The sequence below is a fragment of the Hypanus sabinus genome, chromosome 19 (genome assembly GCF_030144855.1).
Source record: "Hypanus sabinus isolate sHypSab1 chromosome 19, sHypSab1.hap1, whole genome shotgun sequence".
NCBI classification, from domain to species: domain Eukaryota; kingdom Metazoa; phylum Chordata; class Chondrichthyes; order Myliobatiformes; family Dasyatidae; genus Hypanus; species Hypanus sabinus.
The window spans coordinates 43,750,523-43,894,701 of record NC_082724.1 but is presented as its reverse complement, the minus strand read 5'-3'; the positions used below and the strand labels follow the sequence as shown (position 1 = coordinate 43,894,701).

Genomic DNA, 144,179 nt, shown 5'->3' with positions numbered 1-144,179 from the left:
GAATGTGTGATGATCTCTTCTTCGACTCTGAAATCAATGCATATTCTTCCAGCTCACTATTTCCAATGTTTCTACCCTTTTTCGACTTACTTTGTTTACCAGCATAAATTTTAAGCTTATTTAAATCACACTTTTTATCAATTACTGAACAGGATGCAAGAAAGGGGAGGGAAAAATGCATTCAAACCTAAATTGCTGCATTTCATCTGAAGGCAAATTTGACAATCTTTACCATGGCAAAATGGGAGACAAAGACCTTCCGGAGATGGATTAATCACTGGATGTTAGATGGTATTAATTGCACTTTTTAATTAAAATATGTTAGAAGAGCTTCATCAGGAACAAAGAGGAAACTGGCTATCAAATATAGTGTGTTCTTGAGATTTCAGATTACAGCATTAAAGGAGGTATCAAAGAGAATATTGATAGTAGTGGTAAATTGCTCACAAATGTTTTTACCACTGACACACACAAATTGTGGTCAAACTAGCCTTCTGCTTTTATTCCAGCATCTTCTGTTTGTTTCACTGTTTTGTAGGAGGACTGCATTTCTGTAATTTGTTTGGTAAGCTTGCTAAGAATTCTTATAAATGGCATTGTTTCCATTCTGTACTCACCCATAGCTGCAGAAAAAAATGAAAAAGAAGACAATAACAATCCACTAGACCCTCAGTCAATATCCCACCTGAGTCAGCTACTGGCTAAAAAGTCGTTTCACAACATTGTTGGAAGTCCCTGGGCAGAATTATTAATTTGCAGGCATTAACCTGTGGTCAGCATGATTAAGTTGGACTGAAGAAGGACATGGATCCAGCAGGGTAGCAGAGTCTCTCAGCTCCTGTGGCCAGCCACAGCTAGAGAATTTCCAGCAGGAACCTGGAGATACCTGACCTCCAGGCCAGTTCTCGCAGGAAAGATGCCAGAGACGCTCAGGTGAGTCTGCTAGTCGTTCTGTGGAGCTAACACATCTTATAACCCTGGAGAGATTCGACTGAGTCCTGGGTTCATACCGCGGCTTCCTCGGTCAACGCTCACCAGTGTTCGAACTCCAGGCATCCTGGTCCCTTTGGAGCATGGAAATGTGGCCTTCCTGATCCTTCTCCTGGCTGGGAGAACATTCACATTGGGAACAAAGGTCAGAAATTCATGCTGATTCGGAGTTCATGGCCACCATGTGAAAGGTACTTTATCACCCTGGCAGAGCAAACAGAGCCTCGAATGCTTTGATGAAGCTGCACCAGGAAAATCAATCAGCAACTGACTATCCTCTAGAGTTAGTAACTTTGGTGCAAGAGTGTTTCTGGTTTCAGGTAAATCCAGCAAGAGACTGTGGCTTTGCAGATGAGGATAGGACATCATGTGGAAGATACTAGCTTCTACGTCATTGACTCACCACTCGTACCCCTGATTCTTGGGCACTCTTGACTCAGCACTCAGCATAACCCATCCATGGAGTGGAGGGAGGGGAGAATCATTGGTTGGTTTGGTCATTGAAGGAGGTATGTTTGCGGTGTAGTGACCTAACCTCCAGACTCTCCAGACACCAATGACCAGCGAGGGGACAGACCTCAGAGTGAGGTAACCTGAAGCCGAAGGGATCCAGCTGCCAGGTCCTAATTAAAGGGAAGACTTCTAAAGACAGACCCCTGGAACCTGTTCCTTAGGCGCAAATACCATCTAAACCCTTGTTGCTATCACCTGAGGACACAATGGAGCCAAGCGAACCTCAGGAGAGGACCTGACATTGGTCAAACCACCCCGGCCAAGTAAGAAGCCTCAGGAGTCCTTCAAGGATTGTCCAGGAGGATTTGCAATACCCAGGCTGGTCAAAGTTTCATCCATATACAAGGACTTTGAAGAGTTCTTCAGCAAGGGAAAGGCTTTGACTCTTCCACCACCCCGATCCTAAGACTGTGCTATGAATCTTCTGACTGGTATTGTCCCCTACATGGTTGATTACATGTGCTCTTGTGTCCAGAGAGAAGAGCAATGGGAAAATATATAAAGGAAACTCTTGCCACAGGATTCGTTCTGCCCTAAACCTCAAGAGCCAGTGTAGGCTCCTTCTTTGGACAAAAGAATGATGGGAGCCTACAGCCATGTATTGATTATAGAGGAATATACCATATCCCTGCCCCCCCCCCATACCAGATGGCGATGCAGCCAGTTAGAATGCTCTTCTCATGGTACAGCTGGAGAAATTTATGAATGCTTTGGTGACATATTAAAACTCCTCAATTTCCTAAAGCATTATTGATGATTCTCCAAGATCCACAACAGGAATCTATTCAGTGCTTTTAGAGGACAATTGAATTTCCCAGCCACAGTATACTAACAGGATCAGGATTAGGGAGCACTGTAGATCAAACTCTTATTTGCTGTGAAATTTAGAGATCAGCAGTCAGGGTATGATGAGGAAAAGGAACACGTATGCTGCAAATCCATTACCAATGGACAAGATCTCCCATTAATAGGAGGGAACTGGGTATGTGCTGTATGGAACATGCATTTATTATTCTAAGAAGCAATAGGGGACTGTTTCAAAATAATAGATGGACTTGAGGCAGATTCCAAAGTAGCTACCTGGCTACCTAGCTTCCGTTCCTGCTGCTGTTGGTGTTATGAGTGACGAACAGACCTGATGGACAATGGGGTAAAGAGTTAACCATCCCCCCCCCCCCGAGAACCATGAACTATTACTGTTGCTATGCTGACCATGAGAAAGAGAGACGATAAACAAGCAAGAACATTTGCGACAGATAAGAGAGAGAAGGAATTTGCTGATTAACTGTATTGTGACTCCTTTTTGAATTATTTACTGTTTCGCTGAAAGGACAATAGTTTGCTCAATAACATTCCTCAGTGGACTGCAGGAATGGCCTGATTTGATGGACACAGAATTGATTCAGAATTGATGGACAGCTGAGACCCCGTGAGTAGGGATAAAAAGACAGGTCTGTAGAGACACCCTCCAGACATGCCAGTGGGCACTGACTGAGTGTTGGAACCCACAAGAAAGGTGGGGGCTTCGGAGACTGAACCAGGAGATCGGTCAGTAAAGCTCACAGTGTTACAGCAGGGCCGGTGGGGACTTGTGTGTGTGTGTCCACTCATGCACTCATGCCAGAGTGACGAGTTCACCACAGAAGAACGGTCTGGCTGAAGACCAGAGGGGTCATAACTGAATGACCACAATGATACGACGGATTAAGAAAGTAAAGGAAGGTTTGGCTACTGTAGCTGTTACAGCTCTCTCTCTCTCTCTCTCTCTCTCTCTCTCTCTCTCTCTCTCTCTCTCTCTCTCTCTCTCTCTCTCTCTCTCTCCAACGATTACAACTCAACAAGCAAAACTACCTCAGCACTCATGAACTGAACTTTATATTCTATGACAATTCATTTACCCCTAGACATCGATATAGTTTGTTTATTATTGCTTATTATTATTATTATTCCTGCACTTTTAGGTTTATTACTGCTACCTTGTGTTATATGTATATTTGCATTATTGATAAGGTTTTGCTTATTTTTATTAATAAACACCTTTAAGTATAGTACCACCAGACTCCAACAGATACTTCTGTCTTTGCTGGTCTGACACCCATTTACGGGGTATATGACAAATTGGGGGCTGGTCTGGGATTTTATTGCCAAATTAGGGGGCCAGTGAATCGGGATAGAAGTCCCTTATCTGATCTGGTTGTGAGATTAACCAAATGGGAAACCAGTAGAGATGGACATTGTCAAATTTTTAAAAGACCCGACTTTGGGGACATTAGAGGTTGCCAGGAAGGCTGAATTGGTAAATGTTGTGAGATGATTAGATTTCCCAGAGGTGAAATCGTCAATGAGAAAGGTGGATATACAGAGAGAAATAGCTATGCATTATGTATCCAAGGGGGTGTTCACACCAGATGTATTGGACCTGTTCCCTGAGAGGAAACCAGCTGAGGGGGATGTTCAGTTAGAGATAGAAAAATTAAGGTTGGCTGAGGAAAAGGAGAAGAGGCAGCATGAACTTTGGATAAGGCAGCTGGAAGCAGAGAGAGAAGCTGCAGGGTGAAGAGAGGACGCTGAGAGTCGAAGGGAGGAAGCTGAGAAGGAGGCTGAAAGGAAGAAGGAAGAAGCTGAAAGGCAAATGGAGGAAAGGGAGAAAGAGAGGCAGCATGCGCTGGAAATAGAGAGGTTAAAGGTACAGCAGGGAAGAGACCGGGTGGCAGACCCAAATAAGGGGTTCAAGATTGGTCTGGAGATCCAGTTGATACCTCCATTCGAGGAGATGGATGTCGATAAGTCCTTTCTCCATTTTGAGAAAGTGGCTGTGAATCAGAACTGGCCTGAGAGAAAATGGGCTGTTCTGATACAGAGCATACTTAGGGGGATGGCTCAGCAAGCATTGTCCATGGATGAGTCTAGGGACTATGAGGAAGTAAAAAGGGCTGTACTGAGGGGTTACGAGTTGCTGCCAGAGGCATACCGGCAGAAGTACCGGAACTTGAGAAAGCTGTGGAACCACATTTATTTAGAGTTTGCCCGTGAGATGCAAATATATTGTGAGCGTTGGTGCACCTCAAAGGGGATTGATGAAGATTATGATAAACTGTTACAGTTAATACTGATGGAACAATTTAAAATTTGTATCCCTGAGAGTGTGAAGACACACTTGGGTGAGAAGGATATAGCATACTGTCTGTGACTGCCAAGTTAGCAGACGAGTATGCTTTAACCCACAAGTCAAAGTTTTCCTCAAACAAGAGCTACCAGAGAGGCAGTAGGGATGGTAGAAAGCCCACCGGCTAAGGCAGAGAATAAGTGGAAACGGTGAGGAGGAGGAAAAGCAGGCTGGCAGGAAGGTTACTAGCGTTACCTCTTATAATTGTGGGAAAGCTGGTCATATAGCATCTAAGTGTTTTGCTCCAAAGAAGGAGACAGGAAAAGGGAAAACGACAGTCCTGACAGGTTGCATTGAATCGGTTAGCAGATCAATGAGGAAGGCAAAGGTAGATAGAGCACAAGAGGGGCGTGAGAAGTTTATCTCGAAAGGGACGGTGTCTGTGAAGGAAGGAGAAACCCCAGTTCCAGTGCGGACCTGGAGAGATACTGGGGCTGGTCAGTCATTGATTTTAAGGAAGGTATTAGATTTTGGTTCTGAGACCCAGACTGAGGAGGCTGTGTTAAGAGGTATCGGAAAAGGGACCGAGGCCGTAACTTTGCACAGGATATTTTTGAAATGTGACCTGGTATCTGGACCAGTCGAAATAAGGGTGAGGTCGAAATTACCGATGGACGGCGTGGACGTCCTACTTGGTAACGATCTGGCAGGTGGTGACGTGTTTTCAGCAGTGAACCTGACAGGCAAGCCTGTGAGTGCTGAGGACCCGCCCATAGATTCCAAGATTTATCCCGCATGCGCAATCACTCACAGCGTGTCTAGAAAGGTGGCTGAGAAAGGAGCCAGTTTAAATGAGTCCAGTGTTGATTTGGCGGAGATGTTTTTACCGACCCTATACCAAGAGGGGTTAGAGGGTGGTAAAACGGAGGATAGTGGGGTGAAAGAGAGTAAAGGAGAGGAGGTAGAACTACCTTTAGCCAGGAGGGAATTTATAAAGGGACAGAGATGTGATGAGGAGATTGTGGCGTTGAGAGAGTCAGCTCTTTCTGAAGTAGAGATTGATAAAGAACCAGAGGGATACTATCAGAAGGATGGGAGTTGCCCAGAGAGTAACTGGGAGGATCAGGGGAACTTAGAATTTGAAAATGGTGATGGTATTGAAAGCCTGGAAGAGGTAGATGTCCCATTTGCGTGTGTTCAGGGTGTGGAGTCACAGGGTACTGAACCTAGTATTGAAACTCAGGAAAAGTCTGAGGTATCTAATTTAGTTGAAAAGGAATGCAGTCCTTTTGGGTCAGATGGACTTGGTTCAGTGAAGAAAGGGTTAACCTTGGTACCAGCGGAAAGTGAGAATTCTCAGTTGTTTGTGTTAGAAGCTGTGTTAATGATGAGATGAAAGCTGGTGATGTGAATATTATTGAAGGAGAAGGGAAAGGTGTTGTTCCTAAATTGAATAAAGAAAATTTAAAGTCTGAATTGGTTTTAGAAGGATTGACAAAAGGGAAGGGACCGTTAACTGAACAATGGCTTGTGAACAAGGTGCCTGTGAATCAATTACAACTTGTTTGGAAATTTAAAGATAGACAACTCGCTGATGTTATTCAAGTATATGATTTGGAGAGGCAGAACTTGAAATGTTTGTTTTGACCAAGAGGGATCATCTGCAGCTGTTAAACTTAAAACAAATAGAATGAAAGATCCTAAAGATAAAATTAATGACTTGCTTAAAATTAATGAAATGTGTGGAAGTTCAGCAAATGGGCTTAGTTTGGAAAACATTGGTGATAAGATAGCTCCTGTGAAAGGAGTCTGTGAAGGCCTATTCCACACTGGCGAGCAAGCTAACCACGTGAGAGTTACGTGGAAAAAGGACAAAGGTCGACCAAATGCCACTTTGAATAACAGGACCTGGTTTTGCGGGAATTTGATTTTTTTTTAAACAAAGCGTGAGTAATAAAGACAACATCATGGAAGATTGAATGTTAAGTTTAAAAGTAAAATTTGCACAAACTTTTGTAATATACTACATTATAATCACACATGTATTGGTTCACACTTTGTAATATACACCTAAGCTAAGAACACAACCCCTTTAGTATTTTTTTTTTGCTAACATGAAAAGTAAAAAAAATAGGCGGTTATTAAATTGGAATCTGTTGTTACAGGAATTCGGTATTAAAATACAACATGTAAAGAAGAGTGATAATGTTATTGCTGATTGTTTATGTAGATGTTAATTTGAACATGTATCTGTATTATTCTTGTAGTTCAGACAACTTCTGTATTTCGTTAAACTCTAATTCAGTCATGTGCTTTATTAGTTAATTCTCAGAAGGATGGGGGTGTTATGAGTGATGAACAAGACCTGATGGACAACAGGGTAAAGAGTTAACCATCCCCCCTCCCACGAACCACAAACTATTACTGTTGTTATGCTGACCATGAGAAAGAGAGACGAAAAATAGGCAAGAACATTTGTGACAGATAAGAGAGAGAGGGAGTTTGCTGATTAACTGTATTGTGACTCCTGTTTCAATTATTTACTGTTTCACTGCAAGGACAATAGTTTGCTCAATAACATTCCTCAGTGGACTGCAGAAGTGGCCTGATTTGATGGACACAGTCATTCAGAATTGATGGACAGCTGAGACCCTGTGAGTAGGAATAAAAAGACAGATCTGGAGGGACCCCCTCCAGACACACCAGTGGACACTGATTGAGTGTTGGAACCCACAAGAAAGGTGGGGGCTTCGGAGACTGAACCAGGAGATCAGTCAGTAAAGCTCACAGTGTTACAGCAGGGCCGGTGGGGACTTGTGTGTGTGTGTCCACTCATGCCAGAGTGATGAGTCCACCACAGAAGAATGGTCTGGCTGAAGACCAGAGGGGTCATAACTGAATGACCACAGCGATACAATGGATTAAGAAAGCAAAGGAAGGTTTGGCTGCTGTAGCTGTTACAGCTTGCTCTCTCTCTCTCTATCTCTCTCCAACGATTACAACTCAACAAGCATAACTACCTCAGCACTCATGAACTGAACTGAACTTTATATTCTATGACAATTCATTTACTCCTAGACATCGATATAGCTTGTTTATTATTGCTTATTATTATTATTCCTACACCTTTAGGTTTATTACTGCTACCTTGTGTGATATGTATATTTGCAATATTGATATGGTTTTGCTTATTTTTATTAATAAAAACCTTTAAATATAGTACCACCAGACTCCAACGGATACTTCTGTCTTTGCTGGTCTGACACCCAGTTACGGGGTACGTAACATCAGTAAGGAGTTTGTACGCTCTCCTTGTGATCGCACGGGTTTCTTTCCACATTTCTCCAAAGACCTACAGTGTAAGGTTAGGAACAGTAAAATTGAGGGCTTGCACTTTCCCCAGCACAATCCTCACTGATTTGATTTGATGTAAATGCTGTATTTCACTGTAATCTTTAAGTTATCAACTGGTAGTAATATATTATGAGCAAAGCATACAAAACACTGGAGGAACTCAGCAGGTCTTACCATTTTATTCAAAAGGTAGAAAATCCATTGAATTTCATTCTTGGAAAGGTTCTCTCTTCCATGTTTGGTTTCTTTACTGAGTGAATAAAGGCTCTTTACAGCTGTGGCTCTGGCCTCTGAGCCCTTCTTCAGTTGCAACAAACCCTAAACTCCCCTGGTCTCTCAAATAGTGCATCTGACCCTTCAATTGTCCTTAGTGACAATATTCCTGATGGCCAGATGGACTTCATTTTGTGACTCTCTACTACCATATCAGGAATGTTAGGAGCCAGCAGTGTGGTAAATGGCCTCAGTTCTTTTCAGGGTCTTACAAAAAGTTCCTCATTTCACAACAGAAAGGGCTGAAAACAAGAAATGATGCCTGTGGAAAATTTACACACCGACAAAGTACAAATTCGTAAAGAGCAGGCACCAGAAAGGTCAAATGTTCAGCATTCAGTCCATAGATATTAAGAAATACAGTCAGAAAATAAACAAGCATTCCTTCTGTTGCCAGTTAAGTGTAAGAAAAGTAATTCAAATTTTTCAAAAAGCAGATGATGAAATCTTTAAAAAAATAATAAATGCTGTAATCATTCGATTGATCAGGTAGTGTCTGTAAGGAAAGAAAGGTCAACATTTGAGGTCAATGACTTTCCATCAGAACTAGATTGTTAAATTATTAGTTTTTCAGTGAATTGCACAGTTGTCATTTGCTTCATATATCTGCTAATTGCAGATTGACTGATGTTTCTTGCAATGTGTTATGGCTTTTAAGGTCAAGATTGTGATATCTTGGCAGCTGCAGTGTTCCCCATGGCAGGGCTCGGCTGGAGGTTAGCATATCTAAGAAGATTTTACAGCTCTGCTGCCTTCTTAATGATTATGTGCTTGAGAAGCTTAAGATGCGGAGGTGCCTCTGTCAATAAAAATAAGGATATACGGTATGTGGGATTGTTCTTCAAAACAAATTTTCATTCCTGATCTTCCTTTTCCCTCCCTCACCATCCCCCTCTAAAGAATGAATTAACACTGCAACTTAAAATCCAGCAATGAAATTCTTGACATCAGGTTTCAAAACTAGACTAAAAACTGATAAACTAAATCAAGTAATTGCACAATATATTTTATTTCAAAACAAAAAAAAACTTCATTTTAATGCTCCCTACCCATCAGACCAGAACATTGTTATTAACTGCATTATGTAGCGAACGCTGTGCATAGCACATTCCCATTCCTAGAGGGAATATCATGAAATGGTAGGTTGCATCAAAATGCTTCCTGCTACTCGGGATTTAAATACCAAGGTGAAACTCTTGCCTATTACTGGCCAGCCTGAAGATCGGATTGGAAGTGTGTGTGTGTGTTGTAGAAACATGGTGAAATCAGCGTCCGTGTTGTTCATCACACACTGCCTGCTAATTTCATTTGGTGCTGTGATATAAAGTTCTCAGCCTCACATTGGTATACACAATAGTAGGTTGTGTAAGCTGCTCTTTTGCACTCTTATTAAACTGAAATATGCCACTGGACTAGTGACATTTGGCCATTGATTTCACTACCACTGTGATCTCTAACAAAGAAATATCTGCCTTGAAAATTGAGCTCAAATCAACATTTTCAGTCTTGCATTAGAGAGAATTCCAGATGTTTAGTACAATATTAGTGTGAAGTACCTGCAAATTTCCCTCTTGTTTGTGGCAAAAGCGCTGGTTCATTTTACTCTTAATCCTGTTACACAAACAGTTTCAGGCCCAGATCTGCAGCGTGTATGATTCAATCAGCTGATATATAATAAATTGCAGTAGTAACTATAACAATTTTTTGGAGGATAGCATTGTAAGTAAATCATAGTAAACATTACTGTTTGGACCATATTTGGAACACAGTGCAATTTTGGGAACAAAACATGAAAGAGATATGGAGGTAACAAAAGACTATTCACAAGGACATTATCACAAAAGAAAGGTTATATCTATAATGATCAACTGCCTGGGACTCACTTTCAATCGCAGTCAGAAGCTGGAAGGTGACACTTTAATAAAATAGATGTCTCTTCCAAGTGTGTTTTTACAATGGTAATGCCACCTAACCATGAGAGAAAAGCTGCCTGTGTGTATGAGGTTCTATTGTCACTAACTTTGATCTGATACACCAACAACACTGTAATTCTGATCGACCACCTGAACTTCCCACTCCATATCCATTAGCTCCAGATTGTTTTATAATAAAATCTTTCATCTAATATGAAAGCAAATAATTTAAAATTATACATTACTTGTTCTTTGATCATAGATGTTTAAAGAAGGATTTATAAAATTCAAGAAAATACATTAGTTCCCCTTTCAATTTAATGAACAGTTGTCTAATGGAAGAGCACTGAATTCTAATACTGAGCATTTATGAATTGGATTCACATTGGATTACGTATGGGATAAATCAGAGACCTTCAGCACTCTTCTAATGCTGGCCCCAGATAACAAAAGATAACATTTATTTAATAATGATTTAAATCCTTCCACTGCAGGCATTGCCAAAAACTGCCACTGAAAGGTTCTCAAAAGATACTCTTTCTTCAACAGATCAGAGCACAGTATTGTGTAGTGTTAATGGATTGTAAGTGCATTACTTTATCTAAGTACAGGACCGGCACAAGGTTAGGGAAGCACATGGATCTTCCAAGCACAACACATGATCAGCAGACACATTTTTTGCTACTACTTCTCATTTTGTTTGGACAAGAGTGTCACCTTCTAACTCAGGTTGTCAAAAACAGGAAAGGTCCTTAAGTCTGTCTGTGAATTCTAAAAGTCACAAATCTGAAAATAAACACCTGAAGCAACATAATTCTTGTAAGACAATACTTCAAGGTTTTTGCCTATCTCAAGGACGTATTTCAACTCACTTTGGACTCACTCAAGTGTTCCTCATATTAAACAGCTTTGGGTCCTTTCAGGCTATCAGGAATGAACATGACTGAATTTTGCTTGAGAACTACTCAACAAATTGTCTTTGTTCTGGTGCATTTGCCATCAGTGCCAATTGGAATTAAATATTAACTGGAGTTTAAGATGAGCGGTTCACTTTCAGTATGATGAGGGTATAGTGATGGATTCTGGTTAGTTGGACCATCAGTTAATCAGGGCATTTGCCTTTTTGGTACAACTAGGGATTTTCTGTTTATTTGAGACACTATCCACTTAATTGGGGCAGGAGATGGTCCGTCACGTGTACTTGTGTGGCTATTAGATACTACACTGTGCTGAGAGTCAACAGTTGTATCTGTGCGTGTGTTTATACTATGTTATCTATATGAGCCAATAGAAGCCATTTCAAAAAAGTAATTTTTGATCATTTTAGCTTTTTAAAAATTTTGACTTTAAAAATTATTTTGAGACCCTTGCCATGAAAAGCACTGACACTAGCAGAAAATATTACCTTACTAGATCAAATTAACAGCTATTAGACTAATGCCACTCTTTGTCAAAAAAACAAAAATACAACTGCAGATGCTGTGGATCAAAGCATACGTACACAACGCTGGAAGAACTCAGCAGGTCAGGCAGGATCCGTGAGAAAAGAGTAGCCAACATTTCGGGCCGAGACCCTTCATCAGGAATGGGGGAGAAGAGAGGGCCGAAGCCCAGTAATAGAGATAGGGGAGGGGGTAGGGCCTAGAGGTGCCAGGTGGAAAACCAATCAGAGGAAAGATAAAGGGGGGAGGGGGAGGGGTAAGCATGAAAGAACTGTAGAGATAAAGAAGCAGAAAGTTGAAAGGGGAGAGAGGCAGAGAGGGACCTGAGATAGGGGAAGTGGGAAGAGGAGGGAATTACCAGAAATTGGAGAATTCAATGTTCATACCACCAGGCTGGAGGCTACCCAGACGGTAGATGAGGTGTTGCTCCTCCAACCTGAGTTTGGCCTCATCATGACAGTAGAGGAGGCCATGTACGGACATATCTAGATGGGAATGAGAGGCAGAGTTGAAGTGAAGAGGCAACCGGGAGGTCCTGTCTATTGTGACGGACGGAGCGTAGGTGCTCGACGAAGTGGTTCCCCAATCTGCATTGTATCTCGCCGATGTAAAGGAGGCTGCACCAGGAGAACCGGATGCAATAGATGACTCCAGCAGACTTGCAGGTGAAGTGTTGCCTCACCTGGAAGGACTGTCTGGGGCCCAAAATGTTGGTAACAAGGGAGGTGTGCTACACGCGGCGCTGCAATAATGACACGGAGTCGGTGAGCTGCAGTTACAAAAGAGGTTTATTCAAACTTCGCAGCCTTGCTTTAAAGCCTTCCTGATCCCGCCCACTCTGGGCGGGTATACTGTATTCTCAGTCCTGTCCCGCGCGTGGGCTTTTCCCCTTGCTGGTGAAGCAGGCCTGGTGCCTTCTTTGGGACCTGCCTCAATGCCGGTGCTCACCGGTTTGAGTGCGCTGGGACGTGGGTCACCACATAACCCCCCCCCAGAACCAGCGATACACCCCCCAATATCCACAGTCTGGGTCGGACTCTGTTTGGGAGGTCTGCCTCTGCGCCGCGGTGCCTGAATCTCGACCGGCTGTGCCAAGTCCACATGGGCCGGTTTGAGCCGGTACACCGTGAAAACCTCCTCTTTCCCCCCAATGTCCAGCACGAATGTGGACCCGTTGTTTCTGATCACCATAAACGGCCCCTCGTAGGGCCGCTGTAGCGGTGCCCGATGTCCTCCCCGTCGTATAAAAACGAACTTACCGTTTTGCAGGTCTTTGGGTACGCAGGTCGGGCTCTGCCCATGCTGCGAAGTGGGTATGGGGGCCAGGTTACCGAGCCTCTTGCGTAGTCTGCCCAGGACTGCTGTGGGTTCTTCCTCTTGCCCCCTTGGGGCTGGTATGAACTCTCCTGGGACGACCAGGGGTGCTCCGTATACCAACTCGGCCAACGAGATGTGCAGATCCTCTTTGGGCGCCATGCGGATTCCGAGCAGGACCCAGGGGAGCTCGTCCACCCAGTTAGGCCCTTTGAGGCAGGCCATGAGAGCCGACTTCAGGTGACGATGGAAACGCTCTACTCGTCCGTTCGACTGTGGGTGGTAGGCAGTTGTGTGATGCAGCTGGGTCCCCATAAGGCTGGCCATAGCTGACCACAGGCTGGAGGTGAACTGAGCGCCTGTGTCGGAGGTAATGTGGGCTGGTACACCAAAGCGAGATACCCAGGTGGCAATCAATACCCGGGTGCAAGATTCGGAGGTGGTGTCAGTGAGCGGGATCGCCTCTGGCCATCTTGTGAACCGGTCCACGATAATCAGGAGGTGCTGCGCTCCTCGCGACACTAGCAGGGAGCCCACGATATCCACATGAATGTGGTCGAAACACCGGCGGGTCGGCTGGAACTGCTGCGGCAGGGCTTTGGTGTACCACTGCACCTTGACTGTTTGGCAGTGCATGCACGTTCTGGCCCATTCACTGACCTGCTTGCGGAGTCCGTGCCAAACAAACCTGTTGGCTACCATCTGGACCGTTGTCCTGATGGAGGGGTGTGCTAAGTTGTGAATGGAGCTGAAAACGTGCCGCCGCCAGGCTGCCAGAACGACGGGGCGGGGTTGGCTGGTGGTGACTTCACTGAGTAGGGTCCTCTCACCTGGGCCTATGGGGAGGTCCTGGAGCTGCAAACCAGAGACTGCAGTCCTGTAACTAGGGATCTCCTCATCTGCCTGCTGCGCCTCCACCAGTGCTTCATAGTCTACCCCCTGGGACAGGGCTTGGATGTTACAGGGGGAGGGGGCTTCCGCCACGACATTGTCCTTTCCCGAGACATGCCGGACATCCGTTGTGTATTCAGAGATGTAGGACAGATGTCGCTGCTGGCAGGACGACCAGGGGTTGGATGCTTTCGTGAATGCAAAGGTAAACGGTTTGTGGTCCGAGAACGTGGTGAAGGGCCTACCTTCTAAGAAATACCTGAAATGTCAGATTGCCAGGTATAGCGCCAACAGTTCCCAGTCGAAACCACTGTATTTGAGCTCGGGTGGTCATAGGTGTTTGCTGAAAAACGCCAAGGGTTGCCAGCGACCCTCGATGAGTTGTTCCAGCACTCCACCGACTGCTGTGTTGGATGCATCCACTGTGAGGGTGGTAGGGACGTCCATTCTGGGGTGCACTATCATCGCGGCGTTTGCTAAGGCTTCTTTGGTTTTAATGAAAACGACAGCAGACTCCTCGCCCCAGGTAATGTCCTTGCCCTTACCTGATATCAGGGTGAACAGGGGGCGCATGATTCGGGCAGCTGAAGGGGGGAAGTGGTGGTAGAAATTCACCATACGCACGAATTCCTGAAGGCCTTTGATTGTGTTGGATCGGGGGAAATGGCGGACTGCATCTACCTTGGCGGACAGAGGGGTTGCCCTGTCTGTAGTGATCCTGTGGCCCAGGAAGTCGATGGTGTCGAGCCCAAACTGGCATTTGGACGGGTTAATTGTCAGGCCGTATTCACTCAGTCGGGTGTAGAGTTGACGGAGGTGGGACAGATGCTCCTGACGACTGCTGCTGGCTATGAGGATGTCATCCAAATAGATGAAAGCTAAGTCCAGGTCGCGTCCCACCGCGTCCATTAACCGCTGAAATGTCTGTGTGGCATTCTTTAGGCCAAATGGCATGCGGAGGAACTCAAAAAGGCCGAACGGGGTGACGAGTGCCGTTTTGGGGACGTCGTCCAGATGCATCGGGATTTGATGGTATCCCCGGATGAGGTCCACCTTGGAGAAGATCTGTGTGCCGTGAAGGTTTGCTGTAAAGTCCTAAATGTGCGGCACAGGGTAGCAGTCCGGTGTTGTAGCCTCGTTCAGCCGGCGGTAGTCGCCACATGGTCCCCAGCCCCCTGTTGCTTTGGGCACCATGTGCAGGGGGGAGGCCCATGGGCTGTTGGACCGCCGTATGATCCCCAATTTCTCCATCCTCTTGAACTCCTCCTTTGCCAGCTGAAGCTTGTCTAGGGGAGGCATTTGAGCACGGGCATGGAGAGGTGGTCCTTGTGTTGGGAAGTGGTGCTGTACGCCATGTCTGGGCATGGCTGCTGTGAACTGCGGTGCCAGAACCAATGGGAAATCCGCCAGGACTCTGGTGAAGTTGTTGTCGGACAGCGTGATGGAGTCTAGGTGTGGGGCTGGCAACTGGGCTTCACCCAGGGAGAACGTTTGAAAGATCTCGGTGTGGACCAGTCTCTTCCTGGGCAGGTCGACCAGTAGGCTGTGAGCCCGCAAAAAATCCGCACCCAGAAGCGGTTGGGCTACGGCGGCCAGTGTAAAGTCCCACGTGAATCGGCTGGAGCCGAACTGTAGCCACACCGTACGGGTGCCGAGGTCCTTACTGTGCTGCCGTTCGCGGCTGGCCCTGGTGTTTCCCGGGAACTTGCAGGGCGGGCTGCAGCAGTGGGCTTCGGCGCCCCACAGTCGGTGGTAGAAGCACCATTGTTCATTGGTCTCCTCACCCCTGCCTCTGGGGTTAGCGTGCTCTGCAGCCGGGCCTGGTCTGGTTTGCTGCTGGGAGCGTGGCCTGGTGACCTGTGTGACGAATGCCCCACTCTCCTTCTTGGCTTTCCACAGCACGTCCGCCCGGGCTGCCACCTTCCGGGGGTTGCTGAAATCTGCGTCAGACAGCAGCAGGCGTATGTCCTCGGGCAGCTGCTCCAGGAATGCCTGCTCAAACATGAGGCAGGGCTTGTGAGCTCTGGCCAGGGACAGCATCTCGTTCATCAAAGCCGATGGCGGTCTGTCTCCCAAACCATCCAGGTGCAGTAACCAGGCAGCTCGCTCACTCCGTGAGAGTCCAAAAGTCCTTATGAGCAGGGCTTTGAATTCTGTGTATTTGCCATCCTCCGGGGGCGACTCTATGAACTCCTCAATCTGGGCGCCTGTCTCCTAGTCGAGGGGGCTCACCACTTAGTAGTAAAGTGTGGCATCCGAGGTTATCTGCCGAATGTAGAATTGGGCTTTTGCTTGCTGTAACCATAGGTGAGCTCGCAGTGTCCAGAGGCTTGACAGTTTTAACGAAACTGCATGAACAGATGTGGCATCGTTCATCTCCGGTCCAAATATCGTTTGGGCTGTCGGGGTCACCAATTGCAGTGGTGTGCTACACGCAGCGCCGCAATAACGACTCGTGCTCGGTGAGCTGCAGTTGCAAAGAGGTTTATTCAAACCTCACGGCCTCGCTTTAAAGCCTTCCTGATCCCGCCCTCCCTGGGCGGGAATGCTGTGGGGAGAGTGTAGTGAAGCAGGCTTGGCGCCCTCTTTGGGAGCTGCCTCAATGCCGGCGTGTGCCGCTTTGTGAGCCGGGTCGAGTGCGCTGAGAAGTGGGTCGCCACAGTAAGGGGGGAGGTATGGGGACACGTGTAGCATTTGCTATTTTTCAGCTGCCAGAGATAACTGGAGTGCTGAAATCTGCAATTGAACTTGATAAATCAGCAAGACGCAGTGAGAAGAATGGGCATTACCTGAAGGACAACAGGAAACATCTCAAAAGTGAAAACCTGAATGTAAAGATCCAGATGTTGAAGAGGATCTCAATGAGTGGTTTTCCATTGTAGCCCGGCAAGGTGTGTGTGTGTGTCAGCGGATCAATGTTAAAACACAAGTCAGAGGGGTTAGCTAAGAAGCTGAGTCACAAAGATTTTAAAGTTGCAGATAGTTGGTTGTCTCAATGGAAATGTCGGCACCACATTAAATTCAAGAAAGCGCATGGCAAGAAAGCTAGTGCTGATGCTGTCAGTACACAAATATAGAAATCTACAAAACTCCTCAACTTGCTTTGAAACTTTTGTGCAGATAATATCTACAATGCCAATTAAACAGGCCTTTGTTTTTTACCATGCCATGCCAAGTGGTTCCCTTTGCTGTAAATATGTAACTCTATCAGGTTCAAAGAAGCAATAGATCACATAACTGTTGATCAAAAATGGCAGGAACTGATAAAAAAAATTGCTGGTCATTGGATAAAGCATTAAGCCTCGATGCTTTAAGGGGCCAAGAATGGATAGTTTACCAATCGAGTACCAGCTGGCGCACATTCACTCTGAGGACCTACCCTGGACCTTACATATTGATGCAACTACAAGGAGGCAGGGCAGCAGGTTATATTTCATTAGGAGTTTGGTGAGATATGGTATGTCACGAAAGACACTCACAAATTTCTACAGATGTAACATAAAGAGCATTCTAACTGGCTGCATCACTGTCTGGAATGGGTTGTGGTGGTGGGGGGTGAAGAGCTACAGCACAGGATCAAAATAAGCTGCAGAGAGCTGCATACTTAAGTCAGCTCCATCATGGCCAGGCCTCCATAGTATCCAGGACATCTTCAAGGAGTGACACCTCAAAAAGCTGGCATCCATCATTAAGGACTCCCATCACCCAGGGCATGCTCTCTTCTCATTGCTACCATCAGGAAGTTCAGAAGCCTGAAGGCACACTTTCAATGATTCAGGAACCGCTTTATCTCCTCTGCCATGCGATTTCTGAATGGACATTGAACCCATGAACACTACCTTTACTTTTAAAATTCTTATTTTTGGCACTACTTCCTTAATTATACACACACACACACACACACACACACACTTACTGTAATTTAGTATTTTTCTATTATGTATTGCATTGCTGTGCTGCAAAAATGATAACAAATGTCATGCCAGTGATACTAAAACGAATTCTGAATTCCTGTCAGTAACCATTACTAACTAATATAGTTTTTTAGTACTGTAGTAATATTGTTAGAACTCTAATTTGTTCTGTATTTCATTTAAATACATATATTGTTACTCAGTTAAATGGCAGTTTGTTTTTTTAAAAAAATACCTTTATAACTTTTTCCATGAAACTTCAGCTAATTGGGGCAGCACTTAGTTGGTCCGAAACCTACTGGTCCCGTCGTACATCAATTAACCGGACTCCACGATGTCCCAATCATCCGCACAATTCAGATAGAATGGTTCATCTGCTGCATTGGATTATCTGATGACTCACTGCCAATAAAATCTTTTATGTTGTAACAAAATGGAAAGTAGAGGGAGAACATGCTTCTCTTCTGTGGCACTATACAGAAATGGAGGAGAAAAACCTGTGAATTAATCAGCAAGATCCACAGATCTTGTATTAAACCTCTAAACAAGCAAGAAAGGATCAGGAGAATGGCTAAGAACTAATACTCATGGAAAATTCATGATGGGACTTTTGTAACATATTTAAATAGATTGTCACATAATAATCAGGAACCAAATTTGCACTAAGTTATTGCATTAGTAACTTTCTTTAAAGTTACTACAATAAAGATGCAGTCAGGAAAAGGGAGAACATATTCAAAATGAACATAAAACACAGGGGCAGAATTAGACCATTCAGCCCATCAAATTTGCTCCTCGATATGATCATAATTGATTTATTTTCCCTCTCAGTCTCATTCTCCTGCCTTTTCCCTCTAATCAGGAGACCGATCAACCTCCATTTTAAATATATCCGATGACTTGACCTCCACAGCTATCCATAGCAATGAATTCAACAGATTCGCAGCCTCTGGCTAAAGAAACAGAAACATAGAAACATAGAAAATAGGTGCAGGAGTAGGCCATTCGGCCTTTCAAGCCTGTACCGCCATTCAGTATGATCATGGCTGATCATCCAACTCAGAACCCTGTACCTGCTTTCTCTCCATACCCCCTGATCCCTTTAGCCACAAGGGCCATATCTAACTTCCTCTTAAATATAGCCAATGAACCAGCCTCAGCTGTTTCCTGTGGCAGAAAATTCCACAGATTCACCACTCTCTGTGTGAAGAAGTTTTTCCTCATCTCGGTCCTAAAGGGCTTCCCCTTTATCCTTAAACTGTGACCCCTCATTCTGGATTTCCCCAACATCGGAAACAATCTTCCTGCATCTAGTCTGTCCAATCCCTTTAGAATTTTATATGTTTCAATAAGATCCCCCCTCAATCTTCTAAATTCCAGTGAGTATAAGCCTAGTCGATCCAGTCTTTCTTCATATGAAAGTCCTGCCATCCCAAGAATCAATCTGGTGAACCTTCTTTGTACTCCCTCTATGGCAAGAATATCTTTCCTCAGATTAGGGGACCAAAACTGCACACAATATTCTAGGTGCTGTCTCACCAAGGCCTTGTACAACTACAGTAGAACCTCCCTGCTCCTGTACTCAAATCCTTTCGCTATGAATGCCAACATACCATTTGCCTTTTTCACCACCTGCTGTACCTGCATGCCCACCTTCAATGACTAGTGTACAATGACACCCAGGTCTCATTGCATCCCCCCTCTTTTCCTAATCGGCCACCGTTCAGATAATAATCTATATTCCCGTTCTTGCAACCAAAGCGGATAATCTCACATTTATCCACATTAAATTGCATCTGCCATGAATTTGCCCACTCACCTAACCTATCCAAGTCACCCTGCATCCTCTTAGTATCCTCCTCACAGCTAATGCCGCTGCCCAGCTTCGTGTCATCCGCAAACTTGGAGATGCTACATTTAATTCCCTCATCTAAATCATTTATATTGTAAACAACTGGGGTCCCAGCACTGAGCCTTGCGGTACCCCACTAGTCACTGCCTGCCATTCTGAAAAGGTCCCGTTTACACCCACTCTTTGCTTCTTGTCTGCCAACCAATTCTCTATCCACATCAATACCATACCCCCAATACCGTGAGTGTTATGTTTGCACACTAATCTCCTGTGTAGGACCTTGTCAAAAGCCTTTTGAAAATCTAAATATACCACATCCACTGGCTCTCCCCTATCCACTCTACTAGTTACATCTTCAAAAAATTCTATAAGATTCGTCAGACATGATGTTCCTTTCACAAATCCATGCTTTGTCCGATGATTTCACCTCTTTCCAAATGTGCTGTTATCACATCTTTGATAACCGACTCTAGCATTTTCCCCACCACCGACGTCAGACTAACCGGTCTATAATTCCCCAGTTTCCCTCTCCCTCCTTTTTTAAAAAGTGGGGTTACATTAGCCACCCTCCAATCCTCAAGAACTAATCCAGAATCTAAGGAGTTTTGAAAAATTATCACTAATGCATCCACTATTTCTTGGGCTACTTCCTTAAGCACTCTGGGATGCAGACCATCTGGCCCTGGGGATTTATCTGCCTTTAATCCCTCCAATTTACCTAACACCACTTCCTTACTAACATGTATTTCCCTCAGTTCCTCCATCTCACTAGACCCTCGGTCCCTTACTATTTCCAGAAGATTATTTATGTCCTCCTCTGTGAAGACAGAACCAAAGTAGTTATTCAATTGGTCTGCCATGTCTTTGATCCCTATGATCAATTCACCTGTTTCTGACTGTAAAGGACCTACATTTGTCTTGACCAATCTTTTTCTTTTCACGTATCTATAAAAGCTTTTACAGTCAGTTTTTATGTTCCCTGCCAGCTTTCTCTCATAATCTTTTTTCCCTTTCCTAATTAAGCCCTTTGTCCTCCTCTGCTGGGCTCTGAATTTCTCCCAGTCCTCAGGGGTGCCGCTTTTTTTGCTAATTTATATGTTTCTTCTTTGGACTTGATACTATCCCTAATTTCCCTTGTCAGCCATGGGTGCAATACCTTCCCTGGTTTATTCTTTTGCCAAACTGGGATGAACAATTGTTGTGGTTCATCCATGCGATCTTTAAATGCTTGTCATTGCATATCCACCGTCAACCCTTTTAAGTATCATTTACCAGTCTATCTTAGCTAATTCATGTCTCATACCTTCAAAGCTACCATTCTTTAAGTTCAGAACCCTTGTTTCTGAATTAACTATGTCACTCTCCATCTTAATGAAGAATTCCACCACATTATGGTCACTCTTACCCAAGGGGCCTCGCACGACAAGATTGCTAACTAACCCTTCCTCATTGCTCAATACCCAATCTAGAATGGCCTGCTCTCTAGTTGGTTCCTCCACACGTTGGTTCAGAAAACCATCCCCCATAAATTCCAAGAAATCCTCTTTCTCAACACCCTTACCAATTTGGTTCACCCAATCTATTTGTAGATTGAAGTCACCCATTACAACTACTGTTCCTTTATTGCATGCATTTCAAATTTCCTGTTTAATGCCATCCCCAACCTCACTACTACTGTTAGGTGGCCTGTACACAACTCCCACCAGCGTTTTCTGCCCCTTAGTGTTATGCAGCTCTACCCATATTGATTCCACATCCTCCAGGCTAATGTCCTTCCTCTCTATTGCGTTAATCTCCTCTCTAACCAGCAATGCTACCCCACCTCCTTTTCTTTCCTGTCTATCCCTCCTGAATATTGAATATCCCTGGAAGTTGAGCTCCCATCCTTGGACACCCTGGAGCCATGTCTCTGTGATCCCAACTATGTCATATTCATTAATAACTATCTGCACATTCAATTCATCCACCTTTTTACGAATGCTCCTCGCATTGACACATTCCTTATAAATTCCATGATAAATTCCTTATCATGTGTTCAAAAGTGAAGTCCTTCTATTCGGAGGATGTGCCCTCTGGTCCTAGACTCTTCCACTACTGGAAACATCATCTCCCCGTTCACCCTGTCTAATCTTTTCAATATTTAGTAGGTTCAAAAGGCATCAACTAACTGGTGGTACTTGATAGGAATGAGGAAAAGAATAAAATGGGATTACATCCTAATGCAGGGTCCAACCATGTTGCAGAGGCTGAAGCTGGGCGCCACAGCCACAGGTGTAACAGTAACACTCCTGGCAGCCAGTATGCCAGTGGTACTCTGATCTGAAGGGTGTTCTTCTGATGCCACTTTCTCCAATGGTGGTGACAGGCTGGCACTTGCAGGCTGCCCCAGCACAGGATTGCTTTGATCATTGACTCAACCGGCATGTTTCTACGTACAGGTGACAAATAAATCTAATCATTAATCTTTATAGAACACCCTGCACTTTGGGCACTTGTGAACCAAGCATTTTCCCAAGTTTCCTCTAAACTCACCAGATCCAAAGCCGTAGATGAAGAAGGAAACACCTGTCGTGTTCCTTGTATCTTGCCCGCCCAGCCTGGATCCAGATCAAAAGTGGTTCTCACTGTACTACCTGCTGTAGTACAGTGAGAACCAAATGCTACACCTGTCTCCACACCTCCCTCGTTACCACCATTCCGGGCCCCAGACAGTCCTTCCAGGTGAGGCAAAGCTTCACCGGCGAGTCTGCTGGAGTCGTCTATTGCATCCGGTGCTCCCGGTGCGGCCTTCTCTTCATCAGCAAGATCCAACGCAGATTGGGGGACCGTTTTGTCGAGCACCTACGCTCCGTCCGTCACAATAGACAGGACCTCCCGGTTGCCACCCACTTCAACTCTGCCTCTCATTCCCATCTAGATATGTCCATACATGGCCTCCTCTACTGCCATGATGAGGCCAAACTCAGGTTGGAGGAGCAACAACTCATCTACCATCTGGGTAGCCTCCAGCCTGGTGGTATGAACATTGAATTCTCCAATTTCCAGTAATTCCATCCCCCCACCTCTTTCCTCTATCCCAGGTCCCTCTCTGCCTCTCTCCCCTTTCAACTTTCTGCTTCTTTATCTCTACAGTTCTTTCATGCTTACCCCTCCCCTCCCCCTTTATCTTTCCTCTGATTGGTTTCTCACCTACCACCTCCAGGCCTTACCCCCTCCCCTATCTCTATTACTGGGCTTCGGCCCTCTCTTCCCCCCCCCCCATTCCTGATGAAGGGTCTCGGCTTGAAACGGTGGCTACTCTTTTCTCACGGATGCTGCCTGACCTGCTGAGTTCATCCAGCATTGTGTATGTATTCTACAGCAGGTAGTGCTGCTAGCCCACAGTGCCAGTGGCCCTGGTTCAATCCCAACCTCTGGCTGCAGTCTGCGTGAAATTGCTCCTCCTTTCTGTGACTGCACGCATTTCTCCATGATCCTTTGGTTCCTCCAGGTCCCACGTCACAAAGATGTGCTGATACATTAACTGGTTATTATATAAGAATTCTGGTGTTGGTGGATAGCAGTAGAGTCAGCATGGAGTTGATAGGCAAAGAAAGACAGAATAGGTTGTTGGAAAGTAAGTGGGGGAATGGGACTAATGGGAGTGCTCTAACAGACAGCATAGTGTCAGTGGGCTGAATGGCCTACTTCTATGCTGCAAATTAATTGCACCTAGCAATCCTACATCTCCCTTGAACATCAGACCTAGAGAATCAAACATTTCACTTGAATACACCCCATGGACCAGTGCATATACGTACTTACTGACCGTGTAACTTCCAATCGACCAATGTTTGACAGCTGCATGTCATTGCTAACCTCTTACTTCAGACTGTAAACTAACAACCTGCCCTCTCTTGTCTGCAGATGATTGTGAGCAATTTATATCTTTTTGGTGGAATCACAATATATCATTGTACATTATTTCTTTTGTAGTTCATATCACAGTGAAGTCACAGGTGTTGTGAATGCCTCCAAGTCTACCACTAGCAGAAAGATCATATCTTTCATATCATCATCTCCTTCCCCTGTCCTATGCCCTCTGCTGCAAATTTGTAATGGTTTTGGTTTATTATTGTCACATCTGAAATGTGAAGTTTGTGTGAAAAGCTTGGCTTGCATACTGTTTATACAGATCAAATCAGATCAAAACATTGATTAGAATAAGGTAGAACAAAAACAATGCAGAATGAAGTGTAAAAGCTACCGATAGAGGGCAGTGCAGGTAAACAATAAAGTGCCAGATCATAATGAGGTAGATTGTGAGGCCAAGATTGAATCTTATCATACAAAAGCTCCATTCAAGTGTCTGATAACAGTGTGATAGAAGTTGTCCGTGAGCCTGGTGGCAGATGCTTTCAGGAGAAGAGAGAATGTCTGAGGTGGATGAGGACTTGGATTATGCACTGAGGCAGTGCAAAGTAGAGACAAAGTCCATAGAGGGGAAGTTGATCCCTGTGACGTGCTGAACTGTGTCCACTGCCCTCTGCGGTTTTGTGTGGATATGTGCAGAGCTGATGCCATACCAAGCCGTTGTACACCCTGGCAAAGTGTTTTCTATGGTCAGAGTTGATGGGGACATGCCAAATTTCTTTGAAATAAATGTGTTGCTGTGCCCTCTAGGCCATGATATCAGTTTGGTTGTGCTAGGACAGGCTATTGCCAATGTCCACAGCTATCAATCATCTCCACCTCAACGCTGTTGATGCAGACAGGAACAATGGCCCAAAGAACACCTACATCTTAACAGAGTGTAGAAATCACCAGATCTATTCATGCTTTGAGTGCACCTCATTATGCCCAGTATTCAATACTAGCTATTTTCATACTCTCCTTTTAATGCATTTTCTAACTCAGAAATCCATTGACCACTCATACTGGGTCACTACACAGGTTTCTGTAAAGCACTGTTGATGTATTCAGTATGAGGTGGGGCTCATGAGATATGAGATATGATTTATTCAAGGCACCGAATGATGACTAACCACCCAGTATGTGGGACAGCGACGCAGCAGTTATACCACGTGTCTCACTCCAGTTCCTCGAGGCACCCTCCATACACTCATTCTACATTAACAGCTGCTGGCCAGCTTTAAATTGCTCTGGTCACCCAACAATCATATGAAGGCAGAGCAGAACAGCCAAAACACCCAGCAGGTCGGGCAGCATGTATGAAAATGAATAACAGTTGACATTTTACATTTTGGGCAGAGATCCTTCTTCAAGAACGAACACAAAACCAGCTAAGAACAGAATATCAGTGCCACAGGAAGAGCCCTAGAGGTAATTTTCAATGGTGCTAGGTGATTTTTGGGATATATTGTAAAAGATCATGAATCAATTTATCATAGCAATTCAAAAAAAATCTTTTTTGTTGAATATCTATTTATGTTAGGTTGGAGAAAACCACAAGAGCAAGGATTTCAGTCAATCAGGAGTGGTATTTTTAGAGTGTATTATTGAAAAGTTACTGCCTAGAATTGCCAATCACTCCTGAGCATCTGGGTTATTGAAAACGGCAGTTGAGAGAGTAATTGTCTTTGAAAGAATTGGAGAAGGGAATAAAAAAGATCGACTCATTTCTCTGTAAGCTCCCCTTTTGGTTCAAAATGACTTCCTACCCTCTTTTAAGAAAAGGAATCCTCACTCGATAACTTATACATTATATGAATTTGAACAATACATTGGGTGCTTTTATAGAAAAACAGCTCAATGTATTTGGAGGCACTTGAGGCAAATACCTCATGATGCGCTTGTAGACACTATTTTCTTTAATGAATGTGGACATAATGTTAAAAAGATAAATACACTTGAAACTGCATGGGGTGGCATTTCCGGAACAAAAAGGCTTCTAATTCACAAAAGTTGATGCAAAGGTATCAACCAGATAAACCATGGAAAGGTAATGTATCATTCTCAGATAGATGGTGATTTGTTACACCTTGTCCCCATGATAAAGCATTCTGATTCATACATCGATGAATGCATGGAAGGCACTTCTGAAATGATTAATAAGGAAAATGATACACAGAAAATTTGATGGTATGACCTTAGTTGTTATGTATTCACCTTTCTTATATCATGCAAATTATATGCAAAGCTCCGTAGGTGTGCTTGTACATTGTGGTCAGTATTCCTGCATTATGAGCTGTCTGACCATAGAAGGAGGTTTCAAATAATGCGCTTCACTATTGTTTCTCATCTACAGGAAGTGTTTACTCATCTTACAGCTCAGTTTTTATACTAATTCATTCGTAAGATGTAAATATTTCTGTGAAACTCAATTGTCCTTACCCAATTCCAGCTGGCTTGATAGCACACTTTCTGACAATGCATCACAGTACTGTAGTATTAAGATCAATTTGGCAAGAGATTGGAATCACTTATACTCAGCTTTTTTTACCGTCAGTGAAAATGTAAATGCCATAGTGGATTATTTATCTGGACCCCTGGATTTCAGTTCAATAAAATATATGACAGTTTTCTTAAATTTTGCAATGATGGCTGTTTTTCAAAAACATAAGGGCTTATCAATGCAATAAAGATAGAACAGGTTGAACAGCCTGAACAGCCACATTTTTTGACTGTCATAAATGAGCAATCGGGTGGTAAATGGCAGCATTGTGTAATTAGGCAATAATATTTCATTGCCCAAGTTTTAAAACAAATGCCTTTTTTTGGAGATAACTGTGAGAGAGAATGGCCACACTCAACAACCCTGTTTACACTTTCATACAAATGACTAATCACTTCCTGAGCAGCAAAGACCATAGAATTTCAGCCAAGAGAGTAACTGATGGAATAAAGTATCTATAATGATGGATTTGATACACTGCACTATTGATAGATCACTTTGGAGAATTAGGGAACAATCTGAGGGCAGATTATCTTCTTTGCTTATTTATTTCCCTCAGGTGTTTGAATAAGTGGAGTAGAGTTTCATTCAGTCTTGATCTGCTCCAGAGAAGACTGAATGTTCCATTTTATTCTGTGCTTATGGAAAATCTGAATGAAGCAAAATGCCATAGTCAAAGATTAATGAGATCTTTGTCATACTTGAATTGTGGTTTTTGGCCTCTCAGTTGATCAGGATGTGCAATGCAACATTACTCTCAAAAGCCCCATTGCTTTCTTATGTAATATTATGTTCTTTATTACAGATGGGACCATGAGAATTTTCATGTATTTCCTTCAATCTTCCTTGGAGGGCCTATTAAAATTGCATTGTTCAAAACTGTGCCAAAATTCTTAGAGGCAGTTTTCAATTTTCCAGTCAAATTGCAGTTTAAGCAGAACAAACCTAAGGCAAACATATAGAAATTATAATAAGTTAATTTGAATGGTATTTTAAATTACTTTTCAGATTGTCAAGATGCAAGAATTACAGTGCAAAACCATTTTATATAACTTGATATGGCTATGAATATAACAGCTTAAACTTAGAATAAACCTCCTACAAAATTTTCCTTACGGGATCCATGTCCCAGATCAGCAAAACAATGTTCTGTATTTGGCAGTGGGCTTCGTGAAGGGGCAAAATCCAATGCACTGGCTGAATATACACTCCATGGCGACTTTATTAGGTACACCTGCTTGTAAACGCAATTATCTAATCAGCAAATCATTTGGCAGCAATTCACTGCATTAAAGCACGTAGGCATGATCAAGAGGTTCAGTTGTTCAGACTAAACAACAGAATGGGGAAAAAATATGATCTAAGTAACTTTGGCCACGGAATTATTTTTAGTGCCAGATGGGATGGCCCAAGTATCTGAGAAACTGCTGCTCTCCTGGGATTTTCACGCACAGTGGTCTTGAGTTTAAAGAGAATGGTGCGAAAGATAAATATTCAATGAGTAGCAGTTCTGTGGGTGAAAATGCTTTGTTAATCAGAGTTCAAAGTTGAAAATAGATTTATTATCAAAGTATGCATGCATTATACAACCTTGAGATTTGTCTCCTTACAGGGAGCCACATAACAAAGAACCCCCCCCCAAAAAAAATCTACTTTAAAAACTCTGTCAAACACCCAATGTAAAAGGAAGAAAATCAAAACTGTATTTAATTCATCAACAGTAGGCAAATAGCATTCAGAATAAAAACAAGTCCATAGACATGAAGCCTAGAGCAGGCTACAGTCCCAGTCTCAGTTCAGTGCAGATCCAAGTAAACATCTCACAGTAGCAAGAACCAGCCAGACTATTGCCTCTTGTTCCGATACCCTGCCTTTTCAATCCCTCTCGTCTGGCCTTTAAATCATCCGAACTGTGGGTCATTCCTTAAACTAAGGCCCAAACCTTGTCACATCCGTACACCCTGTGATTGTACCCGACCTTTCCAAATCAGCCTGGCACTTGGATCAATCAAACCTCCCTCACAGTTTAGGTGGACAAGACTCGAATCTGCCTTCCCTCTGCTCGCTCATACTTTGCCTTGCACCCGCCCACTTCGACCCTCGACTCAGCCTCACCTCTCCATCTTTTGCAGTGATCATTTGCAAGAAAATGTGTTTATTAGTAAAGGTATTTAGATGTACTCTTCGTTTTGTTTGCTGCCAGTAAGTCGTCACCAGGCTTCACCAGCGCCACCTTAAACCAGAAATTTGATGAGAGGGGTCAGAGAAGAATGGCCAGACTGGTTGAAGCTGACAGAAGGTGACAGTAATTCAAATAACCCCTGTTACAAGTGATGTACAGAAGTACCTAATAAAGGGGCCACTGTGTGTACAGACCACTTTCAAACTACAGGATGAAAACAAACAGGGTTGCTAATCTCCTTCCAATTGATAGACATCTTTCTAGTAATGTTCAAACAAGGGACTAACATTAAACTTGCACATATCTGTCATGTTGCAGTGTATGAGAGCTTTCAACCTTCACACCACTATTGTTGAAGGCTGGTTTCTGGAAACTGACAAACCGTTGCACAAGTTTTTGGCCTCTCAAGCAGGTACAACTTGAACAGACTATTTTGCCATTAATGCATTACTTGTTTTGTGGTTTTGAGTCATCCACTTTTGGTTAATCCATTTGTTACAATGTAACAGTAGCTCCACATTCCCTGGAATATTGCGTTTGTGACAAATGGTGAATGAATATACTGTTGGTGGCTGGTAAAAACTCTTACTAGGAAACGGTTATCATAGGAGAGCCCAACTTCAAATGCATGGATGGAAATTACAATGGACATTTACAAAATGGAGAAGATAACAGCATCTGTTAATCGTAAGCTGGAACAATTTGATTCATACTGGGAAAAATGGTTTTACAACATAATGCCTCATAGGCCTGATTTTATTCTCACAAATCTGTTGTAAAAAAGATAACTCCCTACTTGTACATAGTTCTTTCCTTTTGCTTGTTTTTTTCCCCCACTCTTTTCTATAAGTGTATATCCCAGATAAATACTTTGTGGAGATTTTGTGATATATATGATTATATGATAATATATGTACAATGTCTGAAATACATCTTATGCAAATGTTTGATGAACTTTAATAAAAAAACAAATTACAAATAAAAGAAATAATTAGTATCTGAAGAAAGTCAAAGATCCGTAAGTATAGCCCTGAAGAACCACATGTGCAGCAAGTGTCAGCTATTCGGCAGTGTCACTGCAGTCAGGATCAACTAATATTTGTGGATGGTGTATACAGACTTAAATAGTTCCATCACATCAAATTTTCCTCCATTCACTTCCCCAGTTTTCCTTTATGGTGATCTTAAAGCATGTTTCAGCTAACAAATCACTGCAGTCGGCACCATCATTAAGTATTCTAAAGGGAGGATGACACAACTGTGGCTGACAAGGGAAGTCAAAGACAGCATAAAAGCAAAAGAGAGGGCATACAATATAGCAAAAATTAGTGGAAGTTAGAGGAGTGGGAAGCTTTTAAAAACCAACAGAGGACAACAAAAAGAAAACACAAGGAGAGAAAAGATATTAAGGTATGTTCGCCAAATAATATAAAAGACAATACCAGAAGTGATTTCAGATATACAGTTATAAAGAATAAAGAGAGGTGAGAATAGATACTGGACTGAAGGAAAGTGACACTGGACAACTGATCATACGGGACAGAGAAACAGCAGAGCAACTTTAAGTATTGTGCATTAGTCTTCACCGTGGAAGGCACCAGCAGGATGTCAGAAATTTGAGTGTCAGGACAGAAGCCAATGTCATTGCTATTACTAAGAAGATGCTTTGGAAGCCTAAAGGTAGATAAGTCACCGGGACCAGATGGATTACAGCCCTTCTTCAGTGTTCTGAAGAAGGCAGTTGAAGAGATTGTGGAGGCATTAGTAATGATCTTTCAAGAATCTTTAGATTCTGGAATGGTTCCAGAGGACTGGAAAATTGTCACTCAAAAATAAATCAGAAAGTATAGCCAGTTAGCTCGACTTCAATGGTAGGGAAAACGTTGGAGTAAATTATTAAAGATGAGGTTCTGAGGTACTTGGAGGCCAAAATTAGCATGGTTTCGTTAAGGAGAAATCTTGCTTGTCAAATTTATTGTAATTCTTTGAGGAAGTAACAGGTAGGATAGATGAAGGAGAGTCAGTGGATGTTGCTTACATGGATTTATTTCAAGGTTTTTGACAAGATGCTTAAAAAGATAAGAACTCATAGGAAAGATACTTGCATGCTTAGAAGATCGCCTCCTACTACTCAGCCAAAAAGTCAGAATAAAAGGGGTCTATTCTGTTTGATGGCTGGTGACCAATGGTGTTCGTAGGGGTCAGTGCTGGAACGACTTCTTTCTACATTATATGTCAATGATTTGGATGACAGAATAGATGGCTTTGTGGCCATGTTTGCAGATCATACAAAGATAGGTGGAGGGACAGGTGGTGCTGAGGAAACAAGGTGTCTGCGGAAGGGTTTACAGATGGGAGAATGAGCAAAGAAAAGGCACATGGAATATAGTGTAGAGAAGAATAGTCATACAATTTGGTAGAAGAAATAAAGGCATAGAATATTTTCTAACTGGAGAGCAAATTTTAAAAAATCGGGAGGTGAAAAGGGAATTGGGAGCCCTCGTGCAGGATTTCTTAAATGTTAACTTGCAGGTTGAGTCAGTGGTAAGACAGACTAATGCAATGTTAGCATTGATTGAGGGAATTAGGATGCAAAAGCAACAATGTGATGTTGAAGCTTTGTAAGGCATTAGTCAGCCCATGCAGTTTTATGTCCCCTTATCCATGAAAAGATATGCTGGCATTGGAGAGGGTTCAGAGGAGGTTCAAAACAATTCCAGGGATTAAAAGGTTAATGTATGAGGAGTGTTTGATGGCTTTAGGCTTGTGGTTAGAAGAATAAGGCAGATCTCTGGCACTTGAGGGACTTTGTGGTCCTGAGAAGGGTTCAAATCAGGATCAGGCTTAATATCGTTGGCATATCTTATGAAATTTGCTGTTTCGTGGCAATGGTACAGTGCATTAAGCAACTATAAGTTACAGTTAAACATTTAATTTTATATATGTATTGCAAAAAGAGCAAAGTGCAGCATACATTGATTCATTGTCCATTCAGAAATCTGATGGAAGAAGGGAAGGAGCTGTTCCTAAGACTGAATGGTGTTGTCAGGCTCCTGCACTTCCACCTTAATGGTATGTTCAAAGGTACACTTAATGTCAGAGAAATGTATACAATATACATCCTGAAATGTTCAGAGTCATGTGGGATCCTTAAATGATAGATGACACCTTTCTGAGGCATCACCTTTTGAAGATGTCCTCGATGCACATGATGGAGCTGACTGCAAAAGGCCGCAGAAAATTGCAAACTCAATCTTGGGCAGTGGCCCCTCCATACCAGGCAAATGGTTAGAAATGCTCTGCATGGTACATCTATAGAAGTTTTCTCAGAGTGTTTGGTGACATATCAAATCATCTCAAACTCCTAATGAGATATAGCTGCTGTCATACCTTGTTTGTAATTGCATCAATCGGATGGATCTAGGATAGATCTTCAGAGATGTTGACACCCAGAAACTTGAAATAGCTCACCCTTTCCCCTGCTGATCTCTCAAATGAGGACTGGTGTGTATTCCCTTGACTTTCCTTTCCTGAAATCCACAATCAATTACTTGGTATAACTGATGTTGAATGCAAGGTTATTACAACTCTAACCAGCTGATCTGTTTCACTCCTGTATGCTACTGTGTCACCATCTGAAATTCTGCCAATAATTGTTGTGTCATTACTAGATTTGTAGATGTTGTTTGAGCAGTGCCTGGAGCCATGCAGACATGAGAGTAGAACAGTGAGCTAAGCACACGTCTGTGATGCACGGTGTTGATTGTCAGCATGATGGAGATATCACTTCTGATTTGCACAGACTATGGTTTCCATATGAGCAAGCCCACAAATCCAGTGACAGATGGAGGTAGAGAAGCCCAGGTTTTGGAGTTTGTTGATTAGAACTGAAGGTATCATGGTGTTGAACACTGAGCTGTAATCAATAAACAGCAGCCTAACGTAGATATTGCTAAGTGATACAAGGCTGAGTGGAGAGTCAGTGAGATTGCATCTGCTATAGACCTACTGGGGTGACAGGAAAAGTGCAGTGTCCAGGTCATTGCTTTGGCAATTCATTCTGGCCATGACCAACATCACAGTAGATCTGAGTGCAACAGTGCAATAGTGGTTGAGGCAGCTCACTTGCTGTTCTTGGGGACTAGTATGATTGCCACCCCTTAGAAACTGTAAGTAGTAATAGCCTACAAGCCCTGCCAGAGCTGACATGCACCCAGTTCTGTCTGTAATTTCAAATTGGAACATTTTTCCTCTTAAAATAGCCTTCCATATGATGTACCTGGACTCCTGGTATAGTTCGGATCACTGGACTTGAATGCCACAAATCTACTCCTGATTCATCCACGGCTTTTGGTTTAGGGATGTCTGATATGTTCTAGAAGGCACACACTCAGCCTCATGAGTCTTGATGAAGTCAGTAGCAATTGTGGCACATTCAGAGATGAATTCCTGAATGCACAGATTCAAAGTAGTCCTCCACCACCGACTTGATTGTACCTTCCTGGACCTCACCACTGGTGTTGTGGACCTCAGTCTCTGCCTGCAAACTAGAAGTAGAGGTACAGCTAGGTGATTGGATTTTCCAAAAGGTGCAGGTGTGGGATGGCACAGTGAGTGTTCTTGATGGGGGTGTAACCGTGGTCAAGTACGTTGGTTCCTCTGTTAGTCGGTCAGAGACTTTAAGCTGGCCTTTTTGGAAACCCCCACAGTGATCAGGAAGGCATCATGGTGCATCGTTTGTAACTGCTCACTGTGCTCAGCTCTCCCAGTGCCATTAGCCAGGGGTGGAATGTGCCCCACTAGATAACTCTCAGTAGATAAAATAGATGACCCAACCCCTAGATGTTTGAGGTCAGATAAGGAGCACCGAAACAACTGCCACATCTGGGCACCATGATGAGTTAATCATTAACACACTCCACCTACCTTTAAGTGGCTCCACTGTCCTGTCTTTGCAATGGATGATGAAGCCCTTGAGCTGCAGCACCAAGTCCAAAATGGTGGTGGTGGGGGTGAAGCAAAGTACACAGCTGTGGCTGATATCCCTCTGGTACTGCAATCTTGCTCAGAGGTCTTCAGATTTATTTTCCAGAGACTAAATTCACAAGAAGGGGAGTAGAAAATGGGGGTGTAAGGGCTCTGCGTTTCAATCTTACCTGCAGCTCAGTATGCTTTCCACATTTCCTTTTACTTAAGGAGAAACTGCACTTGTGACTTGAGTCTGCAGTCTGGGGCCCAGGGTTTACCATTGAGGACCGATTATTATTGTTTTTTAAAAAAAAGACCATATTAAGTCTATGTTACTTACTTAAGTAACAATGGCTGTGACTGTGGATTTCAGCTGTAGTGGTCCTAAATGGGGATATTTGACGATTTCCTTCAAAGCTGCACAAAAAGAGTCACCAAATCCTGATGACTTCTGGAATTATTAGGCAAAGATCAATTAGGTTTAAACAGAGCAGCCATTGAGAGAGTGGACCAAGGATAGAGAAATAGTCACACCTAAATAAAGGCAGATAGCTGAGTGACTGTCAGGAGAGGGAAAAAGAGTAGGAATAGGCAGACAGTGCATAGTACTTCTGTAGCCATTCCCTCAACGACAAGTACATTGCTTTGGATACTGTTGGTGGTATGACCTACCGGGGAAGCTGCAGTGAGTCTGGCTCCGTGACTCAGAAGGGAAGAGGAAGAGGGAAGAGGGTGATGGGGGTGAAGTGGGGGTGGAGAAAGGAAAGCAGAGTAGTAGTGTAATCATAGGAGATTCATTGGTAAGGGGTAAAAAATAACAGGAAGATCTGTGGATGAGAACGAGATTCCTAAGTGCAATGTTGTCTCCCAGGTGCCAGTCAGGGACAACTCCGATCAAGTCCATGCTATCTTAAAGGGGAAGGGTGACAAAGTGAATTCAAGGAGTTAGGTACCACATTAAAGGACAGGATGACAAAGAGCCTTTCAACGAGGGCAGAAACTTTAGACCCTCCCCCCACAAACTACAACCAAATATGCATTGACACAATGGCCCAAGTTCTGGTAATTTGAGCTAGCTGAAGAGGTGCAGGGCCCCAAATCTGAGGCTTGGTTGTTATTTAATTGCAAGGCAGAAGATGTGCCCTACTTCTGAAAGGCAAAGATCTGATGTTAACCTTCCACTGCATGGCTCCCTCCATTCACTTATCCATTATTGCTTGAACGATGAGTGATGTGTCAATTTAGGGCTCGTGCTCAACCCACTTCTGTGTTTAATGGCTGCATTTATTCTCTTGGAAAATAGTCCCTCCTATTTCTCTGATCCAGCATTAATGAAACACCACTCAGCTTTCCTCTGGCCCAGCTGACCATTTACACTCCATCCACATCGAGGAATTAGACTGGAGCTGAATACCAGGTGAAACTTTAAACAAAAATGAATCGGTTAGGAGATGAGAGACCAAAGTTTGGTTGGTAGCCTGGAATTTGAAACCCAAATAGTCAAGCTCTGAGATGAGGGAGAGGGAAAATAATATCGATATGAATATAAGTAAATATAAGTTGTTTTGAGGTTGTTGATTTGCTGCTTGTATTCTGCGATATCCCTGTTGAGTATTGTGGACATGCTATACCAGTGACAAAATGTATGGTGACACTTGGGCTGCCCCCAGCACACCCCTAGGTTATGCTGACTGTTAACGTAAATGACATTTCACTGTGTTTCAATGTACACGTGATAAATAAATCTGAATTTGAAAAAATTCAACTCGTCTTACTAAATTCACCACTAATTTTCTACGAAACAGATTGGCTAGGAGGAATGTGACACTCCTGAAATAGAGAAGGATACATTAAGTAAATCTAGATGGTGCATAATTACATTGTAATGAGCATTTATCCGGTAAATATCCTGATACAGCCCACGTATACAGTATTTGCACATGAAACAATGTCAATATGGACCACACCTCCACTCTGCACCTAAATGTTGCTGTTAAAAAAAAGTTCAACACCACTTCATCCATGTGCAGATTCACATGACCCACTGATACACAATTTTTATACCCACTCTGCCATAACAATAGGTCTAAGGCAGATGCAATCTCTCCTGGCCTACATCAATCTGGATTATCTGGGCAGTACAGACACCTGCTTTAGACCATTGTTTTATTGACTACAGCACAGCCTTCAATACTACAACTTGAAGCAACACAATCTCCAACACCCCCCTTTGCAACTGGATCCTTGACTACCGGATAGCAAATCAGTAAGGATAAGCAGCAGAACCTCCACCACAAACATCCTCAGCACTGGCGCTGCACAAGGCTATGTCCTCAACCCTCTATTCTCATCCCTGCATACTTACCACTGCCAGCCAGATTCTGCTCAAATTCCATCTACAAGTTTGCAGATGATGCCTTCACAGTGGCTGTATCTCAAATAACAATATATCAGAAAGAGGGGAGGGGGACTCACACTAATGCTTCTGTTTACCTCATTGGTGCTGAGGTCAAATAGGTTTCTAGGAGTGATTACTACCAATAGCCTGTCCTGGTCCAACCACATTGATATCACAGCAAGAAATTACACCAACAACTAATTCAGAAGGTTAAGGAGATTTGGCATATTCTTATCGACCCTCACCAACTTTTAATTGATGCACTAATAAAAGCATTCTAATTGTAACATTATGGCTTGGTATGACAACTAGTCGGCCTGTGGCTGAAAGAAATGACAGAAGTGTGTGAACAAGCTCAGCACATCACAGAAACCAGCCTCCACTATGGAGTGTCTACCAGTGAGAAGAAACAAGGCTGCACCCCGCATCACAAACGCCCATCAATTCTAGACACTCCCCACTCCTCTCATTGGGCAAAAGATACAAAAGCCTGAAAAGCATGTACCTGTACCACAGGGTCAAGGACAATGTTTATTTGCAGTTCGCACAAGATAGACTCTTGGCCACTGTCTTCCTCATTTATGCCCTTGTACCTTAATACCTACCTGCACTGCACTTCCTACAACTGTACACTTCACTTTGTGCTCTTATTGTTTTACTTTGTACTTTTCAATGCACTAATGCAGTGAACTAGCTTGTATGAACAGCTTGCAAGTTTTACCGCCATACCTCAGTGCATATAATAAATCATTTCCATATATTTCAACCTTCTCCAGATAAATCTTACTACCCGTCTTGTACACCAGTAAATGTTGCAATTGCAGGTTCCATTGTTATCCCACCTTCTCAATGACTCTTGAACATCTGAGGCCCAGATCTCCATTCAACCAGATTAAAGGGTATCCAGTCCATTGATCACTTCATCCACTCTGCCATCCTCCCACCCACTCATTTTCCCTCAGCCCCGATCAGATGTCTGCAGCTGTCTTAGAAGCTGTAATTTAAGGCTACAGATCATTCTGCCCACTACGTCCACAGCAACTATCCACATAGTTTGCCATATTGTTGCTGCTGTCAGGAGATTTTTAAGATGCAAACTTAGTTGTATTTTTGTCGGTTCCCAATTTGTCTCAAGTACCAAACACAATGCCCACTTAGAACATTCCAACAACAGAAGAGAAATCCACGAGGCCAAGGCAAAATTGATGACCTTTCCAATGCAAAATTGAGGAATTCAAGTTTAACGTCTTCAGAAACAGATGGGTACTTACATTGCAAACATCAAAAAGAGGATTTACCAGCAGTAAAGTGCCAAATGTTAACACCTAAAGGTTTCCTCCATTCTGGCACTTGCCATGCATCCCAAGTCTATCTAAATAACAGTGAACTGACGAAGCAGAGCCAATAAACAACAAGATGGATGAATTCTCCAACCATCGCTGTCAAAAGCAGGAAATAAAAAGTGAATTTTAAAACTTGGAGAAAAAAAGATTGAAATATATAGGTGGGATACAGATGATGAATTATCAGAATAGAGCTAAATTATTGCAGAACCCCATAATAATGGGGCAAATTTACTTGATAGGCAATCAGTTATTAAGGTTGTGAACTAGCAGCTGAGGTCCCTGCAGTTTTGCTGTAAGCCACAATGCCTTGCACACTTTCAGGGTCAAATATTATATTGCCTGCTCTGATTGTCTGGGAGTCTAGTGCTCCCAAGGCCTAGTGACAGCCTGGGAGTACCAGAATCATAGCAAGTGGGAGTGGTCATGGATAGTGTTTGAAGACACAGAACTGTCCTCTAGGTTTTGAGTTGTAATTGAATAATCAGGGCTAGGAATTGTTGACTGTGAAGGGAAGAGGTTTACAAGGGGATTGCAAGGAAATGAGGTAATCAGTATCCAGATGCCTGGATCCAAAAGAAAAATTGAGTTGGAAGCTGGGAAAGGTTGTGCTCCACGTGAGGCTGGCCAGGCTTTAGAGGCTTTCCAGGGAAATCCTTTTCATTATATGGTTAATGAAACACTGCAGCCACCAATTAATTGCAGCTCCAAGAATGTGCAGCTGCCATCATTTCCTGTTGACCCAACAAGAGGGCAACAACTTCCAATGTAAAATTTTGAAAATGGCGATTTTTTTCCCAAAATGGCAGGTCTGACTCTGCACTTTAATTTAGCAAAAATTATGACTTATCAAAATTTTCCTCACTCGATGTTTAATGCTTTCCAGTTTAGTGTTTTATTAAAATCCATGTGTTGAATGCATCAGCAAACATTTTGATTTTCAGTAGAGGAGCCTACAGTTCAGAGTTTCTCTGACACTCACCTTGGTAGTTCATTGTATGTATTGTCAGTACAAGATGCTGTCAATTTAACAAAAGCACTGACAGCAAACACTAATACTCTTCTTCATGTAAACCACTATTTTGGATTAGTTTTGCATGCAGGAACATGCTTACATCAGGTGCCAAATTTTATTTCAAATTCAATATAGTTGCAGAGATTAAAAATTCACCCTCCCAAAATAATAATCAAATGACCCAGATAACAAATGGCAACGTGACAAATAGATGATATGAAATGCAGGGTCAAAGAAACACTAAGTATAATTGGTCATTACCTTCAGTGAATAGACCAATCTTGCATTGAAGGAGTTTTTCTGCAAAGTACCAGCAAAATTTTCAAGTAGCCACTACTTTCTGTCAGTAAACAATAATTGTGCCTGGTAGTAGCAAATTCCCTTTTGGTGAATTTGAAATACAATACAGATACTTTCAATTAAGGGAGAAGGTAAACAATCCAAAAGGATGAAGTATTTTAAAAGGTGTCAATCAAATATGAACCTCATTGCTCTGCTTTAGAACTGAGCTTTCTGAATTGAACAGATAGATCAGCTCAGCTTAAATCAGGGTATCAACTTTAAAATCAATCTGCTCCAACAACAAAGCAATCCAATGTCCCATTTGCAACACCTTCACAAGTCTGGACGTACCAAAATAATTTTTTTTAAAAATACCACCCCCATAGAAAAAGAAATGACTGATAGCAAAGTTTCATTCCCAGTTTATACTTATTGGCCATTCCCTTCAGCAATAAAGACATTAGAGAGCGTCTGCAGTGAATTCAGAACAAAGTGATGGCTACCTATGAATATTGTAAAAGACAATTATTTATTAAACCAAAAATCAACATTCATGACAGTTATGCTGAGCCAATCACAATTAGCAATATCTCAGTTTCAAACCCTTTTTAAAAATATAAAACAGACCTGGAATCCTTTAATTTTTCAGCAAATGCGAAATTTGTGCCTTTCATAATGGTACTGATATGTTAAAGAAATAAATCTGGGACTCTGCTTTGATAGCAATAATGTTCCTTTACTGTATTGTGACAATATCAGCATTTATCATCCAAAAATAACAGTTTCCCTTCCCCAAAACAAAGCTTGATAAGTGTTTATAACAATCAGTAATGCTGTTGATACCATTACTAATGCCAGTGCTAATAATCCAGATTCAACTTTTCAAAATATGGTAACGTTTCAAACTTGTGTCTCTGAGTCAATGGACAGCAACCTAACTGTATATTGCCACTGTACTCTTATTGAAGCTAGTAATTGTAAAAAGCCTCAAAGACAGCATAAGGTATTGCAAGTAATGGGATTTCCAATTCATCATTTACAGTGGATTCCAGTTAATTGGGGCAGCTGCTTATTTGGGACAACTCTTAAAGAACAAAAGCAAATCAAGAAAATAGCCAGGATTCCCTTTGAAACAATGCACACAAAATGCTGGAGCAGCTCAGCAAGCCAGGCAACATCTATGGAAGAATAAACAGTTGACTTTCTGGCTGAAACCCTTCATCAGGACTGGAAATTACTTTATTTGGGACACCATGCCAGTTAATTGGGACAGGTTTCTGTTCCCAAACAGTTTCTAACTAGCATCAGACACATGCAATTGCGTGGCCATAAGATACCCCACCATGCTTAAAGCAGGCAGTTTTTAAAATAGACAATAGGTGCAGAAGTAGACCATTCGGCCCTTCGAGCCTGCACCGCCATTCTGAGATCATGGCTGATCATCTACTATCAATACCCTGTTCTTGCCTTGTCCCCATATCCCTTGATTCCCCATCCATATGATACCTACCTAGCTCCTTCTTGAAAGCATCCAGAGAATTGGCCTAGTGTCAGTTGTGTGTTTCTGTCTAAAGTGCAGTGATTTTTGTCAGTGATAGTTGGTGATAAATAAGCAGCAAGACAATTCAGAACTGTTTTGCTCACTATGGCTTCAGCCACTTAGGCTTGTATTTGCCAGAAACAGCTGAGAATGAAAATAAAATGATTTCACTACTTCAACAAGTTAGGAACTATGAAGCTATTGACATTCATCTTGAATATTAGAATGAAAATGAAGACCTGGGTGATAAAATCATCAATAGTATTATATGTAGGCAATCCATTATCAGCACTAAGAGTTTGAGCTGACTTCATTCATTTACAGTCAAAAGGAAAACAGCAGCATAGGTACACTGGATGAATTGCTCCACTGAAAACCATTAGGAACTAATACAGTTTTATATTACTGTAGTGTTGTTCTGCTTCATATAAATACATTATTTGTTACTTGGTTAAACAGTAGTTTATTTTTTTTTATATACCTTTTTAACTATTTCCATGAAACCTTAGGTAATTAGGGCAGCCACTTAATAGGGCCAAAATGTGTTCCAAACAACCAGAATCCACTGTATTTTTTAGATGTGATTCAATTGCTTGGTATAGCTATTCTTGCTCACTATAATCCCATCCTGCAGCTGGATTTCAAGAATCCTTTGTCTTCCTATCTTCTCCTCATCAGTTTCAACAGTGATAACTGGAAAAAGCCTGGATAGAAAACAAGGAAATAATTTAAGGTCTAATGGCAGGTGGATACAAGCAGTTCAAACAGAATCCAAAGGGAAAATGGGGGACCTGGCCACTTAAAGGTAGGAATGTACTTCTGTCCATGAGCAGAGTTAAATGGATTAAATGAACAAAACCACAAGATCTTGCCTTTGGCGCAAATTCAATGGACATTTAGGATAGAGGATGATCAGTGCATTTACTAACTTCAGCCTCAATTTATAAAATATCCCAACCGTATGCAAGTGCCATTGTTGGTGGTCATTCAACTGCATGCAAATAAAAGGTCAAACATCAAAATATCCTTTCTTCATGTTTAGCTTCATCACTTGTTGTGAGGTAGGAGCCTGTTGATTGCCAAAAACGGAAACAATTGTTACTAAGAGTAAACCTGCAAAACCCTATTGTTGCACAGGGTTTAAGATTATTGCTACAGACAAAAACATAGTTAATGCTTATTGCATTTGTTTAGGCAGAGAGGGGCTTCATGAAGCAAGAATAAATTTGTGAACGTAGGAGGATTAATACTTTTCAACATGCTATTTAATTATCTTTAGGGCCAAAAATCAGCAAGGTGTATATTAGTTTCAAGCAGTGGCCAACTCTTCAGGCTTCACTCAAGGGGAGTGACGTAAATATTAAGAATTGCGTTTTCCATGTTTATCCTTAGAGATTGAGGATTATTTAACCTTGGTTCCTACTATGAAAATTATGGTCCATCAATACTAACCCCAATTTCACAATTTTATCAGGAATGATTCATTGAAGTTGCCAGGTGTTAGACCCATTCCTAGTGATAAAGCTTAATTTTTTTCTGAAATCGGAGGACAACATCAGCAACTCAATTTGTCAAATGTCACACTGTGTAGGAAATCTGCACAGACAATAGGGAAAACCTCAGAAGAACACTTTAATCAGAGACTCCAAGCTCTATAAAAATCAAGATCAAAATTTTAATGCAGTTTTGTTCTCATTTCACAATCTACTTCTCACAATAAAATTCATTATGTTAAACTCTAGATACTAAATGCAGTTAGAGACATTCAGAAAAAACCTGGCAGCTAAAGTCCCTTAGTAAAATCACCTAAAATGTACCTTAAGTAGCATTTTAAAGCACTTTAATTCTATTACTGTTTTATTAAATATTAACCACACACTTTTCTAAGCTGTGAAACTAATTCAAGCAAAGGTGGCAAATAAAATTTACAGGTGTTTGGGCTTTGAAATTTGAAACAAAAAAAAGGAAAATTATAGTTGATACAACAATACAACTTAGCTAACAGCATTCAATAGAAGAATGAAGGGTCTAATCCCATTTGCCAGCTTGAAGGTTCTAAACAAAAACTATAACATGGAAATGCATCAGTGACTGATAATTAAAAGGTAAACAGCTTTTCAGCAAGTAAGTACCCCTCCAAAGGCTTGTTGCTCTTTTATAATCATGTACCTGGACTACCACTGATTACTTTTGAGAATTCTGCAATGGAGAGAGATTAAAAGAATAATCAAGCGCAGTAACTGGGGCATTTAGCAAAATAAATGGAGCTGCCTTCTTTTAAAAAAAAATCCAACAAAGGCGATACGCTATACTAAAAGTCTGAAATATCCACCTGTCCTCACAGCTCTGCCACAAGTTAGCAAAGTCAAATTACAAAAAAGGTTCTGAACTTTCACTTTTGCAGAAAAAAGCAAAAAAAGTCTTGTGCTCCCTTAACTAGAAGCAAAATTCCTCCAGTTACCACACATAATAGCTTCTTGATGTATCGACAGGTGTAGGTTTCACATCAGAGGAACCATCTTTGTCTTTCTCGCTCTCTCCTTCCCATAGATTTATAAGTGGTGGATAAAGTTCATTCAGGGGAATAGACGAAGTCTTCTGCATGTACTTCTTCAATGAATGATGGTAGTTCTTCCGCTTGAGGCGTTTGGCTATATAAACAGCTATCGAAGCTATGCTAATGATGGCAAACATTGATCCCATAACAGCTGCAAGAGCAGTGCTGGTTCCCTGGTCAGAGATATCCAGCGAGAATGTCACACCTTTTGTAGTTACGTTGACACACGATTTCTGAGTTTGTTGGTGGATATTGGACACGGTTAGACACACCTCATACTCTGTGGAAGGCTGCAGATGAGTCAGGTTGTATTCATGGACATCAACAGGAACCCTTGCAGTGTACGTGATGTGAGGGTTGTCGATCTTCATGGTGGCTGAAGACCATTTCAGATTTGACGTCATAACATTAGAGTTCACTCGCCATGAAACCAAGATAGAATGCGATTCAGCTTGCTTTACGTAGATTTTCAGTACTTGAGTTCCATCCAGCAAGGTCCCATTTACTCGAATAGTTGCAACCCTTGTGTCTGCTCCTTCAGAGTTCTGAGCTACACACGTATATCGGCCAGAGTCCTCGACGTGAACGTGAGACACTTCAAGTGTCCCCTCACTGCTCAGCTTATATTTATCTGATAGGGTGTCCACTGTGATCTTACTGCCAAGTGGTGTGACCCAATAGATTTCAGGTTCAGGCTCTGCCATAGCACGGCAGTCTAAGGAGACCGTCATGTCTACATCAACGTTCAGATGGTTTGGGAAAGTCTCATGTGCAATCATTGGAAGACACTGCTCAGCAGTCTCCTGCATGAGAACTTCCTTGACTTGCTGACCTCTGTACTCTGGAGGCATCGCACAAAACATAGACTGGGGCTCCATGAAGCGAATGGTTGTTTTGTTTGAATTCATCCACTGGATAACACAATCACACCTGATTGGGTTACTATGAATGCTGACTTCACGCAGATTAGGGAGGTTATCGACAGTCTTTTGATAAAGGGCATTCAATGCATTATTATTGAGCATCAGGCTTTCAAGGGACGGAACTTCCCGAAATGCATAGCGATGAATGTAAGACAATTTAGGGTTATTTGTGGCTTCCAGTTTTGTAAGTTCAGGGAGATTATCCAAGGCATATCTGTCAATAGAAACAAGTTCAATCATGTTGTTGATACCAAGTTCTTTCAAGCGAAGCATGTTTCTGAAATCACCTTCCTGAATTTTGTGAACAGGGTTTTTGTTCAAATCCAGGAATTTTAAGGCCGGCACCTTCTGAAGTGCAAGCTGAGGCACTCTTCCCAATTTATTATCGTAGAAGGAGAGACTTTCCAGACTGTCCAAGCCTACTAAAGCATTGCCAGGAATTTCTGTCAATTCCATTCCTGCTAGAACCAGACTGCGCAGATTGCTTAAAGGTTTGAAGTTCATGTCCAGAATCCCAATTACAGGATTTTCCCCAATCATGAGAATCTCCAAGTTTGGCGTAGATTCAAACCAACGGCTGTCAATCACTCGCAGTTTGTTAGAGTTTAGGTGTAGTCTCAACAAATTCCTCAAACCAGAAAAGGCTTTGGCTGATATGCTACTAATCTGGTTGTGATTTATGTAGAGCTCCTGGAGGCTGGCAAGATCCTGTAAACAATAGTCAGGCATGTCTGCTATCTGATTCTCTTCTAAATGCAGTGTGGTGAGCTGAGTAAGATTGGTCAAGCCCACGTCGTGAATAGTGGTGAAATTATTCTGTGAGAGATCGAGTTCAGTGAGGTTAAACATCCGCTCAAACTCATTAGTTGTCTTGGCAATATTGTTGCTCTGAAGCAAGAGTACCTGGGTGTCAGCTGAGAGGTTGCTGGGGATTCTGGTCAACCGCAGGTCATTGCAGTCCACAGTGGCGGCTTCTCTGTACGTTGACTGTGGGGTGAACCATGGGCGGATTTCACAAACACACAGCTGAGGGCACTCGCTACGCTGCAGGGCTGCTTCAGTTAGGCAAATAGTCAGAAAACCCATCATCATGTGACAGATTTGGAAACTAATCCTCTTCCTCACCATTTTAAAAATCAAACTTTTCTGCGGAAACTAATATTATCAGGGGACTTCAACAATTCAAAACCACTGGTTGTAGAAGGTAACAGTAGAAGAGAGCTGTGGATACAGTGGTATACCTGATGCATTTAGTGTTGGGCTTTCAACGAGCCAGAAATTTTGGTCCTCAGTTGTGTCTTCACTTTTCTCATTCACCTGTAACTATCGGTGATGTCAAGTCTGTCTTGGCACCTGTGATGTCTGCAAAATGACAAGAGGAAACAAAGATCATACTTAGCATTTTATGGAAGCATTAAATATGGAGCAAGATTCTACAGATTAATTCTAGATTTAAAGAAAATACATTCTGACCACAATTAGCAATATCGTAGCAATGGCAATAAGATGGCCCACCTCATTTGTATGTGTCATGAGGGAGGCTTCAAATGCTTTGAAACTCAAATGGCATTGATAAATATTAGTGGCAAAGGAATCTTCAGCGGTATATGACTGTATCATTTGTAAAATGTGTTGCTCTATTAGGCTATATTGCTGCTGCCAGTGTTGGGTCTAAATATTAAACCATAATATGTAGGAGCAGAAATAGACTATTTGACCCATCAAGTCTGTTCCGCCATTTCCTCATGACTAATCCATATTCCCCTCAACCCCAATCTCCTGCCTTCTCCCGATAACCGTTCAGGCCCTGACTAATCAGACCTCTGCCTTAAATATATCCAATTACCTGGCCTCCACAGCCACCTGGGGCAATGAATTCTACAGATTCACCACCCTCTGGCTAAAGAAATTCCTCATCTCCATTCCAAAAGGATGTCTATTCTGTGAGCTGCATCATCCGGCCCTAGACACACCCACCATAGGAAACATCCGCTCCACATCCACTATAACAAGGCCCTTCAACATTCGATGGGTTTCAATAAGGTCACCCCTCATTCATCTGAATCCCAGTGAGTACAGGCCCAGAGCCAAATGCTCTTCATACGATAAGCCTTTATTCCCGGAATCATTTTTGTGAACCTCTTTTGAGCCCTCTCTAATGTCAGCACATCCTTTCTTAGTAAGTGGCTCACAACTGCTCACAATACTCCAAGTGAGGCTCCATTAGTGCTTTACAAAGCATCAATGTTACATCCTCGATTTTCTAGTCCTCTTGAAATGAATGCCAACATCACATTTGCCTTCCTCACCAATGATTCATCCTGCAAATTAACTTCGAGGGAATCCTCCACAAGGACTCCCAAAATCCTTTTGCACCTCAGTATTGAATATTGCAATAATTTATTCTTCATTTCCAAGTCCCAGCAATTCTACAGTTCACCCCACCTTTGTAACACTTGCTATTGGTGTTTCAAATGTCACAGTAGTTTCAACCATTTCAGCTTCCTTTCCTATAAACTTGGGGAAGAAAGTTTCCACAGAGTCAGATATATCATTCTCTAGTAAAGTAAAACTGTAAAATTCACTTTAGAACCACTCAGAAATTCTGAAGTTTCGACATTTGGTTCACTCTGACATAAATCCAACATCAAAGCTCCTGTCCCCATGCTTCCTTTCGACATGCTAGGAGCCTAGACCCCATGCTCACTTCAAATTTGCCAGGTTCACTGGGAAACATAACTCAGTGCAATATCTAAATAAAGTGGATTAAAGTTGGAATAAGTTTAATTTCCAATAGCTTAAACAAAAAAATGCTAGTTCAGCACCCAAATTCCTAACCTGCCAGGTTATTAGCTTTAATGCACAAGCACCAATTCTCAGCGGAGCTGAGCAGCAGCGTTCAGTTTGAAAGTCACAGTTCTAAATCTCAAACAATCTATGCTAGACCTTCAAGACAATAGAGACAACTGTAGTGCAGATGATACCAACCTATATAAAAGACAAGGCCTCATTTTCTCCTAAATAGACACAGCAGGGTAAATAAGGACAGCTCTATTTGACAGAACTCCAGATGTTGTGCCAACGGTTAACCCTAATGTCAACACCCAAAGCAGATCTTATTTTGTATTTAATAGTGGCAATTTTAGTGTACACTGACTGTTGCAGTTCCCTGCAACCTAATGAAAGAAAATTCTGGTTATGTGGGCTCAAATTATAAAATAGTAGATCAGTAACTTGGCAAAATTAATACCATCTGACAAAATTTAAAATCAGAATGACACAAGATATGGGGACATTTAGTCCATATTGTCTGTGATGACTTTGTGGTGAAACTGTCCAATAAGGTCTACACACTTATGCTTGTTCATAGTTCTACCACTCTTTTCCCTTGAAAAGATTTTGCCATTGCTCTTGAATGTTGCTATGAAATCTGCTTTAATCAGCCAGTAATTGCAAATAGCTTACTGTAAATTGTTTCCTTGTATCCAGTTCTTTTGCTGACCATGTTAAATCCATGTCTCCCATTTACCTTGTCCTGCTTATTTATACCATCAAAAACATCTATGAACTCCACTTCAAGGGCAGAATAAAAAAAAACTTTCTGTAATTATTTTGATTCTTTAACCTTGAAATAACAGATTTTTAAAATAAAATGTTGAACTCGAATTCTGAAGAGAATTTTAATGGCCTTATGCAATTGCATGGCTGACAATTCCATTGAAGAAACTACATGCAATTGAAAATTCTATCCTTTGCTTGTAAGAGTTTTCAAATCATGATTGTGGGCAACAGAAAATGCTAGTATCCATTCACATCACAAAATAAACTGTCAAGACTGATTTTGGCAGCAACTGTGCAGGTCTTTACACTGAAAATAAGTTGTAAAGCACAACACCTTGAATAGATTGAGGCTTGTAGGCTCATGTCAATTGAATAAGCAACTTCAGCCCCCCCCCTCAATTAAAAGCTTTTCCCCAATAAGTAGCATGCAACTGGACTATTATGTGCATATTGTAAAATCATCATGTATTTAGATAAAGATAGCAAAATAAAGAACAATAGCAAGATAAAAACTATAGGAGAGATACAAAATATGACTTTTTCTAAATTATGCACAAATCCAGATTCATTGCCAAGTAACACTGGGAATGAAGACTGGACACTGAATGAACACTGGGAATGTACTAATATGGGAATGGACAGAGTTCTGTTCATGTCCAAGAACCAAGGACAGGCTCTTTGAATATCAATATCAACCCACCCTGTACAATAGCAAGTAATAAAGGTAATGTTGTTGCACAGCACTAGGAGGAGTCAGGGCACCTCTGCTCCTTTTACTTTCCACCATTGCTGAAGGGGTTGCAGTCCAATTTTCATTGCTGGCCTAGTATTTTATAGTAAACAGCTGGCCCAATGCCAAACCTCCAGTAAAATGGATTATAAAGACAATAACTATTTAAATAATGCACTATGCCATGACATTGGAAATACATTTAGGCCAACTTAAAATCCATTACAACAATGCACAGGGAAATAAAACTGTAACAACATATACCATTCCAGTTAGACTTCGGCTTCTTACACAATCAGCTGCACATATTCAGCATAATTTTACGTCTCCCTTGTCAGCAGTAGCTGCAGCACACCGCTCACAGTCCTCCAAAACAATAAACGCAACTCCACACGGATTTCACTTCAATGGTACGTCATTCAGCAATCTCCAATGATGAATATTACTCCATTGCCTTCTGGATGTGTTTTCCTCTCCAATTTAGAACTAATTTTCCTTTTTGTAAATTATATTCTTTTATAGATGGTTCAGCATGATTCCTATTTTACTGCAGCCTTGGGGCATTTCAAACCGAGCTGTCTGCATAACCATGAACACCCAATTCTAGCTTTGGATCCATTATAATAAAGATGCTATTCACATGCAAATTATGGATGGGGGTGGTCACACTTCACAACAAAGGGAAAGTGATTCCACAACTCTAGCAGGCAAGCTTGGAATGACGCCATGCTTGCCTCCCATTTATTATTGACCCAATTAATAGGGAACTGAGATGGTGTTTAACAAGCAGAGGCCTTAGTACTAAATAAATTTTTACAAGGACAATATCCTTTGGTGCAATGCAAAGATCAATGGGTGTAATTACTCACTAACCCAGAATTTCTTGTAGCAGTATATCACCCAGTCCTGTCTGTAACATTTGAAAAACTCCAAACTCACTAATTGCAGGTTTTCAGTGTAAAATTGCAAAGTGCTCTTCGAGTCCTTAAAGGAAAGACCCTACAAATTGTCAGAGCCCGGCTTATGCAACTGATTGTGTTGTGTGGGAGAGAAAAAGAAAAAGTAGCAAGGCCAAAGCATACAGAAGAATGACGGGGCTTTCAGAAACTGAAAGTTAAAGCACTGAAATATTTGTAAACTAATTCAAAGATGCAAATTACTGCAAAGTTCAAAGTACATTATCAAAGGAACATACAATCAGTGCACTTTTATTCAATACTGGAGGAACCTAACAGAGTACCCACTGAGCGTATGTTCATGGTCTTCTGCTGCTTAGCCTACCCACTTCAAGGTTCATTGTGTTGTGCACTCCCAGATGCTCTTCTGCACACAACCGTTGTAATGCATGGTTATTTGAGTTAATATCATCTTGTCAGCTTGAACTAGTCTGGCCACTCTCCTCTGACTTCTCTCATTAACAAAGCGTTTTCACCCATAGGACTCCTGTTCGATGGATGTTTTTTGTTTCTCACACCATTCTCTGTAAATTCTAGATACTATTGTGTGCAAATACGAGGAGGGCAGCACTCAAACCACCCTGCTTGGCACCAAAACTCATTCCATGGCCAAAGTCACTTTGATCACATTTCTCCCCCATTCTAATGTTTCCTCTGAGCAGCTGGAATCTCTTGACCATGTCCCAAGCTTTTTTGCATTGAATTGCTGCCACATGATTGGCTGATTCTCATTAATGAGGTGTGCAGGTGCATCTGAGAGTGACTATTGAGTATACCGTATGCCACCATACACTACTCTGAAATTCACGTTCTTACAGGCATTCACAGTAGAAGAATAAATCAATGAAAAACCACACACAAAACTCTGATAAACAACCAATGTGCAAAAGACACACACACACACACACACACACACACACAATTAGATGCACAGTCCTTGAAAATGAATTCATAGGCTGTGGAATAGGTTCAGAGTTGAAGAAAGTGAAGTTATCCACACTGGTTCAGGAGCCTGATGGATGAAGAGCAATAACCGTTCCTGAACCTGGTGATGTAGGACCCAAAGATCCTGTACTTCCTTCCCAATAGCAGCAGTGAGAAAAGAGCAAGGCTTAGATGCCGAAGGGTTTCAGCCCAAAACGTCGACTGTACTTTTTCTCCCCCATAGTTGCTGCCTGGCCTGCTGAGTTTTCCCAGCATTTTGTGTATGTTGCTAGGGTGTTCACCATCTGCAGATGTGCTCTGTTTATGGCCTGGTTAGTGAGAGTCATTGATGGATGCCACCTTCTTGTGGCAGTGCTCCTTGTAGATGCACTCAAAAGGTGGGGAGGATTCGACCTGAGATGAATTCTACCGTATTCATCACTTTTTGTAGGAACTGTTCCCTTATTATCATTCTTTTGCATCTATTCGATCATGGTCACTGATCCCGCTGAAAGTCTAACCTGGTAAAGATCCTGAGCTTGAAGACATTAGTGCAGAGAAATTGTTACGTCGGTGCTCTGCTGCTGGATACTTTGAAGAATCTAAGCGCAGAAATCAAAAAGCCAAAGTCATGCAAAATGGATGTCGTCATCTCACAAGCAAGGGAGGAGAAAACCTTCCTGTGCCTTTGTGGCCCATGGTTTTTCCATTCTCAGAAAATATTAGTTGCTCATTGAGTTGGGAGAATATTTTCTATTTCTCCACCAATCAATCTCAAATGATGAACTAATGTACTGATTACATTGAAGCTAACAGAAAAAATTATATGCATTTAAACAGTACCTTTGATTACCACAATGTCCCAATTCACATCAATAGCCAAGTAAAGAATGAAAGAAATAACACAATAAATTTGCACCAAATTTCCTGAAAGAGCAGCAATAATGACTAGATGATCTCAGGTGAGGAAACATCAGAAATGTTGCTTGAAATCTCTGGGATCTTTTACATCCTTCAAAAAAAGGTAGTTCAATAATTAAACTAGAGTGTTGTCGAGTCAATTAGTGAACAGGAAATTAATTCACAACCTTAACTTGTGCCAGTGGGCTACACATCGAGACATTGCTGACATCCAAGTTTTATGCATCTCACTGCAATTCATCCTGTATTTTAGAATGGGTGATTAACTTAGCCACTCCAAGAGCTCTGCCTATTTGCATTAAGCAGCAGGGAACAATGACATGAATGCTTCCTTGGAGGGAAGTAAAAGCCCCCCTGGGTGCAACAACATTGTAACATGATCTGTTGTTGTTGGTCCCAACCATGTCACTCTTTACTCCAAACACTGGCCTTTGTTTAACTGATAGTTGTTAGTTATCACTCCTCACTGTTATGTTCTCAATCTTGGGAGCAATTTGAAAAACAAACAATTTTATTTCTCTCTATCAGCCTTGTAGCAGGAACAATCACATCCACATCACATTAGTATGACAAACCTTTGAAGTGATTCAATTGGTCATACAGCTGCATGTAAAGATTCATTTAACAGGTTGCAGCGATAAAGAAAATGTCAAGGCGCCACCCCTCCCCCATCCTTAAGGCATTAAAAAGTTTTACAGTTAAATACTTCACATACACACATACAGAGATTTTCCTTATAACCTTTATCAAATCCTCAGATTTATTTTAAAAAAATTGAAGTACGATACAGATAATAGTGAATTCTGGTTAATTGGGCCATTGGTGAATCAGGGTAGCTGCTCATTTTGCTAATCAAGAAAATGCCCAGGGTTCCCCTTGCTGCTTAACTGGGGCAGGAGACTGCTACTGAATAGTTTCTAATTACTGTCAGTCACATGCACATGTGTGACAGTTAGGCACTGCACCTTCAAGTAGTTTTTAAATAGCATCAGTTGTGTGTATTTCTATTCAAAAAGCAGTTATTTTTGTCACTGATAGTTGGCAAGAAATAAGCAGGAAGACAATTTAGAATTGTTTTGCAGTCTGCGGTTTCAAACATTCAGGCTTGGAGACGTTAGAATTGGCTGGGAATGAAAACGAAATGATTTCATTACTCACTGTTCGAATCTACAACGAATTTGAAGGTAATAGACAATAATCTTGAATGTTACAATGAAATTGAAAATTTGGAAGATGCAAACGTCAAAGGCATTATATGGAGGTCGTCTGTTATCTATACTAGGAGTATTTGCTAACTTTATTTACAGTCCAAAGAACACGGCAGAGTGTCGGCTGTCCATATCTAACAATGAGATTGAGACCTGTGCAGTAGAGTTTTTAAGATGGAAAAGTCATTAGGACAGTTCCACTCTCAACCTCTTAAATTCAGGCCTGGTGGTACGAGTAGTCAACATGAACTGGGGTTGTCCTCGGTTGCAGTGCATGACCATGACTTCTGTGTCTTGTCATCATGCCCTTCATTCTCCACAAAGTGTTGCTGAACCACCTTCTTGCCTGTTGATCTCATCCACCCCACACTGCCAGAGCAGACTTCACATGCTGGGGCAGGTATGCCCCTATTTTCACCACCATCATGTGAGATGTTGTACGACATAGGTGACCACGGTCATTCTTTGCAAATTTTTCTATAGAGGTGGTTTGCCTTTGCCTTCTGGGCAGTGTCTTTACAAGCCCAGCCATTATCAATACTCTTCAGAGATTGTCTGCCTGGCGCCAGTGTTCACAGAAACAGAATCTGTGATACGCACCAGCTTCTCACATGCTTATCCACCATCTGCTCCCTCGGGGAGGGGTGGGGGGAGAGCGGGAGATCTCCACCTTACTTGTGGGAGATCTGCAGGCTAGCAGAGGGAAGGAACACCTAGGTCTGGATGCACCTCCACCCCGCCAGCCTTTTAACGGGAGTACAAGCTGGGCTGGCTACCCTCTCTCAGTTTATCACACCAGTCGAAGTGGTGTACTGGAGTGGCTGCTGTCACATACAAACAACTATTTGCGGCCACTGTCTGGTGGGGATCAATGGAGAGTGAGCTGCCCTGGAATGGACACGCCAAGCTCCTTCACTTGAGGTGCGACCTCTCCCTGGCCACCCATACATAGCAGTGTGCATTGAATGAATTCCTTTATTAGGAACTAGTACTGTTTTGTAGTACTGTAGCAGCATTGGTAGACAGACAGACAGACAGACATACTTTATTGATCCTGAGGGAAATTGGGTATCATTACAGCCACACCAACAATAGTGAAGAAATATAGCAATATAAAACCATAAAAAAATTAAATAATAATGTTAATCATGCTAAGTGGAAATAAGTCCAGGACCAGCCTATTGGCTCAGGGTGTCTGATACTCTGAGAGAGGAGTTGTAAAGTTTGATGGCCACAGGCAGTAATGACTTCCTATGACGCTCAGTGTTACATCGAGCAATGAGTCTCTGGCTGAATGTACTCCTGTGCCTAACCAGTACATTATGGACTGGATGGGAGTCATTGTCCAAGATGGCCAAGTGTTCGAATTTGTTCTTTTTTTCCATTTAATTACATTTTGTACTCAATTAAACAGCTGTTTGTTTTTTTTAAAAAAACATTTAAAACTATTTCCATGGAACTTTGAATAATTGGGGCAGCAGTTTAACTGGGCCCAAATATACTGGTTCTTATGTATCCCAAATATCCAGAATCCACTGTATATGTGAAAGGGGGATTGCTTGTACTTGTACAGAATAGTCAATTCACCACCCATTTGCTGGTCATGTTTTGCTTAATATACAGATTAAAAAGAAACACAAAAAACACCACTTGATTATTCATCCTAAGCTGCTAGACATACAAAGCCTCACTCAAATTTAAACATTGTTAAGTGAAAAATCTTTAATGGATAAATGTCAAAGAGCTAGAAATTACATAAAACCAACCCTTTCAAATAGAAAAAGAAAAAGATTTGTTCTGTGATGTACCCATTGCTTATATACACCATAGATGGAAATCTAATTTTGCACATTGTCAGTTTAGATATCCTGAGAAACATTAAATTACTTAATATTCATCAGAATTGCCTTGGTCCCAAATAAATAGCAAAATATTGCGATTATTACCCTGATACACAATTAATCTAAATTTGTGTTTAAAAGGTATCTGAGTAAATGTTTGATTCAAACCGTTTCAAGAAATAAAAAAAATGGAAATTATTTCAGGATACAATTTGGTAGAAAAACTACAGACTTGGAATTTATTTATAGTGCATCTGTACCTGTGCAAAGTTCCCTTTCCCTGAATTAACTTGTCATTTCAGCACAGGACAGAACAATCAGATCAAAAAGTATGTTCACACTCAGCGAGAATCCCCTTATCAAATGTTATGAACAGTAACTGTATCACTGTAAACTACTGGTGCCCAAAAACAGGAGTTTCTAAGTGACCCGATGCAGACTGGGAGACCGTTTCGCTGAACACCTACGCTCAGTCTGCCGTGTGTGTTGTTGCTTGAATTTCCAGCATCTGCAGATTTCCTCATAGTTTCTAAGTGAGAACAGATGCAATTTGAATACCATTCTTCTACAGAGAGTTAAACTGGGCAATTGATTCTGAAAAAGCAAGTCTCAGTACACTCACTACACTCTCCATTAGAGAGAGTGTGGTGATTAACCAATAATCTGCTGGTAGACAGTGGCCTATTTTCAGTGTGGAGGGATGGTACTTAGCCATAAAGGAAAAACGAGATTGATCACAATCAGTTGGGATGAAGGTAAAAATGCAACAACTGATGTCATAAACAAGAGAAAATCTGCAGATGCTGGAAACGCAAGCAACACACACTAAATGTTGGAGCAGGCCTGGCAGCATCTATGGAAACAGAGTACAGTTGATGTTTTGGACATAAACCCTTCAACAAGACTTTGATGCCAGTAGCTTAGACAGGAGCAAAAAAAAAAATAAGCGGATAGGGCAAGATCAGCTATTATGACTGTGATCTCTATGCTTATGAGGCAAATTGAGTAATTAAGTTAGATCAAATCTCATTAAAAAGTGCAGAATAGTGTACGGGACTCAATTGCCATGAGTTGCCTCTATGGTAACTGGGTGAGGTGCAATGAGAATGGGACATAACCATATCTCTACCATGAATAACAGCCAAGGACTGTGACTTCACCAAATGCCAATTTCTGACATGAATCAAAAATACAAGACAAATGTTGTTTGATTTGCTATTGGGGTCAAAGCATTTTTGTGCCAATCCCACACCACACTTCACCCCGACAAAAATTAACTTGCAAGATCTCCCAGCCCCTACCAAGTACTTTGACAAAACCAGACAATGACCAAGAAGCTGAGGACATTAAGCCCCACAGCCCCGTTATAGGAAAGTGCTCAGAAAAGTTCCATTCAGATGAAGATATGAACATTAAAGCACTAAAAATAGGCATTGCAGTTTAAATTTGTCCATAACTAATTATTATCCAAATGAGTAATCTGGCACTAATATTTCAGTGATATGTCTAAGTCAGGACTTCCCAAACTGGGGCCCATGGACCCCCCCCCCCCAGTTAATGTTAGCGAATTCATAGTATATAAAATAAAGTTTGGGAACCCCTGCTCTAAATACTATCCAAGTGCTGATGAAGTGGATTTGCTGTTAAGTGAGGTAAGGTGCCAGATGGTTGGTACAGTTGTCCCATCTGTTGTGTACTATTGCTACATGTTTGATGAACATGAAGCAACAGATGACCTAACAACTTGGGTCTGGTGAAATATACCAAATCATGATTCAGTACTTACATAGGCACCATCATTTTCAGAAACATGCTTGTTATTGTAGTATTTAACTGGCATGCAGTCTTGCCTGCAAATTATGTGTAAAATTTCCCAGTGCAGTAACTACGTTATACAATTAACAAGTTCAGGTGCATTTCCAACATGACTGAGCAATGCATGGAAGTGCTTCAAGTTTTAATAGCTTACCAATGATTCATTTAACTGAATTTCAACATGTTAATTGTTTGCAACAAGTTACAAATTGGATGCCTAATATTTTAATAATGGGAAGGTGCCACAGAATTTCCTTCCTCATGGGTTTCCTTTCAAACTGCACAATTTTCAGAAGTTCTTTTTCTTTCCTGATTTTTGGGGTTTCAGAATCTACTGTTTCTTTTCTGCCCAAGTCTGAGTTTAGAAGACTGAAATATTGCAGGAGAAATGGACTGATCCAAGAAAAATACAAAAGATGCAAAGGTTATTACATAAATTATTTTTCTTGACTTGGTTAAATAAGGTTCTAACTACAGGTGCAGGGGTCCTCATTTTTTCCAAATGTAGATTGGCCATCATGATCACATACAATAAGACACCAAGAGAAAAACATAATTTCCTTAGGATTCTACTGCTACCGGAAACATTCACAGATTTTCAATGTCAAGTAACTCAGTCTACAGTGTTTCAGCTGCTTTACTGAAGTAATTAAAAAGAAACTCATTTGGATTGATCACACATTCCTCAGGAGGTGTACTTTAAATAGTCTTCCTGTGAAATTATCCACATCATCACGTTAGCTCAGTTGAAATGAAGAAATCTCAGGTAGAAAGTGAAATCTGCAGCAAACCACTGTAGGAAACCACATTGTTACAACACTAGTGCACCAAACCCCTGATACCTACCTCAATGGAAGCACTGAATTGTGCGAGTCTTTCCATCCCCTTTTCATACCTAATTCCCTCCAAGATCTCGGCCCTTGATCACTTCACTCAAAGACATTCTTTTACTCCTTCCTTCTTTTATCCTGGCCAGATCATCCATGTACTCAGTGGCTAATGTTGTTTGATAAAGTTCAAATGAAATGCATCTGGACATTTTACCACACTGGAAAACTTTACCACATTAAACATGACCTAATTACAAGCTATAGTGGAGTCATTGCTTTCAAGATGAAAGAGAGACTACCTAGAGAATTGGCCACCTAAGTAATGTATTATTTCCATTTCTCAGTGACTAGTAATGGAACATTGTTGGAAGCCTGGCCTTCTTTACTTTGCAGGTGGAGCACCAGTCAGATGGGAAGCAGAAATCCTCAACAATATCACAAGAATCTTCAGTTTGCAGAGAATTTAGCTTGAATGAAACAGAGGCACAAATTATACGTACCCCAAAAGGTTGAAGGACAGATGCAGGATGTATAACGAGGTAATGCTTAATGGAGGTCATATGGAAAGTTCCTGCTCGGAACTCAATTGGAACTAGAGACACCAACTACATTTCAGGACAGCTCAAATCAGGCTAGAACCAGTCAATGATTTTCAAGCATTGGTAGGTGCCCCACAAGCACAAGTACATTGTGGGTGGAAGTACTGCTGTAAACAATTCCAAGGTTGGAAAACATGGCAGAAAGGGATAGCCAACCATGGCACAAAGTAAGCCTCAGTTCTTCAACTTTGCACAGTGGTGGGAGGAGAATATAGTGAGATGTCTACCCACAGGGAGGGTGTAGAGTAGAGACAAGGTGTAATCAGGGCAAACATGTGTCAATGAGAAAAGGCAACAATAAAAGAGAATCCTAGCAACCAGGTCTCAATATCCTGGATCTAGTGCTGGATAGCCAACTCCTCCCAACACAACTTGAATCAGAGCTCCTACTAAAAAGAATAATGCCAGCAGTCCAAGCCACAAATCCATATACACAGGTTCCAAACATTGTCACTATGCAACCATGGCAGGCATTCAATTCTATAATGTTACCAAATGCTCACCTATGCTCTTCTGTCAGGACAAAATGGTTGACATTGTCAGTGACAGCAGGTCAAATCCAGCCCCAGTTACGCACCACATGGGAAATGGAATGCATTCTACAATTGCATCTGCTGTCCGAGACCATGAAACCAGGGCAATGAAAACTACAGAACAGTGAGGGGTGAATATTCCCCATTTCAACTCCCTCAGATCATAACAGTCTGAGGGTAAATCGCTTTCAGTTAATGTAAATCACCAATTTCTAAACTAGCACTAGCACATAGGAAGCCATGTGCACTGAAGGATCATTGCACGATGGGGATGTCAGCAACTGAGAACCTTTTGTGTATGAAACTTTCTTTTCTACAATAGCAGGAGAGTGTCCACACCACACTGGATCGTTATGCCTGCTTGAGATGACCCCATAGCTGTTCAGTTTATGGCGGAGACTGGGTGCAAGGGAAGCAGTAGTTCAGTGCTTCAGTTGTTCTTTAATTTTCCAAGGTTATGCATTCCTAATAACACAGCCACTAAAGACTGCATATTGGTCACCCAATGGCTCTGGCTGTATGTTCCAGCAAAGACTTTTTTGCCTCTCATTGCTGCACATTTAATGCTCCTCTTTAGTGAATTTAATTCTTTCAACAAAAAGACTGCAGAGGCTGGAATTTGGAGCAGCAAACAATCTGTTTAAAGAACTTAGCAAGCTGTGTGAGGGAGGGGGGGGTGGAAAGGGATGGCGTTGTGGAAAGGTCTTGGGTTTTAACCCAACAGTTTTTTTCCTTCCCTGCCGATGCTGCTTGAGTTGTGCTCCTCCAGCAGATTGGTGATACTTTCAATGTCATTGCTGATGCAGTTAAGCAACAGCTGAGGGACTTGGCTGCTGCTGTTAAATTCAGAACTTTGTGTGAGTGCTCTCAGCAGCAGGGCAAGGGAATAAAGCTGGTACAGCAAGCACAAAAGCAGGGCAAAAGCAACATTTGCTCATGAATGTCACGATCGGTCTTGTTCTGCACACGGCATTTCCAGTATGCATGCATGTCACACAGTATTGCAAAATTGTACACTATTAGAATATCAGCACCCATAATACTTCCAACTGGAAATTACAGAAATTATAGCCAGATCAGACAGCTTCAGTGGCAAAAACAAAACAAATTCAAAGAAAAGTCGGCTAAGTCTATTCGGCTGCACGAGCTACTACTGCTGTAATTAGCAGTACTCAGCTCAAAAGGACCATTCTGGTCATCTTAGTGTACCACGTGCACCTGATCCCTTTAGATTTTACTGCTACCATATATAAACTCATGTCTTCTTAATAGATAGGACAATAAAATGCAGTCATGTACAATGTTAACTATGTACTTCGGACAGATGAGGCCTGTCAGCCATGGTTGGCAGTTCAGTGCAGAGAAAGATTCAGGAATGAACTGAGTAAAGATTCAGAGATGGCGTCCCTAAAGGCAGTCCTATGTTGAGTTCAACACTGCTGGTATCTGCCATTCCACTGGATCCATCAGCTGCGGAGAAGGGAAGCCTGCTGCCTCCAATAGCTTGCTCTCCATATCGTACTGCCCTGGCTTGCATGTCACGTAGACAGCTGGGATGCAAACATCCATGGATGACCCCAAACAACAGATGACCATGCACAAAGCAAAGAATACCAAAGGCCTGTTCAAAATCTGGACATTAAATCAAGATTTTATTCGAGAATTTTACTTTGGATGACAATTCTTCTCCAGAAGGGGGAAAAGTTAACAATTTCAGATTCAAAGGTCCAATTTTTGTTTTGTCAAAGTATGCATGTACAATGCAACTGATATTCGTCTTCTCCAGATAGGCACGAAATAATGAAAAACTATGCAAGTTGTTGAAAGATGTCAATGCCCCTCCCAGCAGAAAAAGAAAAACAAAAACCCCAAAACTCCCATCCCCACCCCCTCACAAAAAACAGTACCTACATTGAAAACTGCAGCTGTAACTGCAAAAACCCCAATCCTCCAGCCCCTCCCTCGCAAATAACAGTGACAATAGCATCAAACACCCCAAGCCCCTCCCTCGCAGAAAAAATCCACAGCAATAGTGTCAAATCTGCAATTTCCTCTCACCCAAAAAAAAACACTTACAGATCGGCCACATGAATTCAGCCCTTCCATGAAGAGCGACCACCATACTGGGTTAGAATGCCACTGACCTGGCTTCAAACCACTGTCAACCCCGCAGCATCCACAACATCAACTGCTGAACTCCTCTTCATTCAGCTTGATGCTTCACTCCGAGACGTTGAAGCAGAATTGTTCATTACCCCACTCTCCATTTATGGCTTCTCCAAGAAGCAGCTCATGCTCCCTGTCCTCTCCAGACACAGCAGAGCGCTAGATCATTTAATCCAATTCCACATCACAGTCTCTAACAATTTCCAAAACACAATCAAAACAAAATGAACAAGTAGAAGATGTAGAGAAAGTGAAATAATTGAAGAGATTGGCTATCTGGAAGATGTCGCCTGAAGAATCGCTGTTTGCTGGTGCATCTTGATCTTGACAAGACACTATTATCACAAGTTACCTTCACATGGTCAAATAGAACCCTGAACTAACAATATTATTTACAGAAGTAGTGCATCTTGCTGCTGGTTTCCTCGGCAAATTGAGCTGGAACTACTCTGCCCAGTGACTAGTGGGAATGGGCTCATGAAATAAATGATATCTCTTCATCTGGATTAAAAAGGTTGAGAGATAGGAACTAGAAGGGTTACATAGATGTACTGTGAGGCAGATACATGGTTTATTCTGTGAGCCTGCCCCTCTGGTTATTGGGTAGAGTAGTTACTCAATATGGATAAAGGATTATTCTCATTTGTGCCAAAACATCCACTGAAGATGTGGGACATGCTGTGATGAACACCAAGATGTATTCACAGTGCTGTTGTGCATGGAATAAGCACTTTGTACTATTTCTATAATGATCAGTTCTTCATTTTGGCAACAAAAAGTAGGTAGAAACAAGATGTATATCCAGATATCATTTGTTCCTCTTTCTAGCAACACAATGCACCTCACTCAAAATTTGCTTTGAAAATAATCAATGGACTTCTTATTTAGAATGACTATGCCAGCACAAGACAACAAGTGTTGCTTTTGCTCAAGTGCTCAGCGAGCACGTAGATGCACAACTGTGTCAGTAGCCCAACCATACTCAGCAACGATCCAAATGCCTGTGCTATGCATTTCAAGAGTTCTCGGTGATAACAGTTCTGTAGTTGCAAGGTTACATTTTAAACAATGATTAGAGTGCTTGTAGTGATGCAGATAGCTTTAATTTAAACTGTCAGCTTTTTCAGGAGGCTGTAAGAACATTTGAATAATCTTGCTGGGGTATAAACTAAGGCAGTAGGTTAACGATTAATAATTAACTGTAATCTTACTTAAAGGAGTTAATAATGTGTGACAGGTATCCCTCTTAAATTTCTCCATTTAAATTATTCAAAATTAATGGACTACTTACTGAGAGGGGTCAATAGAAAATATGCTATTTTTTTTAAAGTATTATTCTGAGGCAGTACAAGAGCTAGCAATTCCAAGAAAAATCATGATTATAAAGGCAAGGTTTCTGTGAACTGCATTGTAAAATATTTTTAATTCATTCTCTTCCTCTTGTTCACATTCCCTTTATTGCCGCATATTGCACCTGCTGCAATGCAGTATGGAGAGCAATACCAAGATGGGCATCCATTACACCAAGGCAGGTTGGCATATCATCTCTTCACCGTTAGTCGTGAATCCTCCATCTGTTCACTATCTCTGCAGGATACAGATCTTAGCCTTTGTATTAGATGCACCAGGTTGTGTTTCAGGTGGATGCCTCACCATAGACCATCTGCTTCTGTTATGGATGCAGGCTATAGCAACCCAGGTATCCATCAGAAGCCAATTTCTTTCCAGATTAGATTTATTAGACATCAAGAAAAACATTGATATTCTCATTTACAGGTGAGCATGCTCAGAAACATTAGGCACAAAAGTCAATATACATGTGATTGGTCATATGGTGCTTGCAATAATAAGCTTCCACATGCAAATTTAACGCAAGCTACACAAGGCACCAATTCAGCTACTGGTTCAATACAATGTGGAAAGAAATAAAAGCAAAAGATGCTGGAAATCTGAAACAAAAAGAAAATAAAGTACTGGAACTCAGGTCTGGTAGCATCTGTAGAAAGCTCTTACACCTGCTTGTGTTTAGGGCAGCAATGAAGGTCCTCCCTTTTTCTGTCCTTGGCTACCTTTGCTATGCTGCCCCAGGTATGGCTCGCAGTCCTCATTTCTGTCTCTGCGGTACAACGTCAACCTGTCTTTGGGCTCCTGCATTTCTTCCATCCTTCAGCGATCCGACTGTGCTGACTCAACGGAGTCGGTGTCTTTTCCTATCATGTGCACAATCCATCTCCAACGTTTCCTCATGATGATTGTGACTGTGGCCTCTTGATGACACTGAAGGAGTAGGGTGTGGTCTTCTGATCTTTCTTGGCCAGAAGATACAGAGGATCAGAGCAAAGGCACAAAAATCGCATGGCACCATTACAGGGTTGGACAGAGTGCCATTCTACTGTTGGGTTTTGCCTTTCTGATGAAATGTTATACAAGGTCCAACCTCATATGATCAGCCAGTTTTCTTGACACTTATTTTGATAACTACGGACATCAATACTCTCAAGAACACTAGCCCATTATATCAGCCAAAAATCAGAGTCTGGTTGTTACTACATTGCAAACTTTCAGCAGATTCTCCAAAATTACTAACTTCAAAATTACTTAATTTGTTGTCAAGTTTTTCGGCTAGTTAGAAGTTGTGAAAGCTACAAAATCAAGACTAATTCTTTCCATTCAAAGATCAAAACATTGAATGGGTAAACTCCGCTGTGCAAAATTTGCAAAGTACCAGACAATGCACTTTAAACACATTTTCTAAGAGGCATTTCTGCTATACATTAAGCTGGTGTAATAACCACCACTGCAATATGGTAAACATCCTGGGCCATCTTTTACTCAGCAAGTACTCACATGTAATACCCTTGTGTTGCAGTGTAGATTTAAGGTTGAACATAGACCAAGGCATTGGGAGAGTTGGTTCAGACATCTTAACCGCCAACCAAGGTAAAGGACCATATCCCAGTTCAATATCGCACCAGGTCATCTGCACACAAACTCAGTGTGTTACTGAGTAGAGGTTTATTAGTTCAGAGAGCTTCAAAGTGAGGCCTTAAAGGCAAAGCCTTCACAGCCAGAATCCTCACAACACCCTGAGAAAAATAAAGTTTTCTCTTTAAAAAATATTCAGATAACAAAATCTGTTATATTTCAAATTACCACGATTTTGACATTAATTCGCACACAGACAAAAAGGTTGCATCCTACCATTGCACACCATTAAACTGAACTGGATTGTACCTTTAAAGAAAACGGATCCCGGAACGGTTTCTAAAGGCTTAGTTACAAACAAAAAATTCAAATTAGGATAATCAAGACATAGATACCACCACCTAAACTGCAGCTAAAGAGCAGAATTATTGATTATTACAAATCTAAGATCCACAACATGTTTTTGTCTAACCTTATTTTAAAATCATCTCTCTCAACTAGATCAATATTATTCACTTAATTATATCCCTATTGATTTTTGTGACCATTCAACACTGGACAATACTGCTAGTATCGCAGATGCATGGCTTCCTCAACAAATGATTAGCACATGCTACACATCCAACTTAATATATAACTTGAAAAATCAGAATTAAAACTGGTACATTCCCAATTTCTTACCCCTACTTAATACCCAAATTCATTGAAAGTCAACAATTAAATGGTAGTAAAACCTTAGTCTGGATTGAAACGTATAAAAATTGTTGAAACGTATAAAATTCTGAAGGGATTGGACAGGCTAGATGCAGGAAGATTGTTTCCGATGTTGGGGAAGTCCAGAATGAGGGGTCACAGTTTAAGGATAAAGGGGAGGCCTTTTAGGACCGAGATGAGGAAAAACATCTTCACACAGAGAGTGGTGAATCTGTGGAATTCTCTGCCACAGGAAACAGTTGAGGCCAGTTCATTGGCTATATTTAAGAGGAAGTTAGATATGGCCCTTGTGGCTAAAGGAATCGGGGGTATAGAAAGAAAGCAGGTACAGGGTTCTGAGTTGGATGATCAGCCATGTTCATACTGAATGGCAGTGCAGGCTCAAAGGGGTGAATGGCCTACTCCTGCACCTATTTTCTATGTTTCTATTGCAACTGGTTGAAGACACAAACCATATGAATCTACCGCTTATCATTAAGAGACAGATCCAATCTGAATATGTGGATCAGATAACAAATGGTATGTCCAAGTAGGCACCTATTTGAAATACAGTTCTTGAAATCTACTCATAAATGAGCAGCAAATGGAATGTAAAGATGAATTTAGTGGAACCTATTCTTCATTTACACTCAGCTCTTCAAGCTTTTGTTTATTCTGCTTGGATCTGCCACTGAACCAGCCCAGTTTATTAAAAGTAATGCCTACAAAACAATTTTTAAGACACAAGAAGAAATTTAAAATATATAGATTCGCTATTTGTCACATGTACTGTACAACAAAACTTAGTGAACTGAGGCACAGACCTGACCAGCTCACCACATTCCATCTGCCATCTTCAACAGTTGCAAACTACCAAACACATCTTTACTTCCCCCATTACTCTCCACAGGATTCACTTATTCATTCATCCCTCCCCACTAATCTCCCTCTTGACACTTACCTCGGCAAACAGAAGTGCTGTACCTGCCCATTCACCACCTCCTTCAGGGCCCCAAACAGTCCTTCCAGGTGAGGCAACGCTTAACTTGCAAATCTGTTGGCATCATCTACTGTATCCAGTACACCAGTGTAGCTTCCTTTATATTAGTGAGACCAGTTACAGATAGATGCTCAAAAAAGCAATCCCCCACCACGTATATTTAAAAAAATATCCAATCCCCATGCCTATATGTCAGTCCATGGCACCCTCTACAGCCACAGCGAGGCCATTCTCAGATTGCAGGAGCACCATCACATATAGCCTCCAACCTGATAGCATAAATATCAGTTTCTCTAACTTTCAGTAATTTCCACCCCCTTCTTCCATTCCCCACTCTGATCCTGTCATTACTCTTTTCTTCGCTGGTCTATTAGCTCCCCTTGGTGCCCTTCTCCTTCCCTTTCTTCCATGGTCCACTTCTCTCCTACCCTTTATCACCTACCACCTTCCACTTTGTCCCTCCCCTTTGCCCACCCACACACTTTCTCCTCTCACCTAACTTCTACTCCTCCTCCACCCACTTTCGATGATACCCATTCCTTTGCAATCCTGATGAAGGGTCTCCGCCTGAAACAGTCATTATTTATTCCTTTCCTTTGATGCTGCCTGACCTACAGGGTTCCCCCCAGCATTTTGTGTCTGGGTGGTGCTCTGGATTTCCAGCATTCACAGAAACTAGTGTTTGCGAAATTCATCATTTGCATCGGTGACCAAAACGGCCTGAAGATATACCGGGGAGCACACCGCAAGAGTCACTATGCTTCTCTCACTTATGTCACAATTTACTATCCACTAGTCTTTGGAATACATATGGGAGGAAACCTACAATGTCACATCGAAAATGTACAAACTCCTTATACCCAGCAACAAGAAATGAACCCAAGTTGCTGGTGCTGTAAAGCTTTGCAATAACCACTACACTGCTGCGCTATATGCCTCACCTGAAAGGAAACTTTTAAGTTAGTAGATCACTACCACAAGTTGTGTTTTCCCCACATTTGGGATGCAATTCAAATAATTTTAATTAAGTTCAGCCTCAAGATTTGTGACTGCCTTCATGAATGGGTTTAGTACCACTGGTTCAATTTGGGAACAAAATCGGATAAACTCACCCGTTCAAAACATATAGAAGTTATTTTTTATTACTACATTTAAGATATTGGGCAAGGACACTTAAAAGGAAAAAAATTGCATCCCTCCAGGTTAACCAAATGATCCAAACGAATCTCTGTTTTCTTTGAAAGGAAGCTTTCCTTTCACAGACATATCCACAAGGTCATGGGGCTACAGCACAATGGAATGTGCCCAGTTCCTCTTTCAGTCTTGCTTTCATCCATTTCATGCTGACAGTGAACATGTTTTGAGTGGATTGAAGCAGAATGCATTTCATATGTTCAGAAGCATCTGCAGTACCATGATCATGGAAACTATAATGACAAGTGTTAGTCACTAGATGTTATTCTGCTTCATAACATCAGCAGCCAGCTGACACCAGGAGACATATTTATGTTTATTTGAATCACTGTTCATGCCCATACTCTCTGATATCAATCATTTGAATCACATTCCCATTTGTAGAAAAGAATGGCTGTGGTCCTGACACTGAAAGTGGTGTCACTTTGTTGCTCCGTAGAAATTGTTACAGGATTCTTGCTGCTTTGCTTTCCAGCAGTGCATTGCCTGCTCTCGTAATAGACAGCATAGTCGGTGATGCAGACATGATCAAGCTTTGGAAAGGCACTGTTAGCAGAAGTGGAACTGACAATTTTCCCCAATTGGGAATTTGGTACTATTGTTAACAATGACACCCAAGTCACGAGAATATAGATCTAGAAAATAAACACTAATGTTAACTCATGGCCCTTGGAGAATCATAATGGATCTAACTGATTTGATATAGTTCAGAATGGCATGTAATCACATCGTGTTCAACTAGGTAATTGTACCTGGGAACCAAAGTTCTCACTTAACAGTTGTTAGTTTATAATGTTTCCTTGATTAACTGAAGACGTTTACAAGGAGTCACACTGGCGATTACATTTCACTCAATGCAAAATTGGCGATACAGTCGTTGCAATCGTGAGACCTTTGCATGCCTTGGATTACTGTGGCATCATTGGATACATTTCCATTCATCTGTTATGCACTGATCTGAAATTTCCTGCTCTGTTGCAACTTTGATTTCATTAAGTGTCCAAAATTTCTCACATCAAGTTAGAATTGGACTACAGTGACTGTCTGTTGAATGTTTGTTTACTTGCCCAGCCAAGTGGCTGGTTCACAAGTTGAAAATATTCACTTTTCCATGGTCAGGTGCAGGGAACAAACAAACTAAATCACCACAGTTGTTGTCGACCTCTGCCTCAGCTTTATCAGCTGCTACGTGTCCTGGTAAAATTTGATGTATTGATCTGCAAACTGACGCAATGGTTGAACATGGCACAGGACTTGCAGTTCCCCTTAGTGGGAACTTATTGTGAGGACAGCTCCCATCACAGCATCATTACCAACTCACTGTTCCTTATCAGCTTTGAACAAAAAGGCTCCACGCCATAATTTCACTTTTCATCCTTTTCAGTGATAGGGATCTTTTAGCCTCAGTTGCTCTATTTGCCAAAATTAAAAATGAGAGTGATCTTGGTAACTCAAACATTTCTGACAGTTTGCTACCTTGCTTGATGAAGTTTCTTTATGCATGCTTTAATATATTAAACGTTGTCATACCTGTGTGAAGCAAGAGTTGTAGGCAATGCTCCCTCCACTTTGCAATGATTAGTGTGTGCAAAAAAAATTTTGTGCTGTGCAGTTTTTCACCTAGTGACAACAATGTGTGCATGTGTGAATAATTTCTTCAATAAAAACCACATAAATAAGCCAGTTCTAAAACCTGCAGACAAATCATCACAAACTCTGTGCCGTCAACACTGTCCACATCAGAAACAGAAAATTGAAGTGTAATTATGTATGATCAGGAAATATACTTAACATGCCAATGAGGTGCAGGGCGACAACTTTTGAGCTGGTAGCAAAAAAATGTCTGTGCGTGCACACCTTAGAGAGAACATCAGTAATGGGGAATAATCTTTTACTACCTGGCAAGCATCTAACAACGAAGTCCAATCTAATGGAATTATTTCTACTGATAGGAGAAGGGGCAGCTCAAAGGGTCACTCTCGTCTTAAAACCAGTTGCCCCATGCAGATGGGATTCATCAGCTGAGGTTCCCAGCTCATTTGCAAGAAAGAAAACTGATCTCAAAGTTCCATTTTCTTGCATCTATACCCACTAGGTAGGCAGTGTGTGGACCTAGACATGTGCTCTGCATTGTTAAATTGCCCAGAGAGTTCAAGGAGTTAGAACAAACTTCCAAATTGCAGACTGTGAATTCGGCCTTGCATTTTGCACCAGATTAAACAGTTCAATGAAGTGAATGGGAAGAATCAGTTGTTAGCAGAGAATGGCAGACAGACCTTTGATTAAATGAGGTAGTCAAAAGGCATTGACTCATTTTCTGCATTGTGTAAGAAATTTTTTTATAAATCTCTTTTGTGATGCTTTGATATTCACAAGCTTTCAGCTTCACTGAAAGCACTGACAGCTGGTGAGCTTGGAGTAGTCATGCAGACACTCTCTAGTTTTCCAAGCTACTGTGCCAAATGGATGCCTGCACTATGAAGAAACTCATCCCAATGTTGGAAGTGCAGGTAGTCAGAACTTCCAGCATAGGACCATGCCAGGATCACATCAGTGAATGGCACGATCTTGGGTAATTCATGATCTGCCCCATTAAGACCAAATAGTCAGAGCAATTATATCTAGCAAGTGAATCTATAACTGCGAGTCAAGAAAGCCCAAACCAGTGGAAAGTAAGCTTTCTATTTGCATGCCAAGTTTTAAATTGCTCTTTGTAATTAAGACTATTGGCTTTAAAGGCTGGTCTATAGATTTACTGTTTGCTCACTGTAAAATTTAGTCTGATTTAGCAAGTAGATCTTTTGAAATCTACTTAGGTTTATAGTCCCTAATCTTGTCGAAATGCACAATTTTGGTTTAATAGATGTGATGATGAATAGTGATTCCCTGTGGATTAGCAATGTGAATGGAGGGGGCAGCTTGAATGTAAACAAAACACGGGAGAAATTGGAATTTCAATCCCACAAATCCCCAGGACCCATTCTAAAGATTGACGCTGATGTACTGGATTGTGAACATGTTGGTTCTCATTTTCAAAATCCCATGGATTACAGGATCATTCTCATGGACTATTCATTCAATTGTTGAGTACCGTCAAGTCATCACTGACTCCCGGTCACTCTATGAATAGTGTAGTTGTCCACAGGGTTTTCATGGTAAGACACAGAAGTAGATTGCCAGGCCTTTCTTCTGTGCAGATGCTGCTGTCGCCAGGTTAGGACCCGACTGGATTTGAACTCAGGACCAGCAAATGCAACTTCACTATTTAAGAAGCAAGAGAAAACAGAGATTAGAGATTCAACAACTTGGTGGCAGGTTAAATACCAAAATTTATTGCCAAATTTTGAAATTAATAATGGCATTAGAAAATGATAACAGGATTAGCATAATCATCATTGATTTAGGAAAATTCACACTCAAATTATTCAAGTTTGAGGTGTTAGAAACAAGCAGATGTAACATTAATATTAAAGGCCTTTTATAAGATACTCAAAGTTAGGATATAACAAGCTGGGGTATAAGTTGGCACAGTTAAGAAGTGTTAACAGGTCATTTGACATTAGGAGGATGTGACTACAGCAGAAATTAGTGCAGGGTCTCTAATCAATGGTTTAAGATGAGAATCCAGAGACAAGGCATCAGAAAGTACACTGACAGGATAATTAAGTGGGCAAGAAAGTGTGAAAAAAAATACAAGTTCTTCAAATCTGGTAGATTAAAAAGACAGGGGACAGGTGATCCAGATTAAAGTTGGAACCTAACCCTGACCTGCAGAGCTCAAATTCATGCCAGATAAATCTCAAATTTAAAGAGAGGCATCGGTTCATGGAATCCCATCGGGTTCAAAGAATCTGTCATCCTTGCACCTGACCTAGATGACTCCAGATCCTTCTATGCCTCAGAAATGTACTGGCCTCAGAAATAGTCCAGTAATCCATCAGTGTAGGGAACAACTGAAGACCAATGAACACTGAGCTTATTGCTTTGTCCCATGAACAACAAAAAATGTAGTTTTAAATTAGCACTGCACCCACAGTCAAAACAAAACTTATGTACATTGATCCATTAGAATAACTTGGAGTACAATTCATTTTATCTAGTCAATGTTTATGGATCAACTTGGGACAGCTAAAGATATTATCCAAAAAAAGTGCTCCCAACATGTAGGATAATTTATTGGTTCCAGTGTACTCCATGGCATCAGTATGTTCTCAATATAAACTAAAGGCCATGTAAACTAATCAATAAGCTTCAAGACCTTGACCTCAAAACCCCCTTGTTCAATTGAATCCTCAACTTCCTCTCTTGCAAACCCCAGTCAGTTTTGATTGGCAACATTTTTTACAACTTCCGGCAGCACAAGTGCATCACAGGGCTGTGTGCTTAGCTCCTGCTCTACTCAATTATAGTAATGACTAAAATATATAACACTGAGCACGGGGGCTCCCCAGGATTGCATGCTCAGTCCACTGCTGTTCACTCTGCTGACCCATGACTGTGCTGCAACACACAACTCAAACCATATCATCAAGTTCGCCGATGACATGACTGTGGTGGGTCTCATCAGCAAGAACGATGAGTCAGCTTACAGAGAGGAGGTGCAGCAGCTAACGGACTGGTGCACAGCCAACAACCTGTCCCTGAATGTGACCAGAACAAAAGAGATGGTTGTTGACTTCAGGAGGGCACGGAGTGACCACTCCCTGCTGAACATCGATGGCTCCTCGGTAGAGATCGTAAAGAGCACCAAATTTCTTGGTGTTCACCTGACGGAGAATCTCACCTGGTCCCTCAACACCAGCTCCATAGCAAAGAAAGCCCAGCAGCATGCCTACTTTTGTGAAGGCTGAGCAAAGTCCATTTCCCACCCCCCATCCTCATTACATTCTACAGGGGCTGCATTGAGAGCGTCCTGAGCAGCTGCATCACTGCCTGGTTCGGAAATTGCACCATCTCGGATCGCAAGACCCTGCAGCGGATAGTGAGGTCAGCTGAGAAGATCTTCGGGGTCTCTCTTCCTGCCATCACGGACATTTACACTTCACGCTGCATCCACAAAGGAAACAGCATTATGAAGGACCCCATGCACCTGTCATACAATCTCTTCTCCCTCCTGCCATCTGGGAAAAGGCTCCAAAGCATTCGGGCTCTTATGGCCAGACTATGTAACAGTTTCTTCCCCCAAGCTATCAGACTCCTCAATACCCGAAGCCTGGACTGACACCTTGCCCTACTGTCCTGTTTATCATTTATTGTAATGCCGGTACTGTTTTTGTGCACTTTATGCAGTCCAGTTTAGGTCTGTAGTCAGTATAGCTTTCTGTGTTTTTTATTACGTAGTTCAGTCTAGTTTTTGTACTGTGTCATGTAACACCATGGTCCTAAAAAATGTTGTCTCATTTTTACTATGTACTGTACCAGCAGTTAATGGATGAAATGACAATAAAAGTTGACTTGACTGCGAGGCCAAGTGCAGCTCCAATGCCATATTCAAGTTTGCTGACAATGCTACTGTTGTATATATAAAATCAAAGGGTGATGACAAAACAGCACATAGGAGGGAGCCTGAAAATCTGGCTGAGTTTTGCCACAACAACCTTTTATTCAATGTCCATCCAGCAAGATCAAGGAGATGATCGACTTGAGGAGGAAACTGGAAATCCACGAGTTATTTCTCATTGGGGATTAGCAACTTTAAATTCCTTCCTTGGTAACATTTCAGAGAACCTATCCTGCAATTATGAAGAAAGCACACCAGTGCCTCTACTTTTGTAGAGGTTTGTGAAGATTTAGCATGACATCTAAAAAAATTTCTGACAAACTTCTATAAATCTGTGGTGTAGTGTGGTGTATATTGACTGGCTGCACCACAGCCTGGAATGGAAATGCCAATGCCTTGCACTGAAAAGCCTACAAAAAGTAGTGAATATGGCCCAATCCATTATGGGTAAAGCCCAGCATTAAGCGCATCTACATGGAGCATTGTTGCAGGAAAGCAACATCCATCATCAGGGATGCCCATCAGCAGTGAGAAGAGAGGTCATGCTCTCTTCTCACTGCTGCCATCAGAAAGGTGGTACAGAAGCCTCAGAACTCAACAACCAGATCCAGCAACAGTTACTAACCCTCAACACTCAGGCTCTTGAACCAGAGAGGATAACGTTACTCAACTTCACTTGCCCCATCGCAGAATGTTCCCATAACTTATGGTCTCACTTTCAAGGACTTTTCAACTCAGGTTCTCAGTATTTATTACTACTGTTTTCCTCCCTTTTTGTATTTGCAGTTTGTCTTTTGCTCTGTGGTTGTCTGCCCTGTTGTCATGGCCCTTCATTGATTCTATTATGTTACTGGATTTACTGATCATGCCCCAAAGAAAGTGAATCTTGAGGTTGAATATGGTGACAAATTTCAATAATAAATTTACATTGAACTTTGATACAAATATCTTGCTTTTGAATGAAAAGACTCCACCTTTAAAAAATATATTGGAGGGAAAAAAAGTAAATATGAAAGAGGCAAGTTTGATGCAAGTCTGCTTTCCAATAAAGGGTATACAGGAATTATCTTATGTGAACAATACCACAGTTGCAGAGTATTTGCACAGTCATTTTGCAGTTTATTATGGCCCATGTTTAAAAAAAAATCTGAGCAAATATTCCAAGAATAGGAATGGTGCAAGTACAGGTTGCAGGGTAGTACTGCACATTTCATACTTACATCCAGATTTTTGACAAGTTTTCCCCCTGACCTAGATAAGCTTTTCCAAACATTAGCAAGAATCAAGTGCACTGCTGTAACCCAAGTACCTTTCCTCCCTTCAATTTGAATCCGCATCACTGCAGCAAGATGCTTTATTCCCATTCTTCCCCTGCTGCAAGCAATAAACTATTCAATAATCAGCTGTTATAAAACACACGTGCAAAGTGCTGGAGGAACTCAGAAGGTCAGGCAGCATCTGTAGAGGGAAATAAACAGTCTATATTTTGGACCGAGGCCCTATGTTGGGATTGGAAAGGGGGGGGGGGGGGTGCCAGAATAAGGTATGATAAGGGAAAGGGGTACAAGCTGGTAGATGAGGCAAGGTGAGGTGACAGGCAGAGGTGGTAAGGGATATCTGATAGGAGGAAAGTGGACCATGACAAAAAGGGAAAAAGGGACACCAGAGGGACAGGATGGGCAGGTGGGAGGAATAGGGGTAAGAGGGGATCCAGGAATGGAAGGGTTACTGCATGATGAACATCTGGCAGCTCTTGGCTGTGTTTCCTGGAGTTCAGGAGAATGAGAGGGGATCTCAGAAACATTCAGAATGTTAAAGGCCTTAACAGATTAGATATAGCAAAGTTATTTCCCATGGTAGGGGATTCTAGGACAAGAGGGCACAACTTCAGGATTGAAGGACGTCCATTTAGAACAGAGATTAGGAGAAATTACTTTAGCCAGAAGGTGGTAAGTCTGCGGAATTTGTTGCCACGAGGGGCTGTAATACCTGTCCAAGTCACTGGGTGCATTTAAGGAGGAGATAGATAGGTTCTTGATTAGCCAGGGCATCAAAGGGTACGGGGAGAAGGCAGTGGAGTGGGGATGACTGGAAGAATTGGATCAGCCCATGATTGAATGACAGAGCAGACTCAATGGGCAAATGGCCTACTTCTGCTCCTATACCTTATGGACTTAATTGGGCAATTGAACAAGTGAGGGGCAGGTGCTAGAAATTATCAGAAGTTAGGACAATCGATATTCCCTTCCATAGATACTGACTGACCTGCTTGATTTCCTCCAGAATTTTGTGTACGCTGCTCTAGATTTCTAGCATCTACAGAATCTCTTGCATTTATAGAACAATTCTAGTTTTTGGTTTGTTTTAAGAACCTGTTAAATGAAAACCATTAATCTTTTGCGAGTAGTAAATTTTACTATATACTTCATATTAGTTAATAACATCAACTGTGCCATCACTCACTAATGTAGTATCTGATTATTCTGCAGAAAGTCCCTTTTAAGAACTATTTTGTAATACCTGTCCAAGTCTTTGGGTATTTATTGAAGCTAGTGGAAATGCCTGTAATCCTTGCTGGATTCTTCTAAAGTTAACAAAGAAATATCCAAAATGAGTATCATCTTTAAGTTTAATATAATCAAGTATTAAAAAAATTAAACCAAGTGGACTTCAAACTCCCAGATACTCTTTCAAATAGTTGACTTTTAATAAAAAAAATCATATAATTTGATTCACATAGCAGATCATCCAAGAGTTTTTAAGCTCCTATTCTTCCCACCCCCCCCCCCCCCCTACACCAACCACCAATTGGGGCACAGGATTTGACTGCTACTTTCCATCCAGTTGTAAAACCATACAGTAGTTTTAGTGGCTCTACCCAGCAAGCACAATTTAAATTATATCTAGAACAATGTGGTCTTTCAACCTAATGTCACTACTACATTTATCTTCTACTTCAGGCAAATAGGAATGACATCAGCTAAACAGCATTAACTGGACACAGGAGAAGCAAGTGAGACAAAGTTGTTTTTATGAAAGAAAAAATACAGAAGTAAAAAGGAAGAAGTTTCTTTGCTAACGGGAGGCAGAGGGGAATTAGATCTGGTTTGCATTATTACAACAAACAGCCAGAAAAGTAATGATGTTTTCCAAACTGTTGTACAATGACAGTAATTGGTGCAAGTAGAAAAAACAGCTGTGGTAGATCATACTTTCAGGCAATTCATTGAAATTATCTCCAGCAGAAAAGTAGTTTTCTTCAAGTTATCCTTCAGGGATAAAGTAACCTCTTAAAACAAAATGCTCAGCTATCAAACAAACTTGGCACTGAACAGGAATTGTTGAATAAAAATCCAAACTGTAACTGTTGCACAGTTGGGAATTTCCAATGACATGACACTAGAAAAATAAAGTGCCAAGTTCAATTTTAAAGGTTTAAACATGTCTGCTGCAGAGGTGCAATGGTCGGGCATCTGATTGAATTTAAGCACCCCTCAAGATCCCCAATGCAGTCAGGATTAACAGCGAGTAATTGACACAGGGAAAAGGCAGTTCCCCAACTGCATTCATCTGCATGGCATTTATCTTGCACGACTTCAAACAAAACAAGACAAAAAAAAGACAAGTTAATTTTTCTTCCCCATCTTTAACTGTGACACTTCAGCAATAAACAAGATCTCAGCTAAATCTCATTTATTCAATGAAGAATTTCATTTTGAATTAGAACTCTGCAATGCCATGGACAAATGACATTTGATTCAGATTTAAGCTAGTCTTTAATTGCTTTGTAATTCAGTTGCTTTGAAAATCTGTGCAACTCAATGACAAGGGAAAAAGTTCAAAAACTGACGCACAGTCCCCACTGTGTAGTCAAATCGCTGCAGTTCCAGTTTGTAAAAATCTCCTCTTCAATTATATTTTTATTCACCTGTAAATAAACCAGGAGCAGAGTGAACAGTGAATACAGTCAGCATTGTCACGAGATAAAGCAATGAAGGAAAGAAAATTCATGGTCAAGTGGGTGGCACATAATAATGGACAAGAGAAACCAGCTTTGCCCCTTGCTAAAGACCAATTATACACCTTACAGAAATTAATCTGCAATATCCCTGTAGGTTTTAAACTGACCCATTAGAAGTGAATTGAAATACACGCAAACATTCCTACAAACGTACTGTGGAGAGTATTCTGACTCACTGCATCACCATCTAGTATGTCGGGGGGTGGGGGGGGGGGGTGTGGAATCTACTGCGCAGGTATGAAAGCTACAGAAAGTTGTAAAGTTAGTCAACTCCATCATGCGTACTAGCCTCTGTAATATCCAAGACATCAAGGAGTTGTGCCTCAAAAAGGCAGCGTCTATCGTTAAGGACCCCTAACAGCCAGGACATACCTCTTAATGTCACCATCAGGAAGGAGGTACAGAAGCCTGAAGGCACATTCAGTGACTCAGGAATAGTTACCCCCCCCCCCCCCATCAGATTTGTGAATGAAATTGAAACCATGAACATTATCTCACTATTCTTCTGTTTTGCACTAATTATTTAACTATTGATGTATACAACTTACTGTAATTTAGTTTCTGTTCTACATCATTTATTGCATTATACTGCTACCACAAAGTAATAAATTAACAAGTTAACATATGCCAATAATATTAAACCCAATTCTGACATAAAGCAATTGGATTCCAAAGCGTGGCTTCAGAAGTTTGAAGGCTTACTTCTACTGTTCAGAAACACTTAAGTGGAAAGTGCATCAAATGATGCCCGTTACATACTAGGGTGTTGAAGAATTGAGCGGTACAAGCCAAGCAGAGTGCAAATACAAGCAAGACTCTAACTTCCAGAATACCAACATGTGGGGCAACAGTTATACATATTAAGCAAAATAATCCTTGTCATTTAAGCCTTCACAGAAACAAGAGGATAAAGGACAGTTTATCAAGGGCAGGGATACTCAATATTTTATGCCATGGAGCCTTACCATTAACCGAGAGATCCATGGACCCCAGTCTGGGATCTAGGGTATGAATGTAACCAGGCCTATACTGAATCAGGAGGTTCAGTTTACTGAGTCATATCTCAATGGACTTCTGACACAGATCTAGAGCTTTGTTTATGCAGCTGCAGTGGTTACCTTTGGGTATTATGTCAGCACGATTTTTTTGATGCAAACTCTGGGGGACGGCTAATAATCAGCAGTGACAGCTAGAATAGATGATCCAGTGTCTGTTTACATGGAGTTTGTTACCAAAGACACCTGAGTACAGCCTGGCATTAGTTAGCAATATAATTAGAGTCAAAGTGTAGTAGATGCAATCCAAGCTTCAGAACTGGAACAAGCTGATGTTCCAGCTCAGTAAAAATTAACTGAATCTCCTATTTGTAAAGGCCAGCTAGGAAGCATGGCCCACAGAACCTCAATTGTTCAGGTAACTATTAAAAGATTCAACTCATCACCAAGAGCATGAAACTGTCTTCTTGTATTACGTCAACCACCAGACAGTCGAGTAATCCATCACTGGGACTCTGTGGGATGTTGCTGTATAAAAAGGGGCAAGGTAACAGACAGCTTATTCTGATGTAATTTCATGCAACACACCAGTAGATACTTCTGAAGGGAATCAATTACAGAAGTCTTTCCTTAAAAAAAAGGGTATCAGAGGAAATATATTTGTGAGAAGTCATCCAAGAGAAAGAAACAGTACAATCTGGAGAGCACAAAAAGACAAGAGAATCTGCAGATGCTGGAAATCCAAGCAACACACACAAAATGCTGGAAGAATCTAGGAGACCAGGTAGCATCTATGGAAGAGATTAAACAGTCAAGACTTTGGGACAAGACTCTCCATCATAGAGAGCAGTTCAGGCTCATTAGGAATGGAGCAAGGAACATCAAGAGGCATGAAAGAAACACATTCCACTAAATTCCACTCCTCTGGCTTAGATTTCTGCAATGGACAATTTGTTTGTCTGCGTCATCGGTATGTCCTTCATGTTTTAGAAATGGTATGTAATTTGGAAATGTTTAAGATAGAAATCCTCCAAGTTTTAAATGCATTTTAAGAATGTTGTTTGTTTTGAAACACACATCACTAAAAATAAACAAACTGTGTTTTAAACTACTTTGCAAGTTGGGGAATTTTCTCCTTGATTTGGAGAGGGGAATCCACCACATAAATTGTGGATTCTGGTTAATTGGGCCATTGGTTAATTGGGGCAGCCAGTTATTTGGGACAACTCTTTAAAACAAATCGAGAAGATAGCTGGGATTCCCTTAATTGGGGGGGGGGGGGGCAATATGCTGCTTAATTGGGGCAGGAAATCGCTGCTGAGTTGCGTGGCCATTACGTACCCCACCATGCTTAGAGTGATCAGTTTTTAAAATAGTATTAGTTGCACGTGTTTGTTAGTCAGCAAAAAAAATAAGCAGGAAGAATTAGTGATTGCTTTGCTCACAGTTTCAAGCATTCAAGCTTGGAGATGTCAAAAATGGACAGATGAAAATGAAACTAAATCACTACTTTAAGTTAATCATCTTGAATGTAACAATGAAAAAGAAGATTTGGAGGATGCAGTTGTCTAAAGCAGTGTATGAATGCAGTCCATTATCTGCACAGGTGTCTGCACCGATGTTCATTTGCAGTTAAAATAACAGATGAATTCCTCTTGATTCCTCATGATTATCAACAGAGTTTTATAAATCTGTAGAGGCATTGGTAATGATCTAACTTATTCTGTATTTCAGTTAAATACTGAAATTGTTATTCAGTTAAACAGTAGTTCAGCCTTTTTAACTATTTCCATGGATCTTCAGCTAATTGGGGCAACTGCTTAATTGAGCCAAAACATGCTGGTCCCAATGTACCCCAATTAATCAGAATCCATCGTAGGGGGTATTGGTAGCTAACTCACCATGCTGAATAAATGGGGAAGTGAGTCAGAGACAGAGCATGGAAACAGGCTTTGATACTGTCAAACAATCCAACAAATGCCTTTGTGGTCAAAGTGCCAGCAATGTTAAACAGCATCCAATCCGTGAGCTCAATTGTCACATTACTAGGGAATTAATGTCTCCTACACAAAGTAAAGATTATAAATGCAAAGTGCAACCATATACATATCATGGACAATTGCACCATAGGGGCAGCTTCTCCTTTGTTCCCTCAATTCCTCAGTCTCTAGAGTCATTCTTCTTGGGACTTTCCTCGGCCTACACTTGAGGAATGGAGCTACCCAAATGGGAATTCTTTGTGGCTTCTGTTGCCAAGGCAGTGTAGGAGATAACAAGTGAGAAAACTGCATGGGGAGAAAGTAGCAACAGTTGCTCACTAGTTTCCTTACTTTATACTGATTAGAATACAAAAGGATACAATGTGGAGGCTTTATAAAGCATTGGTCAGAAGGCACTTGAAGTAGCAAGGGTAATTTTGGGCTCCTTGTCCAAGAAAGAATGTGCTGTCATTGGAGAGGATCTACACAATGTTCACAAGATTGATCCCTGGAATGAAAGGTTTAACAAGCTCCAAGATTGCACTTGTTAGAATTTAGAAGAAACCTACCAAATACTGAAAGGCCTAGATAAAGTAGATCTGGAGAAGATGTTTCCTACAGTGGGAGAACCCAAGATCAGAGGGCACAGCCTTAGACTACAAGGACTCCCCTTAGAACAGATGAGGAATTTCTTTAACCTGGAATCTGGAATTCTTGAATCTGGAATTTATTGCCACAGATGGCTGTGGATGTCAAGACATTGGATATATTTAAAGCAGAGGTTGATAAGTGCTTTATTAGCAAGGGTGTAAAAGGTTGTGGGTTTAAAGCAAAGAGAAAGGTGTTATGAAGGATAATAAATCAGCCATGAAAAAATGGTGAAGCTCCATTGCTCAAATGGCATAATTCTGTTCCTGTGTCTTATGGTCTTAAGCACCATAACCAAATTACTGCATTGATAGACCTGTTTCGATTAGATTTGTGTCGCTCAGTGAGCGGAGGCTCAGCAAGAAGTTGAAACCAGCTATGCGATTTGCTTGAAGCACTCCCAAATTCCATTAATTGATACACAAAAAAGATTTCAAAGCTAACCTAGTTACAGCCATTAGGGTTCCTGATTGATTGCATCTTCCCAAATTGGAATGGTGGTTGACTGCCAAAGGCATTACTAAAATTTGAGTGGAAGATGCACAACTACTTGTGACAAAACAAGGGAACTTCCAACAATCTATACTAACCAATTGTCAAATGAAATGGGCAGGTTACAAGGTAAGGAGAACCATTCTCAGAGGTACTAATCACCCCATTCCCTGCTGAGCATTGCCGAGTTGAAGTCTGATTAACCCAGACTAATGCTGGACTATCAGGCATCATGTCTGCATTTAATTCTATCAGTATCAAGCGCTATAAAGGCTACCACTGTCCACCTCAAGACTAAGAGACATCAGCACTGTGCACGTGCAAACAGGATAACCAGGCACATGCACTGTAACGTGTTTAAGGTCGTGTTTCATGCTGCCATTTCTCTTCGGCTAATTAAAAAACTAACCAATGAATTGAAAAATCAAACACTTCAGATTTAAAAAGTCGGTTTTAATAACAAACAGAAAAGGGAGACCATTCAAACCCCGAGCATGTAAAGAAAATAGTGAAGAGAATACCAAACATTCAATGCTTTGCAGACAGCAATCAATTATTCAATAGAACAGGAAATAGTTTAAAAAGTCATGTTACCAAGTATTAGATCAAACAGTACCAAAACCATCTCAAATAGTTGACATTCTGCAGCTTGTTCACACCCTACAATATTGATGATCTAAATCTGCTAATAAAAAAAAGATATTGTGTAAAAAGTGCAATGGTAAAGCAAAAGTGGATGGGGAACTGAAGAAACAGGCCCATTTCCTCCTCAATACTTCCCTTCCCGTTGCTTTTAAATCACTATGATCTTTCAGTCCATTTTAAGAAAAGTCTTGTTGTTTTTCCCATTAAAGATTGATCACTTTCATTAATAGTTGAATTTGCACCTTAATTTAATTGAATCACTACAACTAAAAGCAAAAAATTGGCTAGTGACTTGCACCAGATATCCATCCATAGGGTCACTGGGATTAGGATTTTGGCATAATTGGGAGACGAAGAGTTTATATACTGCCATGGTAATTTCCATTGGTATTTCAATATGCTTCCCATTGCACCAAGTTTCTTCTTAAAATTTAGGGGTGGGGGGTGGAAAAGGAAGTAGTTAGCCTTCGAATTCTTACCGCATGTTACTGTCAATTTTTTAAAATTATCTTTGGCCAATTTACTGACTCATTTTCTATAAATTTAGATCCCAGATAGTTTATACAGAACTGTAATAGCACAAGATTCAACATGTTAAAGACAAATTTAGTGCTAATCTTTCTAAGCCCTTCCCATTAGAAATAGGCCTTTGTTAGAGTGAACAAGCGATTGCCTGCTGTACAAGTGACATGGAGGTTGGAGGACTATGGAACGTTGTTTTGATAATCCACATTGAACTTAAAGGCTTCCTTAAACCCTTCCTCATGATTATTTAATCCACTCAAGCTTCTGTTCCAGCACTGATCGGGGAAAGAGGTTACAGTCTCCTTAATGCACACAAAAAGGAAAATGAATTTACTCTGCAACTTCCAAAGGCAGTCCATTCATGCAATGCTGCAAAAAAAAAGTCTGTGCCCGGTTGTGGGGAGTTGCTGACAAGAGATTCAAGATTACCCTGGCACCAGTGTTTTATTAAGGATAAGTGGACATCTATTGCACTGCAGAGTGCTTCATGACACAAGTCAGCACCCTTAGAGAGCCGGGTGATAGTATTAGTCATATTCCTCTATTCTAGTTAGTACTAGCTGCATTTGCCTTTTTCCTGAAATAGAGGTCACTTGGATTCACTACATCTGCTGAATCTTCTCTGCACCAATACAGAAAGCTAGTCAGAAGCAATTCAGATGACTTCATTAATATTTATTCAGCACTATAACAGTGTCACAGAATGGCAAGACAAGATCAACGAACTGGCTTCCTCAGAGTGCAATGCTTCAACAGATTAACCAACCGAGGCTTCACAGTCTGAAATCAATAGCTCAAAAAGCAACTTCAATAGGACCAAGCTAGTATTCCCTCCCCAACACACATTGACAGTAGGGAAAGAGTTCTGTAGTAGTAGCAATAATACAATCTAAACTTTAAAATCCATGCTCACTAAGCCAAACCTACACAGGAATCTGCGATATACAAAATCTATGAACATGCTGTGGTAAATACAATTTACTAGACGAGACAATGTCACTAGTTGCATCACTGTTTGGTAGGAGTGCACATTGCATCTTACAGCACTTTCCGGGATTTCAGTGCATTAGGATGCACTGTTACTCAAATAGTTTTGTAATACAATCACTGCTGTAACAACCAATTGGCGCACAGCAAGTACGTACAAATGGCAATTTGCCACATGACAGCGAAAGTGCCAATACCAGTACAAATCCTCCACAAAGCAAGAGGAAAATACAAAATTGAAGCCATACCCAAAATAAAATACATGCACCTGTTCTCAATGGAATAACTGATTAGTACAAATATGATTCAGTAACATTTTTCATGGAAGGAACTTTTCCATCCTTTTTCAGACTGGTCCGTGTGAACACCAGGATGGTCAGTGCCTATTGCCCTTTGAAAGTGGGGGGGGGGGGGGTGGAGAAGCTTGATTTCAAGGAGCATCTGGGCATGAACAACAAATACTTCCCTTGCCAGTGATGTACACATCCCCTGAAGGAATTAAAAAAAGTCTGTGGGTGAGATTGAGAAGCAAGCATTGGCAAAGGCACAGGGGTAACTTATCTACACTTCAAAATAGTGCTTTGGTTTCTTTTTACATACATCGAAGCCAGCAGATGTAGTCTCATCGAAACAAAAGCATCTCAGGCATTGCAGATTCCAGATTTTGTGAACACGTCTATGAAATGGGCCTTGCGCCCACAACTCAGTGAGAGTGCTATGCTCTGACCCAAAGACAAAACACATACTACACATGGGCCTGATAGTATCATAAAATCTAATCTCAAGTATTTAAAAAAAAACTTCTCATATGCGAATGAAGAGTTGTCTGCAGCACCTGCCTCACGTCACAAAGTAGGTTTATTGAAGGGGGTTGGGGGAGAAATAGGAAGCATCTGAAATGCACGTTCTTAAAATTGATACTGGGGAGCACAGTATTACTGAAGTTATTATTTGAAACAACCGCTTTATTAACCCTTTAACTACAAAAGGTAGTCGGGCACTGACAAAAATGTTTTTAAAACCAATTAGTATCATCTAATTAGCATTTGACACTCAGATTATTAATGGTGGTTAAGTGCAAAGCAACATCTTAAAACTCTAATAGGAAAATAATGTCTGAAAAAACCTTCACAATTTACAGCAATGTATGAACTGAAATTTTAAAGTAGTGAAAATTTCTGAGCACAATAATCATGCAAATATCTACTTCTACTGCAAAATTGTACAGAACTGATGACTGATATACTGCATAGTTTTTCATATATTTACATATTCAGGAGCTAAGATACCAAAAAGGTTGCAGTAATTAGCCACTATTAGCATTGGGTGTTAATCTCAAGCAACACCAGGATGAATTTTTGTTCTAATTAGAGACCTATGTTAGCCAAAAAAAATTGGCCACTGTTGGATGTATTAAATGCTATGGGAAGCCATTATGAATAATTGCAGCCGCGGCTGATAAGATGACCTGGGTCATAGCTACCAAGGCACTTAAAACAGGGCGTCCAAGTAAAGAGACTCAGGAGTTTGCAGAATCAATTCAAAACACACTCAGGAAATCTCTCCCATCTCCTTCAATCTGTGAACATAAACATTTTAAGATTAAAATCGGGAGGTCCCAAAATTAACACAAGGATAAACTGTTTTAGTAAAACAAACAGTTTTCGCAGAAATCAGGAACGCACAACTAAACTGTTTCATGTGTTGTGTTCGCTTTCAAAAACCCCAACGCCCTGAAAAAAAGAGCTGCAGGCATTTCATCATTAAACTTAAAAGTGGTGTATGGTCTTTTATTTTATGATCACTGTTTAACATTTCCAGTTAAATGGAAAATAGCCGGGTTGACGGGAAAGCCCGCTAAGGAAAGTGCATCAGTGTTTTACAGTACAATCAAAAAAAGGGACAGTAAAATTTAAGAGCGGGAAAGGGGAGTAAGCAAGAAGACGTCCTAAAGATGTGAAGTACTTCACAGGTAGCACCTCATCTCCCCACCTACATCATTCTTTCCCCAAGAAGAACAGTTGCCAAGAGGAACGAGGGCAAGGGAACACAAAGTGAAGGCAGAGCCACGTTAGTACTATATACAGAGTTACTCTATATTATGAGCACCATAGCAGCTGCGAAGCTTGTTTGCATACCTTTAGATTTATACCCTTTTTGGATACTCAGACTTCTTTTAAATCACGACAATGTTCAAATGCCGCCCCCCCCCCCCCAACTCCCTTTTCCTTCCTCCTCTTCCAAGAATGCCTTCCAAGGGAATGGAGGGGAGGTAAAGGGATTCCACGTGAATAGTCCTTTGGTTTGATACCAGGTCTGGGCCCCTGTCACCCACTGACAGCTAGTTAATGGCCATATTCACAGACGCAACTTGTTAGCAGCCTTTTGTCCGGGAACCCCCCACCTCCCCCACTTGTCTGGAGCTGAGCTGAGGTGCAAGAGGTCGCCACTGCCGGCTTTCAAGGGTGGGACACGGAGCAGCGAAGCTGAAGGTCTCAGCCCAGTCTCCTCGCCAGCTTTAAAAGGTGACAATGGACTCCCCGATCCTGGAAACATAGGGCCCATACTGGGCTTTTCACTCATCTTTTAAAAGGCCCATTGTCCCTTTAGATTCCTCCTTCTGAATAAAGGCAAGAAAGCTCCTTGTACAATGTCGCCTCATTTAAATGGAAATGAAAGATTAGGGGAGGCGGGTGGGGGCAAGCACGCCTCTGTTTAGTAGAGGATCATTCCAGCTAACAAGAACTGTGGTCAAATTAATAATTGCTCGAGGAATTACACGTCTAAAACAAAGCACTCGTAAAAGAGAAAGGATAGCGGTGCCTTACCCAACTAAGCCGAAGTGTTGCATCCAACTGCAGATCCTACATGGAGTGGAAAAACTGCCTGTATGGTGAATTGGGGCACTCGGTAGGGGCTTATGTGCAGTCACTGTGAAGGATTCATTTAGTTAATTGCAAACACCCAGCAGTTTCTCCCGACTGTCAAGGATTCAGCAGAATTTCCTCCATCAGCTTCTGCGCGAAAGAAGAATTAAGCTAGAAGCTTCAAATTAATTTCCAGCATGATCATCGCCCGTAGAAATTGTCCCCCGGCTGCAACAGCGCGCGAGTTTGCCCCACAGCTGAGGGAGCCCAAGGAGCTCGTCCTCCAGTGCCTGTATCAGCGAGCACCTGGGACTATATAATACAGCAGCCGGCGGACTCCGAGCGCGTGATTGGTGCTTGCCCGCTGCCAATCAAAGAGCCCAGACGGGCAGAAGCCCATCTGCAAAACCGGTCGGGGATACAAAAGAAGTGTGTGAGTGGGGAGGAGTTGCTGTGCGAATACCGGGGGAAAGCTGCCGTAGTTAGGGTTGCCCCTCAGCGTTATTCTTCCACTAGAAGTGTTAGGGGAACTGAGTCCCAGTGAATGTGCTGGCGGAACCGAACGTGACAGCACCCGTGTAACAATACAGAGTTCTGCCTGAAGTCTTACCCTTCGTGTTTTAAAAACTCCCAAGTAAGAACTACACGCGTCCTAGAGATAGGGGGGAAAGGTGGTGGTGGGGGACGGGAGGGAGGGAGAGAGAGAGAGAGAGAGAAGAGAGAGGTAACTGATTTGATAAACTGGAGCAGTTTACATATATTAAAAATACCTCCAGCCTCTGGGTTTTTTTGCACTGCAGTGCAGAAATGCTTGTGCTGTCTTTTGGCCAAGTGTCACTCATCGCCTGAAAGGAGAAATGAGGGTCAAAATCTGTGTTTTAATGCCGCCGAGTTCAATTAATATAATGTTTTTTTTTGTATGGCTTTGTGCAGAAATTGTGCAGGTAACAAGCTAACGCTAATTAAGTGAACTCTTTATAATGGGCCATGTATGTAAATATTTGACCCTTTAGTGTTTTCTTAAAAAATCACATTAAATGGAAAGAAATGTTTTTTTTTTATTTTCTCTGCAGCAGCCCAAGAATTTAAGACGAGCTCTCTGTTAATGTTGGAATTGCTGGTGAATATTCAATCTATTTTCTTGAAGCTTAAATTAAGAATCTCTGCTTGTTTTGATGGCCTGTAAAGAAAAAACAGCATGACAGTAGATTTATCACTTTGAATGTGGAAGCTATCCAAATCTCCTTCTTCTAATTACTTTCTGCCCTTCTATTTCCTTTCCATTTCCACACATGGTTACCAACACTATTATTCTTGTGACTAGTGAGACGTGACTCCAGTCTCTGTTCCAGTGGAGCATTTCCATGAATATTGTGAAGGTCAAACAAAGCATCACTGAAATAAGGATATATGCTTTTGCATCCTTGCAGTTCTATTTTTAGTATTTCCTTGTTTCCTTTCTCCTCAACATAAGAACAGAGAAAGCAGTACATGCAAAGGTGGGTCAGTACCATTGCTGGGGCAGACAATCCTTCTGGATTGCTTTGGAACCTCAGAGTTTAGAAATTAATCTTAGTGGGCTTGCTTGTCTTTTCTAATTAGTCCAGAGATGGTGAGCCTCCTTTCGATTGACTGGACTCTGTGATGGTGCTTCTGGTTGGGCAGTTACTGAATGCTGTCCCAGTGACCATGAGGGAGACTAATTCCTTGGGAAGTTAAGTTCATAATTAGTTGTCACTGTGATCATAATAAAGAGGGAAGAAAAAGCTTGTGGCATGTTTAAAAATACTAACTTTCCAAGATATTTTTTGCCTTTGCATACTTTATACTAATAAACTATGAAGATGGTGATCATGTGATGAAAGATGTAATCCCCTGTGACAGCTGGAGCATTTATATTCAGTCAATTAAATAAATCTGGGTTAAAGACTGTGCATTAGGGTTATGAAACTATTTTTTTTGTAATATTAACATTTCAGGGCTTTGAATATGAAAATATTCCAGCATTTCCCAGTCTGGCCTATATATTACTATAGACTAATGCCAATGTCATTGGACTGTAACTATACTCTAATAAGACCAAGGACCCCGTACATCACAACAAGGTAGACTTAGAACAAAACAGGGCCATTGACTTCAGCATTGAATGTGTGTGCACTGGCAAAGAGACATTTAGCCTATTTGCAATGCAAAGTCCTTGTCACTAATATCTGGAAATAACCCAAAAATGAAAACTAATCCTGAATTGAGCTTACAAAATCATAATTTCAAGATGACACCACAAACTCCTCCAACATAATTCCTGAGGATGTTCTGTCGGCCCCATGATGTGGAAGTTCAATAGCACTGTTGGCACTAGGGTGCACAGTCTGGAGGGTGTGTCCTGAAACCTGTGAAATTGCATGATGTCAAACCAGGCAGCAACCTGCTGATGACTACTTCCTGTCCTCTCATATAAAGAATCAATGGTCCTCTTTCTGGACAGAAGAGATCTAACATGAGACGCTCATTCTATTGATCAACCTGCTGCAGTACACTTACCAATGAAACTTTGTGGAAGCTAAATCTTATCTTCAGAATGAGAATGTTATGTGGCTTTACCAACCTGCTAAATGAGTCAGCTGCACAGCAGATTCACATTATCAAAAGTGATGCTTATCATGCAGTTTTAGCATCAGTGGAATTATATGCCACCACAATCCTTGTTAGATATCTTCCTCAATTTAAGCTGGAGAGGTTCCCTTGTTCAATGAGGGATGTGGGGGGACATGCCAGGATCGGACCAGGTGTATCTAAAGCTGAGGCACCAATCTGATAAACAGCTGTGCAGAGATGGCTGTGCTGTGCTAAGTGATGGAAACAGTTTGTCATTGACAAAGCTAAGTAATTCCACAGCCAACACATCAGGTCAGAGCTTTGCAGTCCTGCCACATCCAAATAGGAATGGAAGGAACTATGTAAAAACTAATGGCATGGACCTCATCATTCCTAGTGAAGGGAGAGTCTAAAACGTGTGCAAAAGATAAGGTCAAGTTGACCTTGGAACAGAATGTTTGCTTGATGTCATTCAATCCACAGTTTAAATATTCACTCCATTCTCCTCGAGGGCTGGCCAATATACCAACTGCAGAATGCTTCACAAAAATTTGTCAGGGCTTCTTTGAGAGCACCTCCAAAGGATGGATGTTTTGGCCAGAAATTAGGTGCAGACACCGTCATCTCCAAAAGCTTATCCAAGTCACCTCCCATGTATTAGTTGCCTTCTTTCTTATTGGGATAACTAACCAACAACACCATGGGGCACCTTCACATCACAAACTGAATAATATATCCTCACAGATGATCAACACTGGTGCACCTCAGGGATGTGTGCTTAGTCCACTGCTCTATTTGCTCTATACCCATAACTGTGTGTCTAGACATAGCAAAAATGTCATCTATAAATTTGCAGATGATACACTCAAAAGCTTCTATAGTTGTACCATGGAGAGCATTCTAATTTGCTACATCACTGAGAAAAAGCTGCAGGGGTTTGTAAGTTTAGTCGACTCCATCTTGGGTACTAGCCTACAAAGTACCCAGAACATCTTCAGGGAACGGTGTTTCAGAAATGCAGCTTCCATTATTAAGGACCTCCAGCACCAAGGGCATGCCTTTTTCTCACTATTACCATCAGGTGGGAGATACAGACACCTGAAGGCATACACTCAATGATGCAGGAACAGCTTCTTCCCCTCTGCCATCGATTCGTAAATGAACATTGAACCCTTGGACAGTACCTCACTTCTTTAATATATATTTCTGTTTTTTTTGCATGAGTTTTAATCTATTAATATACATATACTGTATTTTGTTTATTATTTTATCTTATTGTTTTTCTTTTATGTATTGCATTGAACTGCTGCTACTAAGTTAACAAATTTCACGACACGCTGGTGGTAATAAACCTGATTCTGATTCATTGTTGGCAGAATCATAGATAGAAATGAGAGGGTGTACAAGAGCGAGATGTATCAGCTAGTTGAGTGGTGTTGCAGCAACAACCTTTCACTTAATGTCAGTAAGTCTACAGACCTGGTTGTGGGTTTCAGAAAGAGTAGGACATGGGAACATGAATCAATCCTCATAGAGGGATCAGATGTGGAGAGAATGAGCAATTTTAAGTTCCTAGGTGTCAAGTTCTTTGGGGATCTAACCTGGGTCCAACACATCGATGGAGTTCTAAAGAAGGCAAGACAGAGGCTATATATTATTAGGAACTTGAGGAGATTTGGTTTGTATACTAAAACACACAAAAACTTCTATAGATGTACCATGGAGAACAGTCTGGCAGGCTGCATCACGGGTACGGGGGAAGGTTGGGGGTGGTTGCCATTGCACAAGACCGAAAGAAACTACAGAAAATTGTAAAATTAGTCAGCTTCATCTAGGGTACTAGCATCTGTAGTACCAAGACATCTTTAAGTAACAGTGCCTCAGAAAGGCAACGTCCATTATTGAGGACCCCCATCACACAATACATGCCGTCATCTCATTGTTACCAGAAGGAAGGAGGTACAGAAGCCTGAAGGCACACACTTAGCAATTCAAGAACAGTTTCTTTCCCTCTGCCATCCGATTACTAAATGAATATTACCTCACTTTTTTATTTCTGTTTTTACACTATTTTAAATTTAAGTATGTAATATACATATTAATTGATTTACTTTTTTTCTATATTATCGTGTACTGCTGCCAGTAAGTTAACAAATTTCATGACATATGCCAATGTATTTAGCCAGATTCTGATTCTGATGGAGAGAAAGGTTCACCTCAAGTCCATTTAGAATGGAATCTGAAGTGCCACTTCGTCAGTAACATATCATGAATAAATAATAAAAACAGAAACCTGCAAGAATACAAAGTAGCAGAGCTGACAGGCCAGGCATTATTAGGTTGGCCACCAAAAGTGAGCTAGTTAGTTGGTTTTCCCTGGTGATTCTTGTTCATTGTGGGTAAGTAACTGGGTACTGTTCAGAGTTTTCCTCAGCCTGAGAACCCATGATGGGTAAAAGTGGACTTCATCTCACTCTGTGATTACTTCAGTAAATTTTCAAGCTACTTTACCCATCATTCATGGGAGATAACTTTTACAGCCAAAGTGGACACAGTAACACCCCAATAATCCAGTATACTTGGTACTTTCATGGCATTGAACTAGCTGATTTTCTGGACCCTTGAATATGATTCCCAATAATGCTATAACAACCTTTTGTTTCTCTATATTTTCAGATGGTAAGTTTTATGATGATAATTTTTCTAATGAACAAGGTAAGTTTAAAGGAAGCATAAGAACTAGGGCTATGGTGAGTAAAAAGGGATTGCCAGAATCTGACTGAGGAGTGAGAAGGCAGCATGGCCAAAGTCACTTGGCATGCCCTATGCCAAACCATCAGGATTTGTGATTGGTCCAATCACCTTCTCGTTTTCTCTTTCTCCAGCTGACTTGTTAATGACCCTGTAAACCACCCCCCCCCCCCATACGTATGTGAAAGTCTGTGTGTTTATTATTCTTTTTTTTGTCAGGGATCTCCCAGTCAGGAAAAATTGAGTTTCTTCTTGAAAATTAGGGTTTCTCCAAAAGTAATTCCAGGCATCAATAAAATCATTGGAGATTGTCTCAATAATTATCTTGAAAATAGAACAGGAGTCAGGATTGACTCCAAACCCAAATCTGTCATCCAGAATAAGAGCAGGAAGCAGATTGACCTTGGCATTTAGTGTGGCCTAATATAGAGAATCCTCTTGCAAGACTGAAAGAAAAGAAATTGAAATGTGGCATCTTCTGGTTTCACCTCTTAGACTCAGCAAGTGGACGTTACAGTAAGATCCCCCCTCCCACAATGTCAGTCCAGGGATCTCGTGTTTCAGAGATGATGCTCATGTTGACAGGGATTATAGCGCCAGAAACAGAGCACTGTCAATGAAAAAGCCACAAGGGGCTTGCATGATCATTTAGAAAGTCAATGGAAAGACAACCAGATGGGAAGTGTAATGGACCTGTTGCCTTACGCTTCCATGTTGCTGCAGAGGCTCTCGGTGCCATTTAAACACTTTGAAGTTGTTCCCATCGTCACATCCATAGACGAAGCAGCATCAAGAAGCATGTTGGTATGGGTTCATTGTTTATCATTGTCACATGTGTAACACTTACCCAACAGGCTGGTATATGTCTAGGGGAAAAGGAGATCCAGCCACTCACCACCCCACCTCCCGTACACACAGGTGCTGTGAGAATCAAGTTTATGCCACGCGTACACGCACAATATCAAACTCACACCAGATACCATTACAGAATACACTTTAAAGATGTTACTAAAACTAAAAGAGTACTATGCAATCCAGTATATATGAAGGAAAAGAAAATAAAGTAAAAGGCACCAACTTATCAAAGTTCAGTCAGTTTAGTGCACATCGTTGGAGCTCAACCATCGAACCAGTGGACCCCTCATCACTTGCCTCCGACCTCCACGTCCTCGCACCTGGGACCACGCCGGTGGTTGACCGAGCAGTGCAGCGCACGTCCACCTTCCTCGGCGTCTCCTTCCCGCCTCCCCTCAAAAGACCGCGAAACCCCCCAAGCTCCCAGCCCCACAAGACAAAATAACATTCCCCATTGGTTAACAAATGAATACAATCCCCATATCAGCAAGTCCAAAGCTAAACAACTGTGAGAGAAAACACTTATCAAACATAGAAGCATTCTTACTCTACCAAACCAAAGAAGCTATTTTGATTACATACACAGTACATTGTACACATGTATCAGGAAATAGTGAAAGCTTGTCTTGCATACTGCTTATACAGATCAAATATTTATTGACTGAGATACTGTGGGCAATAGGCCCTTCTGGCCCTTTGAGCCACAGCTCAAAGAAGCTATATCGGAAGAAGCCACAGCAATCTTCCGATATAAGCCTAATCACAGGACAATTTACAATGACCAATTAACTATTAACTGTTATGTCTTTGGACTTCGGGAGGAAAACGGAGCTACTGGAGGAAACCCATGCAATCATGGGTAGAACGTACAAACTCCTTACAGTGAGAATTGAACCTCAGTCGTCTGTACTGTTAAGCTCTGCGCTATCCACTATGCTACTGTGCCGCCCACACAGCACATTGAGGTAGAACAAAGTAAAAGAATAACAATACAGAATAAAGTGTAAAAGCTACCAAAGGAGCACAATGCAGGTAAATAATGAAGTGATAAAGATCATGGTGAGATAGATTGTGAGGCCATGGGTCCATCTTATGATATAGGAGATCCATTCAGGAGTTTTGTAACAGTGAGATTGAAGCTGTTTTAAACCTTTGATACGTGCTTTCAGGCCTGATGGGAAAGGGGAGAGGAGCGAATGTCCAGGGTGGGTGAGGCCTTTGATTATGCTCCTTTACTGAGGCAGCAAGAACTAGAGACAAAGTCCATAGAGGGGAGGCTGGTTTCCATGATGACCATCACTTTTGCAGCTTCTTGCAGCTGCAGGCAGAGCGGTTGCCATACTAAGCTGTCAAATTACATCCAGATGTAATGCTTTATGTGGTGCATTAAAAAAAATCAGTTGGGGTAGACGGGGGCATGCCAAATATTTTTAGTCAGAAGTAGAGGAGGTAGAGGCATTGATGAGCTTCTTTAGCCGTGACATCAACATGGTTGTCGATGACTGTCGGTGATAATTAGTGGGTAACATTTGGATTAACATTTAAGGTAACCACTAGAATTTCAATATGGAAGATATTAAATCCTTCATCAAGAATGAAACTATAGTTAATAACACCTTGTTCCCTGCATTAAGGATTATCAATAAAATGTGCAATAATTGTACAGTAATCAAAATATGATTAATAGAATGATTGTAATCATTCCTTGCTTTAAAAAAGAATCAGAATCAGGTTTATTATCACCGGCATGTGATGTGAAATTTCAATGCAATACATAATACAGAAGAAAAAAAATAATAGTAATAAATTAATAAGTAAATCAGTTACAGTATACATATATTGAATAGATTAAAAATAGTGCAAAAACAGTAATATTATATATTTTTAAAAAGTGATGTGGTGTCCAAGTATTCAATGTCCATTTAGGAATCAGATGGCAGAGGGGAAGAAGCTATTCCTGAATTGCTGACTGTGTACCTTCAGGTTTCTGTACCTCCTACCTGATAGAAACAGCGAGAAAAGGGCATGCCCTGGGTGCTGGAGGTCCTTAATAATGGACGCTGCCTTTCTGAGACACCGCTCCTTGAAGATGTCCTGGGTACTTTGTAGGCTAGTACCCAAGATGGAGCTGACTAAGCTTACAACCTTCTGCAGTAACACCCCCAACCCCAATACAAGACAGTGATGCAGCCTGTCAGAATGCTCTCCACGGTACATCTATAAAAGATTTCGAGTGTATTTGTTGACATACCAAATCTCTTTAAACTCCTAATGAGGTATTGTCACTGTCTTTCCTTCTTTATAACTGCATTAATATGTTGGAACCAGGTTAGATCCTCAGAGATCTTGACACCCAGGTAGTTGAAACTGCTCACTTTCTCCACTTCTGATCCCTCTATGATGATTGGTATGTGCTCCTTTGTCTTACCCTTCCTGAAGTCCACAGTCAGCTTTTTCGTCTAACTGATGTTGAGTGTCACTAGTTGCCATATCTCATTCCTGAACGCCCTCTCATCACTGCCTGAGATTCTACCAACAATGCTTGTATCATCAGCAAATTTATAGATGGTACTTGAGCTGTGCCTGGCCACACAGTCACATGTATATAGATAGTGGAGCAGTGGGCTAAGCACACACCCCTGAGGTGCACTAGTGCTGATAGTCTACGAGGAGGAGATGTTTTCACTAATCTGCACAGATTGTTGTCTTCCGGTTAGGAAGTCGAGGATCCAATTGCAGAGGGAGGTACAGAGGCCCAGGTTCTGCAACTTCTCAATCAGGATTGTGGGAATGATGGTATTAAATGCTGAGCTACAGTCGATGAACAGCATCCTGATATCGGTGTTTGTGTTGTCCAGGTGGTCTAAAGCTGAGTGGAGAGCCATTGAGATTGCATCTGCCTTTGATCTATTGTGGCAATAGACAGTTTGACTATCAATCTCCTTTGCCACAGGATCACACTATAGGAATTCTCTAGATCAGTCCTGGAGCCAACAATTTCACTTGCTTTACCAATGTCAAGTGGAAGAATCTAATGGATGCAATATAATTAGAATGCTCAATAGGCATACAGTACAGTGCAAAAGTCTGTGTGTATATATATATAGTATTTAAGATTTTTGCACAGAACTGTATCTGTCAACGTGGAGCACACAGAGTGTGTATGTAAATATGGCGGAAGTAAAGGATGCTGAGAATGGCAAGGGGAGAATGCCATGGGAGGGGTATGGAACAGATGACACAGAAGGAGTGCCAGGAGTGGGAGGTGGTGCAGATGCTGACATACCCAATCCTGAGACAGTAGGCAAGGTCACTTGATTCCAAACAATCAGTGTATTGTTTATTGCAGAATGTCTCCTCGGTGCTTCCCACTTCCACTCCTCTCCCTTCCCCTTTTTTTCAACCATAATACCCCTCTTCCTGCCCCCTTCCCACTCACAGTCCACAATAAAGACCTATATCGGAATCAGAAATGAGAAAATCTGCATATTCTGGAAAATCAGAGCTGCACACACAAAATGCTGGAGGAACTCAGCAGGTCAGGCAGCATCTATGGAAAAAAGTGTGGTCGACGTTTTGAAGGCTGAGTCCCAGGCCTCTTGAGTTCCACGAACATTTTGTGTGTGTTGCCATACCAGAATCAGGTTTATCATCACTCTTCTGTCATGAATTTTTTTTTTGCAGCAGCAGCAGTATAGTGCAATACATCAAATATAATATTGTGCAGAAGTCTTAGGTACAATAACTATGTATATATGTACACAGTACTTTTGCACAGCATTATATGTTGCGGTATCACATAATGATTTTTTAAACCCAAGTAAGGCTCACAAGAATGGCAGTAATATTTGGGCGCCAAAGTTAGCGTGACGCGATTACAGCTCGGAACATTCCAGAGTTTTAAGTTCAGTTCTGGTGCCATCTGTAAAGAGTTTGTACATTCTCCACTTGAAATGTATGTGCTTCCTCCAGATGCTCCGGTTTCCTCCCACAGGCCGGAGAAGTACCAGTTGATAGGACAACTGGCTGCTGGATACCTGGCCCATTGGCTCAGAAGGGGCTGTGCCATGCTGTATCTCTAAATAAATAAAATAAATCCCGTATCAGTAAGGATAACATTAAGTCACAAACCAGAGAGCAGGAATAAAGCAGGATGGCATGTTTTCATTAAAGGGGCTGTCACAAAAATCTGTATATTTACAATCCATGTTAATGACTTTGATGTGAGGATAGAGCGTTACGCAATCATTGTATTGATGGTACATAGAAAAATGGGAAACTAAACTTGCAACTCATCTGCAAGGGGACAGGAGGTGGCGGATGATATATTCCACAGGAAAATAAGGCCATTCATTTTATTGGAAGAACATTTGTTAACTGGAATAGAAGTAGTGAATGCTGGAGTATCTTAAAGAGAAAGCTACAGTAAAAAAAAAGAGCAATTTGGTTCATTTTGAAATACTTTCTGCAGGGAAATTCCCTGTTTATTTATATTTTTAAAATCTGATTGGTCGCCTTTGCTTTGATTGTTGACTGGCACCTTTGGTTTCTTGCCTTGCAAGTGCAACTCTTTAGTTTGATTCATTTTCAGTGAGTTAGTTTTTGAGCTGATTAACAGATTTACTGCAATAGGTAGTGACAAGTGTGGTCAATCTCCAACAAGAGAGAAAATCATTACCTCCTTTTGACATCCAGTTGAAGAAGCACCATCTAATTCCCCACCATCAATATCTTAGATATCACTACTAAATGAAAGTTTTCCTGGAGCAGCCACATAAATATACCATTACAGAAACAGATATAAGGTTGGATATTCTGGTTGAAGTGACCACAGAGCCTTTCCACCATCGACAATGCAAAATCACAATACTCTCCACAGTCCTAGATGAGTCCATAAGGCCATAAGATATAGGAGCAGAATTTGGCCCATCGAGTCAGCTCTGCCATTTCATTGTGGCTGATCCTCTCAGCCCCAATCTCCTGCCCTCTCCTTCTATCCCTTCATGTCTTGACCAATGCCTTGACTACCTTAAATATACATACAGGGTTGGCCTCCACTGCTGCCTGTGGCAAAGAATTCCACAGTTTCACCACACACTGGCTAAAGGAATTCCCCCTTCTCTCTGTTCTGAAAGGATTTCCCTCTATTCTGAGGCTGGTCCTCTGGTGTTCAACTCACCCTCCATAAGAAACCCCTCCATATCCATTCTATTAAGGCCTTTCACCATTCAATAGGTTTCAATGATGCAACTCCTCATTCATTTGAGTTCTAGTGAATGCAGGCCCAGAGACATCAAATGATCTTCATATGACCAACCATTCAATCTTGCAATCATTTTCATGAAACTCCTTTCAATCTTTCAATACTCTCCAGTTTCAGCACAGCCTTTCTAAGATAAAGGGGCCGAGCTTTCTCACAGAACTCCAAATGAAACCTCACTAGTGCTTTATAAATTTTCAAAATTACATCCTTGCTTTTATATTCTAGTCCTCTTGAAATTAATGCTAATTTTGCATTTACCTTCCTCACCAGACACTCAACTTGCAAATTAACCTTTAGGGAATCCTGCACAGGGTCTCCCAAGTCCCTTTCTGCCTTAGTTTTTTTTTGTATTTTCTCCCCAGTTAGAAAATAGTCAACCCTTTCATTTCTTCTACCAAAGTGCATGACCGTACACTTCCCAACAATGTATTTATATGTCATCTCTTTCCCCATTCTCCTAATCTGTCTAAGTCCTTCTGGATCCTACTTCCTCAAAACTACCTGCCCCTCTACCCATCTTCATATTATCTGCAAACTTTTCAACAAAGTCATCAATTCTATCAACCAAATTATTGACATATAACGCAAAAAGAATCAGTCCCAACACAACCCCCTCTGGAACACCACCAGGCACTGGCAGCCAGTCAGAAAAGGCTCCCTTTATTCCAACTCTCTGCCTCCTGCCAATCAGCCACTGCTTTATTCATACTAGAATCTTTCCTGAAATAGCATGAGCTCAATGCTTATTAAGCAGCTTCATATGTGCCACCTTGTCAAAGGGCTTCTGAAAATCCAAGTACACAATTTCAATCGATTCTCATTTGTATATCCTGCTTGTTATTTTTTCAAAGAATTCCAACAGATCTGTTAAGCAAGGTTTTCACTTTAGGAAGCCATGCTAACTATGGCCTATTTTATCATGTGCCTCCAAATACCCTGAGACCTCATCTTAATCGTCAATTCCAATGTCTTCTGAACCACTGAGTCAGAGAAAGTGGCCTATAGTTTCCTTTCTTCTGGCTCCCTCCCTTCTTGAAGTGTGGAGTGACATTTCCAATTTTCCAGTCCTCCAGACTCATTCCAGAATCTAGTGATGGTTGAAAGATCATTATTAATGCCTCCATGATCTTTTCAGCCACTCCTTTCAGAACTCTTGTTGTGTACACCATCTGGTCCAGATGACATCTAGCTTTGGACTTTACAGTTTCCCGAGAACCTTCTCTCTAGTTCACACATTACATGCCCCCTGACACCTGGAACTTCCACCATACTACTAGTATCTTCCACAGTGAAGTCTGATGCAAAATACTTTTTCAGTTTGTCTGCTATTTCATTGTCCCCCATTACAACCTCTCCAACATCATTTTCCAACTGTCCGATATCCAACATACAATGATCAGGAAGTATCACAACATCTAAGGCAAAGCTGCCCATTTACTCAGTATCCCATCCACTACCTCCATCAATTTTAAATAAGCATTGAAGTGTGCCTTCTAAGGATGTACTTTTGTCATTTTCCTCAAGCTTTACAAGAGTATTTCTGAAGTACATGACTTCTACCAAAATAACTATTACTTTAGAACATTACTTTCAAGTTTCCTCCAATTTGCACAATATTCAGACTTGGAACTATACTCATTCCATCATTGTCACAACCCTGGAGACTTTACTTAACAGCACTGTGAGAACCTCAACATAAAGTCTATAGTTTTTTTAGAAGATGACTCAGCCTCACCTTATTAGGGATCAGAATAGTGGAGGTGGAGGTACTTAGAATGGTGGAGGTAGATCAGAATTAAAGTAGCCACTCTTGCATCCTCAATATGAATGAAAAGAATATCATATTTTCACAAAATAGTGAAGCAATGGATTTGAGCCTTTTCCTTCCCATCAGTTGCTGGAGTCAAAAAGTGTAGGAACAGGTAACATTGCTCAAAAGGAATGGGCAATGCAACAGTGTATATAAAACCAAGGATATTACAGAGCACTGAAGAATGAATGTGCTAGTGAAGTTAGATTTACATTGTTCCAGCAAAGTGCTTCCACAAATAATGTGCCTTCATTCTCTACAATAAAGTGTTTTGGAATATGTGCTGTTATGGAGCTTGGGGAGTACTTTGTATTGAAGCAGCTTTCTCCTACAGCTGCGTATCCAAACATTTATGCTGATTTATCAATTTATGAAGTACAGCTGGTAAGAAGAAACTTGCTTTCTGTTGAGAACCACTGTCTCTACTGATGAGCAGCTTTTGCCTAGTATAGCCTGGTTAGGTGAGTAATACAGAATTTAACATAGTGAACATGCAAAGAAGTGAATGACTTTCAATACTTGTTGATCTCTAGTGAATGCCAGTGAACAGTGCGACAGATCCACCACTCAGTGCAACACAACACGACTCAATAGCACATAACAGTTCTCATTTTCATTTATTTGAAGGGCTTCTATTGATTTAATTGGTCCCAAAATAGAAATGAAACAAGAAGTGGAAAATTTCTCACATCATCTTTCAAACTGTCCAAGAATGCTTTATTTTAATGCTGCTCTTCTGCTCAATCTCAGGGTTGTATGTGGTGACATGCATGTACTCTGATAATAAATTTTACAGTGACATTAACTTTGAAATATTGAGGGAGCAACATCAGGTACAGGAGCTTGCTGGTCAATTATATGATACATGGTACACCTGGTAATCCCCGGATCATGTTAGCAAAAATAGTAGCTTGTTAGATTTTAACATTTATTGTAGATATCTCGGCAATCTTGTAGTTCACTTCAAATTTGCAATTACAAATCTCAAATAAAATATTAACATTTTCATGGTAATGACCTAGATCATATTTCTGCAGGAAGAGCAGATTTGTTACACCAATATCTTGTGAAATTAATAATTAAGTAGTGCAATTTTCATTTATTGACAGTGCAATAAATTCAAAGGAAATAGTGTCATCAGGGATTTTTGTGTTTCTAGGAAGAAAACTCCTTTGACAAATACAGTGGCAAGCAAAGGTTTGGGCACCCCTCGTCAAAAGTTCTGTTACTGTGAATAGCTAAGTGAGTAAAAGACAAAAGGCATAAACTTAAAGATGACACATTTCTTTAAAATTTTAAGCAGGATTACATTTTATTTCCAACTTTTACTGTTTCAAAATAACAAAAAAGGAAAAGGGTGTGCAGAAAAAGTTTGGGCAGCCTGCATGGTCAATGCTTAGTAATACCCCCACTGGCAAGTATCACAGCTTGTAAACACTTTCTGTAGCCAGCTAAGAGTCTTTCAATTCTTGTTTGGGGGATTTTCACCCATTCTTCCTTGCAAAAGGCTTCTAGTTCTGTGAGATTCTTGGGCCGTCTTGTATGCACTGCTCTTTTGAGGTCTATCCACAGATTATTGATGATGTTTAGGTCGGGGGACTCTGAGGGCCATGGCAAAACCTTCAGCTTGAGCCTCTTGAGGTGGTCCATTGTGGATTTTGAGGTGTGTTTAGGATCATTATCCTTTCTTTTACAGAAGGTGTGATATTTGCTCCCAGACTTTGCAGGTAATTAATTGAATTCATCTTCCCTCTACCAGTGAAATATTCCCTGTGCCACTGGCTGCAACACAAGCACAAAGCATAATCGATCCACCCCCATGCTTAACAGCTGGAGAGGTGTTCTTTGCATGAAATTCTGCACCCCTTTTTCTCCAAAGATATCTTTGCTCATTGTAGCCAAAAAATTATATTTTAACTTCATCAGTCCACAGGACTTGTTTCCAAAATGCATCAAAAGGCTTGTTTAGATGTTCCTTTGCAAACTTCTGATGCTGAATTTTGTGGTGAGGATGCAGGAAAAGTTTTCTTCTGATGACTCTTCAATGAGGGTCATATTTGTGCAGGTGTCACTGCACAGCAGAACAGTGCACCACCACTCCAGAGTCTGCTAAATCTTCCTGAAGGTCTTTTGCAGTCAAATGGGGGTTTTGATTTGCCTTTCTAGCAATCTTATGAGCAGTTCTCTCGGAAATTTTTCTTGGTCTTCCAGACCTCAACTTGACTTCCACACCTCAACTTGACTTCCACCGTTCCTGTTAACTCCCATTTCTTAATTACATTATGAACTGAGGAAACAGCTACCTGAAAAAGATTCACTGATCCTCTTATAGCTTTCTCCTCCTTTGTAGGCATCATTTATTTTAATTTTCAGAGTGCTAGGCAGCTACTTAGAGGAGCCCATGGCTGCTGATTGTTGCAACAAGGTTTGAGGAGTCAGGGTATTTATAGCTTTGAAATTTGCATCATCTGGCCTTTCCTAATGATGACTGTGAACAATCAATAGCCCTAATAAGCTAATTAAGGTCTGAGACTTTGGTAAAAGTTATCTGCGGGCTCAAGTCTCTTGGGGTGCCCAAACTTTTGCATGGTGCTCCTTTCCTTTTTTTCTCTCTAACATTGTACAAAACAAAAATAATACACTAATCTTGCTTAAAATGTTGAAAAGAATGTTTCATCTTTAATTGGAGATCAGTTCATCTTCTACTCACTTAACTATTCACAGTAACAGAAATTTTGGGGTGCCCAAAACTTTTGCATGCCTCTGTATTTAGCCATGCTATTTTGCATTAGGTTAAGATGGGATTTTGTTTCAATGTTTATGCTATGTTTTTGGAAATTGCTTTCTAGAAGAATATACATATATAGAACTTAAAAACTTAGAAGAAAAAATGTCTGTAATTTTGTTTCCTGTGTCTGTTTTAATTTGATATTTTTTTCAATGGAAGACCACTTTCCTGAATGCCACTGAAATGAATGACTTGATGGGTCTTCAGCATTATTCAAATAGGTGTGTCTGAAGCCACATATAAGAAAACAGACCTCTTTCCCACAAACAAGATGACCATTTTACAACATCATTTATTTTCATCATTACTAATCACTGTTTTTTTATTTTAATTATGGATTTAAACTGAATGTAAATTCCTTTAGCACAGGTCTTAGGAAGACTAGAGTTCTAATTTAACTTCCATACCGCATTCCTCCTTACATCCTTTCCAACAACACAAGTATCAGTAAAAACATAAGTAAAATTGTGCACTGAAGTAAAAAGTTGTTTCCAGTTTTTGTTTGAATTTTGCAGAATAAATGATAAACTGCAGATGATTATGAATTGCCTGAGATCAGTCAGTTTGAAGTCATTTCCAAAAGGTTAATATAAACACACTCACAGTGGAAACCTATTCGTCTCATTACATCCCACAGTGATCAAGGAGTTCTTGAAAGTGATGATGACTTGGGTGAATAATACATTCTCTTGGTTTTAAAACGATTATATTGTCTAAATTGTAATTATTGCTCCTGTAATTCTCTCATTTGTTAGGTACAATTTCAAACTTAAAGAAGTAAAGATATAAAAGTTAGTTAAGCAAAAGTCTAGTGTGCAATGTGTGCATTTAGATAGATCTCATGTTTGTCCTTGTCTGTGTTCAAATACAGAGTAGGTTACAGAAGAGTGTTCCATTATATGAAGAATAGACCTGTGAGTCTGACTGGCCTCATGATAATAAAAATATAAAAATATCCCATATACTGCTCCCGTTGGTCTTATTCCTATGAAAGTAGATGAGATCTGAATCACAAAGGATCAACATTATAGTCTCTCCCAAATGAAAAGCAGCTTTTTTAGTATTAAAAAATAATTGCTCATATATTTTTCCTTTGCCTATAGATTGCAAACATAATGTAACTTGGTTGAGGAAATCCATGATAACCTATTTCTGGGCTACACTGTCAGGAATCAGTCCTATGATTTCAAAGTTAGGCACCTAACTTTTCTTACTTATAATGCATCAGTTGACATATCCCTAATGAATTAGATACTAATAGGTCTTCATATTATGCAGTAATTGAATCTAAATTACAACTGCAGGAACATTCAATATACCGTGCTTGGCTTTCTGCAAAAGCAGCTCTTTAAGTATCATTGTGGGCTGAAGGGCCTGTACTGTGCTGTAATGTTCTAAACTGTTATCTGCTTTTGGTATGCTGGTAACTACAATGGCCTGCTGTTGTCCTGCAGCGGACCTAATCAGCTATGTGAGTACTTTTGCACTGAAGTACATTTATTTACATCTGATCCAATTAGAGTTTCACATTCTGACTTGAGAAGTACCATGCCTGGTGTCTGAGACAGCAGGTGAAATGGACACCATTGTCACATACTCCATAAGGTATATGGTGAACCACTGACAACCCATCTTGCATTACAGCCTGTGCTGACTTCCGGCCTTCACGGATGGTCTCATTAAAGAAAGGTGTTGCAGCACCTTTCAAGACTTCATTGTGCCCCAAGGAAACTCACAGCCAAAAGAGCATTTCAGTCGATTCAACCTGTTGGAAATGCTATAGTCCAATGCTAAAGAGCAACGCCCCACAAGCAATTTTGCTCCATTGTTTTTGGTTGAGATTGAAATGCCAAGTTGGTATGGAGAATTTTCTGCTCCATTTGAAATGGTCTGCCTGCTATATGAATGTGGAGCAATTTCATTTTAATGACGCATCTAGCATACTGCAGCTGTTTCAGTCTAGATAAGCGAATCTGACTCATTCCACTATCGTTAGCATGTAATGGGCAATGGCTAGTGGTTATCTCACAAACAATCTGCTGGGGGAACTTAGCGGGTCAATCAGTATCTGTGAGTGGGGGCAGGGAGAAATTGTTGGTGTTTTGGGTTATAACCCTTCATCAGCACTGCAGGTACATTGACGATTCCTTTCCCACCCTCAGATCACGTTCAACCCACTGAGTTCCTCCAGCATATTGTGTGTACTCCAAACTGCAGTATCTGCCATATCTTGCTTAGTTACTGGTGGATTTTGGGAGGTGGAAGGAGATCATACCTTTCCAGCTAGAGTTGTCACTTCAGAACCCAGTGCATTCACGCCCTTGTACATAAATACAATGGATGGAGTGGTTGGTTGGAAAGGAGTTAAGCTAAATGAATCAGAATTGCAATTTATGTCCCTTTCATGCACTCCACTCTGCCATCAATCATTAACCCATTGGAGGTTCCGTTGCTTGGAAACAGTTGAATAGGGATTCTTGTACAATCCAAGACTGGGTCTCTATTCAGTTTACATTAGCTGAGACTGATGACATGGGCATTAATATGCATTTTTTTTTCCTCTGGATTTAATGCAATTTTCTGATTGTACAACTGTTGATAGAAGGTGCAGAAAAGGAAGATAATCATGACTCAATCAGTGCAATCTCACTTTTGAAGAAGCCTCTTACAATTGGGGCTGAACAGAAAGCAACGGTGTGAGTCTGCAGTAATGACAAGTGTTTTCAGACATAAGGAACCAGCTTATTTTTTAACCTCCAGCAGTAAATGTTGTCATATTGGAAAGTGGAAATTCCACCCGGGAACATCCATCTTAGAAACTGTTTATAGCATGAACTTGGGAATGTACCACAAATGCACTCTTGAGGTATGTACTCTGCTGGATGATTGTACTGGTGAGAGTATTAGCATGTCTGTCCTCAATGCCTACCAAAAGATCGAAGACCTATCAAATAATTATGTTAATTAGAAGAGACCATTCCAGTTACTGCCATTTTTAACCTCATACAACAAAATACGTTAAGCTGTTGGGAGAACTCTCCCAACATTATCTAAAGGGATGTACAAGAGCAAAATGTATCAGCCGGTTGAGAGGTGTCATAAAACCATATGACACAGGATCAGAAGTAGGCCATCTGACCCATTGAGTTTGTTCCACCACTCAATCATGGCTGATCCTTTTTTTCCTCCTCCTTAACCCCAGTTCCCAGCCTTCTCCCTGTAACCTTCGATGCCATGTCCAATCAGGAACTTATCAATTTCTGCCTTAAATACACCCAATGACCTGGCCTCCACAGCTGCCTGTGGCAACAACTTCCACAAATTCACCACCCTTTGGCTAAAGAAATTTCTCCACATCTCTGTTTTGAAAGGGTGCCCCTGTATCCTGAGGCTGTGCCCTCCTGCCCTAGACTCTCCCACCATGGGAAACATCCTTTCTACATCTACTCTGTCTGGGCCTTTCAACGCTTGAAAGGTTTCAATGAGATCCCCTCTCATCCTTCTGAATTCCAGTGAGTACTGACCCAGAGCCATCAAACGTTCCTTTCATTCTTAGAATCATCCTTGTGAACCTCCTCTGGACCCTCTCCAATGCTAGCACATCTTTTTTAAGATGAGAGACCCAAAACTGTTCACAATACTCAAGGTGAGGCATTCCCGGTGCCTTATAAAGCCTCAGCAATACATCCTTGATATTGTATTCTATACCTCTTGAAATGAATGCTAACATGGCATTTGCCTTCCTTACCACCGACTCAATCTGCAAGTTAACCTTAAGAGCTATTCTGCACAATGACCCCCAAGTCCCTCTGCATCTCAGATTCCTGGATTTTCTCCACATTTAGAAAATAGTCGGCACATTTATTTCCACTACCAAAGTGCTTGACCATGCATTTTCCAACATTGTATTTCATTTGCCACTTTCATGCCAATTCTCCTAATCTGTCTAAGTCCTTCTGCATCCTACCTGTTTCCTCAACACTATCTGCCACTCCACCATTCTTCTGCAAACATGGCAACAAAGCCATCTATTCTATCATCTAAATCATTTATATACAGTATAAGAAGTGGTCCCAACACTGACCCCTGCGGACATAACTAGTCATTGGCAGCCAACTAGAAAAGGATCCTTTTATTCCAACTCGCTGCCTCCCACCAATCAGCTAATGCTCTAACCATGTTAGTAACTTAGTAGTAACAACCTTGCACTCATTATCAGTATGTCCAAGGACCTGATAGTGCACTTCAGAAAGGGTAAGAGGAGGGATAACCAGATCTCATAGAGGGATCAGAAGCGGAAAGGGTGAGCACTTACAAGTACTTGTGTGTCAACATCTTTGAGGATCTATCCTGTGCCCAACATAGCAATGTAGATACAAAGAAGGCACGGCAATAGCTATATTCCATTAGGAGTTGAGGAGATCTGGTATGTCGCCAGAGACACTCGCAAATTTCTACAGATGTATGGTGGAGAACATTCTAACTGTCTGGTATGGTAGAGGCCAAGATACAGGATCAAAATAAGCTGCAGAAAGTTCTGAACTCAGTCAGCCCCATTATGGCCAGGCCTCACCAGAATCCGGGACATCTTCAAGGAGCGATGTCTCAAAAAGGTGACATCCATCATTAAGGACCCTCTTCACCCAGGGCTTGCTCTCTTCTCATTGCTACCATCAGGGAGGAGGTACAGGAGCCTGAAGGCACACACTCAGTGATTCAAGAATAGCTTCCTTTCCTCGCAATCAGATTTCTAAATGGACATTGAACCCGTGAACACTATCTCACTACTTTTTATTTCTGTTTTGTTTTACACTACTTATTTTAACTACTTAATAGACATATATACAGTATAGTAACTGTACCATACTTTTTCCACTATATTTATTTATCATATGTTTCATAGTACTGCTGCCATGAAGTTTAAAAAAATTGCGTGACATATACATGTGATATTAAACCTGATTCTGATTCTGATAATAAAAATAGGAGCAGCAGTAGGCCATCCAGCACATTGAACTTACTCTGCCATTCAATAAGATCATGGCTAATCTGGCCACGGACTCATCTCCATTTACTTTTCTTTTCCCTGTAACCCTTAATTTCCCTACTATCCAAAAATCTATCCAATCTTGTCTTAAATATATACACAGAGGTAGCCTCCACTGCTTCATTGGGCAGAGCATTCCAGAGATTCACCACTCACTGGGAAAAGCAAATCCTCCTCTTTTTGACGCTATGTCCCCTAGTTCTATGTCACCTATCAGTGGAAACAGCTTTCCTGCCTCTATCTTATTCATCCGTTTCATAATTTTATATGTTTCTATAAGATCTCCTCTCATTCTTTCAGCTTCCAGATGACCGAATTTCTCCTCATCGTCTAACCCCTCATCTCCGGAATCAACCTGGTGAAATTCCTCTGCACTGCCTCCAAAGCCAGTATATCCTTCCTCAACTAAGGAGACCAGAACTGCAAGCAGTACTCCAGGTGCAGCTTCACCAGTACCCTGTACAGTTTCGGCATAACCTCCCTGCACTTAAATTCAATCCCTCTAGCAATGAAGGCCAATATTCCATTTGCCTTCTTGATAGCCTGCTTCACTTGCAAACAATCTTTTGATTTATGCACAAGCACCCCCAGGTCCCTCTGCACAGCAGACATGCTGCTAATTTTTACCATTTAACTAATAATATGATCTTCCATTTTTCCTTCCAAAGTGGATGACCTCACAGTTACCAACATTGTGCTCCATTTGCCAGACCCTTACCACGCACTTAACCTAGCTATTATCTCTCTGCAGACTCTCCATATCTTTTGCACAATTTGTCCTGACTCCTGATGAAGGGTCTCAGCCCGAAACGTTGACAGCGCTTCTCCCTATAGATGCTGCCTCGCCTGCTGTGTTCCACCAGCATTTTGTGTGTGTTGTTGTTTACACTATAGTCAGTCTCCTCTTCCAGATCATTAAAGTAGATCATGAACAGTTGCAGATCCAGCACCGACGCCTGCAAAACTCCACTTACTACTGATTGCCAACCAGAGTAACACCCATGTATCCCAACTCTCTGCTTTCTATTAGTTAACCAATCCTCTATCCATGCTAGTACATCACCACCAACTCTATGCAGCACCTTAATGAATGCCTTCTGGAGATCCAAGTGAGTAATGTCCATCTGTTTCCCTTTATCGACTGCACTTGCTATATCTTCAACAAACTCCAGTAATTCTGTCAAACAGGACCTGCCTTTGCTGAATCCATGCTGCATCTGTCTGATTAATCCATTTCTTTCCAGATGCCTATTTCTTCTTTAATGATAGCTTCAAGCAGTTTCCCAACTACAGCTGTTAAACCAACTGGCTTATAGTTACCTGCCTTTTGCCTACATTCTTTTTTTTTGAACAGTGGCATGACATTCGCTATCTTTCAATTTGCTGGGATCTGTCCAGGGAAGTTTGGTAAATTATCACCAAATCCTGTACTATAACTTCTGCCATTTCCTTTAGTACCCTGGGATGCATTCCATCAGGACCAGGGGACTTGTCTATCTTCAGGCCTACAAGTTTGCTCAGCACCACCTCTTTAGTCATCTCTACTGTATCGAGGATCCATAACATCTCTCTTTGGCATGTTAGACATGTCCTCCATGGTGATGACCAACACAAAATAGTCATTTAAAGACTCAGCTATTTCTAACATTACCAAATATCAATTCCCCCTTCTCACCCTTCAAGGAACCTATATTCACTTTAGCCATCTTTTTCCACTTCATTCAATTATAAAAACTTCTACTATCCATTTTTATATTTTGTGCTAGTTTATTTTTATAAACTACCTTTACTTTCTTTATTGCTCACTTGATTCTGATATAAAACCCGATTCTGAATCTTATGGATACACACTTTTATAGTAGTGTAATGGTATTGGTAGTATTCTAATTTGTTCTGTATTTTATTTATTTATATAATTTGTTACTCAGTTTGTCTTTTTTATACCATTTTAAGTATTTCTATGAAACTTCAGCTGATTGGGGCAGCACTTAATTGGGCCTAAATGTACTGGTCCCAATTAACTGGAATCTACCCTATTCACTTTTGACATGGCATTGACCCAGTATGGCAGTCGTGTCCCTTAGGAGTTGACTCACATGGCTAACACTGTTTCCTAGCCATATATTAATACTCCAATATTGTACCAGCAAAGTCAACTCTGCATTATGTACTAATTGACATTACAATTTAGTGTTATTTGTTCCTCAGCTCAGCAAGTAAATAAAGCACATGATTAAAAGTTATTTTATACAGGATATTTGCAAGGAGTAAATGCGACAGATTTTACTCCCCATAAAAGCCATGCACGACATGAATGAGTTCCCATCCTACAATCATTAAGCATTTCCAGCAGAGGTTCCTCATTAAGAAATAGCATTGGCATCATTAAATCAAAGAGCTTTTGCAGTGTCTGTAGCTGGTTCCCCTTTCATCTTGCATTATTCTAATAGTGCTTGTAATACTGGCTTTAAAATAAATCAAATGGCTGGGTGCAGAAATTGACACCCATAATAAATATGATACACACTAATGAAATAAGTAGCGGAAAACTACAGAGTTTTATTTCACTGCTTCAGCCGTCCCTGAGTCAAAAAGTCACGTGGCCAATTCCCAATCCAGACACTTGATCACTTTGTCCAGATTCCAAAGTGAGAGAATGCTGTATTGCTTCATATTCTACCTTTTAGGTGAGACAATAAGTCAGTGTCTGGGCTGCTGCCACAGATTTACAGACACATTTCAAGGGGAAACAATGATTTGTCCTGAATTTTTCACAAAATTGAACACAGGCAAATGATCATCATTAACTTACTTTTTTGTGAAAACATGCTCTGGGGCTTTCTATTGCCTCTCAACAGTGAGTCCATTGAAACAAGGCTGCGTTCTCTGCTCCCTATACAGTCATGACCTCGTGTCCAGAATCTGCTCTAATTCTATTTACAAGTTTGCAGTTGTACCACCAAAGTGGGCCATATTTCAAATAACAATGAGTCAGAGTATAGGAAGGGGAGAGAGAGAACCTAGTGACATGGTAATATGACAGCAACTTTCTCTAAATATCAGCAAAGCAAAAGAGCTGGATCATTGACTTCAGGAAGCAAAGCGGTGCACATGTTCCTGTTTATATCAACAGTATTGAGGTTGAGAGGATTGAGAGTTTCAGATTCCTAGGAGTAACCATCACCAAAAGCCTACCCTGGTCCAGCTACATTGCCACCACAATCAAGAAAGCTCATGGCACCTCTATGTACTTCCTCAGGAGGTGAAAGAAATTTGGCATGTCCCCTTTGAACCTAATCTATTTTGATTGGTGTACTATAGAAAGCATCCAATCTGGGTGCTTCATGGTACAGAAACTGCTCCGCCCATGTCTGCAAAAAAATTCCGGAGAGTTGTGGGTACAGCTTATCATGAAAGCCAACCTCCCTTCCATGGACTCTGTCTACACTTCTTGCTGCTTCAATAAAGCAATCAACAAAATCAAAGAACCTACCCACCGCAGACATTCTCTCTTCTTTCCCCCTCCCACTGGGCTGAAGGCGCAAAAGCCTGCAAACATGTAAAATGAGACTCATGGACAACTTCTATCCCACTGTTATAAGACAATAGAACATGGTATGTTCATACCATACACGGTATGACAAAATAGACTCTTGATCTCACAATCCACTTCATTATGATTTTACAACTTATAAAGCACCTTCAGTACACTTTCTCTATAAATGTGACACTTTAATCTGCACCCTGTTATCGTTTTATCTTGTGCTATCTAATGCACTGTTTCAATAAATTCATCTGCAGGTATGGTATGTAAGAATACTTTTCCCCCTCTACCTCAGTAAATGTGACAACATGAACCAATTTACCAATTTATATATTTTCAGAGATTGAGACCAGTTTAGAGGATCCTCTGTCTGCCATTTCAAGTGAGAGCTTTCCAACACTACCCATCTTTCCTGAACATTATTTGTAATTTCATCATCTGATTTTTAAAACCTAATCCGGCTGTCAATTTCATGGGTCCCAAGAGTGACGAGCATCTCCAGGTGGTGGGCGGAGACTCGACAACTACCACATCTTGTTGAAGTAGGTAAAGTCTTGCAAGTTGAATGTTCCTTCAACTTTGTCAAAAATGATCAAGACCTATGAACTTATTTGTCATTAGTATAGGTTACTTTTATCATGAATATTAGTCGTTATGATGAAAGAAAAATGGAGGACTATGTGGGAGGGAAGGGTTAGAATGATATTGGAGTAGGTTAAAAGATCAGCACAACGTGGCAGACTGAAAGGCCTGTACTGTGCTGTACGGTTCCATGTTCTATTTTCTATGGTTCCATTTAATTTAATTACCAAACATGCTTACAAATCACCCATTTTCATTAGAAGAAATGACTGACAAAAGATGGAAACAACAAGTCAGAACAATAATCAAATTATGTTGATATCTGGTGGAGAGGAGAATGTGGAGTTTTGACTGATCTGACTGAAATTAAGATCCAAATCTGGAACCTTAGTGGAAATGGGGTAGAGAGAGGGTTGGGAAGGTGGGATAAGCCACATCCTAAGTGTGGAATACACTAGAAGATAGATTGTGGTTACTAATACTGAAAAATACTACTGAAAGGTCTTGTGGTCATCAGTTGTACAGTAAATTGAGTTGCATTATGTTTTTTTAAATATATTTTTCTCCTCCATGGATGTTCGTTTTGATAAAATGCTAGGGCTGGGATTGGGGTATGCTCCTTATGATACAACCTAAAGCCTTTGCCTGACAATCCTCTACAGAAGTGACCCAGATACCACTGTTATTGCAAATGAAACATCTCTTCCACTAATCACCTTCCTTCATCTGTTTTCCAGTGAACAACTTGTTAAATAATCACCTGTCTGATGGGTGACATAATACAGTCACTGGGCATGTTAGATACACAGTTTTTGATTAGTCCACAATCATAGGATCATCAACAAAAGACAATAAAACATAGTCTCAGCTTCTACTTACCAAGATTGAATAAATCCCCATTTGCAGTTCATTTTGAATGCTTCACCTCTTCTGTAGTCTCTCCTGTAGTTTTAATTGAAATACTGAGTATTTCAATTAAAACTCATACATTTGCAAGCAATTGAATCCCCAATTTTGAAATCTGTGTTTCCCACAATCTTTGCTACTGTACTTTCTTCCTTCTGCTCATTGCATCTTGTCAGAACCTTTCCTCATTTGTTGTCTCTGGCTCCCTCAGATGTGATTTTCTTTTGCCTGTCAAGATAAATGGAAGTCATCACTTTCGTATTAACCACCATCAATTGTGTGCTCTCAGTTGGCTGTGAGTTGGCTCAGACAAAGGGAAGGCTTGTGTTGAATTGCCTGAACTGTTTGCAACAAAATAAGAGAAGTGCCTTATTTAGAAAAATCCATCACATTTGTTACATTGTAGTTTGTGTGTTGTGTTAATTGGAACATGAAACCTAGGATTTATAGACCTGCAGATCTTGCTCTTATTAAGTAGGGATAGAATTAATCTAATTTTAACTCCAAACTAATTACCCATAATAAAGATGCACCTCCCAAACTATCACAATGAGCTGAATTTAAAGAACAAATTAAATCTTCTGTCAATTCTTTACTTGTGTCAAGGTCACTTCCCGTTTATTTATCCACGCTTTGAAATTTTACTTCCCTAACAACCCTAAGAGAGCAAACTCAGAGGCATGGTTGGGGGGTGCAGAGGGTGAATCAGAATCAGGTTTATTATCACCGGCATGTGTTGTGAAATTTGTTATCTTAGCAGCAGCAGTTCAATGCAATATATAACATAGAACAAGAAGAAGAAATAAATAAATCAATTACAGTATCTGTATATTGAATAGATTAAAAATCATGCAAAAACAGAAATTGAAATTAAAAATTGAGGTAGTGTTCAGGGGTTTAATGTCCATTTAGGAATAGGATGGCAGAGGGGAAGAAGCTGTTCCTAAATAACTGAGTGTGTGCCTTCAGAATTCTGTACCTCCTCCCTGATGGTAAGAATGAGAAAAGGGTATGCCCTGGGTGCTGGGGCTCCTTAATAAGGGACGTTGCCTTTCTGAGACAACGCTCCTTGAAGATGTCCTGGTACTTTCTAGGTTAATACCCAAGATGGAGCTGACACGCTGGTAGGAGAGATCTAGCCCATTGTGCTAGATTCAATTCAATACAATCATGACTGTTCTTTTGCCTCAATGCCACTGACCACATAGTTGCTTCCCTTAATATCCATAAAGCAATCACTCAATGTCCTCAGCAAGTCCACAGCTTCTTTGGTCAACAAATTCCAAAGACTCACGTAACATTAAGTGAATAAACTTCATGTCCTGAATGGCCAACCCCCGTACTTAGAGCCTTTTTTCCAGTTTTGCAAAGTTGCTTCCATTTTCCTTGCCATCTTACGACCTGTTACACTTTTTATGTTATTATTTCTTGCAAGTTTATCTTTTGTTCCCTTTTTCCTCCTGTTTCCCATTGCTTCCATCAATTTACAGAATGTTCTTTTCTCAATCCTCTTAGCTCAGAGTTTGTACTCTTCCATATGCAGGCCCATTCACAATTATATTATGATTCCCAAAGATACTCAGCCTCAGGATAAAGACTACACACCTCTTTTCTCAATTTCCTTGTAATCGGTAGAGATACACAGTTTAGTTGCAGGCAGTTATCAAATACATTATTCAAGATATTGTTTTTCCTTATTGCATGCAGATATTCTGTGCTGTTTTTTCTAAGGTCCAATAAATACTGTGAAAGTTTTGTGGAGTCTTGATTAGAAAGATTGTATACTCCACCCAAATCCCAAAGGAGGGATCTTATGTTGATTCCCATGTCCACTTTTTACTACTGCAGTCTCACATGGATCCCTGCTGAGTTTTACAAGGAAGGCAAGAAGTTGCTTTAGAGCAAAGAGAATAATTGCAATTCAAGTTTAAATTAAAAGGTGAGGCAACTGAGTGTGATCCAATAAAAGAAATCATGAGTATAAATAGAATTAAGAATCCAATACAAAAAATAAACATATATGCAAATATATTTTAATGAGTAAAACAAATAAGCAGAAAGAGGAACAGCTATGACAAATAACTAACAAATTGGGGATGAAGTAAGTTTTTTTATACAAAAAACATTTGTGTGTATCAAGGATAATTCTAATTTAAGTTAAAAGTTAATGTGCTGATATGTTAATGATGCTATTCCCTGTTCTTCATGCTATTCAACTTCAGAAGTCAATTTTTAAGAGCTTAGGTTGATATGCCCACATTTAGGGTCTTTATCCTCCGTACCACTGTCTCCAACAAGAAGGTAACTGCCACTGCCACTTAAACCTATTAACAAACCCACATTTTAGCTGAAGTTTACTGATAGAGTCTGTGAATTTTGACCACAAGATGATCAGTTCTATTGTCAGCAGTAGAGAAGTCTGTGGAAACATCTTTCATACATGAAGGTAAGCTAGCCAATAATATTAAAGAGGATGCCAAAAGTTTCTTCAGATGAATAAAGTGTAAAAGAGAAGAGAGAGTAGATACTGGACTACTAGAAAATGATGCTGGAGAGGTAGTAATTGGGGACAAGGAAATGATGGACAAACTGAATATGTATTTTACACCAGTCGTCACTGTGGAAGACACTAGAAGAATGCCAGAAGCTCAGGAGTGTCAGGGAGAAGAAGTGTGTGAAGTTGCCATTAATAGGGAGAAGGTTTTTGATAAATTGAAAGCTCTGAAGGCAGATAAGTCATCTGAACCAGATGATATACATGCCAGGATCCTGAAAGAGGTGACTGAGGAGATTGTGCAGGCATTAGTTATAATCTTTCAAGAATCAATTGATTCTGGCATGGTTCCAGAGGACTGGAAAATTGCAAATGTCACTCCACTTTTCAAGAAGGTAGAGGGTCAGAAGAATGGAAATTAGTCTGACCTTAGTGGTTGGGAAGATGTGGGAGCTGATTGTTAAGAACGTGGTTTGGGGGTACTTGGAGACCTTAGTCAGCATGGTTTCCTTGAGGGAAATTCTTGCCTGACAAATCTGTTGGAATTCTCTGAAGAAATAACAAACAGGATAAACAAAGGAAAATTGTTGGATGTTGTTTACTTGGATTTTCAGAAGGCCTTTGATAAGGTGCCACACATGAGGCTGTTTAACAACTTAAGAGCCCATGGTATTACAGGAAAGATACTAATGTGGATAGAGCATTGGCTGATTGGCAGGGGGCAATGAGTGGGAATAAAAGCATTTTCTGGTTGACTGTTAGTGACTAGTGGAGTTCCACGGGGGTCTGCGTTGTGACCACTTGTTTTTTACATTATATGCCAATGAATTAGATGATGAAATCAATGGCTTTCTGACCAAGCTTGCAGATGATACCAAGATAGGTGGAGGGGCAGGTAGCTCTGAGAAGTAGAGAGGCAACAGAAGTACTTTATAAGATTAGGGCAATGAGCATAGGAATGTCAGATGGAATACAGTGTCAGGAAGTGTATGGCCATACACTTTGGTAGAAGAAATAAAAGCATAGAATATGTTTGAAATGTAGAGAACATTAAAAAAAAATCTGAGGTGCAAAGGGAATTGGGAATCCTCATGCAGGTTATTTTGCAGATTGAGTCAGTGGCGAGGAAGGCAAATGCAACATTAGCATTCATTTTGAGAGAACTAGAACACAAAAGCAAGGATGGAACACTGAGCCTTTATAAAGCTCTGACGAGGCCTCATAACATATTGAGAGCAGTTTTGGGCCCCTGATCTAAGAAAATATGTGCTGACATTGGAGAGAGTTCAAAGGAGAATCACAAAAATGATTCCGGGATTGAAAGGCTTGTTGTATGAAGAACGTTTGATGGCTCTGGGCCTCTACTCACTGGAATTCAGATGAATGAAGGGTGACCGCATTGAAATTTATTGAATGTTGAAAAGTCTTGGTAAAGTGGATGTGGAAGGGATGTTTCATGTGGTGGGGTGTCTAAGAGAAGAGGACACAGCTTCGGAATAGAGGGGTGACCCTTTAGAACAGAGATGAGAAGGTATTTCTTTAGCTCCAAACTCCGATGATCCGACCTGTGATGACGTCACGCTAACCACTGTGACACCATGGAGTCCCAATGTATAATAGGTTGGTAATAAGTATTTTAGGCAACACATAGAATTCAGAAATATGTTAAATTTTTATGGCTACTATTGGTTGCAACAGTTTACTGTGGCTTCACGTGCTGGATTTGATTCATTCTCTGTAGGTCTGAAAGCAGCAGGGAATGATAAGTCACTAGTTTGCAACTTTTGTCAAAGCAGATGAGAGAGCAGAGCTTGATATTCCAAGTACTAGTGAAACCCTGGAATCAGACAGAATTTCAGAAAATCAGTCACCATAAACCAATCGTTCTAATTATAAATATATCAAATTGTGACATGATCTGATAAACACTGATTATTTCATCTAATAAAAACATAGTTTGACATATTCACCATAGGTGTGCAGCCAACTGTGGGTACAGTGTAAAAATACTCAGCTTCCAGAAGTATTGAAATTCAGGAAGAAATGCATAAAAGAAAAAAAGACCTATAATTATATAATCACCTTTTATAACTTCAATATATCCCTATGCACCTCACAGCCAATAGAATATTTTTAGAGTTGGAAATAAGGTAATTTCTACCCATTGAGATCCCACAAACAACAACATATATTAATAGCCAGTTGATTTGTTTCAGATATGTTGGTTGAGGGATGAATATTGGCAGAGACATTAGAGACCTTTTAATTCACTGAAAGGAAATAAGGGGCTTTATTTTAACATCCCTTACGAAAAGTGAACATCGCCAATGGTATAGCACCCCCTTGTTAGTCCACTGAAGCAACAACCTAGTCAAATCTCAGGAATAGGATTCACTTTCTTCTCACCTTGATGGAATAAACAATTGTTCTCCCAAGAGCCGATGCTATTGGTTCAGTAGATAATGGTTCGTGAGTGCTCTATTCACAGAGATAGAGTGCCTTTACTGTTATGGCCACTTTGTCCATCACCTGGTGACATACTCATTTTTAAAGCAATACTTCTTTTTTGTTTGGAGCAAAAAGAAGTTTCCCCGAAACTCCCTGATTCTTGAGACATTAATATGGGGAGTAATAAAGAGCAGAAAGTAAGTTGAGAGAGGATGAGAAAGAAACAGAATGAGTATGGGAACAGTTCCACCTCTTGCACCCTGCCTGAATTAAACACTTACCTTAACAGGAAAGAGAAAACTTGATGATGAAAGCCTCTTGGACCTGGTCAACAAGTAGTAGTACTCAGAGTTCAAATTCAAAAAAAAAATTATTATCAAAATACATATACTACTTTGAAATTCATTTTCTTGTAGGTGTTTACAGGAAAGTAAATAAATGCAATAGAATTTAAGAAAAAATCTATAAGTAACTAAGATTGCCAACCAATGTGCAAAAAAATCAGTCGTGCAAATAATTTTTAAAAAGTAAATAAGGTATACAGAGATCGTGAGTTGTAGAGTCCTTGAAAGACTGTCTATGGCAGGCATGGGCAAACTACGGCCCGCGGGCCATATGCGGCCCGTTAAGCTTTTTAATCAGGCCCGCAGAACTTCATGAAATTATATTAATAAACCTTGTTAATGTTTTTTCCCCGCAATTCTGGCGTTTTCCCAATAGATGACACACTCTATATACATTTGTGGCGACCCATTTCCTGGCACATCCGAACCGGCTCACAATTAGCCAGCGTTCCGGCTAAGGGAGATAGCCTGTGGGGATTTGCGAGCACAGAGCTTTGGAGCCTCTGCGCAGGGGGGCAGGTTGAGGGAGGCTTAAAAGTGAGGCTGGGGATTTCGAATAAAGTTTTTTTCTTCGACTGCAGTTACCGACTCCGTGTCGTAATTTTAGCGCTGCATGTAGAACACCGCTACACATTGACCTTTGTTGAGGTGCAGCGTATTACTCCACATTTGCGCTTTATTCTTTGTTCGGCTCGACCCATTTGTGTGAACAGGCGTTCAGCGTCATGAACATCAACAAAGGCAGCCACAGATCCAAGTTAACTGTCCAACCCCTCAGATCCATCCTGAGAATCGCCACAACAAAACTAAATCCAGACTTTGATGCGCTGGCTAAAAAGGGAGACCAACAACACTGTTCCCACTGAAATTAAAAATAAGTTTCTTCGTTGTGTTATGTAAAAAATGCATTTGAAATTATTTTTTTCAATAAGCCTTACATGATACATGCCATTTCTGTTAAGTGATGGACATGAGTAGTGTGCAGGTGCACGTACGTTCTCAAAATAAAAAATGCGCTCCAGATCAAATAACGGGCTCCGCATACTGGCGTGCTCTCACTGTTCTGTCCTTGTGCGGGTCGTTGTTGAGTTTTGGCACAGGGGACAATTGAATAAGAAGGAGCAGGACAAGTAGACCTGCATCTCCTACCGTTTTTGAAATAAAGTCAGTCAGGAGGAGAGTGATGATGATAATATCTTGAAGGATAACAGAATTTTCAGTGCTTTAAAATAATAACTGTTACTATTAAAAAGCTGTATTTTATTCATTTAATTTTCAGTGTTTTAAAAGTCATTTCAATAAGTAGCTAAATACCATGGGACTTCAAAGACAGATATTTTGTTGTAATGCATTTGTTCATTTTCAATTGAAATTAAAGCACATGTTTTCGACATATCCCATGATATTTTATTTTCTCTTATGAGGTGTATTACCAAAACACTCCGTCCATCTGCTCCTGGTCCGGCCCCCCTGTCAAATTTTAGAACCCTTTGTGGCCTTCAAGTCAAAAAGTTTGCCCACCCCTGGTCTATGGGCTCTAGAGCCAGTTCAGCATTAAGTTGAATGAAGTCATTCATGCTCATTCAGGAGCCTGATGGTTGTAGGATAATAACTGTTGTTGAACTGGTGATGTGGGACCTAAGGCTTCTCTATTTGCTTCCCAATGGTAGTAGTGAGAAGAGGGTGTTGCCTGGATCATAGAGGTCCTTGATGATGGATGTTGCTTTCTTGTGGTAACATCCTCAATGGCTTGTCCTGCAATAAACTGGGCTGTATTCACAACATTTTGCAGATTTTTCAGTTCCTGGACATTGGTGTTTCAGTACCCAGCTGTGATGCAACCAGGACTTCACCAAAAATAATTAGGCTACAAGGGTGGATCTGGACAAGCTAAGCCCCATCCACTAAACTTCCAAGAAAACCCTTTATGGATGGAAATGCCGCATCCCACAGCATTTTCATTTGCAAAGCCACCAGGTTTCTCTAAGCCTCAAGTGTCCCTTATTGTTACTTCTCTTTTTGATCATCAGGAAGTAAAAAAGCTTAGAGATCCTGTGTCAGGTCAGGCTATGAACTATTCAAAGCCCATAAAAATCACGGGGAAGTTTTGGACAAAGGATCAGGAGGCAAAAGGGAAGTTAAGTTACTTTTTGAAAAAGGATTTTACTTTAGCCCAATGAGTTTATTTATCCTTGTGTTTTAAAAATCCATTTAATATTTTATTTTCAAAAAGCAATTTCCAATTATCTGAATTATTTAATTCAATATAAACGATTTTTAAATAATTTTGAATATTGGAAGCATTCATAAATAATAAAACCACTGACTGTTTACATAGTGACAGAGCTGGTACAGTGTTTTGCCAGCTGTGAAAGGCTATCTGGGGTTTGTTGTTTCTTTGGAATCGTTAAGAAGCAAATATCAAAGGCAGAACTGCTGAAAATAAATCTCTTATTGAAAATGGTCAACTCACCCTGCAGCAGTGGCAGCTACAACAATGAATCAAACATTATATTAAATGAGTTATTAATTCTTAAAGTACACTCACCCTCTTAAACACTGCAATTGTAAAACACAATTTCAGGTCCTAGAGGCACACATCTAAAATAACATTTGCAAACAAAGAGCAAATATTATCTTATCAATTGTTCATTTCAATCCATTTCAAATGGACAATATCAAATAATTAAAGGCTATGCGACCAAATGTATTATGATTAGAGTAGAATTTTAACCCTGTTTTGGGTGGGACTTGTACACACAACCTTCTGACCCAGAACAAGAGGCCTAATTACTACAATGATTTAAAGCCAATAGCAAATTGCTAAAAATGGACACCAGAGATAATAACCTTAATTACAATGCAAATTGAATAATTTGTAATGAAAATGAAGTTACATCTCAGAGGATGTGCCCCCATACTGGAGGAATGTCCCTCATTGGGTGGTCGGGTGTGTGAGACAGTCCAAGGGTAATTTAGCCCTGAAGGGAAGGAAGACAGAATTTACTGGTAAATTGAAAAATTCCTGAGAGAGGGAGGGTTTCATCAGAGCTCTAGGGTACCATAATGGTATAATCCATTCATTAACAAGGAGCCTGCATATTTCAGGGGCTGGTTTAATTGGAGTGTCTTAGAAGTCAATGATGTATTTTCCTGATTTTCTTCCATATAATTTCTATAAGCACCTCCAGGTTGTAAGTATTATATTCAATTAATAAGCAAACAAAACGGTAAGGTAAAGGCTATCAGGAGAGACAAGTTCATATAGATACAGGTAGTATAGGAATGAGCTACAGCCGATCTAGGACCCAGATAGGAATGTCAACATATCCCTACACACTGATGAGGGCTGAGTGATGATCTTTTGACATTTGCTATGAATTTGTGCCCTACATTAATTAATCCATTTCTCGATAGATTATAACACCCTTAATTCCTATTTATTCCCAGCATATTTATAAATAAATTTATATTTTTACTGCAGAGAATCAGCATCGTCTTTCTCCATAGAAAGCTTTGGACGTGCAAATTTGATCATGGGATGTTAGCAGAAATACTTGTCCCATGAGATTAACCATTCCATTGCCTAATTGACGGATGTAGAATGGATTGTTGCAGACATTTCATTATTGTTCAGGCTACAACATCTGCTCACTGCTCCCAGTTGCCCTTATGAATTGTGAGACTTCTCCAACACTACCGAGTAAAGTGTCATTGGATTCTTTGCCTGGCAATGGAAAATGACTGTATGACTGCCATAAAAAACCACATGCTTTGAAAAGATATTGTGAAGGAACTAGTTTCATGTACGATCATACTACACATCTGGGATTTAAAATACTTGATAGTATATAAATAGAATGGGTCTGATGGTAGGACATTACATTTCCATGTAATTACAGGCTTTCTGTATCCTGAATGTCTCAAAAAGTGGTGTTACTCTTCACCATTGCATGGTGAACTTTGGAATCTTTAAAGGTTTTCTCTTTAGTCTTCTATTCCTCACTTTTCTGCGGCCCTCTTATAAGAATATCCAAGCATATGGCATTTATGATCGGTGGTCCCTTTATTAGGTACAGGGGATACCGAATAAAGAGGTTACTTATTGTATTTCTGTATGTTCATGGTCTTCTGCTGCTGCAGCCTTTCCACTTCAGGGTTTTTGACGTGTTATGCATTCGAAGATGCTCTTCTGCCCACCGCTATTGTAATGCATGGCTATTTGATTTGCTGCTGCCTTTCTGTCAGCTTATACCAGTTTGCATTTATACATTGTGTTGCTGCCACATGATTGGCTGATCAGGTATTTGCATTAACAAGAAGGTGTATAAGAGTGGCCTCTGAGTGTACATATCCAAGCATATTTAACTTTTCACAGAACCTGTCTGCCCCTTTTTGTTTGTTTTCATGCTGTTAACCTATTTATCTCGTATTTAGAACTAGCTAATACTCCACTTCTTCCCATTAATTATTAAGAAGACCAAAGCCAGCATTTTCAATCAAGCCATCAATTCTGCCCCTCTCCCTGTCTTTCTCACGATCTGCAGTAAGTTGCTGTCAGCCTTGGTGGCATTGTGGTAGACCAGGAAATGAGTTCTTTACCCTGTATCCTTCCAAGCACAAAGTCACTTACTTCCAGTATGATAACATTGGTTATCTTGGCCCAACTTTCGGCTCTGTTGAACACCCAGAATTTTACCTTCTCCACACTTAAATATTCAAAACTTTTCTGGCAGGCGTCATATCTTCCGAATCCATCAGCTGACATTTATCTAAACTCCTGCAGAGCCGGCTGGGCAGCTAAGTAGTTTGCTCCTGCTGCTCTTGTTCACGTTTGGTTTTAAACATTTTCTGTGCTGGTCATATCTTCTGTACCAAGTAACATCCAATCCTCTGCTCCCAAGGTTCCTGGTCTCTTGATACCATCGATTTAAAATTGACACACTACCGTTCTATCCACTTTACCATCCCATCAAACCCCCTGTTCAGCAACTCCAGGAAGTCCTGAAGTCTTCAAAGTCTGGACCCTTTCAGTAGTATTGCCTGTACACTTTCAGACTGTCACTTCCGGACCCATGCTCTGGATTCCCCTTTCTAAATCTATTTGCATCTTCTATTATCCCCTCCTTTGGTTCAGTGCCAATAATTGACAAATTATATTTCTGAGAGGCATATTGGGATATTTTTCAACATTTATAGGGGCTATGTAATTGAAATATATCTGATGACTCTGTTGGTTTTGATGGAGATGAGTCAACTGCTTTTTTCTCTCCTGTTTTATTTTGCCTTCCGTAAAGCTTAAAAATCTGCAATTGTAAACATAGAATAACAGCTTCTTTTACTGCCATCATCTAAGTTATTGGACTAAATGTGCACATAAATGCACGTGAATAGGTATGACACAGAATACAGAAATATGTTTCAGTATAAAAGGCTTGATCTAGATGACTGAGATTGATTTAAAACAGTAACAATAAGAGAAAAGATAAATGCCCAGTGTAGTATAGCAGCAGCTACCAGACTGTAGAACGTACAACAGTACAGCAAAGAACAGACCCTTTAGTCTTATGATGTTGTGCCAAACTAATTAAACTGCTACCTAAACACCTAACTAAACTAATCCCTTCTTCCCACGCAATGTCCATACTCCTTCATTCTCTGTATATTCATGCGGGCATGGTAGCATAGTGGTTAGCACAATGCTTTACAGAAGAGGTGATCCAGGTTCAATTCCTGCCGCTGTTTGTACATTCTCCCCATGACCATGTGGGTTTCCTCCAGCAGCTCTGGTTTCCTTCCACACCAGTCCAAAGATGGACCGACTTGGTTAATAATAATTAATTAGGTTAATTAGTCATTGTACATTGTCCTGTGATTAGGCTAGAATTAAATTGGGGGTTTGCTGAACAGCCTGACTTGAAGGGCCTACTCAACAAAAAAAAATGCCTATCTAAGAACCTCTTAAATGCCTCTGTCATATTTACCTCCACTCCACCCCTATCAGTACATTCTAGGCACCCTGTTCTTTGTGTAAAAATACTTGTCCTGCCCCACACATTTCCTTTGAACTTACTCACCTTAAATGTATGCCCTCTAGTATAAAATGCTATGACTAAGTAGAAGATAAAAGCTGTCTACTACAGCTATGCCTCTCATACTCTTATAAACTTCTCTGTGCAGAGCAAAGCTGCTGACTGTCACATCCCAGGCTGCAGAAGTGTGTGGTCAAGTTCACTCTGAAGCTTGGTGCAGATCCTGTGAGGGCTTGGTGGCAAATGACCACAGTAGAGGGGTTCTTCCACCACTGGAGAGAGACTGGCTGGGTTGTGTGAGGAAGCCCTTCTATTATTGTAGTAGTGTCTCACCCAAGGTAGCCACATGCGTGGCAACAGTCCTATTGGCTTTAAGAAATGTAACAATGTCATAAAATGGTACTAAAAGCATAGACCATAAATGTAAGAATGAACAAGTGTTGCATAGTTTATTTCTGTAATTATATTTATTATGAATAAAATTTATTTTGATGTAAAAAATGAACTTCTGTCAGGTGTCTCCGCAGCTGCTATTCCAAAGAAAACAACCTAAGCTCGATCAACATCTCATAGGACATGGACACTGATCAAGGCAGCATCCTGATAAACTTTTTCTGCACCCTTTCTAAAGACTACACGTCCTTCCTGCACTGGGGCAACAGAACTGAATGCAGCCTGACAAAAGTTTTATAGAGAGCAGTTAAATCTTTAATTCTATTAAATCTATTGTAAAAGGAAAGGGCACTTGAACAAAATCTGTAACTCATTCAAAATCAACACCTTAGCTTTGGAAATTTATCCGTGTATATTTTGGAAAATGACATGAAGTTAATTTGAGAACAGTGACAGGTCTTTAGTTCGTACATCTGACCCTTCTGCTGCTTTGGACTTCTCCATTACCATTATTAACATTTTGCTGGGTAGATGTGTGAGGGTGAGGCAATAAAGCCAACAGATTAACTTTAAGATCTCAGGAACAAAACATAAGCTCCTGTAATTGTTTTTCAGTAGATTTTCTTTAAACTGATTATAAACAACAATCTAACAATGTAGAAAACAGGGCCAACTAATAAATTACCATCCGTCCCAAAGAGACTAGTAAGTAACAATTGGCACAGAATAGAAGGATCATGCTGAGATTCTGGAACATTAGCAAATATATAGCTGGTAATATTCCGAGGGTCACTGACAATTTTCATGCTTGTAGGATGTAGTGTAGAGTTTTACTGTACTTTGGATGTTTCTGTATATTTCAAATTGCAAGCATAATCTATTCAACAGACTTTAAATAAAACAGATGTTGCTTTAAACTGCATATTTTTAATATTTTGAGAAGGTGATCTGCCACCCTCAGCAAAGCATCTGTCATCTGATTTAGAATGTGATACTGTATATAATAGATTAGCTGAGCTTGGCAATATTATCTTCAGGGGTGTGAAATATGCTAGAAACTTGGAAGGCAGGAACAGCTGTTACATTTTCTAAAGTAAGGCAAGCTTCACTGGCTACAGAATCAGTTTTGAAATCAGCTCTTAGTAACCAACGGAGACCTTGAGAAAAGCTTTACTGTACACAACCTGCGCAGCAAAATCCTCAACAAATTATTTATCAATAGCCTTCTCACTTTGCTCCATCATATTTGAGTTTATATCCTAAATACTGTATATATATAAGCATTGATACCTCAAGAGGTTGAATTTGATACACGCTTTATGGTTGGTGATTCTAGGTCAATTTTATTTACTTCCTCTATAAACCTATCATTTCAGAAGAGATAAGCTCTGCACTCCTTCTCTTTTACTGAAGCAATCTACATAGTGGATTAATCATGACCTATTTCAATGAAGTGAATATGTATTTATAAATGGCACATAAATCCGGGCTGAAAATTTTAATAGAGATAAGAAAGACTTATTAACACTTTAACTTATCACATTTTGGCCCTAAACTGCTGATTCACTCTATTCTTAAAATTGCTCCTAAAACTAATTTTCTTCGATTCTGTGTTTCGATAGCTATAGTAATATCATCTGATGAGATTTTGTGTCAAAATGTCTCTGATAATGTGCTTGTGACCTTGAGGTGTAATCATTGTTAAGGTCACTATATAATTGTAAGATACTTCTTCATTGGAACTGCAATGCTATTTTCTCAAGGATCAAGGATGAAGGATCAACTTATTCGGCATTTTCATTTTCAAGTATTAGGAAGTGTTCTGTTAGTGCTTTTCCCTTCGTACTACCTCAAAGTCATTATATTTCTGAATTGAATTGACTTTATTACTTACATCTTTCATATACCTGAGGAGTAAAAATCTTTAGATTATGTCTCCATCTAAATGTGCATTATGCAATTTATAGTAATTTGTAATAAATAGTATGTACAACAGGATAGTCAGACAGACAGACATACTTTATTGATCCCAAGGGAAATTGGATTTTGTTACAGCCGCACCAACCAAGAATAGTGTAGAAATATAGCAGTATAAAACCATAAATAATTGAATAATAATAAGTTAATCATGCCTAGTGGAAATAAGTCCAGGACCAGACTATTGGCTCAGGGTGTCTGACACTCCGAGGAAGGATTTGTAAAGTTTGATGGCCACGGGCAGGAATGACTTCCTATGACACTCAGTGTTACATCTCGGTGGAATGAGTCTCTGGCTGAATGTACTCCTGTGCCTAACCAGTACATTATGGAGTGGAAGGGAGATATTGTCTAAGATGACATGCAACTTGGACAGCATCCTCTTTTCAGACACCACCGTCAGAGAGTCCAGTTCCACCCCCACAACAACACTGGTCTTACGAATGAGTTTGTTGATTCTGTTGGTGTCTGCTACCCTCAGCCTGCTGCCCCAGCACACAACAGCAAACATGATAGCACTGGCCACCACAGACTCGTAGAACATCCTCAGCATTATCCGGCAGATGTTAAAGGACCTCAGTCTCCTCAGGAAATAGAGACAACTCTGACCCTCCTTGTAGACAGCCTCAGTGTTCTTTGACTCTTCCAGTTTATTGTCAATTTGTATCCCCAGGTATCTGTAATTCTCCACCATGTCCACACTGACCCATTGGATGGAAACAGGGGTCACCGGTGCCTTAGCCCTCCTCAGGTCCACCACCAGCTTCTTAGTCTTTTTCACATTTAGCTGCAGATGATTCTGCTTGCACCATGGAACAAAGTTTCCCACCGTAGCCCTGTACGGTAGTCATTATAACATGGAAATGCAATTTTATCAGGATGAATTAATCAATCTGAAGGCCTGGTGGAAGAAGCTGTCCCAGAGTCTGTTGGTCCTGGCTTTTATGATGCAGTACTGTTTCCTGGATGGTAGCAGCTGGAACAGTTTGTGATTGGGGTGACTTGGGTCCCCAATGGTCCTTCAGGCTCTTTTTACCTACCTGTCACTGTAAATGTCCTGAACAGTTGGAAGTTCACATCTACAGATGCACTGGGCTGTCCACACCACTCTCTGCAGAGTCCTGCAATTGAGAGAAGTACAGCTCTCATACCAGGCAGTGATGCAGACAGTCAGGATGCCCTCAATTATGCCCCTGTAGAAAGTGCTTAGGATTTTGGGACTCATGCCAAACTTCTTCAACTGACTGAGTTGAAAGAGGCGTTGTTATCCTTTTTCACCACTCAGCCAATGTGTAATGACCATGGGAGATCCTTGTTGATGTGGATGCAGACGAAGTTAAAGCTGTTCACCCTCTCATCCCCGGTTCCATTGATTTCAATAGGGGTTAGCCTGTCTCCATTCTATAAGACCATAAGATATAGGATCAGAATTAGGCCATCTGGCCCATCGAGTCTGCTCTGCCATTCAATCATGGCTGATCCTTTTTTTTTATCTACTCAAACCCAGTTTCCGGCCTTCTCCCCAAAACCTTTGATGCCATTTCCAATTACGAAACTATCAATCTCTGCCTTAAATATACCCAAGTATTTGGTCTCCATAGCCACTCGTGGCAACAAATTCCACAGATTTACCACCCTCTGACTAAAGTAATTTCTCCACATCTCAGTTCTAAAAGGACATTCTTCAATCCTGAAGTTGTGCCCTCTTGTCCCAAAATTCCCTACCATGGGAAATAACTTTGCCATATCTAATCTGGTCAGGCCTTTTAACATTAGAATTGTTTCTATGAGATCCCCCCTCATTCTCCTGACTTCCAGGGAATACAGCACAAGAGCTGCCAGATGTTCGTCTTACGGTAACCCTTTCATTCCTGGAATCATTCTCGTGAATCTTCTCTGAACCCTCTCCAATGTCAGTATATCCTTTCTAAAATAAGGAGCCCAAAACTGCACACAACACTACAAGTGTGATCTCATGAATGTCTTATTGAGCCTCAACATCACCTCTCTGCTCTTATATTCAATACCTCTAGAAATGAATGCCAACATTGCATTTGCCTCAACCTGGAGGCGAACCCTTAGGGTATCTTGCTCAAGGACTTCCAAGTCCCTTTGTATCTATGCATTTTGAATTCTCTCCCCATCTAAATAATAGTCTACCCATTTACATCTTTCACTGAAGTGCATGACCGTACATTTTCCAACACTGTATTACATTTGCCACTTCTTTGCCCTTTCCCCTAAGCTATCTAAGTCTCTCTGCAGGCTCTCTGTTTCCTCAACACTACCTGCTCCTCCACCTATCTTTGTATCATCAGCAAATTTAGCCATGAATCTATTAATACTGTAGTCCAAATCATGAACATACATCGTAAAAAACAGCAGTCCCAGCACTGACCCCTGTGGAACTCCATTGGTAACTGCCTGCCAGCCAGAATAGGATCCCTTTATTCCCACTCTCTGTTTTCTGCTGATCAGCCAATGCTTCACCCTCGCTCGTAACTTCCCTGTAATTCCATGGGCTTTTATCTTGCTAAGCAGCTTCATGTGCAGCACTTTTGTCAAAGGCCTTCTGAAAATCCAAGTACAGCATGTCTACTGCATTTTTGGAATACATATCTGCACCTACCTCATTTTTCCCAGAAACACATGCCATTGTTGCTCTGCTGACACCCTTGCCAGCAGCTCCTTCCAATTTACTTTGGCCAACTCCTCTCTCATGCCGCTGTAATTTTCCTTACTCCACTGAAATACTGCTACATCAGACTTTACTTTCTCTCTATCAAATTTCAAGTTGAACTCAATCATATTGTGATCACTGGTTCCTAAGGGTTCTTTTACCTTAAGCTCCCCAATTTCTCCTGTATTCCACAACCAGCTCCTTTGTTTTTGCAACATTGAAGGAGAGGTTATTTCCCTGTGTCAGGGTGATGTATTTTTCTCTTTCGGCTGTCTTGTTATTATTTGAGATTAGACAATGTAGTATTGTCGGCAAATTTAATTAAAATATAAAATTATCTGTTTGGAAGATTTGTAATAGTCTTCTACGCTATCTCAATAAATGTAACAATAATGAACCAATACCAAAAATATATGTAAAATTTAAACACAAAGCATACCATCTAGTAAATGCATTGATGTTCAAAGGAATATTAGACAATGTTTTTAGGAACATTGTTTAACAACCAGTACTTTCCTGTAGTGGAGAGTCTTCAAGTGCGAGTTTAGTTCATGCAAACACAGCAGCAGCTGATCATGTGAGGCTATAGGAATTGACTGCATGCCTGATTAGTAAATAACACAAAAGAGGTAGTTATCACCTTGGGGCATGTAATTCAATATTCAAGTTATTAATTTTCTGTAGATTTTATAGGTAATGCATAGCAGAGTACCATAGTTCTTTATGGGTGTTTCGCTTCCTGACCACTGAGCAGTTACAGATGATCGTCAGGCAAATATATTAATCTATAATACATTTATTTTGACACTATGTCTGACACATTCTCCATCAAGATAATGCATTTGACTGAAATGGTATAAAGTAATCAAACCCCACTTCTATATCAGAAGACCTATTTGACAATAGGACCACAACCTATGTGGCTGTGATATTATTGCAAAAACAAAATCTGTGTATATTTGAGAAATGAACATTATTATTTTATGTTCTTGACACTCAGGCAGTGCAGCTACCTTCCTAACTCAGAGCACAGAGCAGTTAAATTGGCATCCAGCAATCCGCTGGTTTGTAAATATGGACAATGAACCTAGCACTTTGCAAAATTCCATGTCAATCAATGACTTATGTGTAAACTACTGCGATATCTCTCACTTCAGCAGTCTAAGGTACTTCCCTGCTACAAGAAGGCTTCAATTATACCTGTGCCTAAGAAGAACATGGTAGCCTGCCTCAAAGACCATCATCCAGTAGTACTTAACATCCATTGTGAGAGAGTGTTTTGACAGGTTGGTGATGAAGTATATCAACTTCTGTCTGAGAAGTGGCTTGGATCTGCTCCACTTTGCCCACCGATGCAGCAAGTCGACATCAGATGTCATTTCATTGGTTCTTCACTCAACCCTAGAACATCTGGACAGCAAAGATGCATACATCAGGATGTTCTCCATTCACTACAACTCAGCACTCATTACAATGATCCCCTCAAAACTAATCAATAAGCTTAAAGATCAATGCCACCTTATGCAACTGGATGCTCGATTTCCTCACTTGCTGACACCAGTCAGCTCGGATTGGCATCAACATCTCTATCACAATCTCCATCAGCACAGGTGCACCACAAGTCTATGTGCTTAGCCCCTTGCTCTACGCGTTTTACACTTATAATTGTGTGGCTAAGCACAACTGCAATGCCATATTCAAGTTTGCTGATAACACCACTGTCACAGACTGAATCAAAGTAGTGATGAATCAGCATATAGGAGGGAGAATGATAATCTAGCTGGGTGGTGCAACAACAACTTCTCACTCAATGTCAGTGTAAACGGGGTTTCTTCTTTTTCTTTGTTACTGCGTATGTTAATTAAAATGGCTTCTTTGTTTTGTTAAAAGTAGGAATGCTTCTTTGTTTTGAGAGAGTGCTGGAAGCTTGTTTGGGTTAAAATTTACTGATAACGAGAATTGTATTCCTTTGTTAACCAATTGGGATTAATGTTGTTCTTTCTTCTGAGTCTGTAAACTATCGTTGACGGGCATTTTGGGGCGAGGGGGAGAGAAAGAGAAAGAGAGAGGACGCAATGCTATAAGATGGGCGAGGAACGGACCCCAAGAGGGGGTCCGAGGCCAGAAGGTTCAGCGAGGAGAGGAGACGAGGATAGATGTGCTTGCTTGACCACTTTGGGTGGTCCTGAGCTGCGAGTCGAGGAGTTCGGAGGGGATCGAATTGTGGCCTGAAGACTTCAGTAATTGAGCTCCAATGGTTGTGCACGAAGTGGTTTGGACTTTGATAAGTTTGGCGCCTTTATTTTCTTTTCCTTCATATATAATGTATCATTATTAATCACTTAGTTATAGTAATCTTTATAAATTATAATCATTTAATTGTATATGATGTCCTGTCTGTTCTTTGGTGAGGCAGGGACATCTTACAGCATCCACACAAGCTGATTACCCAGTTTGGCGGGGCCGAAGTCTGCTCCCCCTAGATGAAAATGAGCTGAGCGAGCCTGAGGCGACCCAGGGGGTTATATCAGCAAGACCAAGTAGGTGGAAGCTGAAGGTCCATGAGCCAGTCTTCACTGGGGAATCAGAGGTGGAGAGGGTAACCGACTTAATATTCTTCAGTACTATCATTTCCGAGGATCTGTCCTGGGTCCAGCATGTATGAAGAAAGCATGGCAGCACCTCCACTTTCTTAGAAAGTTATGAAGATCTGGCAAGTCATCTAAAGCCTTGACAAACTTCTACAGATCTGTGGTGGAGAGTATATTGACTGGTTGCATCATGACATGGTATGCAAACACCAATGCCCTCGAATGGAAAAGCCTGCCAAAAATAGTGGTTACAGCCCAATCCATCATAAATAAAGCTCTCCCCACCATAGAGCGTATCTACACAGAGCACTGTCAGAGGAAAGCAGCAACCATCATCAGGGAACCCCACCATCTAGGCCATGCTCCCTTCTCACTGCTGCCATCAGGAAGAAGGTACAAAAGCTTCAGCACCCACACCATCAGATTCAGAAATTGTTATTGTCCCTTAATCATCAGACTCATGACCCCCATGGGCATAACTTCACTCAACTTCATTCGCCCCATCACTGAACTGTTCCCACATCCCATGAACTCACTTTCAAGGACCCTTCATCTCATGTTTTCAATATTTATAGTTTATTTTTTCTTTTTATATTTGCACAGTTTGTTGTCTGTCCTATTGGATGTGGTCTTTCATTGGTCCTATTGTGTTTCTTTTATTTACTGTGAATGCCCACAAGAAAATGAATCTCAGGGTTGTATGTGGTGACATATATGTACTTTGATTACAAATTTACTTTGAACTTTGAACTTGAGATATGGGAAGTAAAGTAAACCTTTAGCAACACAAGGCAAACCATGGATAAAGTGAGAAGATAGTTTGGCAGGTGAGAAAGTGCTTCATGAAAGAAACTAGGGAACAGGCAGATAAGAGAAATTCTGTGGAAGAGAATTTGCTTTCTCTCTCTTGAAACGTTGACACTGAAATGAGATCGAGAGAAAAAAAGACACAAGACTGAAAAAATAGGGATGGTATAATGATCGAATGAAACTGACAGAAATTTCGAGTTTGGAATGGACAAAGATTTGCTCTGGCCACAATCAGTGATGTATATACGAATTGTCCTCAACTTGGTGCTAATTTTGCAAAGGATTTTTAAAAACCACTCCATGTAAAATCAAGCAGTGCAGGAATTCGTTTAATAAAATTAGTCAGTCTGAGAAGCTGATGTTGGGGCTTTGGAATGGAAGTGGTGGTTAGGCTTTTTAGCCATTTCTGCAACTGCGCCGATTTCCCTCAAAATTCTTCCCCATAAGATTGTAGAAACTTGATTCACACAAGATGTGACTTTTACCTGAAATACATCTATGTTTGTATCAGTGTGCAGTAGATTTAGGAATTGGAAGCTTTTAACATTTATTTTAAAGCCACCTGCTTACTGATCCTGAAACATATTAGACACAATTATAGGATAGCTTAAATAATCAACATATAAATCTAAAAATGTTCTATAAAAGGAACTGGTGAGCAAAAATTGGTAAAACAAGCTGGTTAACTGGATTTCTGTTCCACTAAGGGCAGAGTAATTACACACTGTTGTTCAGACCACAAGGTTGTGGAGCACTCTAAATTAGGATTTAGATATTGATAATGGAAGTGAGAGACCCAGGGAAAATTAATTGAGAATAGAAGTAATGGTGAAACTGAGAGAGGTGAATTCCAGAACAACGTTTTAACAGATGGCAGTGTTGTGTTGAGAGAGCAGCAGTTTCAGATCTGTCACTGGACCAGTGGAGTAAATCTGGCAATGATCAGTGTTACAAATGTGGCTTCAGCTTTGTTTAATCATGAATGCACTTACTTCTCTCTCCATAGCATAAATGAAGAAACCTGACTGCAATTTTCCATTTTCTTTGTTGTCAAGTTCAACTTAGGTTAAGAAGCATATTTTTTTTATACGTGCTACAAGATTCAAGATTGTTTAATGTCATTTCCAGTACACAAGTGTAAAGGAGAACTAAATAATCGTTACTTCTAATCTGGTGCGGCACAAAAAAGACAATAAGATAAAGAGTGCAATAATTAAAATTTACTAATATAACTACATAAGATGACTTGTATACTTTGATTGATTGTGTGTACATAAATTGACACTAGGAACAGGAGTTTGACACATAAGGTGACCCTGACAGGAAATGATAAAATCGTGGGGATGAGGCTCAATGAGGTGGGTTAGTAGGTGGAGGTGTTAATCAGTCTTACTGCTTGGGGAAAGTAACTGAGTCTGGTAGTTCTGGCATGGATGCTATGTAGCCTCCTCATTGATGGCAGTGGAACTAACAGTCCATGAGCAAGGTGGGTGGGATCCTTTATGACATTGCTGGCCTTTCTCTGGACCTTTCTGTATACTTGTCCTTACTGGTGTGCAATCTGGTGCCAGTGATGCACTGGGCAGTTTTGACAACCCTTTGTGGAGCCATCCTGTACATTGTAGGACAGTTTCCGTACCATGCAGTAATGCAGCATGTTAGGATGCACTCTACTGCGCATCTGTAGAAGAATTTGAGTATTAATGTGGATAGTCCAGATCTCTTCAGCCTCCTCAGAAAGTAGAGGTATTTGTCCAATATTTTAAGCAGTGGTTTGGAAATATTCTTTGACTTTGAATGAGTCATAAGAAGGAAGCAAACATTATTTTGGCTCGACTAAATGACTGTTCCCCTTATATGATTGACTGATGAAATACACATTGGCAAAAAGAGTCAGTGTACCATTTGTTTATATAGCACCATTCATGACCTTAGGACATCCCAAAGAACTTCACTTCCATTGAAGTGTTTTTATAGTGTAGCCACTGTTGAATTAAATTGACTTTATTTCTTACATCCTTCACATACATGAGGAGTAAAAATCTTTATGATCCATCTCTGTCTAAATGTGCAATGTGCAATCATAGTGATATATAATAATTTATAATAAATAGAACAGTCAATGTAACATAGAAATACAATCAAATCAGCATGAGTTAATCAGTCTGATGGCCTGGTAGAAGAAGCTGTTCCAGAGCCTGTGGTCCTGGCTTTTATGCTGTGGTATTGTTTCCCAGATGGTAGCAGCTGGAATTGACCGTGGTTGGGCTGACTCAGGTCCACAATAATCCTTCAGACCCCTTTTTCATACCTATCTTCGTAAATGTCTGAATCATGGGAAGTTCACAACTATAGGGGTTAGCCTGTCTCCATTCCCCCTGTAATCCACAACCAGCTCCTTTGTTTTTGCGACACTGGGGGAAAGGTTGTTTTCTTGACACCACTGTGTCAGAGAGATGACTTTTTCCCTGTAAACCACCTTGTTATTGTTTGAGATTAGGCCAATCAATGTAGTGTTGTCATTGGAACTAATGAAAAAAGTAGCTAAAAATTTCACACAGCAAGGTCCCACAAGGAGCAATGAACTAATGACCGATAACATCAGCTTTTATTCAAAAAGATTTGCCACAGTGTAATGTAGGTTTTGACTTAAAAGTTAATAGTAGCACAGTATAGAATGTATTAGAAACAGTTGTAAAGACAAGTTCTATCAGGAAATATTTTTCCTAAAATAGAAAAATTCCCCTTTGGTAAGAAGCTGACATTTTAAAAAAAAGCAATAGTTATTCTAGATTTATATTTCTATGCATTACCATGCTATTACCTCCTGGTAAATCTGCATACACAAATCACAGAAAAGAAAGGAAATGACACACATTAATAGCTTCCTTGGCAGTGCAGAAGAATTAGTCTTGATCCTCTGTTGGCATTCTTGAGTCTGATTTGTACAGAAGCCGAGAAGCTACTGTCCTGGACAGAAGCTTCAGTTCTATTATTACAAGAAGAAAACTGAACATTTCTTTAATCCTTCGAGTTTTATTTTCTGAGGTATAGATGTTTGGAAGTTGAGTTCTCTGTTTTTGTTGCCAAAATCACTCGGCTGTGCGATCTAAATCTCCCCCAAATTCCAAGATCGTGTCCAAGCAAATGTATTAAGGTTTCAATGCTGTTAAACCCAAACAACAGTGTTCAGTTGAGACCATCATGGTTCCCAGTGGAAACACTACCAATTTATTGTAGCACTTCATTCATCAGCAAAGGGTGTCAGTCTTTATAAGCACACTACCCATGGTGGCCATACAGCATAACGTACTGTATACAATGTCTCTTATGGAGGAGAGAAAGCAGGGAGAAAGCACTGAGATGTTTAAAGCTAACCCACATAGACATGAACAATATTACAAAAAAGGACATCACTAGATATATCAAAGGGATCTCAAAAGCTCTATAAATACTGAACTTCAATACACACACACCTCTATTCTATCCCTCTTACACAAGTACCTTCATCCTGTCTCACACAGCCCAACACGGAAGTTCTCCCCTCTACAATCAACACAAGTATGCAATTTCAACTGTGGCTAATCAGTGACCAGGAGCTTGAGAAGTGGTGACTTCTCAATGATCCACAATTGAAGGTTAAAAAAGCAGAACTTTCTGGCAGTTTTTGGAGTTTGAACTGCGCTCAATCAGTGAAAGGGATTCATTATAAAGGGTAAATAAAAATAAGACAGGGACATGTGGAGCGGACATTGATGGAGTGGGCCAGTGTCAGAGTGCTGAGGTTTTGGCTTTGGCTCATCAGGCTCAAGTGAGGTAAGTATCTGTAAGTTTCTACTTATTCTTTATATTTCAATCCTTTTCAGTTAGGACAAAGTTAGAGCAGGGAGAATGAATCCAGGGCAGAATTATGCTTTTTGTGTAAATGGAGAATTTTGGGAGACCTACGGCCTCCCAGATAACCACATCTGCACCAGGTGTACCAAACTGTAGCTCCTCAGAGAAACTGTTAGGGAACTAGAGCTGAAGCTTGATGACATTTGGCTCTTACAGGAGATGAGGAAGTGATAGATAGGAGCTACAGGCAGATAGTCGTCCCTAGGTTGCAAGAGCCAGGTAACTGGGTGACTGTCAGGAGAAGGAAGCGAAATGGCCACTCAGTAGACATACCCTGTGGCCATTCCCCTCAATAATAAGTATACCTTTTTAGAAACTGTTGAGAAGGGCAAAATAACAATGGGAGCCATAGTGATTGGGTCTCTGCCACTGTGTCTCAGAAGAGAAGAGTGGTAAAGAGGACTGCAGTAGTGATAGGAGATTCCATAGTTAGAGAAATAGAGACAAGAATCTGTGGACATGATGGAGACACCAGGATGGTATGTTGCCTCCAAGGTGCCAGGGTCTCGGATGGGGTCCACGGCATTCTAAAGGAGAATGGGGAGCAACCAGAAGTCTTGGTACACAGTGGTACCAATGACATAGGTTGGAAAGGTGAGGAGGTCCTGAGGAGAGATTTTAGGGAGTTAGACAGAAAGCTGAAAAGCAGGACCGCCAGGGTAGTAATCTCTGGATGGCTCCTGTGCAGGCTCCTTGCCAGTGAAAGTAAGAATAGGAGCATTTGGCAGATAAATGTGTGGCTGAGGAACTGGTGCAGGGGAATTGCAAGAGTACCAGGGGCAGAAGTGAGTGAAGTTGCCATTTATAGGAAGAAAGTGCTTGGGAAAGTGAATAGCCTGAAGATAAATAAATTATCTGGACCAGATGGTCTACACCCCAGGGCTCTGAAAGAGGTGGCAAAAGAGATTGTGGAGGTATTAGTAATGATCTTTCAAGAATTAATAGATTCTGGCATAGTTTTGAAGGACTGGAACATTGCAAATGTCACCCCACTCTTCTAGAAGGGAGAGAGGCAGAAGAAAGGAAACCATAGGCCAGTTAGTCAGACCTCAGTAGTTGGGAAGATGTTGAAGTTGATTGTTTAGAATATGGTTTTGGGATACCTGGTAGCACATGATGAAATACACCTTAGTCAGCATGGTTCCCTCAAAGGAAAAGCTTGTCTGGTATATCTGTTGGAATTCTTTGAAGAAATATTAAGGATGATAGAAAAAGAAGAAGCAGTGGATGTTGTGTACTGGGTTTTCAGAAGGGTTCTGACAAGGTGTCACATATGAAGCTGCAAAACAAGTTAAGAGCCCATGGTATTAGAAAAAAAGACACCAGCATGGATAGAGCATTGGCTGATTGGCAGGAGGCAAAGAAAGAGAATAAAGGGAGCCTTTTCTGGTTGGCTGTCGGAGACTAGTGATGTTCCACTAGTATTGGAATTGCTTCTTTTTAAGATATATGTCAATGATTAGGATGTCAGAATTAACAGCGTTGTGGCCATGTTTGCAGGCATTACAAAGATAGGTGGAGGTGCAGTTAATGTTGAAGTAGCAGGGAGGTTGCTGAATCACTTAGAAAGATTAGGAAAATGGGCAAAATAGTGGCAAATGGAATACAGCGTGTGGCAGTATATCGTCAAGCACTGTTGTAGGAGAAATAAAAGCATAGGCTATTTTTTAAATGGAGAGAAAATTTAAAAATCAAAAGGACTTGGGAGCCCATGTATAGGATTTCTCAAAGGTTCATTTGCAGGTTGAGACAGTGGTAAAGAAGGCAAATGAAAAGTTAACATTCAGTTTGAGAGAAGTAGAAGACCTCCCTCTGCAACTGGATCCTAGACTTCCTGACTGGGAGTCCTCAGTCAGTCCAGATTGGGAGCAGCATCTCCAACACCATCACACTGGGCACGGGGGCTCCCCAGGGCTGTGTGCTCAGTCCACTGCTGTTCACTCTGCTGACCCATGACTGTGCTGCAACACACAGCTCGAAACACATCATCAAGTTCACTGATGACACGACCGTGGTGGGTCTCATCAGCAAGAATGATGAGTCAGCTTACAGAGAGGAGGTGCAACGGCTAATGGACTGGTGCAGAGCCAACAACCTGTCTCTGAATATGAACAAAACAGAAGAGATGGTTGTTGACTTCAGGAGGGCATGGAATGACCACTCCCCGCTGAACATCAACGGCTCCTCGGTAGAGATCATTAAGAGCATCAGATTTCTTGGTGTTCACCTGACGGAGAATCTCACCTGGTCCCTCAACACCAGCTCCATAGCAAAGAAAGCCCAGCAGTGCCTCTACTTTCTGTGAAGGATGAGGAAAGGCCATCTCCCACCCCCCATCCTCATCACATTCTACAGGGGTGGTATTGAGAGCATCCTGAGCAGCTGCATCACTGCCTGGTTCGGAAATTGCACCATCTCGGATCACAAGACTCTGCAGCAGATAGTGAGGTCAGCTGAGAAGATCATCGGGGTCTCTCTTCCCGCCATCACAGCCATTTACACTACACGTTGCATCTGCAAAGCAAACAGCATTATGAAGGACTCTATTCACCCCACATACAATCTCATCTCCCCTCTGCCGTCTGGGAAAAGGCACCGAAGCATTCGGGCTCTCATGACCAGACTATGTAACAGTTTCTTCCCGCAAGCTATCAGACTCCTCAATACCCAGAGCCTGGCCTGACACCTTGCCCTATTGTCTTGTTTATTATTTATTGTAATGCTCGCACTGTTTTGTGCACTTTATGCAGTCCTGGGTAGGTCTGTAGTCCCGTGTCGTTGTTGTGTGTTTTTTTTTTTCCTCTGTGCTTTTTTTTACATAGTTCAGTCTAGTTTTTGTAATGTGTCACGTAACATCATGGTCTTGAAAAACATTGTCTCATTTTTACTATGTACTGTACCAGCAGTTATGGTCAAAATGACAATAAAAGTGACTTGACTTGACTTGAATATAAAAGTAAGGATGTAAACTTGAGGCTTTATAAAGCACTGGAGAGGCCTCACTTGGAGGATTGTGAGCTGTTTGGACTCCTTTTCCAAGAAAGGAGAAGTTCATGGGAATGAATGGTTTGTGATAAGAGGAGCCTCTGGGCCTCTACTCACTGGAATTCAGAAGAATGGGGAGGGTGGGTGGATCTCATTGAGATGTGTTAAATGTTAAAAGACCTTGAGAGAGTGGATGTGGAGAGTAGATTTCCTATGGTGGGGGGGGGGGGGGGGGCGGTGGTCTAGGACCAGAGGGCACAGCTTCAGAATAGAAATTCTAACAGAATTCAGAATGAAGATGAGGAGGAATTTCTTGAGCCGGAGAGTGGTGAATCTGCGGAATTTGTTCCCACATGCAGCTTTTCAGGCCAGGTCACTGGATACATTTAAGGCAAAGGTTGATAGGTTCTTGATTAGACAGGGCATGAAGTGCTACGGGGAGAAGACAGGACATTAGGGCAGAGAGGGGATTGAATCAGCCATGATGAAATAGCAGAGTAGACTCAATGGGCCAAATAGCCTAATTCTGCTCCTATATCTTCTGGTCTTATGGTAATATGGTCTTCCATGTTCTGAATCGAAAAATAAAAGAGAATCTACTCCAATGGGATTGAAATTGTCAGAAATAAGAAGACAACCATTTAGGGGCAGCATCTCACCATCCTAGGAGAGATGGTCTTTGAATGCAGCTATTAAAATGAGCTCTTTACTAGTTAACTTGTCCAAAGCACATTCTTTGGTAGTTTGAGCAGTTTGCAGTGAGTTTTGGATTTGCTCTGTGAATTGTGAGGAGACAGCCCTTCAGTAGGTAATGTTGAATTCATTTGGTTTTATTCATTTTTGTGTATCTGCCAAATGCCGGTATTTTTCTGGATAGAGAAACTCGAGTTAAGGTCTAAGTGTCAACTAGCTAACTAGTTTCAGTTTCTTCCTTGCCAGTATCACCTCCTGACCAATCCTCACCCAGGTATCCAGTACTTTCTTGTTCAACATTGAACACCCTTAACGTACCACTACCCCAGCCCAATGTTTCCCCCGCTAAAATGTAGGCTAATCCTCTCCTGGTTCACAATCCTTCTCAACTCTCTTGATACCATCAATACTCTCTATCAGCTGAAACACTCTAGCCCTCTTCTAATCCTCTCTAAATCTATGAACCTGACCCTCTCAACCACAACGCCCTCTACCATTCAAACACCCCTCTTGATATATCTCTTCAAACTGCTGCTCACCTGACCTCCTCTGATAATTCCCTACCATGGGAGCTTGTAACAAGTGGACAACCCAAGTTCTATTCAACATTATTTTGGTACTTAAGTGTTCCTCATAAATCCAAAGTGGATCCTCTTCACTTTGATCTGCCTTTTTTCAGGCTGAGATCTATTTCTAGCCCAATGGTCCATCTTACAATGCCAGGATTAGATGAAGTAAAATAACTACCAATCTCCTTTTTTGTTTTTATGTACCATGGGAGGATATGAGAACTGAATGAAGTCACCGACAAACCACATATGCAATAATATACCCTTCCACAAGATCCTGAAAACTGTTCAGTATGTTGTCAGCGGTGTTTATATGCATGTATTAAGAGTCATAATTAACATGGTATTCAGCAGCATTGTAATTTATTGACACCAATAGATTGAATTACCTGCAGAAGTGGCAGGTTTTTCTGGATCAATACTTGGAGGTGCTTGCTATTAGTTACATGCAGACCATACTCAAGGTATCACGTATGTTTGGTCAGATTCTACACGAGAACTTGCAAGCCTCATTCTGAGTCCTTCATGATATGGGTTACTAAGAATTCAAAATGCGAAATGGGAATGGCACACTTGAATCTTTTTTCATTTTCTGAGTTGGTGGAGGTTATACCTAATGAATTGTTGTAACACTCCATTTTTATGAGCAAAGCAATAAATAGAGCCACAAGGACTTACACCTGCTATATGTGATCTCATGCAAAGGTCACAACAGGAGCGCTCAGATTGTTGCCTTATTATTTCCTTTTAACACTAATTCTTCTGTCATTATTCACAAGCAAACCTGTAAGATATGAACAAGCCCGAAAAGGTGTCTGAAGTCACTCAGAATCTTCCTCATGACTATAGGTGCAGCCAATAGTACCATTAGTACAACCACCCAGAAGGCACAATTTGGACAACTTAACAAGCGTTGGCATGGCCAATTAGATGACGAAGCAGCGTCCTAGATGTTCAGTGACAAAAAAACAGACCACCTGGAAGATCCTTAACCTCCTCTGTATTTTTCACTGTGTTTGTAGTTTATACCATTAGACTCATAATTAACATGCTGTTCATGGGCTCAGTAATTAATTGACTGCGACGTAAAGGGAAATTGAATGACCTTCAGAAGCAACATGATGAAGTGGGCTGCACTGTTTACCTGAAACCTGTGACGGCTCAAAGGCACCCCTGTCAAAGGAAAGATCTGTGACTTTGGCAAGTGGATAGGGAAGAAAATAAGGGAGATAGATGGTCAGGGAGTAAAGTGAGGGAACAAAGTGCATATTCCCCTTATTTTAAAACAAGCGTTATCCTCCTTAAGCACAACGACTTTCATTTATCCTTCCACCTGAGAAAATGCAAACCAGTTAATTTCCCAATGATTCCAGCACCCGCAAAGCTGATAGCACATGAACTGGAATTGATCAGAGAAGATGATTGACAATTGAAACTCAATCATTCTGCATAATGCTTTAATTCTCAAAGCAATTGAACTTCCCTTTTTATTCAATTGCGTTTTCCATAAGAATGCTGGGGCCAAAAGATCAATGATTAACGTTACTCTTCCAATTGTTTTTTTGTGTGAGGGAAAAAGCATGTAGCAATCACTGTTCTTGAGAGTTCTTGGAGGTACACATGCACTTCAATACATAAAAGATGTTTTCCCACTCTTTGCTGCTGCTTGTGGGATGTGTCGTTCTTCAATTAGATTAATCTTTCTTTCCTGGTGAAGTCAGATCACCATATCAAACCCAGCTGCATACGAAGCACAAAACCCTCCCTAGCTACTTAAGGCAAATTGAATCAGTAAGACAGATTGTAGCATGAGAACATTGTAGCTTGTCATAGCGGAAAGTCCTAGAGGTGGGCTTGACTTTGACTTACTACATAGCTTGTGCATACAAGGTGTCAACAGGCCTAGTTGAGTGGTCTTTCATTGATTATGTTATGATTTTTATTTTATAGGTTTATTGAGTATGCCCACAAGAAAATGAATCAGGGTTGTAGATGGTGACATATATGTACTTTGATAACAAAATTTACTTTGAACTTTGAACTGCCATTGTGTTGATAGATTAAATGGTTACTGTAGACAGTTAAAAGGTGAACAATGGAAAGCAGATAGTCATGTGGGAGAGGATTGGTTACAGGGGCTGATGGGAATGTTCTGAGAGCTGGCCCTGGCTGAATATGTCACAACAAAATTTATAATAATGCTAATGACGCTGTACACATTGTGTGCATTGCCTCCAGACATCATGCATAAAACTGTCAGAGGTTCTGCTTCAGCAAAGGTTGTCACAGCCTCCCTTCAGGCTCGCTTGGCCAGGTGCACTGTCAACTTGGTGGAGTGCCCGACTCCAGAATCAATCCCTCAAACCTTTTGCTGTCAGCCATTTCAAACAGCACTTGTTTATGATTCATCACATAATGTAAAGAATATATATCCTGAAGTAGGAAGAAAAAGCTTACAGTTGCAATTAGCAATCAATGTTAATGAATTAACATCATTTATAAATCAGCACTAATTACAGCATGACTTTTTGTTTTTTTTTTACTAACTGTGAATTTGCTGCCAAAATATGATTATCCTTTTCTTACTTCCTCTTCATCATGACTGGCTTCCCTAACTCGTTTTTATTACCTTATCTCATTGAAAGTGATTATGCTGGCCATGGTTCAAAATTACCTCTTCTACTTTCAATTTATATAGCATCTGCTTCTGTATTCATCACTAAACTAAATACAATTATCAGAGAAAGTCAGCTGTTTTATATGCATGCTGGCATTTCATAGGCTGATTGGTATCAGTCAGTGATAAATTATTCCATACATATTTTATTTGAAAGCCCAAATCAAGAAGGATTTTCAGAGTCTGAAGTATAGAAAATCAGTAAATTGCAGAGAAAGGTGTCCTGTTCTTTCCTTTGGGGTTAGACTATGAAATCTATAACAACAAAATTGATTTTTAGATTCACAAATGATATGTACATACAACTTCTTTCTGTTTAAAGTCAGACCATTAGGTAGATGTGTTATTACATTAAAACAGTTAATCTGCTGCCCAGCTTTTGTTTAGAATTCTGATAATTTGACAGCTGCTTCACCAGATCCCCATTCTTGCACCCTCCTTAAACTCAGTGGAGTCCTTTTCCCTTTAAACACTCTGGGATTTCATTCCTGTGCTCCCCTTAAAGTCAGCAGTTCCTAAAACTTGTCAAGACTTATTCCTGTGTTTAAAGTTCTCTGGTTCACTAAAGGGTTTATTATGCTACTCTACAATAACAAAAACACCTGAATTAAATATGTAAACACAAAATACTCTGAAGATACTGGGGACAAAGTAACATGCACAACATGCTGGAGGAACTCAGCAGGTTGGGCAGCATCCGTGGTTAAATGTGTGTTTGTATATCAATTGGAGTAACATATAATTGTCACGAAAATCTGCAAGTCTGTTTCTACCAAAGTCCTAAGGGTGTCATATTATCAGAGGTTTTCTGTGCCATGTTTTATTCTGTTCTTTCCGAGTGTGTTATATTAGATTTTTGTAAAACATTGGTAGAATGTCTGGAAGGAAAAAATGATAATTTAGCTCTTTCTGATCTTCTTACATGTGGGATCTGTTAGTGGGTAATATTTTTGTTAAGTGTCTGTACACAGTAAGTAGTGTAGGCCTGTTAATGTCTGCTTGTCACTTTGAGAAGTAGGTTGATGAATTCTTTCTTAGTGTTACATTTGAACTTACTGTTTCTTTTGAAACATCTGAGGAATATTGTGTCGAAAACATTGGAGTACTAATGGATGAGGAGTAATCATTACAATGTTTCATTGATTCATGAGGGTATGCTGAACGCTGTATTAATTGACATGGTGTGTTTATGAAAAAGACAGGCTGTCAAGACAAATAATTAAAGTGCTTGTCCCCCTGTGTCTCTGCACTTGTGAAATTCGGATTTATGAGGTTGTCTTTTACAGATTTGTTCAACTTCAAACAAAGACTAGAAATTGTGATCAGTGCCTAGAATCTAGTGGTGATTTCTTGAGAAAATTGAAATTCAGAATTCTCCCAGCAACAGCAACAATCAAGTGGTGACTATGAACTGAGAGCCCTGAACTATTTGTGCCTTGAAGAAACCTTTGTAGAAATATTTGTGGCTTGCTGTGTGATACATTGTATATTTTTGCTTTCTTTTTTTTGTAATTTTTTTAATATATTAAAGTTCATCATCAAACAATCATTTCCATAAGATGTATTCAGACATTGTATATATATATCATATAATCATATATATAACAAAATCTCCACCAAGTATTTATCTGAGGTATACATTTATAGAAAAGAGTGAAAAAAAAACAAGCAAAAGGACAAAACTATGTACAAGTAGGGAGTGATCTCTTTTTTTTTACAACATACTCATTGATCTGTGAGAATAAAATCAGGCTTATGAGGCATTATGTAGTTAAACTGTTTTTCCCAGTATGAATCAAATTGTTTCAGTTTATGATTAACAGATGCTGTTGTCTTCTCCATTTGTAAATGTTCATTGTAATTTCCATCCATGCATTTGGAGTTGGGCTCTCCTGTGATAACCGTTTCCTAGTAAGAGTTTTTTTACCAGCCACCAACAGTATATTCATTAAATATTTATCTCTTTTCAACCATTTGTGAGGTATATACTCAAAATATATGGTCTTACTCTCTAAGGGTGTTTCACATTTAAAGGTGTCTTGTAGGGCATTGTGTATCCCCCTCCAATAGTCTTTGATAACAGGGCAGTCAAATTAGCCTTAAATTACATTGCTGTGCTTGTATGTTTATTACAACATTTCCTAGACATTCAAATAGCTTGGAACAGATTAATCCAGCCCTGTTGCTCTGCGAGCAGGGTCCAGGAAAATGTGGTGACAGACAAGCAAGGCGAATGATACCATACCTGAGACTTAGCAGTTCTCTCGATGGACGGATAATTCTGAGGTTTTGGATTGCCGGTTAATGTACTGAGTAAATGAGGTCCTCCGAATGTTGGGAGAAAACAATTTGTGTGTAGTATTGCAAAGCATTAAGCACATAGCGTTATAGCTTTTCCTTATGAGAGGGATTCTCTGCCTCAGGTAGGGTGAATTTTTATGATTGCATTGTGGTGCTTGAGTATTGAAACAGCTGAGCTCTCTGAGTTGGCCTCCTTGAGTTTTCAGAACACTATTTTAGGTATCATGCCACAGGCGGGGTGGGTGCACGCTGAACGCTCAGACTCTAAACCAACTGATGGTGAAATCTAGTATGATGGTGATGATTCAGATGGAGATGAAAACAATGTAATCAAGGCTCCCCCGGTCACGTAAAAGTTAAACAGGAACACAGAGCTGATGAACAAAATCAAGCTGCAGCGGCTGTCCCTATCACCACTGAGAACACTATCTGTAACTACACTACCACCAAGTTACAGCATTTAGCCCAGCAACCAGGAGTAAACTTGCCCAGCTGGCTCTCCTGCTTATGGATTTAGGAGTCTCTCAACTGTTTTGAAATGTGCATGAATTGATTCAATTAGAGTAATTAATGATGGACCCAGTGGTCCTGGCTGAACTGCAGGCTCATCGGACTGACGGAGCCAAACACTCGCTGTGGACAGTGCTCATATGAGCTGTAAGTGCCTGCTATCCTTCTCCTTTGGACTGGGATGTGTCCTTATCTCCGGAAAACCCCTCTGGAGGCTATTTCACATCTTCACAATATGGCCACACAATCTGCCTCCCAATTGATGGAATGGGGGTCCCTCATGGTGGAGAGGTGTCTTTCTGGTTCCGTTAGGACCAGATAAGGATTGGGCTGTTGCAGAGACTATAGGCCCAACTTGAAGGCTGAGACGTAGATCGGGAATGGGTGCAAGTTAAGTCCGCTTTTGAATTACAGCAGCAAAAGCGGCGACCTCAGCACCTGATGAATGGAAATAGGAATGCCCTGGTTCACATCTTTACTGTTATGCTGTAGGTATTTCATTTAACAGCTCTGTAAGAGTTACTGTTCTGCTTTCAGCCAGTTTGGGTTATTGTTGAAGATGAGGGATGATGTGAAATGTGTGCCATCCGATTAACGGGAGGTTTTCTTGGTGAAGGACAATAAGGTTGGGCTTCAGGTATTCTTTTATTCAAGAAGAAATGAAGAAAGAAGATGCTGGAGAGAACCGGTCGTAGCATACAACCAGTGGGAGACCCGTCTGTTCAAGATAAATTGCGAGTGACGTTCGGAAGGTGGTGTGTACTTTCACGCTGACTGAGGGCCCAGCTCGTGAGTGACAGAGAAGTTCAAGATGAGCTCCAACTTGTGCACATTTGACTGTTTAATTAGAATGGGTCCTTTTCTTTTTTTTTTAATCTTTGCTAGCCCTTTAGTTAAGATTCATAAATATAATTCCTT

General features: G+C 40.8%; 1 protein-coding gene across 2 annotated transcripts; it reads right to left on the bottom strand.

Annotated features, from left to right (window-relative positions):
- Positions 1–41,352: 41,352 nt before the first annotated feature.
- On the bottom strand, positions 41,353–83,966 carry lrrn1 (leucine rich repeat neuronal 1). 2 transcript variants are annotated; one of them, XM_059944876.1, is made up of 3 exons: positions 83,681–83,966; positions 73,081–73,144; positions 41,353–44,526 (listed from the first exon to the last, which is right to left on the bottom strand). In XM_059944876.1, exon 3 carries the CDS (start codon positions 44,290–44,292, stop codon positions 42,142–42,144), a length of 2,151 nt encoding a protein of 716 aa, XP_059800859.1. In that variant the 5' UTR covers positions 44,293–44,526; positions 73,081–73,144; positions 83,681–83,966; the 3' UTR covers positions 41,353–42,141. The 2 variants fall into 2 exon arrangements, with proteins under 2 accessions (XP_059800859.1, XP_059800857.1); XM_059944874.1 differs by lacking the exon at positions 73,081–73,144.
- Positions 83,967–144,179: the final 60,213 nt, after the last annotated feature.

Excerpts from the sequence above, each read along its gene's own strand:
- lrrn1 (XM_059944876.1), bottom strand. The coding sequence starts at position 44,292 with ATGGTGAGGAAGAGGATTAGTTTCCAAATCTGTCACATGATGATGGGT.